The following is a 144,179-nucleotide window of genomic DNA, read 5'->3' on the forward strand; positions in this document are numbered from 1 at the left end:
AAAAGCCAAACATCCCGGTCAATTAACTTTACAGTTCTGATCTTCTGCTAACCATATCTCGGCAATGACAATCAGATCATACCCATTTATTTCCATATATACGTTGCTGATTCACTTAGTTTCTTTCAGACACTGCACACATTTAAATATAGAGCCCTTCAACTTTTCTTTTTACTATTTTTCCTGGCATTAACCCCATTGGTTGGGTCTAATGTACTTTGTTTGCTTGTTGCCGCTTTTCCCTTCCTTTTGCTTTCTATTTTTCTGTCTTTCATTTCTATCCTTGTTTCCTTTTCCTCTGTACCCCATCCACTGCTGTACTAATTTAAACCCTCCCCTGAAGGGATTGCAAGCACCCTCATGAGGGTGTCTGTTTCTCCATTCTCTTACAAAAGAGGAGCTTCAATGTTTCTCCCAGTCTCCCAATCTCCTATTGACCATAGTAATGGGCTAATTGGCTACAGAGTTTCTTGATTCCTCCCTTCACCCGCCAAATCTGGACTTAGGGCTGACTCCTGCTGGCTCTTGGGTGCTAGATTTTAAATCAAAAAATATGCAATGAGGGGGACCAATATCCTAGCGGGAAGGTTGGCTAATGCTACACATTGGGGTTTAAACTAGAGTTGCAGAAAGGATGGGAACCAGAGTGCCGGAACAGTTAGTGGAGAGGTTGTGGAAGTAGATGTTGGTAAGTCCTCAGACAAAGTTAGGAATCAAAAGGTTGAGCATGGTGCGACTAGTGTCCTGAGCTGTATATATTTCAATGCAAGAAGTATTGTATGATACTGCTGAAGATGAGGTAGCTGGTTTACAAACAGAGGCAATGTGTAGTGAGCAGAGGTTGAAGAAAGGAAACTACAGGCCAGTTAGTCTGATCTCAGTGGTTGGGAAGATGTTGGAGTCGGTTTTTAAGGAGGAAGTCTCAGGGTACTTGGATATTCAGAAGGCCTTTGTCAAGGTGCCACACATGAGGCTGCTTAACAAGCTACGAGCCCATGGTATTACCAGAAAGATTCTAGCATGGATAAACCAGTAGCTGATTGGCAGGAGACAAAGAGTCAGAATAAAAGGAACCTTTTCTGGTTTGCTGCCGGTGACTCATGGTGTTACATAGGGGTCTGTGTTGGGACTAATTCTTTTTATGTCATACGTCAGTGATTTGGATGATGGAGTTGATGGCTTTGTTTCAAAGTTTGCGGATGATATGAAGATAGGTGGAGGGGCAGGTGTTTTAGGAAGCAGAGAGACTACAGAAGGACAGACAGATTAGGAGAATTGGCAGAGAAATGATGATGGAATACAGTGTTGGGAAGTGTATGGTCATGCACTTTGGTAGAAGAAATGACTATTTTCTAAATAGAGAGAAAATACAAAAAACTGAGGTGCAACAGGACATGGGGGTCCTTGTGCAGGATTCTCTAAAGGTTAATTTGCAGGCTGAGTCTGTGGTGAGGAAGGCAAATGCAATTTTAGCATTCATTTCAAGAGGACTAGTATATAAAAGCAAGGATGTAATGTTGATACTTTCTAAATCACTGGTGAGGTCCTTTGTCTTAGAAAGGATGTGCTAAAACTAGAGAAGGTTCTAAGGAGGTTCACGAAAATAATTCCGGGATTGAATGGCTTATCATATGAAGAGCATTTGATGGCTCTGGCCTGTATTCATTAGAATTCAGAAGAATGAGGAATGACCTCATTGAAACCTATCGAATGGTTTAAGGCCTTGAGAAAGTGGATATGGAGAGGATGTTTCCTATGATGGTAGAGTCTAAGATCAGAGGACAATAGAGGGGCATCTTTTTAGAATGGAGATGACGAAGAATTTCTTTAACCAGAGAGTGGTGAATTTGTGGAATTCTTTGTCACGGGCAGCTGTGGAGGCAGAGGTTGATAGATTCCTGACTGGTCAGGGCATGAAGGGATACAGGGAGAAGGCAGGAAAGTGGATCAGCCATGATGAAATGGTAGAGCAAATTCGATGGGCCAAATGGCCTAATTCGGCTCCCATACCTGATGGAATTGTCCTGGTGGCAAGGGCAGCATGGTAGCGTAGCAGTACCTGTGACCTGGGTTCAATCCCACAGCTGTCCGTAAAGAGTTTGTATGTTCTTCCTGTGATCGTGTGGGGCTGCTCTGGTTTCCTCCTACATTCCAAAGCGATAGAGGTTAGCAGGTTAATTGGTCACGTGGATGCATTTGGGAGGCATGGGCTCACTGGGCCAGAAGGACCTGTTATTGTGCTGTAACTCTAAATTAAAACTCCAAACTGAAATTTATGGAAAATGGTTAATGGTTCATCCCACTGCAATACCCTCTCAGTCTCCATACAGAATATCAGTTCCTCTCATTCCTGAAAGGATCAGCTTTATTTACAATGGCCTCAATTAAAGCCAGCACTGTGCAATTCCAGAGGGAAATTTCTTTCTGATTTGCAGTTCTTGAAAACAAAATGTAGAAACATTTTTGAAAATGGAATAATTGCGGTTGGCTAAGTGGAACATCTCATCAAACCACGTGAAACTTTGTTGTAAATGTTTTGAAGAAGGAATAAATTGCTAAGTTTGGCAGTGCTGAGAATTCAGTGAGCCCTGAGGAACGGATGGATTTGGGATGATTTGCACAACATTGGCAGGCAGTGCAGCAGGTAATTGGGAAAGCGAGTGGGATGTAAGAACAATTGAGTACACAAAGCAACCTCAATTACTTCAGCATTGGACAGGCCACTGTCTGGAGTTTCTCACTATCTCATAAGGAGTACAATATGTTGTTGGAAGCAGTGTAGTGGATACTTGTTACAATAATACTTGGAACGAGTAGATTCTCATGAAGTAAATTTGGATAGGGTAAACTTGGATAGGGTAGAGCTAAGGTACCGGTGACCCCTGTTTCCATCCAGGGGGTCAGTGTGGACATGGTGGAGGATTACAAATACCTGGGGATACGAATTGACAATAAACTGGACTGGTCAAAGAACACTGAGGCTGTCTACAAGAAGGGTCAGAGCGGTCTCTATTTCCTGAGGTCCTTTAACATCTGCCAGATGATGCTGAGGATGTTCTACGAGTCTGTGGTGGCCAGTGCGATCATGTTTGCTGTTGTGTGCTGGGGCAGCAGGCTGAGGGTGGCAGACACCAACAGAATCAACAAACTCATTCGTAAGGCCAGTAATGTTGTGGAGATGGAACTGGACTCTCTGACGGTGGTGTCTGAAAAGAGGATGCTGTCCAAGTTGCATGCTATCTTGGACAATGTCTCCCATCCACTACATAATGTATTGGTTGGGCACTGCAGTACATTCAGCCAGAGACTCATTCCACCGAGATGCAACGCAGAGTGTCATAAGAAGTCATTCCTGCCTGTGGCCATCAAACTTTATAACTCCTCCCTTGGAGGGTCAGACACCCTGAGCCATTAGGCTGGTCCTGGACTTATTTCCTGGCATAATTTACATATTACTATTTAACTATTTATGGTTCTATTACTATTTATTATTTATGGTGCAACTGTAACAAAAACCAATTTCCCCCGGGATCAATGAAGTATGACTATGACTATGACTATGTTATATCCGCTGGAGTTTACAAGTGTGGGTGGGATCTTAAGACAACCCTAAGATCCTGAGGGCTCTCAGTGCGATGGTTGTAGAAAGGATGTTTCCTCTTTTGGATGAACCTTCTTAACATTGATAATTCTGTCTTGTCTAAGAAAGTATATTTCAAAGACTAATAAGAATCTTGAAAGCAGAGTCTTTGAATACTGTTGAAGCACAGATGTAAGATAAGTGCCTTAGTATTACAGCTTGGGGCGTCAGAGTTTGTTGTCCAGTTCCAGCACTGTCTGTAAAGAGTTTGTACACTCTCCCCGTGACTGTGTGGGTTTCCTCCGGGAACTCCTGTTTCCTCCCACAGTCCAGAGACATACTGGCTAGTAGGTTAATTAGTCATTGTAAATTGTCCTGTGATTGGGCTAGCGTTAAGTAGGTGGGCTGCAGGACAGCACTGCTCATTGGACCAAAAAGGCCTGTTCAGTTCTGTATGTCCATAACTAAATAGCTATTAAAGTAGGGGCGAAGGATTAGTGCAGGTAGATGGGAATGTAGAAATGAGCTTGCAATCATGTCAGTCAAGACCACCTTAAATACCGGCACAGGCTCCAGGCCAATTGTCGGCTCCCACTCCTAATCCATATACCTGTGTGCAAAATGGACAGGATGCAACAAAATGTTTCCAATTGTTTCACGATTATAATGACTCACTTCATTTATTAGAAGAATTTAAAACATTCACAACTATGGGTACAAAAATTAGAAATTGATAACCATTCAGCCAGACTGTTAGAACACAGTATAAATTACATATAAATTCTATGCACAGATAAATTAGCCGGTATATTATGAACAATATTTCCATTAATAATCTCATACAGCAGTATAAAAACAAACAAATTTCATTTACCACCGCTGCAACTTCATTTATTTTCACCAAATAAAGAATACAGCTACCAAACTGTGGAAGGAAGCATGCTCTTTAGACTAATTACAGGGAGTATTTTACAACAGATTTTCAAGTGTGGAATGTAGTAATGAAACATTAGGACGTCAAGTATGACCAAGCACAAAATAGAAAATTGTGCACATTAAGTTTCAATAACACATATGTGTCTAATAGTAGACAGCAGTTTGGCCACATTTACCGCTACTTTGAGGCTAATAAATATGAGTTGCATTGATTTGGGTGATCTTGGTAATTCTAGTTTAATAAAATAATGAACAAACAATTTATTAAAAAAAAACTTTGTAAAACAATTAGATGCAAGACAAAGAAGATCAGAATACGTATGCACTTTTCAGTAATCAGTGTGACGACATTATAATTCCATTTACATTAACATACTAATAAAAATATCCATTTAAGTTACTTTGATCAAATGCCATTTTTATACATATACACTACAAAGTGTATTATGAATGGCTTCAATTCCTAGAAATTTAAGTAACACTGTGGTATAATCATACACAGCAGACTTTTTTGTAATATTTTTTATCAACAGGTTTGTTCAGATGATAGCTAACAGTACTTAACAGTATTTCATTGTTTGGTAAATTATAAAGGTGACTGGATGTGAAAAATATATTTTTTAAAAAATACCACTACATGGCATGCTTCTGTCCCACTTAAATCTCAATGGTAGACAGTTTATGGAAATTTTACAGACATTGTGTATTTGCAGTCAGTTATGCCTCCATGACCTATTATAATCAGTTTTTAATGTGTTGTATTAAACAGTGATTGTAATGTGGATTGATATATTGATAGATGATATTTTACAATCTATAGTTTTCTCACAAGTGAATTAAGATAGAACTTGATCAGATTTATATATTCATTGTGCATGTTTTTCTTGTTTTAACAGTGTTAGTGATGAATTATTTCATCTTGTCCTGCTAAACAGCAAGGTTAAAAATGACACAGCAAATTCAAACTTTTTAATGAGACATTTAACTTCATGCATATGAGCAGGTCATGTACGCACTGAGTAAAACATTACAACACAGTCGAGTTAACAAGTAATGTACACAACTGAATATCAGTCTAGTCGAATCTCCCTCCCTGCATATGGAAGTGTTCCATTCCAGTTAAGATAAAGATCACAGTGAACCCACTGTTTGTTGAACATAGCTCATATATTCAAACCCAATTCAAGTAGAGTTTAAACATGAGAAATCCAGTGCCCAGATTATAAAAGGAATATCTACTAACATACTAGAGTTGATTGACACAAAAAAGATTTGTGTGCAGGCTGTTGTTTTGACTAAATCAATGGCAGACTTATAACTGAAGTATTTCTGTTTTCAGTTTCTTCTGTAATTCAATATTATCCCGCTTTCCTTTAACAGCATCTGCACGACTTAAGTACTGCTTTTGCTCAAAGAGGAGTTTGCAATGTGGGAATTATTTCCTTTGCATCAATATAATTTCAATTGATGAATCCTGCTCATCAAAGTTCATAAGAAAACCCACGACTTTGCTGGTTCTATGAAGTCAATAGTGCAAGCTATACTACTGGAAGAAAAGAATCTTCCTACTCTCAGATCATCATGTCTTTCCCAACAGAGTTGATCTGAAACAGAAAAATTAGAAAATCTATAATATGAAAATCCAAACAAATATGTTGAATTAATTCAGATTGCTCGAGTTACCTATAAGCATTGGAAGTATATTACTATGAAATGGAATATTCAAAAACTTAATTCCTTTGCTAATTCAGTTGTTTAGAACCATAATTATACAGTACTTAAAAGACATGTCCTTTACATCTGTGGTAAAAACAGACTTTTTTTGTTTTGTTGGAGTTCAACCCACTGAGTCCTTGCTCTCCACAATAAAACTTAGATAAACAAGAACCTTTCAGAGTTTGCTGCTGCACTGGCAGATTTTCTGGACTAACAGATAAACAACAAGTTTTAATCACTTAAAAAAAAATGGCACACCGGTATAATGCATTTTCCAGTGAACCTGTAAGCTTAAAGCTGTGGAAACAAACTCATCAGGATCCTAAAAATACAGCAAATGACGCACAATTGTGCCAGATGCCGAATCCTCTCAGTTTTTACTGTGATTCTGGAGCTATCAAACTCCTCACATTGAACTGGTCTCTTAGTTATATTCTACAGTTATACCCTATGAAGGTTGGGCACCACCTGATGACATCTGTTCCTGGCCAAAGGTCACGGTTACCTTGTCAGGTAACTGAAGAGAGCACGTTTATGTATTTTATTCACTTTTATTCAAAAACAGTTCACCTGATGAAAAAGAATGTGTCAAAGATCTAACCAGCAAACTGTGGGAACCACTGTGCAAGTTCAGGAGGGTTGGGCAGCTGCGATAGTGAAGAAGGGACAAAGCGACATCTGGCTCGCTAATGGCTTCCAGGAAAGACTGGATGGCAACCGACAAAGGTCGGAGACGAGAGCAAGACAGCTGACCTCCAGGAAAGACTGGCAAGGGCACACAAGGCTAGCAACCTTGTGTGCAGCACTCACAAGAGGGAACCATACCAGCTATGGATGAACTAAATACACAATACCCCTGAGTCTCCTGAGGGGAGTGGGGAGGATGAGAGACTCAACAGGACGAACATAATGGCAATGACCAGGACTGGAAATATGATAACAAGAAGGCCCATGCAAACAACACTGACCAGGAAGACAATCATTGCCAAGTGCCATTGTGGCAAAATCTGCAAAAACATCAAAGGCCTCAAGATACTCCAAAACAGGTCGAGCTGTGGAACAAAGGCAACTCCAGTACAAGGCACGGACCCAACATCTGGTCAGATGATGGAGAACTCCAACCAGGAAGCACCCCACAGAGCTGATGATCTCTCCAAACCTGAGCTGCACCAGTTCCAAAGAAGGGACCAAGTGAGTGCCCCCTTTGACACCCTAATCCATTCCTCGAGGAAAGAGAAGATCAATTGGCCTAGATCACCAGAAAATGCATCTTGGAAGCAGTTTGATGACGACCTGGATTGCATCTTGGAAGCTACATTGGCAGGACCTGTGTACAGGAAATGTGGATCCCTCACAACCATTGTGTTCAATTTTGCTAAAAGGTGATTCGGCCCAATGGAGAAGAAAGGGGACTTTAAACCATCACAGCAACCAGACAGGAGGGAAAGGGAGATTCACCACCTGAGAGTGAGATAAAGACCCTGAACAAACAATTCAAAAGCAGTTCACCTGATGAAAAAGAATGTGTCAAAGATCTAACCAGCAATCTGCGGGAACCGCTGTGCAAGTTCAGGAGGGTTGGGCAGCTGCGAAAGTGAAGAAGGGAGAAAGAGAGAAGGAGAGTGCAGTTTGTTAAACACCAATCAGGTTCATCAGGGCTCTTCTCAACCAGCAAACATCTGGCACCCTAACCAGCTCAAAGCAAGAGGCGGCAGAACTTCTGTGAGAATCACACAGCAATCCCCATAGGAATCAGGACTAGAATTCAATCCAAAAAACTCCCAACCAAGAATCCCAGCAACTGAGCTGAATGTGGCAGAGCCCACATGGCAGGAGGTCCAGGATATCATCAAGAAAGCAAAATCATCTACTGCCCCAGGACCAAGTGGTATACCCTACAAGATATATAAGAAATGCCTAAAACTCCTCTGGAGGACGTGGAAGATAATGAGGAAGATTTGGACCAGAGGACCATCCGTGAAACTGTTCCTAAGGAAGAAGATTGCTTTACAATCACCCAGTTTAGGACAATCTCCCTCCTTAGTGTGGAGTGCAAGATATTCTTCTCAGTGCTTGCGAGCAGGCTGACCTCTTACTTAATGGAGAACCACTATATCAACACATCCATCCAGAAAAATGGCATCCCAGGTTTTTCTGGGTGCCTTGAACACATCTCAATAATCAGCCAATTGATCTGTAAGGCCAGATAGAAGAAAGGTGACCTAACAGTCATCTGGTTAGACCTAGCCAACACCTACAGATCAATTCCACATGTCCTTAACCAGCCTGGCCTGGCCCATGATCACCAGCTACCTAGGAGGATTCAAGCTATGCTACACTTCAGCCCACTTTTCAACCCAGGTGGCACGACCCCCCCCCCAAAAAAAAAGATTCCAACTGGCTGTACCATCTCCCCCATCTTATTTTTCATGGGTTTGAACCTCCTCATATCAGCAGCAGCAGACAAAACCCAAGGTCCAGCATTGGAGCCCAGCATCTGACAACCTGCAGTGCGGGGGTTCATGGATGATGTCACAGTAACCACTGTAACCCATGTCCAAGCAAGACGGGCACTGGAAACCCTGGACAACATAGCTACCTGGGCTAGGATGACCTTCAAGACCAGGAAGTCCAGATGCATGGTGATCAAAAAGGGCAAGGTTACTAGCAAGTTCAGTCTTCAACTACAGGGAGAAGTCATTCCATCCACAGAGGACAACCCAGTAAAGTGTCTTGGAAAGTGGTTTAATGCAGCAATGACGGACAGCACCAACATCACCAACACCGTAAAGCAGACTGAAGAGTGGCTGAAGGTTGACAAACCCAGACTCCTTGGTAAATGTAAGACATGGCTGTACCAACATAGTCTTCTACTAAGGCTGCTCTGGCTTTTCACGTTTTACAAGTTCCCCATGACCATGGTAGAAATCACAGAATAGAAAGTCAACAGGCACCTGTGGAGGAGGCTGATGATTCCTCCCCAAGTTTTCCTTCAGTGGGGCTCCACACAAGATCAGGTCAGCTACAGCTCCTGTTGTCATCGGTAGTGGAGGTGTTTAAAATGGGAAAGTGTAGAGTTGTGTTAACACTGAGGGGCTCCAAAGACAAGCTAATAAATCAAATAGGAGTCACACCAAGATCGGGGCAGAAGTATCCAGGCAGAGCTACAGAACTGTGAGGATGAAAGGGGGTTATTGAAGGCAGTGGAGTTTGGGGGGAGGGGCGCGGTGGTCACAGGGCTCTTGGACAAAATGGGATTTTCCCCAAGTGCAAGATCACTTGGGCAGAGCTTTGGAGACAGGAGCCCTACCACATTTCTTTCCTTCTGCAGTCCTTGTATGACACTCTTCCAACACCATCACAGCTGCCTACATGGAGGTTTACAGAGGACCTTAATTGCAAGTTTTATGGTCAGTGGGGTTCACTGGCACACATACTGTCAGGATACAAAACAGCTTAATCACAAGGATGGCATAGGTGGCGCCATGACAAGGTCCTGCTGTCCTTTACTGGCACACTGGAGCAGGAGAGGTGCAAAAAGAGACCAGCTGGCAGAGAGGCCAATAGGGCAGTCATTTTAATCAAGGAGAGCGCCACACTAGTCATATCAAAGAGGACTCAATCCAATCTGTTGCAAACTGCCAAATCTTGGGAGGTGAGGGTCGATGTGGGGAGGAAGCACCAGTTCCTGGTGGTGGTGCAAACTACACTTTGACCTGACAGCGTTCTGTGGTTCATTGAAGACAAAAAAATCATCCTGCTGGAGCTCACAGTACCATGGGAGGAAGGATGAGAGGAGGCTCACCAGATGAAGACCCTGAGGTACCAATCCTCAGTCTAGAAGTGCAGGGACAAAGGATGGCAAACGTGGCCATTCCTCATGGAGATCAGCTGTGGACGGTTCCCAGCAAGGAGGTTGCTGTCTGCAATGGGCCTTAATGAAAAGAACAAGAACCAAGCAGCTCGCAGGATGGGGGAGGAAGCAGAAAGAGCTTCTGGCTGGATATTGGGCAGGTGAGACGAGTTGAGCTGCAAGTCAGGAGCAGATGGGCAGTGATTGGCCACCACTGCTGGCCCACCAACTGGAGAGTGTAGTGGTTAAGGGTCGAAACACTCCATGAAGGTTGGGCACCACCTTACAACATCTACCGCTGGCCAAAGGCCATGGTTACTTCATCAGGTAACTGAAGAGGACACCCCGGTGTATGATGCAAGTACCTTTGGTCAAAAGTTGCTGCAGTTTGAATCATCCAGTGTATGTGAAATAATTAGTAAAACTGCAAAGTGCCAATAAACAGAGTCACTAATAAATAGGGAAAAACTGTCAAAGAATGATAAAAAATGGAGAGCATATTCCCACCAGGATCAACTGAGCAACTAGCAAAGCTACAGCTAGATAAACACAGGAAGAATTTAATGTACATTATTGTTAAGGAGCATAAACATCAGAGTGGCCATGTTGGTCCAAAAGACCCATTTCTCTGCTGCAATTACTGTATAATTTCTGATTGATACAATTTGCAAGGCAAATGCAAAATTATTTTTTTTGCCAGCTGTTGGAACTAATGTTATATGATTTAAAAAATATATTACGTTTCATAGATTTGACAGCTTTTGAGCTAGGAAGAAAATAGAATGAGATCTTTACCTTAAAGCTTTCCACCTTTCCTTTTCAACCTGATTTTCAGGACTTTCACTTTCGTATGATGCCAAATACAAGCCTTTAGAGTAGGAATGGAATGAAAGCTCTGTTATTTAGTTTCTTTAAGCTACGCAAAAGAGCTTAATTTAATTTTTCTGTCATGTAAAATCTAATTTAAAATGAAATAAAGTCCTAGTTAGTATACATCTATCATGTTGAGTCTTGAAGTAAGTAAATGGACTGAGCCAATTTCAGACTGGTAAAGAACAATATTTGAAATCAAGTTAACTTCAGATTTCAATAGCACTGAAACTGTGTGGAAGTGGTTTTGTTGTGTCTTCTTTTGAAGGCTAAAATTCCACGGTACGAAACACCTTATTCAGCCAATTATAAAGGCCCCAATAAAAATGAGTTAATATTGTGGTATTAACCTACTAACTCTATTTCCTTCACAAAAAGTCACATTTTTAACATCTAAAGTTTTTGTAAGGGGCCAAGTAATGGCAGTATGCGACATCTTCTTGCTACTCTGTCCTTGCACTGAAAGCAATCTGTTATTTTGGGAACAGATAGTTAAGGACGTGAGGTAGGATTATTTGTCAATAAGCCACCACTCCAAGGGTATAAAATTCTTGCAGTTAGCCTTAGTAGATAAATGCATGAGGAACAATACATTATTTTCTCAGTCAGATTATTGTGAACAGCTTGCTGTTGACACCCCTGCCCCTGTACTACTAAAATTTGTTTCATCGTCTTCGAAGATCGACAAAAGGTACAGTGAAATATTACCAGATCTACTGAGGATCTAACTTTCAGTTGTTTTATTGAGAAGGACAGAGAAAGGAAATTATGATCTCTGCAGAGATCTTGAATAGAAAACTGAGCTTGGGCTGAGGAAGTCTTAGATTCACTTTCCTTGCTCGATCTACCAATTTATTATAGAAGTCTTCATGGGTTAGAATGCCTGACTTATGGACACATCTACATATGAACAAGCTCCTGTCATTTTATTAAATTCTAAAGTCCAGCAAACATACATTTGTTACTATCAATGCCAGGACTAGTTTTCCCTCATACTCTCTCCACTATAATTGTTCTTTCTTATCAGTCTTCTGCCTTTCATGCCATCTGTTATGATATTGTGGAGGTATGGTTAGTATATTGAATGATTTTTGTGTATTTTCCAACCAATGGACAAAATTGACTTATAGTCATCTGCAAAAGTGGAATGTGGTCAATACCTGGAGATGACCTATATAGTGACAAATTATTGGAGCCTAAATATCAGGCAGATGGAATTTAAACTTGGGCCTTACACAAGGAAGTACTCCACTAGATTTTAAGTTTTAATAACATAGGATAACAATTATTTGTCGACAGAGTAATGAAACAACTTACCATCCTCGGAGAAGACGGGAGCAGTGTGAAGGTAATGGATGATATTTTGATCATCTTCAAAAGGACATGTCACCTGCTTCCACATCATAAATTCTCCTACTTGTTTGGCTAATTCTAAAAATTTCTACAGAATAAGCTTGTGATTATTCATCTGGTGAATATAACCTTTCTAAATTTATGTAATTTGAAAATAAACTTAAAATACTTTAAGCATAGGAAAAATAATTATTTAACAGTTACAAAGCATGCTAACTTTTTTTTGTTCTGAATGGATAAGGAGTAAAAGAGAGGCAAGATTGGATATTGGCCCTCTGGAAAATGGCGCTGGAGAGGTAGTAATGGGAGTCAAAAAAGTGGCATCAGTCTTCACTGTCGTAGAAACTAGGAGAATGTCAGGGGGCAGAAGTGAGGGCAGTTGCTATTAGTAAGGAGAAGGTGCTTGAGAAGCTGAAAGTTCTGAAAGTAGGTAAGTCATCTGGACTAGATGGACTATAGTCAAGGGTCTTGAAAGAGGTAGCTGAAAAGATTGTGGAGGCATTAATAATGATCTTTCAAGAATCACTAGATTCTGGAATGATTCCAGAGGACTGGAAAATTGCAAATGTCACTCCTCTCATTAAGAAGGGAGGGAGGTAGAAGAAAGGAAATTATAGATCAGTTAGCCTAACTTCAGTAGTTGGGAAGATGTTGGATTCCATTACTAATGATGAGATTTCAGGGTACTTGGAGACACATGATAAAATAGGCCAAAGTCAGCATGGTTTCCTGAAGACATTCTCGAATTTCTGGCATACTGCTTGTGTCTTCCACAGTGAAGACTGATGCAAAATACTTATTAAGTTTGTCCGCCATTTTTTGTCTCCAATTACTACCGCTCCAGCTTCATTTTCCAGAGGTCCAATATCCACTCTTGCCTCTCCTTTACTCCATTGGAATTCTTTAAGGAAATAAACAGGCAGGATAGACAAAGGGGAGTCAGTGGATGCTGTTTACTTGGATTTTCAGAAGGCTTTTGACAAAGAGCAGCACATGAGGCTGCTTAACAAGATAAGAGCCCAGAGTAGAACAGGAAATATACTAGCATTGATAGAAAATTGGCTGATTGGCAAGAAGGCAAAGGGTCAGATAGAAAGGGCTGGTGACAAGTGGTGTTCTGCGGGGTCTGGGACTGCGAACATTTCTTCTCATGTGATATGTCAACTATTTGTATGATGAAATTGATAGCTTGATGACCAAGTTTTCAGACTATAGAAAGGTAGAGGCAGGTAGTGTTGAGGAAGAAGAGGGTTTGTAGAAGGACGGACAGATTGGGAGAATGGACAAAGAAATGGCAGATGGAATATAGCGTCTGGAAGTGTATGGTTGTGCACTTTGATAGAAGGAATAAAGGCATAGACTGTTTTCGAAACAGGGAGAAAACTCAAAAATCAGAGGTGCAAAAAGACTTGCGAGACCTCGTGCAGGATTCCCTAAGGATTAATTTGCAGGTTGAGTTGGTGGTAAGGAAGGCAACTGAATGTTAGCATTCATTTTGAGAGGATGAGAATATAAGCGCAAGGATGTGAAGCTGAGGCTTTATACGGCATTTGTCATACTGTAATATGAGTATTGTGAGCAGCCTTGGGCCCTTTACCTAAGGAAAGATGTGCCAACATTGGAGAGGGTCCAGGAGAGGTTCAAGAGAATGATTCCAGGAATGAAAGGGTTAACATATGAGGAGCATTTAATGGTTCTTGGTCTGAACTTGCTGGAGTTTAGAAGAATGAGGGGGGCATCTCATTGAAACATACCGAATATTGAAAGGCCTAGAGAGAGTGAAATCTGAAGTTTGTAATGCATTAAATAAGATGAAGAAAGGAAAGGCAGCAGGCCCTGATGAATTAGTAATAGAACAAATTATCGCCCTTGAAGATTATGGAATTGAAAAACTTACTGATTTAATCAATGACATTTATGAGACTGGAATAATACCAGAAGAGATGAAAAAAATCAGTATTTATCACTCTTCCTAAGAAAACTGGAGCGATAGAATGTGAATTACATAGGACCATAAGTTTAATGAGTCATATCACCAAGATACTTCTAAGAATTTTGATGACAAGAGTTGAAAGTAAGATGCAAGCTGAAATAGGCAAAGAAAAATGTGGTTTTGTGAAAGACAAAGGTACAAGAAACACAATATTGATGTTAAGGATACTATCAGAACGAGCTATTCAAGTGCAAAAAGATTTGTTTGTTTTATCGACTACACAAAAGCATTTGATAAAGTGAAGCACAATAAGTTAATTGAAATATTACAGAAAACTCTGGATCTAGATTCGAAAGACCTCCGCCTAATCAGAGATCTGTACTGGGAACAAACTGCTACTGTAACAGTAGATGGAGAATTGAGTCAGTTTATGAAAATCAAGAGAGGTGTTAGACAAGGGTGTGTGTTCCCTGATTTATTTAATGTGTACAGTGAAACAATATTACAAAAAATAAGAGATATCTTGGGAATCAAAGTTGGCGGTGAAATTCAATAACTTCAGATATGCATATGACACTGTGTTAATTGCAAGTACGGAGGAAGAACTACAAAACTTAACTGATATAATTGTTGAAGAAAGTGCAAAAATGGGTCTATCAATTGCAAAAAGACAGAATGTATGGGGATATCCAAAAAAAAGGAGAATCCTATCTGCTGAGAATAAATGGGGAAGACATAAAACAAGTACAGTATTTTTGCTACTTAGGAAGCTGGGTGATATCAGATGGCAGGTGCGACTTGGATATCAAAAGAAGAATAGGGATGGCAAAAGACACCTTTACGAGAATGAAGAGTATACTGACCAATACTAAACTAGGCATGACAACCTGCCTCAGAGCACTGAAATGTTACGTTTATCCAGTTATGTTATATGGCTCAGAATGTTGGACAATATCTAGTAACACGAGGAAACGAATTGAAGCAGCAGAGATGTGGTTTTTGAGGAGGATGCAAAGAATATCATGGGCGAAATTATATCTAACGAGGATGTCATGAACAGATCAAACACAAAAAGAGAAATAATGTATGAGATCATGAAAAGGCAACGTAACTTCATTGGACATGTGATTAGGAATGAGGAGTTAGAATGCACGGTAATTATGGGAAAAGACTGAAGGGAAGAAAGCAAGAGGAAGTCAAAGACAAATGATGATGGAGACAGCAGCCAGAGAATTGGAAATTAATACCAATGAATTGATCCACTTGACCCAAAACAGGAGTGTGTGGGCCATGGCAGTCAAAGCTCAAACTGGGCATGGCACCTGATGATGATGAGAGAGAGTGAATGTGGAGTGGATGTTTCCTATAGTGGTTGAGTTTAGGACCAGATGGTGGTGAATCTGTGGAATTCATTGCCACGGATGGCTGAGAAGGCCAAGTCATTGAGTATGTTTAAAGAAGAGGTTGATAGGTTTTTGGCCATTAAGGGTGTCAAAGATTACAAGAAGATGCTAGGAAGATGAGCTGAGAAGTATAATAAATCAGTCATGATGGAATGGCAGAGCAGACTCGATGGGCTGAGTGGCCTGATTCTGCTTCTGAGTCTTATGGTAGTCTTTTGAAAAAGTTATCTAATTTTACACAGTGGCTGAATCAAAGTTTAACAGTTTTAAACAGTATACTTAAGATACGGTGAAATCTACACAAGTATACTGTCAAGATGAAGTTAGTTATTTCTTTCAACCCAATTTCTTTGTCATTTCTTTTCCCAAATGCACATTCAACCCAAGACTTTACCGAGAACCCTCTGACAGGTTTCTATACACATTGCTTGACGTTTGAATGGTGTAAATGCATGGGGAGAACCTTTCCGTCAAGTAACTTTCTGATATTCTACAAGCTCTCATTCTCGTCCTGATCACTGTTTTCAATGGATTCTTTACTTTGTGAAGTTCTGTTCATATGCCGGGAATATGCTATGTGAAACCATTTTGTAAAGTACTAAATTAAGTCGGAAACTTTTCACCTGAGCTGCTTGCTGATTATCTCAACTAGTGTCTCATAATTGTGGGTTATTCCTATTCTATGCTGATCATGCCCATCATCAAGTAATTGGAATTTAGCATGTCTTAAATTGAATAGCTTCACTTAAAGTTACTTCTTGAAGTTTGGCAAATAGGTTTTAAAAATATTTAATGTATTTTGTTGTTGATTTTGTTTCAGCACTTACCCATTAATGGAATATACTGATTTGTTTTAGCTTTCAGACATAGACATGGCATGGCACTTTGAATTCGTATTGGCATTGAGAAGCACAGGATAACTTCAAGGAATTAGTTACAGGAAGGTCTATCTGTATTCAATGATGTTGGTATCAACATATTAACCAGGTAAGTCCACCTATTCTGTTAGAGCCCTTGTGCATCTCGAAGGGAAAAACATGTTCTCTAGGTTGTGATTCTCGAACATGGAACAGTACAGCACAGGAACAGGATGTTCAGCTTGCAATGTTCAAGATTCAAGAGTTAAGATTACAAGTATACAAGTGTAAAGGAGAACAAAATAATAGTTATTCTGGTTCTAATGCAGCACACAAAAAGAATAAGATAAATAACACAATAACAATAATAAAAAACAGAATCAATATAAGTACATAAGATAGCATACACACATAGATTCATTGTACGTCCATAAAATTACGTCAGGCACAGGAGAGTGACGGACAGGAAACGATAAATTGGTGGGGGGGGGTTAGTGGGTGGAGGTGTCGATCAGCCTTACTGCTTGTGGAAAGTAGCTAATTTTGAGTCTGGTGGACACTACTTAGCCTCCCTGATGGGAGTGGGACAAGCAGTCGATGAGGAGGGTGGATGGGATCCTTTATGATATTGCTGGTCTTTTCCTGGCACCTTTCTGTAGATTGGTGCCAGCGATGCCTGGGGCAGTTTTGATTGCCTGTTGTAGAGCCTTCCTGTCCGCCACAGTGCAGTTTCCGTACCGTGCAATGATGCAGCTTGTTAGGATGATCTCTACCACGTAACTGTAGAAGGTCCTGAGTATTGATGTGCATAGCCCAAGGCCCTTCATGCTCCTCAGAAAGCAGAGGCATTGGTGAGCTTTCTTGATTATATAGGATGTGTTCTGGGACCAAGAGAGGTTGTGTGAGATGTGCACACCCAGGAATTTGAAACTGCTGTTTTTTTGACATTGAGTAAGAGGTTATTTGCGGGTCATCGGGCCATGAGCTCTTCCACCTCCTTTTTGTAGGCCATCTTATCGTTGTGGGTGATGATCCCCACCACTGTCATGTTATTGGTGAACTTGACAATGAGAGTACTCGAGTGTTTGGCCGTACAGTCATGTGTGAGCAGAATGTACAGCCATGGGCTCAGCACACAGCCCTGGGGGGCACCCATGTTGATGATGATGGGGAGGGAGGAGCAGTTCTGTATCCTATCAGAGATCAGTTGGTTTGGAAGTGCAACACCGAGTTGCACAGCGATGTACTTAGACTGAGGAGTAGGAGTTTGTTCATCAAGATCTGTGGGACAATAGTGTTGAATTCCAAACTGAAATCCAGAAACAATTTTCTGACAGAAGTGTCCTTGTTTTCTAGGTGTGTCAGAGCCAGTGCATGACAAATGCTATAGCATCTGTTGTAGAGTGGTTCTGTTGGTAAGCACAGTAAAAGAGCACACGAACAGTGACTGATAGATACACAGCTTATACAGCAATGTGGACATTTGCAGATCTTTGTCGAGCAATCTGTCTTTGTGTTGCAGAATGAGTTGGAGGGTTATGGTTTTGGATGTTTTCAGCTTTTCAAATTTAAGGCATTCTAAATGCCTATAAAGTTGGCAAATTATTTAAAACTAAAATTTGGAGGTATTATGTTTATGGATGAGTTCAAATGGCAGTAATTGGGAACACATTATAGATTTATCCATGAAATCTATTGTCATGTTTTCTTTCGAAGTTTCTTCCAGCCAACTCTCTTTTACACTTGTTCTTGAGTCCTGAAAGCAATGTACTTGTCTTTACTTTCTCAGGAGGTTAAAGAGGCTCAGCTTGTCACTGAATATTCTAACTTCTACCGATGCACCGTTGAAACATCCTGACTGGCTGCATCATGACTTCTCAGTCAACTTTGCCCAGTACATCATGGGTGTATCCTTCGCTGCCAGTAGCAACATCTACAGGCTGTGCTGTCTCAAGGCCGCAACATCTACTATCAACGACCATCCCCATCTCGACCATGGCATCTTTTTGCAGCTACTTTCAGGCAGGAGTACTGAAGACTGAAGACCCACCCCACCAGGCTCAAGAACAGCTACTTTCCTTCAGCCATTTATTTCTTGAACCAATTGGTAAAACCTTAATCACTACAGACTATCAACACCATGACAACCTTGAATATCATGCACAAAAATGGAGTAGCAGAGCACTACAGCACAGAATCAGCCCCTTCAGTCCCCTTAGTCTGTGCTGACCTGTTATTCTGCCTGGTCCTATCAACCCACAACTAGTCCATAGCCCCCCATATCTGTCCCAAACATGCACTTATCCAAACTTCTCTTACTTGTTGCAATTGAACCCGCACCCACCACTTTAGCTGGCAGTTCGTTTCACACTTGCCCCACCCTCTAAGTGAACAGGTTTTCCCTCAGGGTTGCCTGAAATATTTTACTTTCACCTTTAACCTATGACCTCTAGTTCTCGTCTCACCCAACCTCAGTGGAAAAGCTTGCTTGCATTTACCCTATCTGTACCCCTTATAATTTTATATAACTCTATCAAATCTCTTCTCATTCTCCTACACTCAAGGGAAAAAGATCCTCACCTATTCAATGTTTCCCTGTAACTCATATCTTCAGGACCTAGCAATATTGCTGTAACTTTTCTCTGTACTCTTTCCATCATATTGTTATATTGTCTTTAGGAGGGTGACTGAACTGCACTCAATACTCCAAATTTGGCCTCACCAAAGTCTTATACAACTTCAGCATAACATCCCAACTCCTATACACAACACTCTGATTTATGAAGGCTGATGTGCTAAAAGTTCCCTCTATGACTCTACCTACCTGTGAGGCAAGGAATTATGGATCTTTATTCCCAGATCCCTCTATTCTACTGCACTCCTTGGTGCCCTACCGCTCACCGTGCAAGCCCTACCCTGGTTTGTCCTCTGAAAGTGCAACACCTCACATCTGTCTGCATTAAATTCCATCTGCCATTTTTCAGCCCATTTTTTCAGCTGGTCCAGATCACATTTTAACCTTTGATAGCATTCCTCGCTGTCCAAAACGCACCCCAAACTTGATGTGATTCACAAATTTCCTGATCCAGTTTACCACATTATCATCCAGATTGTTGATACAGATGACAAACAACAATGGACCCAGCACCGATCCCTGCAGCACACCACAAGTCACAAGCCTCCAGTCAGAGAGGCAATCACTAAGCCATGAAGTCAATGTTGAATCCAATTTGCTACTTTTTCCTGAATACCAAGCGACTGATCTTGACCAGCCTCCCATGCGGGACTTTGTCAAAGGCCTTGCTAAAGTCCATGTGGACAACATCGACTACCTTTCCTTCATCAACTTCACTGGTGACCTCCCAGAAAAACTCTATAAATTGGTTAGACGTGACCTACCATGCACAAAGTCATGTTAACTATCCTTAATCAGGCCAAATGTGCTTATATCCTATCACTTAGAATACTTTACTTTGTTCTAATTATGTTCTTTCTAGTAAAAATTGTGCATAATTGATGTTTAATTTGTTTTCCCTGTGAGTGCTGTTTATATGTGCCTGTGACGCTGCAAGTTTTTCGTGTATTTGTACATACATGTACTTTGACTTTTGATTTTTCTGTGATTCTATCCATAGATACCATCTCCAGCAAAACGTGAAACTTTACAGAAGAAAAGGTAATTGTGTTTTAAAATGTACGATTCTCTGTGATCACTGCCACTTATCTGAACAGGTTGTTACTGCTTTGATTAGAATTTTTGCAGAGCTCAAACTTTTAGCTGGTTGCCTCAATTATGTTGACCATGTTGAGGAATTGGATAGCAATCATGCAGCAATCTTCTCCCAGTGCTCTGCTTTGGTGTTAGAATGCCCAGTAATAAGGTAATTGAAGGATGCAACTGAGATAGTGTGGTTAACTTTCTGGCCCCCTCAAGTGACCACAGGCAGGATTGTTGCTTATTCAAAGTTATTTTTGAACTACAAAAATGTAAATATTGAATAATTTGACATTGGACTTAAATAGAACAATATTCTAAAGTGATTTGAATTGGCAGAAATTGTTAATGAAATTACTTTGAATGAAGAGTAATCTGTACCTTTGCACAGAATTCATCTATCTTCCATCCCTACATACAGATAATTAAAGACAATCGCCGACCTCACTTCCTCTTCCCACTGGGAATGAATTAAAATAATCAGCATTTTAGAATCTAAAATGCCCATGCCATTTACTTTCAAAATGGGGAAACACTGGTAAATAAAACTTGAGTCAAGTCATTGTCAGATAATTCCTGCTAAATGAAACAGATTAAGATCATCTAGGAACAATGCAGTTGCATTTTGAATTGTATTTTGTGATTGTGATGGATACAAATATAAATGTGCTTGTTAACAATGCCAATCTTCAGAAGACATTTTAAAAGTCCTTACCCACTGTAGGATGGTGGTGGAAAATGGGTTCAATGACTGGGAGGAGAATATCATGTTATAAAATCTCCTGAGATAAATACATTAATCAGTGTTGGCACTCCTCAGTGATGTGCCTGCAAATTATATTATGTGGCATTGTACAGAGTTAGCAGCAAGAAAGCTTCAGGCTTTGTAACCAGGAATGTGATACACCCACTTTGGTACACTATTGTTTAATGTTTGCAAGTGTGGGAAGAAATTAGGAGCAATCTTAAACACTTTTGCTACAATCATCACTTATTGTAAAAACTGAGTGTTTGTCAGCACAACAGAAGAACTGCTCATAACCTACCTCAAAATTCACATGTCCATTAGGAAGGCGGTTTGCACAACCCTCATTTAAGAAATAAATGTCTTTTATCAGAAGGCTAAAAAATGGGATAACAATCTGGAAGATAAAATAATTACACATTTTCCATTTTTTAAACATAATTGTAGTTTCATAATTAAGGATTATTATAATTAATAATTCAAGATTACTGTTGTTCACAATTCATATTAACTATTTTGAGTCTGGAATCAAAAACACTTTCCAAATTTCTGAATGGTGTTGAACTGCTGTAGACAGTCAATCTCACCTAATGAATTACATTAATAAGCTTGCAAAATGTTTAAGTAATTGGCAAATAAAGTTAAAGACAAATAAACAAGGTAGTACATTTTGGTAGGAAGAATAAGACATCACTAATTACTTGGAAGATGTGAGTCAAAATGGAATCAAAATAAACAACTGATCTAACAGTACAAATAACCATAGTTATTAAAAGTTACACTACTAGTTAGAAAGGTTATAATAAAAAAAGTCAAGCAAAGGATAGAACTGAAAAGGAGGAATATTTATGATAAATCAGTTTTGAATTTTGGATACACCAGACTTGGAGAACCGCATGCAATCATGGTTGCCATCTTACAAGAATGATGTAGAGGCATAGGAAAGGATGTAGGGAGAAATGTAAGAGTACACACATAAGTAAAGGATGTCTCTTTTCCCCTGAGGAGAGGTAGGCAAGCGGTGATCTAATTGAGGTCTTTAAAATTTTGAACAGAGTATTTCCTGACGGAGAAAATGGTTCCATTGATGAGGAAGAGTACAACTAGACGTTATCAATATAAGATAAATACCAAGATATACAACAGAGAATTAATAAGAAACTTTTTTATCCAGTGAATGTGTGACAGAATAGGGAAATTACTATAGCAGGATATGGTTGAAATGGTTAATGTGGATACATTTAAGGTGAGGCTGGGCAAGCACATGAAAGAGACTATGCTGACACATTTAGCTGAAGAAATATGGTAGGGCGCTCAAGCAGAACATAAACACCAGCATATGGATCAGTTGGGCCACTAGCCTGTTTCTATACTGTATACCCTACGGAATGCATTTCAAGTTGTTGCTCTTTATTTCTTGATTGTAATAAATATAAATATGGATATCAATAGAGCAACCAGACAAAACATTTACTGCACACGGAAAAAATGTGTATCTACAACCAACCCAACCTGATCCACTGAAACTCAATGTTCATATCATGCTATTGATATAATCTAATTTAATTAGAATTATCACACATGGTCAAAACAAATCAACGTAGACTTGTTGCCTTTTCTCAGTTTGCAGTTTGATAGTTTCGTTATAAGTTGCCAGCATTGCTTTGGAAACTTAATATATTCTGAATTTAATTATGAAAAGGGGGACCAGAATCTACATACTCAATTTAGTTTGGATCTACATAATTCTGCAGAACCTACTGAAGCAGAGATTGATCTTGTGCCTCAGTATAGAGGTGGAGGAACCTGGAGCTGTCTTTTCCTGTGAGGTCAATTGCAATATGCTCACCTCAGCTTCATAAAGATGAGTACATTACATGCAGATGGTGGCAAGGAAAAAAAATAAAAAAATAAATTTTCTTTGTTGTGCAGCATCTCTTTTACTTCAAGTATCTTGCTGGCCTTACCTTTTCTTGGTTACTGTGTGCGGTCAGTGACCGATGAGCTGCCCCACGAAGTGCTGTCCTATAGTTGTAGAAGTTACCTGTAGGATCCATTTGATGCTGAACACAAATTAGAAAAGTTATGATATTAGAACTTTCAGAGCTGGAATAAGAGCTGATCACATGCTAACCTAATTTTACTGTACTGACCTCAAGAATGAAAAATTTGGCTGTCTTAACTTTGCCCCATGTTTTTTTTAGTCGTGAAACAGGGCTCATGTTCATACCAGCTGTAGAAGGAAACCAAAACACATCACATTTTGGAATCATAGCAATTATTTCCTCAGCTTCCAGAGCAAAACAATGATTATTAAACACAGATTGAACGATTGTTTTGCAGAGCACATTTATTTACTCAGCAAGAATAATCCTGACCTTCCATTCACCTGCACTTCAATCTCCATCTCACCCCCACTCTGACTTCTTCCTTGGCCTCCTACACCGTTCCAGTGAGGCACAGTATAAGCTCAAGGAACAGCATCTCATCTTCTTTCTAAACAATATTGCAGCCTTTGAAACTCAATGTTGTATTCAATAATTTCAGAAAACAGTTTTTTCCTGTTTGTGTCAGAACTGGCTAGGTCTGCCACAAGGTCATCTACCAATGACGTTTTAGATTTCCAGCAACTATTGTGTTATTCACCTTATACTTTCAGCACAGTTTATCTTTCTCTTTTACTGCTCTAATTCCTCTCTCCCTATCTAGACAGAGCAGTGATGATTAACTAAATCACACTGAAAGCAAATGGACAATTTGGACAACGTTTGTCTCAACCCTTAGTCCTCCATTTCTCTGTAAAGCTGCTTGTTTTCCCTCACTTTTCCAGTTCAGTTGAAGAGGCACTGACTTGAAATGTTAGCTTGGTTTCTCTTCCTACAGATGCTGCCTGTCCTGTGAGGATCCCATGAATTTGTGTTTTATTCCTCTTCAAAACAATTGTTATACTTACATATAATTGCCATCAAGGAATTGAAGTTGCCAATATTAAAGCACTCTCGAGCGACATCAATAAAAAATTCTATTACTTGTGCTCTGTGTTTCTTCTTTGCAGGCTGAAATTTAAAATCAATTTAATAATGTTGTGCTTTATTAATTTTGATTTTATTTAAGGATATTGAGCCAAATATTATTTAAAAATCTTGGGCAATATGCTGTAAAAATAAATTGCACTCACCATACATATTTCTGTAGCTACCAAATAGCAGAGTCTGTTAAACCATTTAACGTAAGCTTCAAGATTGTCTGTTTTCTTTTGTTCATTGAAGCAAGACTAAAGATAAAAAGAACAAAAGTTCATTATGCAACGTAAACTAATACAGCCAGAACAATAAATTGAACGTCTTGAATTTTGGAGTCAATACGAAGTATATGATGTGTAATTCACCATGCAGACAGTTTCCCAAGTTTCAGTAACCTTTTCAGCAATTGAGCAACTGTCCTGCGGTTGCAGGTCGGTGCTGTTTGTGAGAAGCACCTCAACCAAATTGAATATTCCTCACTGAGATGTAGTATCGTAGGAAAGGCGGATGAGTTCAGGGCATGGATCAATACCAGGAATTATGACCAGGGGTGCGGTGCTAGCCGGAGCATGTTCAGCACATCTTTAAGAAAAAAGCCGAAATAAACAAGCTAATTAATTAGGTGCCGCCCAGGGTGATTTGAGGATCTCAGAAACCGCTAATCTCCTGGGATTCTTACGCACAATAGACTCTGGAGTTTACAAAGAATGGTGGCAAAAACAAAAAAACATCCAGCCAGTGGCTGTTCTGTGAGTGAAAACATCTTGTTAAATCCACTCGCTGGATTTTTTTTTTTGTTTTTGGCACCATTCTTTGTAAACTCCAGAGTCTATTGTGCGTAAGAATCCCAGGAGATTAGCAGTTTCTGAGATACTCAAATCACCCTGGGCGGCACCTAATTAATTAGCTTGTTTATTTCGGCTTTTTTCTTAAAGATGTGCTGGACGTGCTCCGGCTAGCACTGCACCCCGGTTATGACATTGTAGCTATTAGTGATACATGGTTGCTGGAGAGGCAGGACTGACAGCTCAATATTCTGGGGTTCTGTTGTTTTAGATGTGATGGAGTGGGGGGGGGATTAAAGGAGGAGGAGTGGTGCTACTAGTCAGGGAAAATGTCACAGCAGTGCTCTGTCAAGTCAGACTAGAGAACTCGACTATTGAGACGTTATGGGTGGAGGTGAGAAATAGGAAAGCTATACCTACGTTGATGGGGCTATATTACAGACCACCCAACAGTCCGAGGGATTTAGAGGAACAAATTTATTAAGAGATCACAGACTGCTGCAAGAAACATAAGGTTGTTATGGTCATTGACTGTATCTGGTAGCCCCAAACAGTCCTTCCAGGTGAGGCGACGCTTCACCTCTGAGTCTGCTGGGGTCACCTACTGTAACTGGTGTTCCCAGTGTGACCTCCTGTTTTTCGTTGAGACCCAACGCAGATTGGGAGACCGCTTTGCCGAGCACTTATGCTCCATCCGCCAGAAAAAGCGTGATCTCCCAGTGGCCACCCATTTTAATTCCAGTTCCCAGTCCCATTCTGACATGTCAGTCCATGACCTCCTCCACTGTTGTGATGAGGCTACACTCAGGTTGGAGAAGCAACACCTTATATTCGTCTGGGTAGTCTCCAACCTGATGGCATGAACGTTGATTTCTGAACTTTCAGTAATGTCCCCCCTCACCATTTCCAATTCCTATTTCCCTCTCTCACTTTATCTCCTTACTTGCCCATTACCTCCCTCTGATGCTCCTCCCCCTTTTCTTTCTTCCATGGCCTTCTGCCCTCTCCTATAAAATTTCCCCTTCTCCAGCCCTGTATCTCCTTCACCAATTAACTTCCCAGCTCTTCACTCCTCCCCCCAACTCCAGTTTCACCTATCACCCCCCCCCTTCTTACCCTAACTCCTCATCCTTTTTTTCTCTTGTCCTGATGAAGTGTCTCTGCCTGAAATGTCCACTGTAATCTTTTCTATAGATGCTGCCTGGCCTGCTGAGTTCCTCCAGTATTTTACGTGTGTTGCTTGGATTTCCAGCATCTGCAGATTTTCTTTTGTTTGAGGTTGTTATGATAGGTGATTTTAACTTTCCATGTATTGATTTGGAATCCCAAACTGTAAAATGGACTAGATGGGATAGAGTTTGTCAAATGTGTTCAGGGAAGTTTCCTTCACCAATATGTAGAAGTCCCAATGAGAGACCATGCAATACTGGATTTGCTATTAGGAATTGAGACAGGGCAGGTGACAGAAGTTTGTGTAGGGGAACACTTTGTATCCAGTGATCACAATGCCATTAATTTCAAAGTAAATATGCAAAAAGGTAGGTCTGGTCCATGGGTTCAGATTCTAAATTGGAGAAAGGCCAATTTTGATGGTATCCAAAATGATCTGGCAGGTGTGAATTGGGACGGGCTGTTTTCTGGCAAGGTGTACCTAGAAAGTAGGGGGACAATGGACAATAGACAATAGGTGCAGGAGTAGGCCATTTGGCCCTTCGAGCCAGCACTGCCATTCACTGTGATCATGGCTGATCATCCACAATCAGTATCCAGTTCCTGCCTCATCCCCATAACCTTCAAAAATGAAATTCTGAGAATACAAAATTGTGTGTGCCTGTCAGAATATAAGATAAAAATAAGAAGTGTAGAGAACCTTGGTTTTCAAGAGATATTGAGGCCCTGGTTAAGAGAGAAAAAAGGAGCTGTGTAGCAGATATAGGCAAGCAGGAACGAATGAGGTGCTTATGGAGTAAAGAAATGCAAGAGAACACTTAAGAAAGAAATCAGCAAGGCTAAAAGAAGGCATGAAGTTGCCCTAACAGACAAGGTGGAGGAGAACCCTAAGGGATTCTACAATTATACTAAGAGCAAAGGTGTTGCAATGGATAAAATTGGTCCTCTGGAAGACCCAAATGGTAATCCATGCGTGGAGCCAAAACAGATGGGGGAGATGGATACTGAGAATATAGAAGCGAGGCAAAGTGGCATCAACTTCATGGATCCTGTGCAGATTACAAAGGAGGAAGTGTTTGCTACCCTGAGCATGTCTGGGTGAATAAATTCCCAGGGCCTGACAAGGTGTTCCCTCAGACCCTACGGGAGGCAAGTGCAGAAGTTGCTGGTGCCCAAACAGAGATACTTAAATCATTCTTAGTGACAAGAGAGGTACCAGGGGGTTGGAGGATAGCCAATATTGTTTTGATGTTTAAAAAAGGCTCAAAACAGAAACCAGGAAATTATAGGCTGGTGAGTCTGACATCTGTTGTGGAAAAGTTGTTGGAACATATTCTAAGGGACAGGTATTTGGATAGACATTGACTGATTAAGGATAGTCAGCATGGCTTTGTCCATGGAAGTTACCAGGATAGTGGATGAAGGCAAGGCAGTGGATGTTGTCTGGGCTGGTCAGGAAGGTTCAGCCATTTGGGATTCAAGATGATGTAGTACATTGGATAAGGCATTGGCTTTGTGAGAGAAACCAGACAGTTGTAGTAGAAGGTTGCCTCTCTGACCAAAGGCCTGTGACTAGTGGGGTGCCATTGGGATCGGTGCTGGGTCCTTTGTTGTTTGTCATCTATATCAATGATCTGGGTAATAATATGGTTAACTGGTTCAGCAAATTTGCAGATGACACCAAGATTGGAATTGTAGTGGACAGTGAGGAAGGCTACCATGGCTTGACGAGGGATCTGCATCGGCGGGAAAAATGGGCAGATGGAATTTAATGCAGAGAAGTGTGAGCTTGTGCACTTCAGTAGGACCAACCAGGGTGGGTTTTATACAGTAAACGGTAGGAGTGTGGCAGAACAAAGGGATCTGGGGATACAGGTCCATAATTTGTTGAAAGCGGCATCACAGTTAGATAGGGTCATAAAGAAAACTTTTGGCAGATTGGCCTTCATAAATCAATGTATTGAATACAGGAGACGGGATGTTATATTGAAGTTATCTAAGACAGTGGTCCCCAGCAGCCTCCGGGCTGCGGACCGATACGAATCCGTGAAGCATGCAGGGGTGCAGCGGTAGCCAGAACGCACCCAGCACATCTTTAAAAAAAAAGTCGAAATAAACAAGCTAATTAATTAGGCGACATTTATGGGCGGCACCTAATTAATTAGCTTGTTTATTTCAGCTTCCTTCTTAAAGATGTGCTGGGTGCATTCCGGCTACCGCTGCACCCCTGCATGCTTCACGGATTTGTATCGGTCTGCAGCCCGGAGGTTGGGGACCACTGACAACATTGATGAGGTCTAATTTGGAGTATTATGCAGTTTTTGTTACCTACCTACAGGAAAGATGTAAACAAGGTTGAAAAAGTACAGAGAAAATTCACAAGGATGTTGCTGGGTCTGGAGGACCTGAGTTATAAGGAAAGACTGAATAGGTTAGGACAGTATTATTTTGAACGTAGAAGATTGAGAGAAAATTTGATAGAGGTATACAAAATTATGAGGGGTACAGTTAGGGTAAATGTAAGCAGGCTTTTTCCACTGAGGTTAGGTGAGACTACAACCAGAGGTCATGGGTTAAGGGTGAAATGTGAAAAGTTTAAGGGGAACATGAGAGGAAACTTTTTCACTCAGAGGTTCCTGAGAGTGTGGAATGAGCTGCCAGCACAAGTGGTGCATGCAAGCTCAAAGTCAACATTTAAGAGAAGTTTGGATAGGTACATAGATAGGTATGGAGGGCAATGTTCTTGGTGCAGGTTGATGGGAGAAGGCAGTTTAAATGGTTTCAGCATGGACTAGATGGGCCAAAGGGCCTGCTTCTGTGTTGTACTTCTCTATGACTCTAGGAGGCATGCCGAGTATAAAGAGAAATTATAAATTACACTTAAAAAATTTCACGTCACGTGCCGGTGATAATAAACCAGATTCTGATTCTGAAACATGAACAGGATATGAAATAAAAATGGAAAAGACACAGGAGTGAGAAATAACAGAGAAATACAGAAAAGCCAACAAAAACATTTGAAAAGCATGTTCAACATTGATTAATTTTGAAGGAAAATAGGGTTTACATTTCACCTGAGGATTGTTTGGCAGTAACAATGACAATATCCTGTTATTGAGGAACAATTGAGCAAGTACTGCCATTATAGAATCAGAATCAGGTTTAATATCACCAGGATATGTCGGGAAATTTGTTAACTTAGTGGCAGCAGTACAATGCAATATGTGATGATATAAAAATACATAAATAAATAAATAACAGTATATATGTATATTAAATAGTATATATGTATAATAAATTAAATAGATGTATATTTAATGAATATTAATTTTTAATAGTAAAATTAAAAATAGTGCAAAAATGGAAAAAAGGTGAGTTAGTGTTCAAGGGCTCAGAAATCGGACGGTGGAGGGGAAGAAGCTGTTCCTGAATTGCTGAGTGTGTGCCTTCAGGCTTCTGTACCTCCATCCTGACAGTAACAGTGACAAGAGGGCAGGTCCTGGGTGATGGGGATCCTTAGTAATGGACGCCGCCTTTATCTGGCATTGTTCCCTGAAGATGTCCTGGATACTACGGAGGCTAGTACCCATGATGGGGCTGGCTAGCTATGTTTCTTTCAATGCCGAATCTGTGGGCAGGGAATTTTGGAGATCGACCTAAAACGAAGAACTTGGAACTGAGCTTCCAGATTTATTTAAGTAGCAGTGCATGCAACTTATTGCAAAATAATGACTGTAATTTATCACATCATCGATTCATCCACTGCATGAAGCTGACAATTCAGTGCATTGCAGACACAAAATACAATCTATTATGTGGAAGATGAATGGCTTAAAATGTACATTGAAATCATGAAAGTCAAAGCACTAAGTGTATAGAAAATAGGGCATTAAGGAATATTATGATCCAAACAATATCGAATTCCCTCAATTTGCCAATATAATTCTTTTATTTTCCTTGCTCAAGAAAGTCACATCAGACTGAGAATCGCTGGAACCCTTATATGTGAATGTAAACATCTTGTGAAGTTACTTATGATTCTCATAAACAATATTACAGGGTCCATTTGTTCTACATACTCAATGGCCACTTTATTAGGTACACCTGCTTGTTAATGCAAACATCTAAACAGCCAATCATGTGGCAGCAACTCAATGCACTAAAAGCATGCAGACACGGTCAAGAGACTCAGCTGTTGTTCAGCTCAAACATCAGAATGGGGAAGAAATGTGATCTCAGTGACTTTGACCATGGGGAATGAATGCTGGTGCCAGACAGGGTGGTTCGAGTATAACTGAGTATATGCTGATCTCCTGGTGTTTTCACACTCAACAGTCTTAGAGTTTACAGAGAGTGGCGCAAAAATTTTTTAAAATCCAGTGAGTGGCAGTTCTGCAGACAAAAATGCCTTGTTAATGAGAGAGAATGGCTGGAACATTTCGAACTAAGAGGAAAGTGACAGTAACTCAAATAACCATGCATTACATCAGTGGTGTGCAGAAGAGCATCTCTGAAAGTTCAACACGTCGAACCTTACAGCGGATGGGCTACAGCAGAAGATGACTACAGTCGGTTCCACTCCTGTGGCCACTTTATTAGGAATATTCCTGTACCTAATAAAGTAGCCATGGAGCGTAAATGTAAAAATAATTCCTGATCTCTCAATCAGACAATGTAAGATTAGACCATGATCCTTTTTATAATTAGAATGATGAGCTGATTTAAACATTCTGTTACTGTCTTCAGTTTTAAGCATCTTTCTCACAAATACAAAGAATAGTGTTATACACTGCATTAGTTATGCCACATCAATGTCAAGCATGCATGAGGCAGTTTCTTTTGCTGGCAAATTTGAACTAGGGATTGTGTGCTGTATTAGTGTTTGAGCAACTCTAGAAAGAATGTTGATTCTATCCTCGACCAAGTTAATTTCAACAACTTTGCTATAATTGAAGAATACCAATTGCACAAAGTATTCTGAGTTTGGCTTTGAATAAATATAGATCAGAAAACAAATCCAAAATGAAATTTGTATTATTCCTCCTCCTTCGCACAAAGGAGTTAATAATGATCTGTCACTTTGCAAAGCGCCCACTAGATGGTATAATTCTAAGGCTTGAATTCTAGCACATTTGTAAAACATCTGTTTGTACTGAATTATGGTTGTTACACTTTGCATTTGAACAGCATGCAAATATTGTCTGCCTTTACTGGTCTTAAACACAGATTAGATAAAATGATAATTAATAAGACAAATGCAAATTGATTCAGAAAATATCTTGCATACAACATACCTGCACCTTACTGTCTTCTAAAGCATCTTTATGTACAAATGCTTGCACAAACTCTTCAGGTCCAATAAGGCTCAATTGTTCCTTAGGAAAATTAAATAAATGTTAACATATTTAAGAAAGAAATTGATCAGTTACTTTTTATTGGCATTTGAAAAGCAAATTATGGTTTTAAAAAAATCTCACTTTCAACAAAATCTCATGTTTCTTTTGCAGTCATATGTCAATTCTGTAACTGGACACTATCAAGTTCAGAAATGTAACAATGCAACAAAAGTAAACCTTCTGTCTTTTAAAAATTTGTCTTTCATTAAATGTGCCGGAAATAGTTTCTGGTAGATTTACTTTCTCATGGCAGTTCTCTATCATGACCCACTTACACTGATTGTAACTCTGATACTTTTCCCTTCTATCCTCCACACCCATCATTTCTATATTCTCCAACCCAAGGCTGTCAGATCCCAAATCAATCTAATCCTCTCCTTGACTGACCTTCCAAAAAGCTGTTTTAATATCTGTTAAATATGTAAGATTTATTCTATTGTTCGTGCACCTTGGGCCTCACACAGAATAGATTGTGCAGCAGCAGGCCCTCAAAAAAGGCACATTTTGTGTCACGCCAAGCACTGCCTATCCAACAAACCTTATCCTGCACTAATGAGATGCTAGACTGCTTTTTTATCCTGAATTTTTATTGGAGGTAATCAAACATGCAGGATGACAAATCTAGTGGAAGTGACTGCTGGAAAAAAGTACAAGATCTTACATCAAATACTATTTGAAAAACAGGAAGCAAAACATACCTCACACATGTGTGTAATCTAGAAAACATTATAGGTGACAGAGTATAGAACAATACAGGAACATGCCTTTTGCCCCACTGTGTCCGTCCCAAACATGATGCCAGTCTAACTAATCCCATCTGTATGCATATGGCCTATATCCTGCTATTACCCTGCCTGTACATGTGTCTATCTGAATGCCTTTTGCTATATAACTTGCTAATATATCTGCTTCTCCTGGCAACAGGTTCCTGGCACCAATCAATCTCCATGTAAAAAAAACTTGCCTTGTACATCTCCTTTAAACTTTCCTGCTCTCTCCTTAAACCTAAGCCCTCTAGTATTTGACTTTTCCACCATGGGGTAAAAGAGTCTGACTATCTACCCTGTCTCTGCCTCTCATGAGTTTATATGTTCTATCAGGTCATCCTTCATCCTTCAATGCTCGAAGAAAATGATCTAAGCTTCTCCACTAATATACTACAATCCAGGCAGCATACTGCTGAACCTCTCTTGCACCCTCTCCTATGATGTGCTGACCAGAATTGCACACAATACTCCAAACATGGCAGAAACAAAGTTTTATACAACTGCAAAATGATTTGCCAATTATTTGGCAAACAATACCCAGCCAACGAAGACCAGTGTACCTTCTTTACCAGCCTGTTCAGACAGCATTGGACTTAAATCTCAAGATTCCTTCGTACATTAATGCTCCTAAGGATACATACGTGAATAATATTGCTGAAAATGCTTTATGAAAGTAGTTATCCTACTTACCAGTTCTATACGAGTCAGCTGTTGTGCCAGTGTATAAGGGCCGTTGCAGATGCTCAGTATATCTCTTTGAATAGATGGGGGTTTTGTTTTGATAACAACCAATTTATCATTCATGCTAGCATTAACCTTGACTGTATTTTCTTCACCTTTATTTAGGTTTGCCAATTTTTGGTTCAGGGTTTGCAAAAGCTGATTCATTGTCTTCCAATAACTCTGGGAGAGAATAAAAGGTGGCATGTGAAATATGAAAATAACTATATATACCAGCAGTAAAAACATTAATTGCTGGAAATACTCAGTAGGTCAGGCAGCATCAATGGATGTACAACAAAGTCCAAGTACACCAACACTCTACTTGCTTTAAAATATTCAAAAAATATCCATCAAAACAATAATGTAATCATTCATAGTGGGTCACTGGATTGCAAGAGAACTTTGGCCATTTTTCCATCTGTAAACTTGAGTGTGCCGCACAAGTTATAGTGTTATATCCTGTCCCAGTTGAAAGAATAACACAATTTCTATCTATTTCAATACAATTTCAGAGTCAAACACTTTAAATGCCATGAACAATATGAAATATGCTAATTAAACTTCATAATCTTGAGTGGATTGGTGTTATGACCATGTCTGCAGTTCTGTTCTTATCCTATCATTTTCTACTTGAATTGTTTATCAGATACTGTGAAATAGTTGCTTTAATAGGAGCCAAATTTTTGCACCACGTTTTCAGTTGCTTTAATGCTTATTACAACTACCAGTTCCTTTCTGATATAGGTAAAGCATTTTTATCAGTCATCAGGAGCAAATAATGCACATGCATTTTAATTGTTCTGTAATCCTACTCAATGATGTGATAGATATAATTGGATGCCGTTGATTTATACAGCATTGAAAACAGGCAATAAACTCAAACCAGTAAACAAAATAAATTTCATTTACATTGTACCATACTATCAATTCAAAAGTGCTTCACACTTTGAAATGGAGTCATTATTGCTCTGAAGGCCCTCAAGCAATCATTAGAATAACAATTTGATACATTCTAGATAAACATTTTCTTAAAACATTAATGAGGGCTTACTGCTCTTTCACTGTTGCCAAGCGATTGTTGACAGCAACTTGAAAGGGAGCTTAACATCTCATTGAGCAACAGAGTACAGCTTCAAAGTGCATTTTTATCAGGTTTTGGTGAAAGGTTGAACACAAAAAAATTGTAACAAGCAAGAGTGCTATAATGTTATCTGCTGCATTTGAACTGTCTTAAACCAACGGGAAAACATACTTAGGGGCAGAAAATAGATTTAAGACTAAACATGTTTTTTAGACTAGCAAGTACAGTGTGAGTTGAATAAACAATTTCTGTACTCTAAATTAGTAGTGTTATGTGATGATAACAGTAATTAACAGGAACTGTTTCAGGCAAGCTGCAAAACCCAGTAAATGTCAAATACATTCTTTGATAGTTTGATTTTTCTACCTGATAGTAACAATTTTTTTTTCATTCTCTGGCACAAGTCTGAAAGCCAATGGACTGTGGTCATAACTCTTTTGCAGTGGCAACTGTAGCCTAGTTAGTAGCTCTCTTGTCTTTGCGTCAGAGAGTTGCTGGTTCAAGTCTCTTTCCAGTGTCTTGGGAAAACAAGACTGACACATCTGTGTAATACAGAGTATGTCATTGTTATAAAACGTCATTTTTGGATTAGATGTTAAAATTATTGGCTCTCCTCCATTATGTCCTGTTTAAGTTTAGAGAAAATAAGAAGTTGGACATTTGATACATCCTTTAAATTTGAGCAAATCTGGTGACCTTTTATTCAATATTTTCATTTAATTTGATTTATTACTCTTCCATTTTTTTCCCGAAGTTTTAGATTTGATCAGAAAAGTCTTTGTTTTTTTTGGTCATATCCTGAGAATGGACTGCCCAGTCCCTTTATTTTTGTTTCTTTCTTTTGTATAGTGTAGTGGGTTTTTTTTCTTCATTTAAAATCCAAGGTTTTTTCTTTCCTCTTTTCTCTTTTTACTTTCCTCTTCATGAACTGATAAGAGGAGAATTGCTGTTTTCTTTTTTTTATATTAGCTTAACACTATGTATGATTTTGATAATGTCTATCTTAATCTCGGTTTGTATACAATACAAATTATATTTGAGATAATTCTCCTCTTGTTTGCATTTATGTTCCTTTTAAATCAAAAAGATTAATAAAAAAAGATGTTAAATTGAGATACTCGCTGTTTCTCTGTACTGCATATAAAAGATTTCATTGTAATATTTTAAAGAGCACATTTTTTGCAAAATATTTTAACTTTGCCCAACCTTCAATGCCAGTTTAACAACCAGTGATGCTTGCTGAACCTTAGTTTGCATAAATTGATTGGCATTTTTGGATTTGGCTTACAATACTTCAGAAGCATTTTATTAACTGTATAGCATTTTGTTACGTGTTCTTTAAGAAATGTAGAAAAAATTGTTTTCTTATTCTCACTGCAAAAAGACTTTAGATGCTGATCTCACAAACTATTAGAATTACTTTGAGGCCACGTCCTACACTGACTCTGAAATATGCAGTTGCTAGGGTTTTACATCACTTGGGTTGGGAATGTGTTCAGTATGCTTCTGATGCAGTGCAGAAACAGTTTTGAAAAGGTGTATGTCCTGGCCACTTTATCAATGCTATGCAATATGTTAATATTATATCAAAACATTAAGCATTTATTTTACAGGACAGATCTATGTGCACATATATGAACACTGGTATGCAATATTCTCTCCTAGTTTACAGTAGCAAGGGGGGACCCACAGTAGCATACAGATGATGCCAGCTGTATCTTGCACCACAGAACTCCATGATTTATTGACCTTATTGACTTAATTATTGATTTATTTCTTACATCCTTCAAATACATGAAGAGTAAATATCTTTATGTTGCGTCTCTGTCTAAACGTGCAATTTATAGTAATTTATAATAAATAGTATGTACAACAGGGTAGTCAATACAACATAAAAATACAGTTGTGCCAGCATGAATTAATCAGTCTGATGGCCTGGTGGAAGAAAATGTCCCGGAGCCTGTTGGTCCTGGCTTTTATGCTGTGGCACCATTTCCCGGATGGTAGTAACCAGTACAGTTTGTGGTTGGGGTGACTCGGGTCTTTTGTCCACACCTGTCTTCGTGAATAGTGGGGACTTAAGTATCAAACATTTAGTATTGTGCCTCACCCGTTGCTATATCGTACATAGGTGCTGATGTTACAATTGATAGGGTAAATGGCATTCATCTAGCTGTGAGATTTAATGAAGCACATCCATAGTACATTTCCATGCACTGCAGTAAGCTTAATCTGCTCTCAACAATATTTGCTATGTTCTAAATGCCTTTCTATCTGCATTTTGAAAAAAATCTTATTGTAATTATGACAATATACATTAGAGGACATTTATACAGCATATTCTTAATGCTGAGAGCAAATATAATTTACTTTAAACTCAATATTATTTTCAAAATATTCTACTTCTGTTTAGTAGGAAGATATATATAAAATATAACTATTATGGAAATAATTTCAGATACAGAAAACAAAATTATAGTAGAAGTTGTAATTTTTCCAGAAGTGTTACCTCATCACAAGAAGCTATCCTACGGATCATGTCCTTCAGATGACCAATCATTCTCTCATCCCGAAAATCAGAAGGGAAAGTTTCTGTCCATTCTGTCAGCAGCTGCATTATCTTAGGTCCAAATTTTCTAATTCTTCCCTAAACATCATCAAAATAACACAATTAAAGTTCAGTCACAACTACCAGCACTAAGAGGTTCAAGTATATGCAGGCCTCTAAAGCCACAATTCCCAGAATCCTGGAATAGACACAATCATTACAGACTTACAGGTCATTGCTTTACTAATGAGAAGTTAGACTCTTACAACTAATATGCATTTTTGAATGCCCATATAAAGGAGTAATAAAGTAATTGATAAATTAAAGGTAGAATCTTACGTGGGCATGTGGCCAAATGGTTAAGGGTTGGACTAGCTGCCTGAAGATTGTGCGTTCGAGCCCCAGCTGAGGGAACGTGTTGTGTCCTTGAGCAAGGCACTTAATCACACATTGCTCTGCGACAACACTGGTGCCAAGCTGTATGGGTCCTAATGCCCTTCCCTTGGACAATATTGGTGTCGTGGAGAGGGGAGACTTGCAGCATGGGCAACTGCTGGTCTTCCAAACAACCTTGCCCAGACCTGTGCCCTGGAGAGTGAAGACTTTCCAGGCACAAATCCATAGTCTTGCAAGACTAACGGATGCCTTAAGAATCTTATACTCCGGTAACTGACCTCTTCAGAGGGAAAGGGCTGATCTGTTGTGTAGATATTACTTCCTCTTATTTGCTCTCTTGATTTTTCCAGAAATGTTCTCTTGACTTGGTACACAAGCTACCTGGCCAATTTTAGACTTGGGAGAAGAAAATTCTCATCCTGGATTTGTTTTTTTTTTTGGCATGAATGCCCATGTCTGAGACGATGGAAGTTTCACCTCAAATAATAGATTGTGTAGCAAGCAACTGGTGCTGCTGCCTTACAGCTCCAAGAACCTGGTTTCAATTCCAACCTTGGGTACTGTGTTTGGGATTTGGATGTTCTCTTTGTGACTACATAGGTTTCCTCTGCATCCCAAATATATGTTGGTAGATGAATAGCTACCATAAATTACCTCTTAGCTCAGGTTATTGGCAAAAAGAGTTAAAAAAAATTCAAAGGGAAGTTGATGGGTTGTGTTCAAGAATGATTTGCCAGGGTGCAAGGAATAAAAAGAGGAGAAATGGGAACGGTGGGTATGCTGCTCTGGAGAAAGTATGGACCTGATGAGGTGAATGGCCTCTGTACCATTATAAGAATAATGCCTTATGCCAAAAGGCATCACCAGAGCTTCCACTGCTTTGATCTGATCAACTCAGAAAACATGCTGAAAGTTCACAACCGCAGAATGAGGGAACTGTGTATAGATCTTAAAATTGTGCTCTGACCATTTGCATTTAACTATTTTCCACTGTGCACACCTACATGGAGCGCTGTCGCAGGAAAGCAGCATCCATCATCAGGGATGACCACCACCCAGGCCATGCTCTCTTCTTGCTGCTAGCATCAAGGAGAAGGTATAGAGCCTCAGGACTCACACCATCAGCTTCATGAACAGTTATTATCCCTCAGCCATCAGGCTCTTGAACCCATGGGGATAACTTCACTTGCCCCATCACTGAGCTGTTCCTGTATCCTATGGATGCATTTTCAAGGACTCTTCATCTCAAGTTCTCAATATTTTTCTATTTGTTTTTCTCTATTGTTGTTCGCACATTGGTTGTTTGTCCGCCCTGTTGGGTGTGGTCTTTCATCGATTTCTTGTGGTTCTTGGACTTACTGAGTATGCCCGCAAGAAAATGAATCTCAGGGTTGTATATGGTGACATATATGTACTTTGATAAAAAATTTTACTTTGAACTTTAAAAACTTCACATCTCTCGCAGACTACAAACGTGCTAAAATCATACTGCAAAATGGCAGAAGAATGACAGACAAACCTCCCCAACTAACCTATCGCTGACCAGACAAAAATTTGGAAGGTCAGCCTCATTAAGCTTTGATCAAGTTTCCCAGTCCCATTTCCAGTTTTGCTCCGAGTCTCCATGAAATGGCCACAGGAATCATGGACAATTTAAATAAGCTCAGTGACCTTGGGGTTTTGAAAGATTTTATGATTCAGGTTCATTAAATAACGTATTCTACTGATGCAGAACTGCCATTTTATCTTTTTCCATTCCTTTGTGTATTTCATTTGTATCAAGTCTCAAAATTAATAATTAATAAGATTAGCATTTCAAAGACAAGAGTTATATTGAAAAGTCATAGGGAATTTGGGGCAGTAGCAGCAAAGGATGGAACTTGAAAATATATCAAATATCATAAATTAATTTCAGCACCTGTGGTCAGTTATTTAACTTACTGAGATAAAATGCCACATTTTTCATTTACCAGCATATCTTATCTGAAAAGGTGTTTCCACTAACAATGTTAGATCGCTATCATTAGGCAGCTTTGGTATTTGCAATTAAAAATGTTTTGATGTCACTTGTACCACAATAGTTCACTGCATCCATCTATTTTTGGCACTACTTTGATACCTCTTGTTCTGACAGAAAATACTTCAACAGTAAGTAGTGAATATTCACTGTAATCTCAGTTGTTATCTGCATTTCCCTCCATTTACATGCCCCATTCAAGTTATTCAACCAACCAGCAGAAAACTATCAATGGCTATTTGCTCCTCTGCTTTCGATCCGTCATTCATCTCAAAATAATCTTCAGGAACTCCTCCAGTGTGCAACTCATTGCCAACTTTCCAACGAAAATGGTCACTGCAATGGCCTTGAGCACATTTGTTACAAATTTTTCTATGATTCTGCTTTTATGTAACTTCCATTATTAAGACTGCCTATTTTCAGATCTACAATATAATCCACCCCACCTGTGATGTAATCATTGCCATTTGTTCTGTGAATCCGCAGTGCCAGTAGATGAAGCTGTAAGCAGACATGAAAATCAATAAAAATTACCTTCCTATCTGCAGGTTGACTGATTAATAACCTTTTCTACTCATGTACAACAGGCTTTGGACTAATGGAGCTGGTATTGCAGTAGATGTGTAATTGATGAAGCTCGACAATGTTGAAAACAAAACGACAGTGTGAAGGAAACTTTGCTGTCTGATCATCTGTTGCTGCTGCTTGGTGCCAAATTATTTGCTTTAGCAGGCATGTGATTAATGTCGGTTAAATCATGTGTCAGCTTGTAAAGATCATACTAAATTAATTCGTAGTCATTTCAAAGCCCTGGGAAAGGTTGTACATATAGTGAATTATTCCTATAGCTAACATTTATGAGATTCACAAATCAGTAACTATAAACCTAACTAACTGCACACCATGCAATAGGTGCTCTGTACATGTTCAGATTGTCAGCTGTACCAAATTCAACTCAGATCTGCACCGATGCACGAAACATAAATGTTACCACATGTACTTCTTGTGCATTATTAACTCTGAAGTACAAGTATCATGTTCAATGGTGGGGTGGGGATTTGAATCTGATGGAAGAGACCAAGATACAAAACCTCATGTCATTTAAAGCACGAAAAGAAAATCACTAAAGATTATGGATCTTGGAGCAGACAAGATCGTTTAATATCAACAGTAAATTGTCTGTAACAACGCAAGTTTAATTTAAGTATGGTGGTTATGTTCAATCATATACATTTCCCTTGCCTCAATACTCTTAAGCAGAGCTACAACTTTTTTTTATTGATTAGAAGTCCAAGACACTGCAGATCATGGTTCCTTCTACACTACACGGGTGTGCAGCTGTGCAGTAACTGAAATGCCCCCATGCACATAGCCTTTGTTGTTGCACACCGGGAATTTTCTTTCATATATTGTTAAAAAAATTTTGAAATCTATGTTAATATAATTGTGAAATACCCTGTAATTCACTATGTGTTAATGAATATAATCCATAAATTTTCTGATTAATAAATGCACCACGACCTCTTTGAAACATTTTAAAGCTTCAATGTATTTACATTGCCAGTGTTTCAAGTTACAACAGTTACAAATTGTAACAATAAACACAGGATGGAACTCAATAGCTCACTGTTAATAAACAGCTGACCTGCTGAACGCTGTTAAAAAAATAATCAGCTACTATTACAAACTATAATGAAAATGTTGCCTCAAAAATATCACAGCAACACTGTGATTTCAAGTTTGTTGCTTCTGAGAAAATTAAGACGGGTTCAGTTATGATGTTCACTGATATGTTGAACTACATGCTTAGAAACAAAGAATTTGAAGAACTGTCAATTCTGGTAGCCATCGTTGGAACATTTCAAACTTCTAGTGCTGATGGTGAATGTGGATTCTGTCTTATGAATTCAATTAAATGTAAATCCAGAAACAGACTAGAAGTGGAATATTTGGATGATGTAATGAGGATTAAGACGTATCTTTCATCTGGATATGAAATTAGTGTTTATAGACAATGTATTTGTAATAAAGACAGACAAGAAAAAGGCATAGAAGATTTTTTTGTTGTACTGTATTTCATTATACCCTTCAATTAATAAATAAAATCAAAAGTATGTGGCTTTTCAATTTTCATTCTAAATATTCATAGTATGCACATTACAAAAAGAACCATTTAAAGTGTCATGTAGTGTTCAGGCCATGTAAAAATGACCTGCTCTGAGCAGTGGTTGGTCCGCGTGCTTGCAAAAAAAATTTAGAGGGAATATTGCTGCAGATGCTGAAAATTGGATCAGTAACAATTTGCTAAAGGAACTCAATGGATCAAAAAGCATCTTGTATGGGTAAAAGAATTGTTGACAGATCAGTTGAAAATGCTGCATTGATTTTATTAACTAGTTAGATTCTGAAAACAAATTCTTATTTTGACTGCAAATAGGCAGCAATTCTACTTGCATCATATTGTTGCATTTTTAAAAAAAAACTGGGAACACTGAAAAAATGAAATTAAAAGTGCTTCAACTATTCAAGTGAGTCAGCATTTGTGGAAAAAGAAACATTTAACATCTGGGTCACTGACTCTTCATCAAAGTAGGGTGGGATTAAAATAAATGTTTGTTATAAGGTGGTGGAGGCCTAAGGTGCCCCAGGTAAAACAATACTTTTGGAGCCATTTAGGGAAGTTAGAGAAAGAATGAAAAACAAAAGAACATGCTAGAGCTGTGAGAGGTAACATGCATATGTTGGTTGCTACAAATCTGGAAAAAAAACGAAGTGCTAAAAATGCCAGGCTCATAAATTTGATTGAGCTTTTTTGATGAGGGGACCAAGAGGACTGACATGGACAGGGCAGTAGTTGTTGCCTACATGGACTTTAGCAAGGCCTTTCATAAGGTACTGAAAAGGAGGCTGGTCTGGAAGATTAGATCACATGAGATACAGACTGCGCAGAGCATTTGTATACAAAATTAGCTCGGAGATAGCAGTCAAGAGGGTGGTAGTGGAGTGATGTTTTTTCCAGACTGTACGCTTGTATCCAATGGTGTGGCGCAGGCCCCACCTATTTTAATGATTTGGATGAGAATATAATTAGCACGATTGGTAAATTTAGCGATGACACCAAAATAGGTGCTATAGTGGACATTGAAGAAGGTAATCTAAGACTACAACAGAATCTAGATTGACTGAGAAAGCTGAGCAAGGAACAGAAAATGGAATTTAACTCAGACTAGTGTGAGGTGAAGCATTTTAGGGCAGAACATGCACAGTGAATGCCAGGACTCTAAGGAGTGTCATAGAACAGAGGGACCTATGAGCACAAGGACATAGTTCCCTGAGAGTGTCAATACAGTTTGACAGGGTGGTGAACAATGTGCTTAACATACTCACCTTCATTGATCGGGGCACTGAGTAGAAGAATTGGGACATCATGTACAGCTGTACAAGATGTTGGTGGGACCTTACTTGAATACTGTTTGCAGTTCTGGCCTACTAGCTATAAGAAGGCTGTTATTTAGCTGGAGAGTGTGCAGAAAAGATTCACAAGGATATTGTGGAACTCAGGATCTTGAGTTATAAGGACAGACTGATAAAAGGCATAAATCGAGTGGATAGCCAGATACTTTTGCCCAGGGCAGAAATAGCTAATACAATAGGGTAGAATTTTAAGGTGGTTGGAAGAAAATGTAGAGGGGTTGTCAGGAGATAAGTCTTATTTTAAACACAAAGAGTGTCTGGTGTCCTGCCAGAGGTGGTGGTAGAGGCAGATACATTAGGGACATTTACGAAACTCTTAAATGGGCATATGGACGATGGAAAAAAATAGAAGAATGTGTAGGAGGAAAGGATTAGATTAATCTCAGAGTAGGTTAAAAGGTCTGTACAACTTTGCGGGCTGAAGGGCCTGTGGTGTAGTATGTTCTACATCTATTTTCCTTGGAGCATGGGATGCTGAGGGGTGACCTTAAAGATGTTTATGAAATAAAGAGAGTGTAGAAAAGGTGAATGGACATAGTCTTTATCCTACAGTAGGTGAGCCAAAACTGGAAGGTATAGATTTAAGGTGAGAGGGGAAATATTTAAAAAGGACACGAGGGGAAAGTTATTCACACAAAGAGTAGTGGGTATATGGAACTAACTTGCAGAGAAAATGATAGAGACAGGGTCAAGTATAATGTTAAACAGACATTTTAGACAAGTATATCAATAGGAGAGCCTTTGTGAATTATTCACCAAACCCTGGCCAATCTAATTAGCTCAGATGGGCATTTTGGTCAGTGAAGAGAAGTTGGCCCACATGACCTGTTTCTGTGCTGTATAATTCTGTGATTCAATCTGGCGAGAGGGAAAATTGAATTAACGTTACGGGTGGGTGACTTTACATTCAAACTGGCCAGTTCTGGCACTGACTGGGGAGGCTGATTATCTGAAATTGTTAAATTCAGTCTTGCGTCCCAAGGGCTGGAATATGCCTAGACAGAAAACAAGGAAATGTTACTTAAATCCATGTTGACTTCACCAGTACAGTGTTGAAGGCCAAAGACAAAAGTCAGAGTGGTAGTGGGATAGAGAACTAAAGTGACAAGTAGCCTGGCAGCTCACGGACACCCTTACAGAATAAGCAACATGGTTCCGCAAAGTATTCACTCAACCTGTGTTCAGTTTGTCCAGTATAGAGGAGACCACATCATAAACCAGAATGCACTACACCAGAATGGATTCACCTGCACCCTACTCCGATTTTATATCTAGTTCTGTTCATTTCAAATTGGCAAAAGCAAGAACCTAGTCTCCAGCCAAGAAGACACATTTGTTAAACTGGCTAGTTGAACAACACCAAGTATGGTCTCATGTCCCACTTTCGTAAAATCCATTCCAGGCAGACTCCTCCTAAATGCTATTTTTCATGCAACACCCTCCCACCTCAAATCCCGTAGGAAGCTTGGTTTCCTCCCATATTCCAAAGCCATATGGGTCAGTAGATTACCTGACTACTGTAAACCGTGCCAGTTCAGAGGTGTGTAGTAAATTCTGGCATAAATTGATGGGGATGTGGGGAGAATAAAATGGTATGAATGCATGAAGGACATACAGGAGACAGAAGGCACACACTCAATGATTCAGGAACAGCTTCTTCCCCTCTGCCATCCAATTTCTGAATGGGCATTGAACCCATGAACACTATTTTTCTTTACTGTAATTCATGTTTTTTCCCCATTATTATGTATTGCCTTGTACTGCTGCCATAAAGACAACAAATTTCTTGACCAAAGAGGATACAAAGAGTTGGTTTCCACCATGTATGACCCTAAGATTTATGTGATTCCCTCCCTGTATGAGTTAGGAAAATCAGGCTAACATTAGAAGTAATAAAATGGTGTAAATTAACTCTGACAAATTATCTGCTGATGGGCGAGTAATCTTATTGAAGGTTAGTTAACATGGAGAACCAAATATCTCTGTGGAATATTAAATTCTCTTTTTGACATGGAAATGGTGTTTTTGGAATGTGCAAATGTCAGTTTTGTTTACTTGCTAACACTTAACTCTGCGTTAGAAGGTTGTAACTTCTGGAATTTGAGTGCATAATTTAAGCTGATATATTAGTGCAAAAATGATAGAAGAACTATATTGTCAGCAATACTGAATTTTAACTGAGGTTTTAACCTATTGCCATTTCCTCCAACTGAAATTGATGTTAAAAATCACATAACACTGCTTATGCTGTTTTTCCTGATAATTATAGTGATTATAGTTTTCCTCAGTCAATATTCCACCTGCAACAATCATCTACATCAAATTGCCGGTGTCTATTCACATGTAAAATTCTAGCCAATACTCCTGCATTTGTGCAATCCTGCCATGTGGAAAATGGCTCCAAGGTGTACTTTTGTAACAGTCACTGCACTTCAGAGCAATTCAGCATTCATAATGGATGTAAGAAGATCACGTGAGCATTCATATTTAAACAATACAGAATGCAATATTAAGTCAAAAAATTGCAGAGCTTTAAACTGCCAGATTTACTGTAAGTTATTAACTTGCCTCACTAGTGGTTCAAGTACAATTCACCAAAGTGGAAAATGTTCAGAAGAGACTGGTACAACTTTATCTTCTTTCCTTTATAGAACCAATGATTTGCAGCATGGTCCCCCATGGAATACAATGACAAAAACATGATGAAGTTGCATAATTACTTGATTTTACATACAAATTTAACCTTTTTCTCCAGACATTTTTCCTACTGCACAGAAGCAGGCCTTTTGGCCCATCTAGTTCATGGCAAACTGTTATTTATTCCTAGTCCCATCAACCTACACTGGCTCTACAGCCCTTCATATTCCTCCGATCCATGTAGTTGACAAACTTGGGTGTGGGGTTAGGGGGTGGAGGAGAGAAAAAAATGACTGGATATAGGAGGAAGCAGACGTCCAGATAGAAGACAGGGTCGACTTAAATGTACTGCAGTGGCTGTTATCTTACTTAGGCAGGATCTGTATGTGCTGAGACACAGAACACAAACATGCTAAGTTGCCAGAGGAAGAAGTTCTACACAAGTTCTGCAGCTGAGGTCTCAGGTGAAGAAAGATGTTATTGGGTTGGGGTACAGATGGTATTGATTGATATACACACCATGCATAGGGCACTCTGCCTAAAAATCTGCACCTGGTACTGAGGAACACCAAGGAGCAGGAAGGAATCACCCGAACATCGGCAGCCTTCCACGAGCAGATTCTGAGACAGCACTGTACAAAAATGCCACGCAAGTCAAAAGGCATAGAGAATCAGAATTGAGATCTGATTCTTGAACTGGTTTTGGGCAGAAAAGGGCTTTCCAAGTTGTTACTTTGTTTCTTCTTCTACATCCTCATGCTTTTCTGATTCCCGTCTGGCATTAAGGGCAGCTTTCTTATAATAGCAAAGTTGTGCAGCAGCAAGTATTCTATTACAAATTTAAGACCCTCTCTGCTAATTATTGCAGTGTCTGAACATGTGTCTGGATGGAGCCAGATCCATAAATATTTATAGACTTGGTCACCCTCATAACCATTTAAAAAGTTCTCAGAGGCTGGAGATATGACATCAGTCCTAATTGTCCAATCTGCTAGCCTCAAATCATGTCTCCAACTTCTAGTTTCCTTAGCCAAGAGAAACGACTATTTAACATCCACTAATTTCAGGAAATTATATGATTCAAAGAGATCATGTTTCATTTAGTTAAACTTATTTGCAAATGGACTTAATTTAACCATTCTTTCTTCATAACACAATCTTTTCATTTCCAGGAATCAATCTGAAACCAAATTGTTCACAGCACTGCCTCCAAAATAAGTAAATCCTTCCTGAGGTAAGGAGATTAAATTTGTATTCAATACTCCATTGTCAACTTTAGTAACTTTACAAATTTAACACTATTGCATTCATTGATAAGACCATCAAGAGGTATTTCAGGTTTGAACATAAATATTAGACCATAAGACACAGGAGCAGAATTAGGCTATTTGGCCCATTAAGTCTGCTCCGACATTCCATCATGGCTCTTTTATTATCTCAATCCCATTCCCCTGCCTTCTCCCCATAAAAAGCTGAAAGTAGTTCTAATGTTACATCTATCCTCATGACAGGGGTAAAAAGGTAGGCATTTTTAAAGTTTTCTCCTCAAAAAAAAGCGCACTCACTGCCATCTTGCCACCTACACTCAATTTTGATGATTTTTAAATAAAGTGCTGATGTTTCTTGTGGCTGAATCTGGACAAATGGATCTAGCTTAAAAATTATGGTCATGGAAAGCTGCAAATGCCTCTTCTTATCTTGTATAGCTGACTCAAATTAGGCCAAGAAATCATTTAGCTCCCTAATTACGTGTTGCACCTGCATATTAACTTTGTGATTCGTATGTGAGCAACTCACATCTGGCCAAGCACCAATATTTAATGGAAGCTCTCAGTTAGAAAATTCTTATTAAAGTGAATAATTTCACATCTGCTCACATAACCATCTATCTCCCCACGTTATTATCACTGAGTATGTCTTTATCCCTTTGCATTCACTTCACAGCTTCCTTTCTCACCAGGCTTTTCGTTATCAGCAATCTTGGAAACAGGTCCCCTTCAATCTACTAATGTACACTGTAAATACTTGAGACTGAACCATTGATCCCATTAGTTAAAATTCAACCAACCTACTCCATGGTTTTAGCGAGCTGATTAATCCTTTGTCCAAAATGATAGTGTTCCCAACCTTATGAATTTTTCTCTTCAAAAACAATGTTTCATATGGCAGCTAATCCAACATCTTTGAGAAAATGTAAATAAACTATTGTATATCTATTGATGTTATTCTCTTTTACCTACACTGATTGTTAAATCCTCAAGATTACATATTTGTCAAACACCATTTCCTTTTCATAAAGCCAAACTGTTGGTTTAACCAGGTTACTTCCTTAATAATAAACTTCAATATTTACATGACCTTAAAGTCAGGTTAACTGGCTTGTAGCTCTCCATTTCTTCTCCTGTATTTCTGACTACTGGTGCTACATTTGCCTGTCTAGAAATTCAAAGCACACAATTCAAGCCTTAGATGTAGTTAAGCAGGCTTTGCACAGTTTCAGCATTAAATAAAATGTACTTGCTAGCATTCAGTTCAATGTGAAGGTTCAGGATAACTGGTAAGTAATGTGTTGTGGGTAGGGGGCCAGCATGTTTGGGTGGTGATGAGAAGCCAGATTAGGAGGAGGTGGAGTGGAAATGGTGAATTTGGCTCAGACAAGCATGGGTTTATGGGGAGCCAGATCAGGAGCTTTAGGGCCTTTGGCTGAAGCAATCATGAGGAGGGAGGGAAGATGCAAAGTAGTTTGGAGATGTGAATGCGGAGAAGCTGAAGATAAGTAATTAACACACTAGATACAACCTCAGTCTCTCACTGTATTAAGTGTGACATATTGTCCTTGGAGTACCCAGTGGTAGGTTCTCCAGGAACAACAATCATCCAAAACCAATGTTGCATGAGGAATGGGAAAATTTCATGCATCCACAATAGGAAAATTGTTTTAGGAGCGCAGGAGTGACTAACACTATGCCCTGTAAAATTTCTAGCATGGCACAAGATGGCTCAGAATTGTTTATTATATTTCATTCCAAAAAAAAATGAACATTCCTATTCAATTTATAATCTTTACCAGTTAATTTTTGTTACACGTGAAATCGGTCAACCTGGACCCAAAGTTTTATCTGCTTTAAATCAGATTTCAGACATTCATCATTTACAGGTCAGAGATACAGGAGACTCTGTAGATGCTGGAAATCATGAGCAACACACAGAATGCTGGAGGAACTCAGCACGCCCAGTCCACTGCCCTCTCCTATTAGATTCCTTATTCTACAGCCCTTTACCTCTTCCACCTCTCAGTGCTTCAGGTTGAAACCATGCATTGGTCTTGATGCAGGGTCTCGACATGAAACGTCAACCAAATCTCTGTCTCCACAGATGCTGTTTGACTCTCTGAGTTTCTCCAGCAGTTTGTTTAGTGCTCCAGGTTCTCTCTTGTGTTGCTTCCTTAAAATATCTTCTTCTTGGTAAACCATTGAGGAGAAAGCAGAAGAAGATGAAATCTGATTGGATCTCAATACTTTTTTAAATTTAAAAGAGCAACATTGCTTTGAGTTTGTTGCCACATATGAACTGAACTGACTTTATTTCTTACATCCTTCACATACATGAGGAGTAAAAATCTTTACGTTATGTCTCCATCTAAATGTGTAATGTGCAATAATAGTAATATATAATTTATAATAAATAGAACAGTCAATGTAACATAGAGTACACTCAAATCAGTGCAAGTTAATCAGTCTGATGGCCTGGTGGAAGAAGCTGTCCCGGAGCCTGTTGGTCCTGGCTTTAATGCTGTGGTACCGCTTCCTGGATGGTAGCAGCTGGAATAGATTGTGGTTGGGATAACTCGGGTCCTCAATCATCCTACAGGCCTTTTTTACACACCTGTCCTTGTAAATGTCCTGAATCATGCGAAGTTCACAACTACAGATGTGCTGGGCTGTCTGCACCACTCTCTACAGAGTCCTGCGATTAAGGGGGTTACAGTTCCCATACCAGGCAGTGATGCAGCCAGTCAGGATGCTCTTAGTTGTGCCCCTGTAGAAAGTTCTTAGGATTTGGGGGCCCATACCAAACTTCCTCAACCATCTGAGGTGAAAGAGGCGCTGTTGTGCCTTTTTCACCACACAGCTGGTGAGGGCAGATCACATGAGGTCCTCGGTGATGTGGATGTCAAGGAACTTGAAGCTGTTTACACTCTCAACCCCAGATCCATTGATATCAATAGGGGTTAGCCCATCTCCATTCCTCCTGTAATCCACAACCAGCTCCTTTTAATTACTCTTATTCAATATTGAACCAGGATTATTGTGAAAGCATTAAGACATGAAGACATCATAGACCTTCAACAATTTCTTTCAAATTCTACTACAATTCATTAAAGTATAATAGATCACTTTTAACTATAGTTTATGTTAAGTTCAACTTAACTAGGAAGAATGGAAATGGAATTGGCAATAAGAAGGATTTTTGTTATGAGAAATGCGGCTGTCTCCCCCCCCCCATGGTACAATTAGGTTTCAATAGGTACATTTAATGTCAGTGAAATGTATACAATATACATCCTGAAATTCTTTTTCTTCGCAAACATCCACGAAAAAAGAGGAGTGCCCCAAAGCATGAATGACAGTTAAATATTAGAACCCCAACCCCCCCAGCTCCCCCTCCCACGTACAAGCAACATCAAGGCAACAAACCCCCCCACCACTAAAAAAGCATCGGCACCCCCCACCGAGCACTGAAGCATGCAGCAAAGCACCAATAAGGGTACTGTTAAAAGAAATTCTGAACATGTATTTAAATACGACTGACCTTGTCAAGCTCTGGCTCATCTAGACTTTGCTGCTCAATGCATATGTGACAAACTTTTGATAAAAGTTCTTGGGGTTCGATGAATAATCTTGAACTTAGTAGAAATGTAAATATATATGCTTTCTGTAATAAAAATACACATCATAGCATTATAAAAGCATCTGCGGTGCATGCACATTCTGTGCCATTGCTAGCTGAAGCACAACGGGGTCTCTTATATGGCAACTTTAACAAGACAAACATCTACATCGTTTCACATCGCAGAAACTGTATGAGAAGGAATAAAAGGTTAAGGGATATTTGATGGAAAAAAATTGAAAGCCCAAGTTCACAAGATGCAACAGAGTTTAGAGAAAAGAGCTTAGAGAATTGGGGCTAAGATAGCTGAAGACTCTGGAGTGCATGGAGAGGAGAAGATGGGAGTTAAAGGTTAGAAGTTGGGGAAGGTTGCAGGGGAGATTTGAAAATGAATTTGTTATACTGTAATATGTTCTATAATTTCTGCTGGCTATGTATCATTTGTTGAGATTTAGGGTGATGATGCAAACAGCATAGAAGGTGGGAATCTAACTTGCCTTTGTTTCCTTAGATACCCACAGGCTTTCTCCAGTGCTCTGAGAGCCTTTTATTTGGAGAGTCTAGCAACTGCTCCGCCAAGCGGGGTATGAGATTGGGTGGTAGGGGGAAGGGAGGAGCCGAAACAATAATAACTAGTCTTCCTGCTGCTGCAGAAATCTAGATACTTACTTCAGGATAATAATCAGCTGTAGGGATGAGATGCTCAATCAAAGCCTCTAAAGATGCAGAGATAAGGTTACCATCCTGAAATATCAACCTTCCGTGTTCATTTTCTTTGGTTGGGTGAAGTTGATGGCTAAAGCCACTGGTATTAATCATACTTGTAGAGGTCAATGTTTGTGGCATGCCTTCCTGTGAATGGAGGCAAATCAACAAGAAGAAAGAAAAGTGTTTATTTCCAAATTTCTTTCAATGAAACTCCCTACAGAATGCATTATTTTTCTTCTACATGAAACTGTTTCAAATTGTAAAAGTAAAGTTGCTTCACACTATTCCATTCTATTTGTTACAATGTCAATTTTCAGCTCCATTTCAAAACACTGTTTCACTTTGAATTACACAACCATTCAGAGTTAAACAAGCTCCTTCTGTTCTTCCTATTAACAGGCACATCACCAGTATTGAAATGACACAATGAAGGAACTATGCTGATACAATTTTGCTTTTGTCTCTTTTCTGCCATATCAGATATTACTCAAAGCAATACACTTAGTTACTTGTATGCTTATTACCATTAGGGTTGAAGTTTCTTTCAAATATTTGTATGTTTGGATATCTCAAGTTAATAAAAAGGTATTCCTGCATCGTAATCATTCTTTCCCCCTCCCAGATGTACTACTGCTAATCCATATGCCGTCTAACATCCAATGAAAATCTTAAATTGCAGTTAAACAATCCAATGGAATCCCCCTCTCAGGGAGAGGAGGCGGGTAAAGAATCTGATGCTCTTTGATTCAATTGATCTACGCTGGCATTTATGCTCCATGATAACCTTCAAGCTTTCTTCCTCCATCACCATTAGCATGTCCTCTATCATTTCTTTTTCATGCCCTTCTTCAGATACCCCTCTAATCAGAAAAAAATGTCTTAACTACTCTTTGTAATAGCAAATAGCTCATTTTTACCAAATTTCTACTAAATTCCCCCCTAGATTTTTGACAATCATGTTTATAGTCCCAGTTTGATAATCAGCGTGTTTGGAAGCAGCTCTTTAGTTGGAAATGTGTGATGGTTTGGTGACAATGTTTCTGGAACCTGCTAAATGATTGATACCTATTCTTTGACAAGAAAGGAATCTGCTTAGTTTCTTCACAAAATAATTTAAAATTACTTTCTTTATATACCATACCAAGTAAATATTGATATTTCTGGTCCTGTATTTTAACTCAAAAAAAGCTAATGTTGAAATAAATGTTTGTTTTATGTTATGGTTTTCTTAGAGTAACAATAACCTGAGAGCATGCACCTTTGCAGAGATGCACTGCCAGTACAACGTTGGTTTCCTCTGGGTCCTCTGGTTTCCCCTCACAGTCCAAAGATGTACCGTTTGGTGGGTTAATTGGGTATTGTAAGTTGTCCTGTGATTATGCTAGGGTTAAATTGGGGATTGCTGGGTGGTGCGGCTTGAAAGGCCAGAAGGGCCTACTCCGTGCTGTAACTCAATAAAGAAACATTGATGCTAATCATTAAAATGGTGTTTGGAGAGATGACCAAAAGAGACTAGGTTTGAAGAAACCTCTCAGAGGAGGAAGGATGTAGAAAAGTTTAACGAGGGAACTCCACTGCTCATCATTTTACATAGCTGCAGAAAGGATTGCAGGCACTGGCAAGGTGCTTAAATACAGAGCTGAACGAACGACTTTAATTAGACAAATGCAGATATCTCAGGAGATTATAGAGTTGAAGGAAATTACAGAAACAGGGAGATAAGACTCTTGGTGGATTTGTAAACAAGAATTGTAATATCAATCTGTTGTATAACCTGGTGCCAGTGTAGATCAGCAAATTCAGTGGGTGGGGTGGGTGGGGAGGTGGTGAACAGGACTTCAATCACCTCAAGGTTATGAAGTGTGGAACAAGTGGCCAGACAGGAATGTGTTGTAATTGTCTATTTGTGGCTCTGACATGAGAACAGATTATTAGGCAGGAGAATAGATCTGTGGATAAGCTTTTCAAGCCTCCTTAAGGAAAGGCAGCACCCCCACTTATTCCTGGGAATCTCTGACCCAGAGCTACTTAAAATGAAGAAGGAAGAATGAGTATTTTGGGTGATATTGAGAACCCCGAAGTCATGCTTAAATGGAAGGAGTGGACAACCTTACAAACCACATCAACTATCCCACCCTGTCAGCCACCATCTGCATTATGTCTGTGGTTCCCACAATGGTCTCATTAACCACCAGAGAACTCGCCTAGAGACAAAAGTAATAGTTGGGTCTAGAGGTAACAGTGGTGTTAGAGTGAGACAGCAACACAGGCAGGTGATATTACAGAAGGAAGTTTTAGTGACAGCAGTTACAAGAACTGAAACTCACCGAGCCAAATATACAGGTACAGACAAAGATCCATACCAAGATACAGACAGTCTGGATCAGTTTCAGATGTGGCCAGAACAACAGGAGGGAGGGAACAGAGCTTGTGAAAGGGCAAAGATGATAAGGTAAAATATTCAGCATAAAGGCAAAGTTCAAAAGTTTATGTTTCAACACAAGACAAGTTATAGTTAATGAATAGTTAATTTAATTCTGAATTGTTTTTCTATTGAAACTTCTCACTATCTTCATGAATGAGTCTAAATCTAATGTCAACCTTGGTTTGGAAAGACGTAGATGAACCAGAGAAAACAAGTTTATAAGCTGACCTATTTGAAGACAGGTAGGAGTGCAACTCTTACAACTCAAGCTACAGACAGCCATTACTGTTGAATGCCTCCATCAGTAAACGTTTGGACATTTACGCTGCTGCATTTGGCACCATCATTGGAGATGCGGGTTGAAGTGATAGTCCTGACCTGCAACGACAAGGACAGGATTCTGTTTACATCTGCAAGTTGTTACTTGATTTTTAGAGCTAGAAACTCTCCAGATTTGACACGGAATCGCTACTAATTTTCAAAAACTATAAGTGCTCAAGACATTTCCTGGGGCTCAATTTGTTTCACAGATAAAATGGCTCCAAGATGGTGGCTGTGCTGTGCTGTCCTGCTGTCATCAGGGACCACATAGGCATCGTTGCTGACATGGGAAATAGATTCCCTCATGTGGTGCATTACAAGTACCAAAGGAGCAAGGTGTTCTTTTTAAGTAGTTCACAAGCTGTCCCTTTCAACTCTGTAATACTTAAATATTTATGCTTAACCTACAATATTATAGAGAATTAAAAGATGAAATCAGCGAATATTGCATTACTGTCAATGGAAGTGAATGTGTGGAGGTAAATGTTATTGCACATACAAGTAAAAAGAACTTTCTTCCCCATTAACAGGCTGTTTTATGAGGTAATTTGGAGATTGGCAAATATGTGAGGCTGTAGCCGCCACAAGGCCAGATTAAATCACCGCTTCATTTCTTCACAAAAGTACTTTAGATGATCATAAACTCTGTTGTGTCTGACTTATATAAAGGTGCAAACCTGGGAATGCAGGATTATTTATAAAGATGCTTTATAAATGGAACTAATTATTCTTGTTATAACACAAGTCGACAGAATGCTAAGTACTATGGTCAACCAATGCAAACATTCCCAAGTATATATTTTTTACCAAGGTATTGACATTTTGATATACATTTTCATACCATTTAATTCAGGAGACCATGAACTCTAGCACTTTGTGCTTTAATTCTGTACATTAATTTATAAATTTATTTACTTCTTGTTCCACAATGTACTTTTACCATTATCCATTCAACATGTACTCTCTTATGATAAGAACCAAAATAAAAGAAAAAATCTAGAAGAACAAAGTAACTCGAACAGAAAGACTTGATCACTGCAACGTGCTGACTAAATTGGCAGTTTTGTCATGATCACCAAACCCTCCGAGGTTTCAAATGCTGTTTGCAAGTGGTTCTAGTTTAATGAGGTCTAAATAATATATATATTGTATATTTGAGTTTAGATGAATGAGGAATGATATGATTGAAGCCTACAAGATCCTTAATGAACATGACAGTGTAGGTGTCAAGATCTTTCCACTAGTGGGAGACAATCAAATGAGGAAAAAGATTTACAAGATTTAAAACTGAGGTGCATAGGAACTCCTTGTAGATGGTGGTGAATCCCTGGACTTCTCTGCCCTAGACAGTCAGGAGGCTAGATAAATGGGAATGTTTAAAGAGGAATTTAAAAAAAAGCTTTGAAAGATCAGAGAATTGAGGGCCAATTGGTACAGAAGTGGAGATGAAGCCTTGGGCAGATCAGTCATGGTCAGAGTGAAGGGAAAGCAGGCTTGAGGGGATGAAAATCCTAGTCTTGTTATATTATTATGTTGCCATATTAGCAGGCCAACTTGCTGTGATCCTCACTATTAGCCTATTAAATGCCAGAAGAGCCACACATAGTACAATTAGGAGACAAAACCAAGTGCTAATCAGCATCTTGAAGCTGTTTCAGAAAAGCACTGATACATTCCATCTCGCTGCAGAAGGTATAACTACCTTTAGGTTCATTTTTTAAGCTTTTGTTTTTAGATTTGGTCTACCCTTAAATGAAAATTGTAATTTACAAAAAAAAGTCCCAAGTTCTACTCATTTCTACTTATCTATTTGGTAAATAAGTCAAGGCCTTTGGAAAAGTTTTTAATCAATGTGGACTCATATATCTTTTCCAAGTATAAGTAAGGTTAATGCATTCTTGCATTTTGAGGGAAACACAGAATGTAGAGGCAAGGCAGAGCAATACTGTTAAGACAATGATCAGCTATGATCTTATTGAGAGATGGAGCAGGCTTGAGGCAGACAGTATCCAAGGAAATGACCAAACAGACGACACTTTGGGCCGAGACTCTTCTTCATGACTGAAAAGGAAAGGGGAAAATAAATAGGTGGGAGGAGGGGAAGGAGGATAGCTAAAAGATGATTGGTGAAGCCAGGTGGGTGGGACAGCTGAAGGGCTGGAGAGGAGAGTGGACCATGGGATAAAGGGAAGGAGGAGGGGACCTAGAGGGAGGCGATGGGCAGGTGAGAAAAGAGGCCAGATTGGAGATTAGAAGAAGAGGGGACGGGAAGGGAGAATTTTTTTACCAGAAGGAGAGATCCATATTCATGCCATCAGTTTGGAGGCCACCCAGACAGAATATAAGGTGTTGCTCCTCCACCCTGAGGGTGGCTTCATCGAGGCACAGTAGTAGGCATGTTGGAACAGGTATAGAAATCAGAATTAAAATGTTTGGTCACCAGGAAGTTCCATTTAGGTAGATGGAACAGAGGTGCTCAACGAAGCAGTCCCCCAATTTACGATGGTCTCACCAATGTAGAGGAGGCCACATCGGGAGCACTGGATTCAATAGACAACCCCAGTAGATTCGCTGGTGAGATGTTGCCTCATCTGGAAGGGCCCTGAACAGATTTAAGGAGGAGTTGAATTGGCAGGTGTAGTACTTTGGCAGGTTGTAATGATAAATGCCAGGACGGAGGTTTGTGGGGAAGGATGAGTGAACAGCGGAGAGATAAAGCGGAGAGTTGGGTGGGGGGGGGAGGTAAAGATGTGTTTGGTTGTAGGATCCCTTCAGAAATGGTGGAAGTTGCAGATAAAGATGTGTTGGACGCTAGGTTGATGGGGTAGCAGGTAAGGACAAGAGGAACTCTATCACTGTTAAGGAAGGTGGGGTGAGCGCAGGTGTCCCGGAAATGGAGGAGATCTGGGTGAGGGTAGTATCAATGGTGGAGGAAGGGAAACCCCATTCTGCGAAGACGGAGGACATCTCTGATCCTGGGAACAGATGTGATGGAGATAAAAGAACCGAAAAAAGGGTACAGCATTTTTACACGAGACAGGATGGGAAAAGGTATAGTCAATATAGCTGTGGGAATCAGTAGGTTTATATAAGCTGTTGGTCAGCAGTTTGTCTCCAGAGAGATTGAGAAAGGAGATGGAGGTGTCAGAAATGGACCAAGTGAATTTAAGGGCAGGGTAGAAGTTGGAGGCAAAGTTGATGAAACTGACGAGCTCAGCAAGGTGCATGAAGCAGCACCAATGCAGTTGTCTACATTGTGTACAAAGAGTCGGGTGGAGCATGGAAGATTCTGCATAGGCAAGGAAAAGTCAGGCATAATCCTACTCCTATTTATAATGTATGTTCTTATTTAAGTCCTGTCATTGATGTGAAAATTGTGCAGTTGAGACTGATTATATCACTTTAAGTAGAAGTGCTTTCAGAGCCTACATTAATACTTCCAATAAATATTTATGCCACAAGCCATTACACACTGTGTCATCTTTTAAAAACAATAAAGCTTAAAGAAGCTGATATAAATAATAAAACTTAAAGACCGAGAGAAAAATGAAAAAAAAAAGATGCTAGAAGTGTCAAAATGTATTTTAAATGTTCATGTAAAAGTGGAAAGTAGAATTTTGAAAGTAATAGCATCATTTGATAATGGATAGAAAAGTGACATTTGTATTTTAAAATAGTCTTTAATGTTTTTTTTACAGAATATGACATATATTGCAATTTGCATTTATTAATAACTGAATCAGCAAACACATGTACTGATTATTTGTTTGTAATACACGTATTCACAAAACCAATTGTAACTACATGTGAAAAAATAATTAATTTTCCATTTAGCATATTAAGTATTACTTTGGGTGGTGTTGAATGCCTTGGCAATACTGTAGCAAACCACTCTCAAGGAATACTTGGCACCAACCAATGGCCTGACTGCAATGCAGAATACATGTCTAAGTGACGAAGAACTACAAAATCTTCATAGTGACTGGAGACTGCTGGAAATCTGTGAACTAGATTTTGAACTTAAATTACAAAAATGTAAATAAAGTCCACTCTGTTTAAATGGCTGTCATTCTCCATGTTTAATCTTACACTTAAAAATATTCTCCCCTCCTTGGAAAGACAACTGACCAGTGTGAATTCTCATCCAAATGACAATACAACATACTTTAATAAATAAAATGTGATATGACCACAAATTTTTCTAGGTTGTCATCCTAAAATGCAGGAACAAATTGATTACAATATTGAAGAAGTGAGTGTAGATACTTTAGACTGAAAATCCAGCGTGTGTTCATCAAATTAGAACACTGGTAAACAGTTTTTAAAGCTAAACTTATTTACCGGCCCTAAATGACATTACCAACAGGAAATCCATAAGTGAATAAATTGTTAATTTACCTCTTCAAAGACAATTGTGGAAAGTGTAGTTATCATGGTGAAAATTCACTTCATAGAGTTTTGGAAAAATGATACGAGAAAATTATAGTAAACAAAAAAATCTGTACAGCCATTAATATAATAATGTAACACACATCAAAGTTGCTGGTGAATGCAGCAGGCCAGGCAGCATCTCTAGGAAGAGGTACAGTCGACGTTTCGGGCCGAGACCCTTCATCAGGAAGGTCCTGATGAAGGGTCTCGGCCCGAAACATCGACTGTACCTCTTCCTAGAGATGCTGCCTGGCCTGTTGCGTTCACCAGCAACTTTGATGTGTGTTGCTTGAATTTCCAGCATCTGCAGAATTCCCCGTGTTTGCGAATATAATGATGTGTTGTTTGTGCGCCTCAGCCTTAAAGTAATCCAACTGGTTAGCCGTACTTTTGTCATATTTGTGGACAGCTCATATAGATTTTAGTTTAATTAAATTAGAATAACCCACATAACCTATCAACTCATTTTTCCAACTTGGATTCTACTCCACATCAACGTCCTACAAGATAGTATCTTTGAAATGATAATATATTGTGCCCTTTCTGCCAGACACCCCAAAGAATGAGGAACATTATCCACAGCATGTTGGCATGAATCATCTGTTACAGAAATTTCTCATAAGTCTAGGTGGATTTGTCTGATGTTTCCGTCTACGCCCTGATGTTCAGACCCCTGGTAAGCATGAGAGGTACCATGTTGAAAACAAATAGTGTAGAAAGAAGTCACACAGGGGGAAATCCTGCTCATTTCTGCACTATATAAACCAAATGCCACCTGTCACCATAACTACTCCTCTCACTTAATATACTTTGATTCTCTTAAAGAAACATCACATACATCAGCAAGGCAAACCGTGTGTACAAGACATAGTTAACATTTTACTTGTAAATCTCATGTAACCAAAACTGATGGTGTTCTTTCTCCATTTGGTTATATGGCCGGTTCGCGGAAAGCCGAATGTATTGTATTTAATCTTTATTCAGTTGTTAATTGGGATATCCTGGGTAAATCACAAAAAATTCCTTTGAGTATTCCACCGCAAATATTTATTTTTGCCGTGAGAAACTTGCACCGACAGTATGATGCTTATCAACATGTCAAACAAATAAAAATTGGCCAGTATAAAACAATTTCAACAATTTTTCCCATATTTAAATAAAATGCTCAGGGAACTAACATTTTACTCCCGAGGGAGTACTAAAAAAAAAGCTTCAATCCAGTCAGCTCTCTGGAAATGGGAACTGTCATCAAATCTCATAATAATAAGTTGGCAAAACATAAATTAATTTTCCACTTTGCTACGGTTAAAATGGTCCATCAGTCAAATTGTAAACTTCATTACTTAAAAAACCTTCTCCATTCTGAGAATGGTATACAATGAAACAGCATTTAACAAAACCATGCAATTACTGGCTAAGATGTCCTTTCCGACCTGCAGTGACCAAAATGTGGTACTCACATGCAACAACTCCACTGCAGGCTCAAGTGGTAGCCCAGATGTTAGGACTAAAATGAAAAAAAAGACTACATTTCCCCCTCAAATCCTATATTTTTAAGTTACTAAAATAAAATTTTACTTGAAGAATGACCACAACCTGCATGCTTGGTCAACAATCCCTTTTGGCCAAAAAAAGTTCGTTCTTATCTTGGAATCCTCAAAATCTGGAGTGTTTGCATCTTAAAAGAGTTTCTTGCTTGAGTAAATTCAAGCCCTTTGACCTAAATCTCCATAGTGACCATTGACTACTTTCTTTTATGCCAGATTTCATCCCTATTGTGCTCGCTTATGCCGTTCCCACAACGATGCCGATATCTGGGCATTTTGCTATTCTATCAACAAGTGATTTAAAATAAAACATTTCTAATGTTCAGTGGAGGAAGGATTATATTGGCTATGAAAATGCCCTTCCGTGATATCCAGTCCCTCCCCCTTACATTTTGCACATGGTTGCAACAAATACGCTGATCTGAATGAACCACAGAAAGAGGAAGGAATTTTTTTGGGATCCAACACGAAGCTCAGTTCAATTGTGAAAAAACACAACTTGACGCACCGATTCATTAAAACAATCTCCACATATAACGCGACAAATATACCAATAAATGCAATATGGACATGTTTTCTCATTCGCTATTTATATTTTTTCTTTGAACAATTTACTTGAGGAAATTAAATCGAATAGCTTAAACTGATTAGAAACCAAGACTCTAGTAATTGCTTGACGAAAGGAAAAAAATACACAGATGTGTAGAACTAAAGATATGCAAGGTGCCTTCTTTAAATATAGACTGCTCCGGCAATTTACTGGTTTTACGTCCGCCAATAAATAGTGAAAACATAAAACAGAGCAAGACAAGATATAACTTTATCCAGGCCGGGGAAAGCAGAAAAGAAGCGGAATATTGAAAGTAATGAAGAAGCGCGTCAAACGATTAATCAATTAGTAAAATACAGTCACCCTGTGAAGCGAAAAACAATGTTCAAACCACCAAGAATGCTTTCCTGCTTTTCGAGTTTTGGGTGAAACTCTGTCAGAATTTATTTCTATATTAACAGATCATTGTTGTACATGAAAAGCTATTACAGCGCCGGCGACTTACGCATCGTTTCTGCTTCAGTTTAAACTCTTAACAGTCACACTAATAATGGAAAGAAGTTGAAAAAGCAGGCTTCAGCCGTACCTGTAATAATCAATTCGCACAGGTTCGTTTGCTGTTTAACAGATATTCCAGCTCTAAGTCGTGACTTTACCTATAAATCGCTCCTGCCGATTATTGTGCTTTCCGGCAGTCCTTTCGGTCCAAGTTCTTCTCCTCGTTGTGGTTCATTCAGCAGTTTAATACATTCTCGCCGTCTTCCAGCAATGGCTTACTAAAAATGGCTCACTACTACAATGGGAGCAGAAGCGGAGCGGCTCAGATTTGCGGAAGAGGGAATGAGCGAACACACCTCCAGGAGACAGCTGAACTGCGCGAGCAGAAGCCAGATCTCCGAAATAGGATACTGTGAAGGAGTGCTGAGCTGGAGGCAGATCCCTCAGAAAATGCACACAGCCCAGAAGCAGATGTATTCACATGTGGGCGCTGAAAGGACGACAGAGAGAAAAAAAAATCGGTAGGGAGATCACACCTCCGAGCAGTCCAATGTTTTATGCTGATCACAGTATTTCGAAGGCAGGTGCGATTACTCCTCACAAACATCAGCTGGGAATCCACATGCACTCCCCTGCCCGCCTGCCCTCTCCTGAAAAATGCATTCAAATAAGCTCATGCCTTTAGGGCAAAGGTTGCTTCACAATGGCCGTCTCGCACACGCACGGCACAATTACACAGTGAAAGGCAGTTGAAAACTGATTATGTCAGAGGAGTGTTTTTAATGGCTGGGGTAGACTTCCACATAACAGATGAAACCAGGAGCTGTCCACAAAATGGTATCCTGTTTTCTGTGCTAACGCCAGCACTTGTTATGAATAAATCAATATTTCAGCAGCTTTAACACCTTTGTATGCTAGACACAGAGCAAACTGTGAGAGGAGATAAAGTGAAAATACCCGAATTTACCATATCAAAAATTACTCGAGAGCTCTAGATATGTGTTAATAGAGAATTTCCTTTAAAATTTGGGAATTGAATTTGTTTAAGACAGATAAGAATGTTCGCAACGCTCGTGCTTGCAAATGACTTAAGATCTGTAAGTAAATCTTTAAGCAAATATTTGATTACATTTTAACACTATTATTTCCCTTTCCAGCAAGGGCGCTGCATGTTTCAAACTTCAGCTGAAGTGCAATCAGATTACTCATTTTATTTAGTTCCAGTTCATTAAGCATTTACTTCAGACTAAATTTCACTGTTTGTTAGTGGTAATATAAAGGGACATCTCTTTGCATTATGATAAGCATAATAAAATTTTAATGTATTGCTCTGTAGGTTATAAATACTGGCCATGAAATTAAACCACTTATCATTGCTGTTAGATTGCAGGAATGAAAATTAATTTTTCCCCTAGAGTGAATGAGAATAGCATGGATGCTGAATCAAATTGCATTATTCTAGATATTCAACTGGTACTTCTTGTCCTAATCAACACATACAAAATGCTGGAGGAACTCAACACGTCAGGCAGCATTTTGGGCTCAGAACCTTCATCAAGACTGGAAAGGAAGGGGACAGTAAGAATCAGGGCTTCTGTCCCCTCCCATCTTTCCCTCCATAGATGTTGCCTGACTGGCTGAGTTGCTTCAGCACTCTGTGTGCTTTGCTCATGATTTCCAGTATCTGCAGAATCCCCTGTATCTCTCACTTCCCCATCGTGAAAAGCATTTGCACAGTCTCCACTTCAGGATCATGAGTAATGCAAAAAAAAGACCTGTCAGTGAAATTAAAGCAAAATTTTGCTGGAAATACTCATGCGTATGGACGTCTGGGTAGCCTCCAACCTGATGGCATGAACATTGACTTCTCTAACTTCCGCTAAGGCCCCACCTCCCCCTCGTACCCCATCTGTTACTCATTTTTATGCACACATTCTTTCTCTCACTCTCCTTTTTCTCCCTCTGTCCCTCTGAATATACCTTTTGCCCATCCTCTGGGTCACCCCCCCCTTGTCTTTCTTCCCGGACCTCCTGTCCCATGATCCTCTCGTATCCCCTTTTGCCTATCACCTGTCCAGCTCTCGGCTCTATCCCTCCCCCTCCTGTCTTCTCCTATCATTTTGCATCTTCCCCTCCCCCTCCAGTTTTCATATCCCTTACTCACTCTTCCTTCAGTTAGTCCTGACGAAGGGTCTCGGCCTGAAACGTCGACTGCGCCTCTTCCTATAGATGCTGCTTGGCCTGCTGCGTTCACCAGCAACTTTGATGTATGTTGCTTGAATTTCCAGCATCTGCAGTATTCCTGTTGTTTGTGTATGGACCATGTTCAGCGATCAGTTTAATCAGGTGACATTAACTTAATCAATTCTGCACAACAGTGTAGGCCAAAAGGTCCCGTCCTTGCACTGTACTGTCCTATGCTGTAAGCCAGGTAGCATCTACTGAAAGAGAAATGAAGTTAAAGTTTCAGGTTGAAGGACTGTCCTATGCTGTATGCTAGGTAGCATCTTTTTTTTTATAGGCATCCGTTAGTCTCATGAGACCATGGATTTGTGACCTGGAAGGGCCTGGGCAAGGTTGTATGGAAGACCAGCATTTGCCCATACTGCAAGTCTCCCCTCTCCGTGCCACCGATGTTGTCCAAGGGAAGGGCATTAGGACCCATACAGCTTGGCACCGGTGTTGTTGCAGAGCAATGTGTGGTTAAGTGCCTTGCTCAAGGACACAACACGCTGCCTCAGCCAAGGCTTGAACTGCAAATCACTAGACGAATGCCTTAACCAATTGGCCACGCACCAACAGGTAGCATCTACTGAAAGGGAAATGAAGTTAGAGTTTCAGGTTGAAGACCTTCTTCAGAATCGACAGGAGAGTCTAAACACAAGATATTCTGCAGATGCTGGAAATCCAGAGCAACACACAAAATACTGGAGGAATGCAGCAGGTCCGGCAGCATCTATGGAAATGAATAAGCAGTCAACAGGGGAAGGAGGACAAGATAAAGGATGACAGGTGAAGCCAGGCAGGTGGGATAAGGGAATGGCATTCTTACAGGAGACTGGGTGGGAAGAGGTATAGTCAAGATGGCTGTGGGAATCAGTAGGCTTATAAGAGATATCAGTAGACAGTTTGTCTCTCGAGAAGGAGACAGAGAGATTGAAAAATGGGAGAAAGGTGTCAGAAATGCACAAGGTGAATTGAAGGGCAAGGTGGAAGTTGGAGGCAAAGTTGATGAAATCGACAAGCTCAGAATGGGTGCATGAAGCAGCACCAATGCAGTCGTCAATGTAACGCAGAAAGAGTTGGGCAGCATTACCAGGGAAGACTTGGAATATGGACTGTTCCATGTAGCCAATTTAAAGGCAGGCATAGGTGGGGCCCCTGAGAGTCTTCTGTTTGAAACATTAACTCTGTTGCTCTTTCCTCAGATGACGAATGACCTGCTGAGTAGTTCCAGCAATTTCTGATTTTATCGTGCACATATTTTGACTCACCACTCCCTAGGCAATGTTGCAGTGAAAAGTCGTGCAAGCAATAGATCCCTACCTGACAGCAGGAAATTCACTCAGGTGAACTCCTTGATTTATCATCTTTGCTTCGAGCTCATTTTCCTCATCCAGGATAACTTCCCTCACTTGGTCATCGCTCTCACTGATCATGTGATACCCAGGGTCAAATCACCTGCACTAACCCCTCCACACCCATTCACCAATGGTCACCAATACATCCATCTGACTGCCAATTGCAAGCCTCTGATCTGCCATCTACCCATCCCATAACACTTTGCAGACTACTGACAGCACTTGTGCTCACCTCCCCCACCTGCCCTCACCCCAACACTCGTCGTCTTCCAGCAAACTTACAAATCCCCTAACTCATAGCCCACAGGAACCTCTCTATCCCCTCTCCTGATCTATAGCCCTCCTCAACCCATGCCCTCTTTTAATTACAATCCATCTTGACACAGATATGGCTATTTAAATTATTTTCCTTCAAGTGCTCTACGCTGACACGGTGCGAAAAGGAATGACTTTCTCCTTGCGCAAGACCTTTTCAACAGCATGAATACCATAAGCTTCTGGTGCGTCTGCAAGTTCTGTGGCCTGCTGTGGTAAGATTGATTAATTCAGGCAGGTAATGATACAGCTCTAGACTACAGAGTCCTCACAATAAAATGTGACACTTTTACCTGATAACTACAGTGACAAGTACAAGGGAATATATATTTCTTAAATTATTATGCATGTCTTGATAAGAGAAAAGAATGTTTTGTATTAGTTTACCTGCTAATGAGAGAAACACATTGACCCAATTAACATCCATTTCTACAAGAGTTTCTGACACTTGTCAGAACCTTAAGGCACTTAAAAATACTGATGTCTGAAAATAGTAACATAGCCATGCCGAACTGAGTGATGAGGTACAAATACTGTATGTTTTTGTGGACAGCGGTACAATTTCCTGCACACCGGCATTCAAAAGTGTTCCACAGTTTCGTTGCTGAAGTCCACTTGTCAGGAGAGTGTTAATTAGAAGCTAAGTCATGCAGAAACCACACACAAAAAAAAATCACAGGTGCCGGGAAACTGAAACTAAAACAGAAAATCACAAACAAGAGAAAATCTGCAGATGCTGGAAATCCAAGCAACCACACACAAAATGCCGGAGGAACTCAGCAGGTCAGGCAGCAGCTATGGAAAAGAATAAACGGTGGGCATTTCGGGCCGAGACCCTTCAGCAGGTCTCTGAAGGATCTCAGCCTGAGATGTCGACTGTACTCTTCTCCATAGATGCTGCCTGGCCTGCTGAGTTCCTCCAGCATTTTGTGTGTGTTATTAAAACAGAAAATGATGGAAGTAAGCAACAGACCAGTCAGCAGATAATTGAGTAAGACAGAAAGTGGTGGTAGGTGCAATGGAATATTTAATGCTTCTTTGCTTGTTGTCACTCTTTTAATAATAAGCCTAAAGCAGACTGCTCTAGGCCGTACATGATTTAGGCAAGGGGTTACATTTACTTAGTGGCTGCTTTGTTGTCTCCAATTAAACATAAAGAAATGTTGATGTCATGGAATAAATAACAAAGCAAAACATACAAGGATTCAGTCTAGGAATTTACACTAAATCAGCTAAAAGTTAAAAAAAAAGGTAGCATTGTGGTGCTGCTGCTTCAAAGCTCCAACAACTTGGATTCGGTCCTGACGTTAAGTGCTGTCAGTGGAGAGTTTACACTTTTAACCTGAATTTCCCCTCACTGATTTGGTTTCCTTCCATGTCCCAAAGACACCTCGTAGGTTATTAGCCTCTGTAAATTAACTCCAGTGTGGGCAGTTAGTGGGAGAATTATAAGGTCGCACATGAGAGAGGCTGGGTTACAGGAAGAAAATAAGTGGGAGAATGAGATTGCTTCGAGATACAGCATAGACTCACAGAGCTGCATGGATGCCTGTGATATGAGGAAATAAAATTTAATCGAGGACATTACAAAGAGAGGTGGAAAAAAATGTTAAAGAATAGAGTTTCCCAGGCAAACAACATGAAAGAGCAAATGGTTTACTTCAATCTATTCTGCAAGATGATGTTCTGTGAATTTGTATAGTTTATGTTTGGCAACTGAGCAGATGGGCAAGTTAAAGGAAAAGGGTCATTTATCTATTTATTGTTCACTTGTCTGGATTCAATTGTCTTCACTTTTAAATTCCTTTCCTAAACAAGTAACAAAACCTGACCAGTTCCTTCTTTAAGTGAACAGAATGGAGCTCGTGTGCAGTTGGGTGTTGGCCAGAATTCTACCTGCAGCCTGAATCAGGAAGTTGTCACTTTCCTTTCTGCTAATGTTAAGCTTTAGATTTAACAAGAGCACTGACCATACAAGAGTTGATGTTAAGAATCAAGCCAATGTCACTGATAACAAACTGACATTTAGGAAACATCCCACATAACAACCATAATTTGATTTAAGAATATTCAGCTAATCTTTGCAGATTATACCAAATTCTTCCAAATCAAACCTCCAATGTTTTGTTATTGAACCAGCCACAGATCTAGGACTTCTGCTAACGTGCTATCAATTTCAGATGTCTCCGAAAGATTTGAAAATCTGACTCTTGGGTTCACTTTGCGGCTGAACCACCCGAGGGGCTTAGTGGTCGAGCTCTATCGTGATAAGATTCCCCAGCACTTTTGTGATGTGAAACTACCTCTTAAATCCTGGATTAGGAGACAATTAGGAAGGCAAAGTGCATTCTTAAACTGCTTGGCTTTGGTTCAATTATTTTAATTATCAGCCACTATTTTTATATATCTTTTTGGTTAGCATTTAAAAATAATGTTTTTTATATTTAAAATAATTCATTTTAATTTTAACATCTGTAAATATTAAAGCTTTTAGAGAGAGTTCCGTGGTGGGGCAGCTTTTCCCAGTGATGGGAACTGGCTCAGCAAAATATGATTCATAGAGTTTTGAGAGAAGAGGGAAAGAGGCAATTTTTATTTTAATTGTGCCGTCGAAGGAAACACAGCATAGGAACTGATTATTGATACTCATACCAATAATTGATTATTGGCATAAGTTCAATTCCAACCAAGGCAATTAGTGGATTTAAATAAATTAAATGATCCGAAATTTTCTTTAATGAAAGTTAGACTTTGTACTTGCAGACGTGGAATGACCAGACTGTCTTTTGAACGTTCTCCCATCTGCTTTAGATAAAGTTATCTGATACATTTACCCCATCTGATCTATATGTAACTCCAAACACACAGCATTGTGGTTGAATCTAGAATGGCCTCTGTAATGACCTAACACAGTTCAATGGTTAACTCTGGATGGATAATATTTAGTATTCGATGAACTGCAATTTCCTCTCATTAAAATATTAATACTGAAGCCTTGAATTTCATTTTATAATCAATTACATTCTTAAAATTAAGAGCTTCCTTCTTCCCAAGCATGGTCTCATACCAAATTGGAATCTTCACAACCTTGATTTCCTATTTAGTCTTGAGAGCAAATACTGTATAATCTACATCACCAAGACTGCCCACTTCCACTTTGTGTCTCAATCCACCCAAGACTAAAGCTTCTGGCCACACTTTTGTTGTGCCACTTCTCTTCTCCATTTCCTTTCAGCTAAACTCTACCGCACCCCTGCACTCAGTTTACTTGTATTTCTGGCTTTGGCAGAAGTTTCAGTAGTTGAGGAAGGATATACTGGCTTTGGTGGCAGCCCAGAGGAGATTCATCAGGTTGATTCCAGAGATGAAGGGGTTAATTTATGAGGAGAGATTGAGTCACCTGGGACTATACTCTCTGGAATTCAGAAGAATGAGAGGGGATCTTATAGAAACATACAAAATTTTGAAAGGGATAGATAAGATGGAAGTAGGAGAGTTGTTTCCATTGGTAGGTGAGACTAGAAATAGGGGATATTGCCTCAAGATTCAGGGGAGAAGATTTAGGATGGAGATGAGGAGAAACTGTTTTTCCCAGAGTGGTGAATCTGTGGAATTCTGTGCCCAGGGAAGCAGTTGAGGCTTCTTCACTAAATATGTTTAAGAAACAGATAAATTTTTACATAGTAGGGGAATTAAGAGTTATGAGGAAAAGGCAGGTAGATGGAGCTGAGTTTGCAGACAGATCAGCCACTTTGGAAGAAAAAATAAAAGATCAGATTATTATTTAAATGGCAAAAGAATGCAGCATGCTGCTATGCAGAGGGACTTGGGAGTGCTTGTGCATGAATTTGCAGGTGCAGCAGACTATCAAAGGCAAATGGAATGTTGGCCACTATTGCTAGAGGAATTGAATTTATGAGCAGGGAGGTTATGCTACAACTGTACAGGGTACTGGTGAGGCTGCACCTGGAGTATTGCATGCAGTTCTGGTCTCCTTACTTGAAGAAGGATATACTGGCTTTGGAGGCAGTGCAGAGGAGGTTCACCAGGTTGATTCCAGATATGAGAGGGTTAGAGTATGAGGAGAGATTGAGTCGCCTGGGATTCAGAAGGCTGAGAGGATATCTTGTAGAAACATATAAAATTATGAAAAGGATAGATAAGATAGAGGCAGGAAGTTTGTTTCAACTGGTAGGTCAGACTAGAACTTGGGGACATAGCCTCAATATTCGGGGGAGTAAATTTAGGATGGAGATGAGAACTGCTTATCCCAAAGTGTGGTGAATCTGTGGAATTCTCTGCCCAATGAAGCAATAGAGGCTACCTCAGTAAATATATATGTAGAGTAGGGGAGTTAAAGGTTGTGGGGAAAAGGCAGGTAGGTGGAGGTTGCCTTGGCAGTCAAGGTGAAGGATAATCCAAAGAGCTTTTACAAGTATATTAAGAGCAAAAGGATTGTAAGGGATAAGATTGGTCCTCTTGAAGATCAGAGTGGTCGACTTTGTGCGGAACCAAAGGAAATGGGGGCGATCTTAAATAGGTTTTTTGCGTCTGTATTTACTAAGGAAGCTGGCATGAAATCTATGGAATTGAGGGAATCAAGTAGTGAGACCATGGAAACTGTACAGATTGAAAAGGAGGAGGTGCTTGCTGTCTTGAGGAAAATTAAAGTGGATAAATCCCCGGGACCTGATAGAGTGTTCCCTTGGACCTTGAAGGAGACTAGTGTTGAAATTGCGGGGGCCCTGGCAGAAATATTTAAAATTTCGCTGTCTACGGGTGAAGTGCCGGAGGATTGGAGAGTGGCTCATGTTGTTCCGTTGTTTAAAAAAGGATTGAAAAGTAATCCGGGAAATTATAGGCTGGTGAGTTTAACGTCAGTAGTAGGTAAGTTATTGGAGGGAGTACTAAGAGACAGAATCTACAAGCATTTGGATAGACAGGGGCTTATTAGGGAGAGTCAACATAGCTTTGTGCGTGGTAGGTCATGTTTGACCAATCTGTTGGAGTTTTTCGAGGAGGTTACCAGGAAAGTGGATGAAGGGAAAGCAGTGGATATTGTCTACATGGACTTCAGTAAGGCCTTTGACAAGGTCCCGCATGGGAGGTTAGTTAGGAAAATTCAGTTGCTAGGTATGCATAGAGAGGTGGTAAATTGGATTAGACATTGGCTCGATGGAAGAAGCCAGAGACTGGTGGTAGAGAATTGCTTCTCCGAGTGGAGGCCTGTGACTAGTGGTGTGCCACAGGGATCAGTGCTGGGGCCATTGTTATTTGTCATCTATATCAATGATCTGGACGATAATGTGGTAAATTGGATCAGCAAGTTTGCTGATGATACAAAGATTGGAGGTGTAGTAGACAGTGAGGAAGGTTTTCAGAGCCTGCAGAGGGACTTGGACCAGCTGGAAAATGGGCTGAAAAATGGCAGATAGAGTTTAATACTGACAAGTGTGAGGTATTGCACGTTGGAAGGACAAACCAACGTAGAACATACAGGGTTAATGGTAAGGCACTGAGGAGTGCAGTGGAACAGAGAGATCTGGGAATACAGATACAAAATTCCCTAAAAGTGTCGTCACAGGTAGATAGGGTCGTAAAGAGAGCTTTTGGTACATTGGCCTTTATTAATCGAAGTATTGAGTATAAGAGCTGGAATGTTATGATGAGGTTGTATAAGGCATTGGTGAGGCCGAATCTGGAGTATTGTGTTCAGTTTTGGTCATCAAATTACAGGAAGGATATAATTAAGGTTGAAAGAGTGCAGAGAAGGTTTACAAGGATGTTGCCAGGACTTGAGAAACTCAGTTACAGAGAAAGGTTGAATAGGTTAGGACTTTATTCCCTGGAGCATAGAAGAATGAAGGGAGATTTGATAGAGGTATATAAAATTATGATGGGTATAGATAGAGTGAATGCAAGCAGGCTTTTTCCACTGAGGCAAGGGGAGAAAAAAACCAGAGGACATGGGTTAAGGGTGAGGGGGGAAAAGTTTAAAGGGAACATTAGCGGGGGCTTCTTCACACAGAGAGTGGTGGGAGTATGGAATGAGCTGCCGGACGAGGTGGTAAATGCAGGTTCTTTTTTAACATTTAAGAATAAATTGGAGAGATACATGGATGGGAGGTGTATGGAGGGATATGGTCCGTGTGCAGGTCAGTGGGACTAGGCAGAAAATGGTTCGGCACAGCCAAGAAGGGCCAAAGGGCCTGTTTCTGTGCTGTAGTTTCTATGGTTCTATGGTTCTATGAGTGCATGATCAGATCAGCCGTGATCTTATTGAGTGGCAGAGCAGGCTCGACAGGCCAGATGGTCTACTCCTGTTCCTATTTCTTATGTTCTTATGACATTGGTTGACACCGTTCACTATTTCTGCCTCTATAATGTCCCATCTGGAATCCCAAGCAGCCTGAGAAATTAATAACCGATTCCTCCGCGCACCCCCCCCAACCCCCAAAACAAACAGATTAACCACTTTTTCTCTCCATTTGCTAAGTTTGGGGCCATGTCACACAACCATTTCCTCAATTAAACTAAACTAAACTAAAACTTAAACTAAATAATCTAAGTTAATTAAACATAATTAAAGGGCTTCATTGGCCATGAAACTGTTTAGCACAATGCAAAGATGTAATAAACACTATTTAAATGAGTTCTTTCTACCTTTTAACTTTTCAAATGCTCACAATCTGCTGTGCTCCATCATTTCACCCACCTTCATGTCAGTTGTGATTAAAAATAGCATTTTCTACTGATGCAAAAGAATGCAGAATTGACTGTTTTCCTACCAGAATGGTCAATTTTGGAGTCTACAGTATAGCTGATGTCAGGATAAAAGTGTGCATTGCAAAAGCTACTGATGCATACTCATTTTCTAACTATACCCAGAGCTAAGATATATTTTACATTAATACCACAGTGATGAAATATGTCAAAAATATCTTGTTTTAAACATAACAATTCATAACTTATAAATTGTTATTTCTGACACTTATTGTTAAATTTACAAGTGTGAATTCAATAGATTTTGTGGTATTTATGTTATTATGGTATTCTAACGACATCAATAAACCTTGTCCCTGATATTTCATCAATCTCAATAGGACGATGGAGACACAGACAGTGCAGCTGCAAGAATCTGGAGAACAATCAGCTGTAGGAATTCTGAGAATTAAGCGTCATCTGTGGGAGGTAAGGGTTCCTGATACAGGGTTTTGGTCCAAACATCAACAATACCTTTCTTCCACAGCCGCTATCTGACCCACTGATTGTAAGTAATGTGGCACAGGGGTCATAAGGTGGGGGTGGGAGGTAGTCATTTCTAATGGAGAAGAATCTCGAATATTAAAGAGACAAGACAAGGAAATTATAGGAGGGTGAGTGAGGAAGGAAGGCTCAGAACTTCCATTAATGAGTGCATTAATAGTTAGAGTTCAGATATGCAAAGATGATAATAAGGCAATCCTGGTACAAAATAATGTTAAGATTTTGAGGATACTGTTATATTTAAGATATTTTTTCTTATTATAAGGCAGTCAACTTAACAATCCGAGTCAAGGTAAAAGGATATATTTTATTGCTATTATGGAAACTTGGCCGCAGAGTGAGCTTGGTTGGGAGTTCAAGTTTAATTGTCAGTCAACCATGCATGGATACTCATGAATACGCCAATCAAAACAGTGTTTCTTTGGGGTCAAGGTGCAAAACACAGCACCAACAGTCATACACAACACAAGGCACATATAGCACATATAAGCCAGCAGTAAACATACTGCCACAAAAAAAATATAATGTAGTCCAAGCCCCTGAGTTTCATAGTGTTGTCAAGAAGTACAGCACAGAAACAGGCCCTTTGGCCATTCAGTCCATGCCAAAAACCATTTAAACTGCCTACTCCCATCAACCTGTAACAGGACCATAGCCCTCCATATCCCCTACTATCTATGTACCTATATCAACTTCTCTTAAATGTTGAAAGTGAGTTGGCATTCACCACTTGTGCTGGCAGCTCATTCCACACTCTCAGGATCCTTTGAGTGCAGAAGATTCCCCTCATATTCCCCTTAAACTATTCACCTTTCACCCTTAACCTATGACCTCTGGTTGTAGTCCTACCCAACCTTAGTGGAAAAAGCCCGCTTGCACTTACCCTATCTATACCCCTCATAATTTTGTATACCTCTATCAAATCTCCTCTCAATCTTCTACATTATAGAGAATACAGTCATAATCTATTCAACCTTTCCTTTTAACTCTAGTCCTCTACACCTGACAACATCCTTATAAATTTTCTCTGTACTGTTTCAACCTTGGTTACATCTATCCTGTAGGTAGGTGACCAAAACTGCACACAATACTCCAAATTAGGCCTCACCAACATCTTATACAATTCAACATAAAATCCCATCTCTTCCACTTAATGCATTGATTTATGGAGGCCAATGTGTTAAACACTTTCTCTATGATCCTATGTACCTGTGACGACACTTCCAATGAATTAGGGACTTGTATTCCCAGATCCCTTTGTCCCAGCAGTACCCTACCATTCACTGTGTAAGACCTACCTTTGTCATTCCTAACGACGTGCAAAACCTCACACTTGTCTGCATTGAATTCCATTTGCCATTTTTCAGCCAATTTTTCCAGCTGGTGCAGATCCCCCTGCAAGCCCTCTCCCAGTGTAGAGTGCCCTCCTGCTTCAAATTATCCACCAAATTATCCCTGTACCAAAAAAGACCAAGATAACATGTCTGAATGACTGGTGTCCTGTTGCACTCACCTCAATAATAAGCAAACGCTTTGAGAGACTGGTCAAGGATTACGTCTGCAGCTTGCTACCACCCAAACTGGACCCCTACAATTTGCCTACCGACACAGCCAACTGACAGATGACACAATAGCCACTGCTCTACATACCGTCCTTACACATCTGGAGAAGAAGGATCCTTATGTGAGAATGCTGTTCTTGGACTACAGTTCAGCATTCAACACTATAGTTCCATCCAGGCTCGGCAAGAAGCTCAGAGACCTCGGCCTTGACTCTGCCTTGTGCAACTGGATCCTGGTCTTCCTGTCAGATCATCAGCAGGTTGTAAGAGTGGGCTCCCTCACCTCCAACCCTCTGACTCTCAATACAGGAGCCCCTCAGGGGTGTGTACTGAGTCCCCTCCTTTACGCCCTGTATACCCATGACTGTATCACCACCCACAGCTCCAATCTGCTAATTAAATTTGCCAACAACACTACATTGATTGGCCTAATCTCAAACAATAACGAGGTGGCCTACAGGGGAGAAGTCATCTCTCTGACGCAGTGATGTCAAGAAAACAACCTCTCCCTTAATGTCGCAAAAGCAAAGGATCTGGTTGTGGATTACAGGAGGAATGGAGACGGGCTAACCCCTATTGACATCAATGGATCTGGAGTTGAGAGGGTAAGCAGCTTCAAGTTCCTCGGCATCCACATCACTGAGGACCTCACGTGGTCTGTACACACCAGCTGTGTGGTGAAAAAGACACAACAGCACCTCTTTCACGTCAGATGGTTGAGGAAGTTTTGTTTGGGCCCCCAAGTCCTAAGAACTTTCTACAGGGGCACAATTGAGAGCATCCTGACTGGCTGCATCACTGCGTGGTATGGGAACTGTATCTCCCTTACTCGCAGGACTCTGCAGAGAGTGGTGCGGACAACCCAGCGCATCTGTAGTTGTGAACCTTCCATGATTCAGGACGTTTTAAAGGACAGGTGTGTAAAAAGGGCCCGTAGGATAATTGGGGACCCAAGCCATCCCAACCACAATCTATTCCAGCTGCTACCATCTGGGAAGTGGTACCGCAGCATAAGAGCCAGGACCAACGGGATCCGGGACAGCTTCTTCCACCAGGCCATCAGGCTGATTAACTCATACTGGTTTGAGTGTACTCTAAATTACATTGACTGTTCTATTTATTATAAATTACTGTGATTGCACATTGCACATTTAGATGGAGATGTAACGTAAAGATTTTTACTCCTCATGTTTGTGAAGGATGTAAGAAATGAAGTCAATTCAATTCAGAATTCAATTCAATTCCTTCCTCGCTGTCCACTACACCCCTAATCTTGGTGTCATCCACAAATTTGCTGAACCAGTTAACCACATTATCATCCAGATCATTGATATAAATGACAAACAACAAAGGACTCAGCACTGATCCCTGTGGCACAGCACTAATCATGGGCCTCCAGTCAGAGAGGCAAACCTTTACTACAACTCTCTGGCTTCTCCCACAAAGCCAATGTCTAATCCAATTTACTACCTCATCTTGAAAGCTGAGCCACTGTACCTTCCTGACCAGCCTCCCATGCAGGACCTTGTCAAACACCTTACTAAAGTCCATGTAGACAACATCCACTGCCTTGCCTTCATCCACTTTCCTGGTAACTTCCTTGAAAAACTCTATAAGGTTGGTTAGGCATGACCTACCATGCATGAACTCATACTGACTATCCTTAATCAATCCATGTCTATTCAAATACTCATATATCCAAACCATTAGAACACCTTCCAATAACTTTCCCACAACTGATGTCAGACTCACCGGCCTATAATTTCCTAGTTTCTTGTTAGAACCTTTTTAAAACAGTGGAATAACATTAGCTATTCTCTAATCTATCTCCTGAATAAATACAGATGCAAAGAATTCACTTAAGATCTCCCCCATCTGTTTTGGCTCCACACATGGATTACCATTCTGGACTTCTAGAGGACCAGTTTTGACCCCTGCAATCTTTTTGCTCTTAACATATCCATGGAATCCCTTAGGATTCTACTTCACCTTGTCCTGTAAATGAATGGTCCATAGATGTTGTTGGCAAGAACAAGTCCTCAGCAGTCCTCAAATGAGCGCATGCACGCACGTGCTCCAGCTTGCCTTGTACCGATAGCACACGGGAGGACAGCTGCAACAGGAGAGGCCTGACCGCATTCCAGCACGGACACTGCTCCACACCACCTTCGGCGTCTCTTCTCCTGGGTGGCTGCAACTGGCGACCCAGGCCCGAAGCCTAGTTCATAGTACAACCACGGCTACACAGCTTCCCTGTCATCAGTCTCTCCAATAAATCAGTGAACTGGACTTGCAGTATTCTATGTTACCAAGGACTATCAAGAGGTTGAATATCCAAGGATATTTCATATTTAGGAAGAACAGACAGAAAGTGAACGGAGTAGGAATTGTATTGTTGGAAAGATTGAAATCAGAAGAATAGTGAAGGAGGATATTGGAGCAGAAAATCATTGTGCAGAATCAATCTGGAGTTAAGAAGCTGTAAGGGGCAGAACACATCATTGGGAGTTACCTGCAGGCTTCCAAACAGTAGTGGTAATGTAGGTGGCAGCATCAATCACAAAATTAGAAATACATGTAACATGCATATTAAAGAAATCATGAGTGACTTTATTCAAACCAAAACAGCCATTGTACTGTGAAGTGCAAACTTCTAAAGTGGATACAGAGTGCAGAGTGCAGCAGTGCGTTGACAAGCTAACAAGGTTGTCTATCTGAACAAAAGAAAGCATGATGTCATGAGGAACGAGTTGGATATTATAGATGGGCAATTTATTGAAAGGCCAGAAAAAGCAGCAAAGAAATACAATGTGTAAGCAATTACACAAATATTTTGGTTCCTTCTTCGCAGAAGGGAAGTCAAAAAACTTCTCAAAAATGCTAAGGAACTAGGAGTCTTATGAAACAGAGGAACTAAAGGAAATTAGAACAAGGTATTGTTTAGAAGAAATTGATGCCACCAAAAGTTTCTAAATCTCCAGGGTCTGATAATCTACATCTTGGAGAGGGAAAAAGAGGTAGCCATGGAAATAGTGAATGTTTTGGTTGTCACCTTCTAAAACTGATTCCTGCAGATTAGAGAGTGACAAACGTAACCCCGCTATTTAATATAAGGAGGGGAGAGAAAACAGAACTGCAGACTAGTTAGCTGAACATCACTATTAGGGAAAATGCTAAAGTCTGTTATTAAGGATCTGATAACATAAGAATTAGGAAATATCAATGGGATTAGACAAAATCAACATGGATTTATCAAAGAGTATCATGTTTGACAAACGTAAGTTCGCAAGTTTTTGAATATGTAACTGGAAGGACAGATAAAGGAAAAACAGTGAATGTGGTGTATTTCAATATCCAGGTATTTGACAGAATTCCATTCAAGATGTTAACGTGCAAGATTAAGGCACATGGGTTAAGGATAATATCATATCAAGGAATAAAAGCTGATTAGATAGGAATCAGAAAATAGGGATAAATGAGTCTTTTTGGAGTGGTAGGCAAGTGCTCTTGACATGCCACAGGAATCAGTGGCTGCAACTACTCACAATGATTTGTATGAGGAAACTAAATGTACCATTTTTACATTTGCCACTGATTATAAAGTGGTGGAAAGTAAGCTGTGAGGAGGATGCAGTAAGGCCTCAAGGCAGCTTAGGCAAGTTGAGTGAGGAGGCAAATCGACAGTGGATAAAGTACAGCACGGATTACTGGGAAGTTAACTCTTTCATTCCCAGAATCATTCTTGCGAACCTCCTCTGGACCCTATCCAATGCCAGCATATCTTTCCTTTGATAAGGGACCCAAAACTGCTCGCAATACTCCAAGTGTGTTCTCATCAATGGCTAATGAAGCCTCAGCATCATATCCTTGTTCTTATATTCTAGTTCTACATTTGCCTTCCTTACCACTGACTCAGCCTGCAAGCTAACCTTGTAGGGAATTCCTGCACAAGGACTTCCAAGTCCCTTTGCACCTCTGATTTTTGAATTTTCTCCCCATTTAGAAAATAGTGCACATCTTTATTCCTTCTACCAAAATGCACGGCCATGTTTTCCCTGCACTATATTCCATCTGCCACTTCTCTTCCCATTCTCCCAATTTATCCAAGTCCCTCTGCACACTCCCTGCTTCCTCAGCCTGCCCTTCCACCTATCTCCATATCATCTGCAAACATGGCCACAAAACCATCAATTCCATCATCCAAATCATTGACATATAACATAAAAAGAGGAGGTCCCAATACCGACCCTCATCTGAACACCGTTGATCCCGACAGTCAACTAGAAAAGGTGCACTTTATAGCCACTCTGTGCCTCCTGCCAGTCAGCCAATCTTCTACCCATGCTAGTATCTTTCCTGTAATATCATAGGCTCTTGTTAAGCTGTCTCATGAGTGGCACCTTGTCAAAGGCTTTCTGAAATCCAAGTAAGCAACGTCACTGACTCTCCTTTGTCTATCCTGCCTGTTATTTTCTCAAAACGTCCAACAGAAGGAAATCATGCTGACTTTGATCTATTTAATCATGTGACTCCCAGTACCCAGAAATTTCTTCTTTAATTTAGACTCCAACATCTTGCCAACCACTGAAGTTAGGCTTGCTGGCCTATAATTTCTTTTCTTCTGCCTCCCTCCTTAAATAATGGAATCTTCCAGTCCTCCAGAACCATTGCAGAATCTAGTGATCATTGAAAGATCATTACTAATGCTTCACAATCTCTTTAGCTTCCTGAATTAGAACCCTGCGGTGCAGTCTGTTGGGTCCAGGTTACTTATCTACCTTCAGACCTTTCAGTTTCCAAGCACCTTCTCCTTAGTAATAGCAACTACACTGACCTCTGCCCCCCGACACTCTTGAATTTCTGGCACAGTGCTAGCACCTTCCACAATGAAGAGCGATGCAAAATGCCTGGCCTGCTGAGTTCCTCCTGCATTTTGTGTGTGATGCAAAATATCTATTAAATTTGTCTGCCATGTATTTGTTCTCCATTATTACATCTCCAGCATAGTTTTCTAGCAGTCTATATCCACTCTTGCCTCGCTTTTACATTTCATATATCTGAAAATACTTTTGGTATCCTCCTTTATATTATTGGCTCACTTACCTTCATGTTTCATCTTTTCACATCTTGTGGTTTATTTAGTTGTGTTCTGTTAGTTTTTTAAAGCTTTCCAATCATTTAATTTCCCACTAATTTTTGCTATATTTATGCCCTCTCTTTTCCTTTTATACTGTCTTTGACTTCCCTTGTCAGCCACGGTTGCCTCAGAATACTTCTTCACCTTTGGGATGTACAAGTATATCCTGCACCTTCCAAATTGCTCCCAGAAACTCCAGCCATTGCTGTTCTACTGTCGTCCCTCAGAGTGTTCCCTTCCAATCAACTTTGGCCAGCTCCTCACTTTCATACCTCTGTAATTCCCTTTACTCCACTGTAATACTAATAATTTGACTTTAGTTTCTCCCTCTCAAACTGCAGGGTGAATTCTATCATATAATGATCACTGACTCCTAAGGGTTCATTTACCTTAAGCTCGCTAATCAAATCGGGTTTATCACACAATACCAGATCAAGAATTGCCTTTCTGCTAGTGCGCTCAACCACAAGTTGCTCTAAAGTGCCATCTTGTAGCCATTCCACAAATTCCCTCTCTTGGAATCCAGCACCAACCTGATTTTCCCAACCTACCTGTATATTGAAATCTTCCATGATGATTGTAACCTTGCTCTTTTTACATGCCTTTTCTATCTCCCATTGTAACTTATATCCCACATCCTGGCTACTGTTCGGAGGCTTGTATATAATCCCTGTCAGAGTCTTTTTAAACCTGCAGTTTCTTCACTCTACCCACAAGGATCCTACATCTTCTGATCCTATGTCACCTCTTTCTAAGGCTTTTACCAATAGAGCCACCCCACCCTCTCTGCTTCCCTACCTGTCCTTTTGACACAATGTGTATCCTTTACACCTTGTATGGGATATTATGCTCTCAACTATGTTTCAGCCGTGACTCAGTGATGCAAATTGATTTCTCCATCAGGTAATATTTTCCTCCGTTTTTCTTTACACCCCCTCCCTTCCCTTTATTCCCCACTCTGGCCTCTTACTTCTTCTCACCTTTCTATAACCTCCTCCTGGTGCCTCACCTTCTTCCCTTTAATCCATGGTCCACTCTCCTCTCTGATCAGATTCCTTCCTCTCCAGCCCTTTATCTTTCCCACCCACCTGGTTTTACCTATCACCTTCTAGCTTGTCCTTCATCCCCTCTCCTCATCTTTTTATTCTGGTGTCTTCCCCCTTCCTTTCCAATCCTGAAGAAGGGTCTCTGCCTGAAAATTCGACTGTTTATTCATTTCCATAGATGCTGCCTGACCTGCTGAGTTCCTCCAGCATTTTGTGTGTGTTGCTTTGAATTTCCAGCATCTGCAGACTTTCTCGTTTTCCTTGAATGTTAATCTCCCAACGATGATCTTCTTTCAGCCACGACTCAGTGATGATCGTAATGTCATACCAAACAATCTCTAACTATGCTACAAGATCATCTACCTTATTCCGTATGCTCTGTGCATTCAAACATAACAGCTTCTGCCCTGTAGTAGATTATGAGAACACTCAGTCCTCTTTTATTGTCATTTAGAAATGCATACATGCATTAAGAAATGATACAATGTTTCTCCAGAGTGATATCACAGAAAACAGGACAAACCAAAGTCTAACACTGACAGAACCACATAATTATAACATATAGTTACAGCAGTGCAAAGCAATACCATAACTTGATGAAGAACAAACTGTGGGCACGGTAAAAAAAGTCTCAAAGTCCCCGAGTCGATCGACTCCTGAGTCCCCGATAGCAGGCAATTGCAGATAAAATCTGCAATATTAACATCATATTCTCCCCATTTATAATGTGATCAATTCTGGATACATGCTATGCAATGCAAGGGATATTACATCTTTCTTTAGGAAAGATTCCGAGGTCTTGGATAGGGCACAAAAGAGATTTAAGAGAATAACTGTGAGGAATTTCAACTATGTTGAGTGACTAGTTGCCTGTTCTTAAAAAAAGAGAAGGTTAAGTGGAAAAGAAATGGATACATTAAAGTGGGGTAGTTCTAGATGAACTGTCTTCATTGGCATGAATGTCAATAACAGGCAAAAATTTATGATAGTTGCCAAATAATCAAATATAAATTGAGAAAAGCAATTTTTCTGCAACAAGTTACTCTTACTTGCTCCCTGGAAGGGTGGTGGAAGCTGATTCAATAATAATTTCCTGGATTAAAAACTCAGAAAGGTAAATATTACAGGCTATGGCGAATAAAATAAAACAGGAACTGGGATAATTTGGACACTTCTTTCAAACATCTGATGAAGAGCTTAACAATGCTGAAATACAAGGCATAAAAGGCATGTTGAGAGCATGGAGACAAAATGAGTTAACTTCGACAATAGAGGGAATTGTTGTTATACGCACTGGAGGAAGATGAACAGTGATGCTCCCCAGGAGGTGATGAAGAAAAAGGCAAGGGGAGATCTGACAGAAGTATATAAGTGTAAGGTATCTGGATGGAGCATCCATTTGGTGGAGGGGTTAACAACTAGACATCAGGGACTAAAGGTCACAAGTATGAAATAAAGAGAAAGAGAGTTAATAGTGACTTAAGGAAAAATCTTTTAGCATGTGGTCTCAGACTGGGATACCTGCCAGCAGCTGTGTGGAGGTGGCTTCAAGAGGGAATTGAATAAATATATGCTGAGGAAATATTCGTTATTGAGCGATTGAGAAGGGTACAAGAGTGGAACTAATGAGCTGTACGGATACAATGGGCCGAATACCTCCTGTAACCAGTCTAAGACTCTATAAATTAAAGTGGGCTGAATGATTCCATTAACTGAATAATCAAAATAACCTAAGAATCGGTAAGATTGTTGGTTTAAATAGATGGACATTAAAACTGGAGGCAAAATTTCCATCCTCAAATATTTTGGCATCCAGATGCCCAAATTTACCCGTTTGATTTCAAATCCTGGTAGCAGAAAGTATAACTCAGACTGTGTTGAGAATACCAATTCCATGATTTCTTATGGCTAAGAGCCTGCCTCAAAAAATACAAAATGACAAATTACACGAGGTCAAACTAATACATGCATCGAGCTTTTTTATATTCTTAGGATACATTAGCAGTCACGTATAGAATCAGTGAGTCATTCTGAGACTAAATGTTAGAAGTTATTATTCATCAACTCTGGAAAATCACAGGTGTGATATTTTTAATCACAAGTTAGCCACACATGTATGATATTGCACTTTATCAGAATATTGTCAGCCCTCCATTTGGTGCATTGAATCCCCATACTGAAAAAAGTTAATGAAATTGGTCTTAAGGTGTGATCGTTTTCTCAACAAACTGCCAATTCTGCAAATTATTTTCTCAATTCTGATGGCAGTGAATTTACCGATTAACAATGGAGTTTTCATTTATTAACTTTTCCTCTCGACATTAAACAGTCTCTACAATGAATGATTGCTGGCAATAGATGAAATCAGTCTGGACATGAATATTCAAATACTGCTCAACTTCTCTTCCTGCTTCATTTCGGAGTACACTCTCTGATGCTTTTAGTATGCAAGACCTGTTACCCCATGAATTATGAAGGAGATGCTACGAACAGATGCAGGGCTATCACTACAATTACTTCTTGATGTGACTATGTTAAAGTGCAGGAAGTTTGAACGTCCATATATTTTCAGCCACAAATTCTACCTAGGATGCAAGAAGTAGATCGTTCATGTACAACACAGCTGGTTGCCACACTGTATTAAGGTTATGGATATTTAAAGGCTATTTTAGTGTGGAAATTTGACCACTAAAATCTTTGTGAAAGAAGATGCAGTTTAAAGAGGATATGATAATGCTCAAAGGAAAAGGGGGAAAAGGGAGACATTTATGTGTATATGGAAGTGTGCATGTATGTTTGTTACTGCTTAGGCATTTCACTGCAAAGGAGGAATGGTAATACCTGGCGTCCACCAGCAAACAGAAACAATGACTGGTACCCTGGCAAATAAGAGGCAAGTTATGCCATTTATCAGATTTTTTTTCCTCCCATGAATAGCCAGTCTGCTGTCTTGATAAGAACAGGCTGTTGCCTTTATTTTTGTTTGAGTGCGGAGAACAAAAGCCATCTGGCCACTGTGGAAAGATAGTGCCTTTGTGAAAGAGTGTTTTATTTCCAGTGGCAATAGGTCTACAGATGCCAAACAATAACTGGCCTCCCAAATAAAAAGACCTCTTCTGCTAGCAATGAATGCAGTGTGTAACACAATGTATGTCACTGCAGAGATTAAGTGGAGTGTGTGAGCATTGACTTTTACAATGTGTGCAACCGAAGGGGATCAAAAAATATGATGGATGTGACTTTTTATAGAATTCAAAAAAAATCCACACGTGAATAAGATTAATATTTCAACAGTTTTTCTATCATTTAAAAGATCTTGGGAATTGAAATTAATCACAAAATATAAAGATTTTTCAAAATAAAATAAAAGCTAAGAAGTCTATGTGAGTCTCACTAACTCACCTGCGAGTTCCATCCTCCCACTTCTCAGGCTATTCGGCCATTATGATTATGCTGCTACTATTGTCCGGCTCAACCTTTTACTTGTGTCCAACAGTCATGACTTGCTTTTAATTTTACAGTTCTCCATGGGGACTGTCATTTCCTTCAGTCACTCAGTAAAACGTTGTAAAGTGGAGTAAACCTGATGTACAACGATGCTCTTTGTCACGAGATTTGGCTTTAGTCAAATAAAACACAAATATAATCTTCACATTTTCAAGGAGATGGAGGATATTCTTTAATGCATTTTCTTTACTCTCCTGGAAATCTCTCACTATTATCACCCGTTAGAACATGTTGACTGTGATCAGAGCTTTGTTGCTGGGGAAGGTAGCTTAGGAGACGATGCTGACTTTGCTTTGCCCATCATGGCATTAGATGGAACACAGGGCATTACAGAACAGGAATTAGGCTGTTCAGTCCACAATTTGAAAGACATTCATGATTCCAATTTAAACTTTCTCACCTGTTTACACTCGGTCTACATCCCTCTGTTCCTTGCCCAGTTCATGTGTCTTTTAAAATGCTTCTTAAAAATTGCAATCATATCTACTTCCACCACCTCCCCTGGCAGCACATACCAAGCACCTACCATTTTCCGTGTAAAGAAAAACGTTGCCTCATTCTCCTTTAAACTTTCACTCACACACCTTAAAGCTATGCCCTTTAGTATTTAGTATTTCCACCCTGGGAAACAGTCTCTAACTTATCTGCTTGTATCAGATTGCTCTCCAGCCTCTGATGCTCCAGAGAAAACAATCCAATTGCCTCCAGTCTCTCCCTATGGCCAGTACTCCCTAATCCAGGTACCATCCACGAGAACATCTTCTGCAGCCCCGCGTCAAAGACTCCACATTCCTCCTGAAATGCGGTGATCAAAAATGCACACAACACTCTAAATGTGATCAAAGCAAAGTTTTATACAGCTGTAACATGACTTCTCAACTCTCGACTTCTCCACTCAACATCCCAACAGTGACAGCAAGTATGCCGCATGCTTTCTTTTCTAGCCTATCCAATTGCTTTGCCGTTTTCAGGGAACTACAAACTTGCACCACAAAATCCCTCTGTATATCACTGCTCCGAAGGGTCCTGACTTTTACTACATCTGCCATTTCCCTGCTTATATTTCTAACTGGTCTATCTCCTGCTGAGTCATTTGACAATTTTCCACACTATCCAGAACACTGCCAATTTTTGTTTAATTTGCTAACTTTCTTGTCAGCCTATCTAAATTTTCATCAATATCATATATATTGATATATATAGATATATATAGATTAGGAAAAACTTCTTCACACAGAGAGTGGTGAATCTGTGGAATTCTCTGCCACAGCAAACTGTTGAGGCCAGTTCATTGGCTATGTTTAAAAGGAAGTTAGATATGGCCCTTGTGGCTACAGGGGTCAGGGGGTATGGAGGGAAGGCTGGGTTCTGAGTTGGATGATCAGCCATGATCATAATAAATGGCGGTGCAGGCTCGAAGGGCCGAATGGCCTACTCCTGCACCTATTTTCTATGTTTCTATGTTTCTATATACACTCTCTGCCTCCTATCTCCAAGCCAATATTGGATTAAGTTTGGCAAAACACCATGAAGCCCATGTGCCCTAACTTTCTGGGTCCATCATACACATGGTCCATCAACCATGTGGGACCTTGTTAAAAGGCTTGCTAAGGTTCGTTGGTCTGTAGTTTCCTGGCTTATCACCACCATCCTTTCTGAATATGGGAACTACATAAGATTACTTTCCAGTCTTCTGGTATCTCATCCATGGCTAACATTGAAACAATAATCTCCATCAGAGCCCCTGCAGTTTCCTCCCTTGCTTTCTGGGATAGAATTTGTTAGTCTGTGTGGATTTTCCCATCTTAATGTATGTCAATATCTCTAATGTGTCTTTTTTTCTGCCACTTACTTGTCGCAACTACCGAGTTGAACAGTCTCTTGTTCAGATTGTACATTTTTTCTCGTGCGGGATGGCTTTGATGTGAGACATAATATTAACGCAATGAAGACTGAGAAGGAGGTTAGTACATTGATGTGTCCTTGCTTGACACTACTTTGTACTCGGCACTGGAAGTGTATGATGGACCACTGCATAGAGTCACACTTTACATGTAAGAGGCCAAGAATGTAACACATTACTGAAGATTGAAGACAGTAAAATTTGAGAAGGGATCGCTACAGTTGACGAGAATTGATGGAGTCAAAGGATTTTATGAGACTGAAAAAGACCACATGCAGTACAGATTGCTATTTTGAAGTTTTTCATATCTCCCAAGAGACTCAATTTCTCCCTTATTTATTACTACATTCAAAACCTGGGCCAGCAACATTCCCTCTTGATCAGAGGATGCTCATTGTGAAAAGCATTTTAGCATCTGAACATTTTGGAGATGGACTTATAGCTCATTGTAAATCAAACCAAACTAAAGCTACAAAAAAGTGACGATAAATATTCTTCCAAACTATCAATTATTTTGATGCTAGATTTAAAAGGGCAGATTATTCAAATAAGTCCAGGAAATATGGTTGAACTGATCCTTTGCACAAAGAACTTTGAAAATGAGCCACAGCGGGTTTGAGCAAATATACCTTTGAATCAATACACATGGTTAATGATTCACGTTTCAACAATATTCCTGTGTAAATCCTCATTATATGAGCTGTATGTGAGTTCCTTCTGTACACAGTCAAATCCAACTCTTACAAGTTACACCCCGCATGGCCAGAAACAACAAACCAACTGTATAAAACCAGACTGTCGGGTACTCTTTTCATACTTCTCTCAGGTAAAATATGAAAAATATCATTATGTTTTATTAGTTGTTTCATTAATTAATTAACTATTCATTTAACTCAGTAATTACTGAAGACGTTAACTCGCTCACATCTCTGTAAAATGAATTTCACTCACACTCAAGTAAATAAAAAGACTGGGAGGAATATTGGGACATTAGCAATGACCTAAAGATGAAAGATTAGCTTTACTTGTCACCGTAAGACAATAAGACCATTAGATGTAGAAGCAAAATTAGGCCGTTTGGCCCACTGAGTTTGCACCATCTTTTTCCTCCAGTCCCAATCTTCTGCCTTCTCCCCGCATCCCTTCATGCCCTGACCAATCAAGAAATATCGACCTCTGCCTTAAGTATACAGAAAGACTTGTCCTCCACAGCTGCCTGTGGCAATGAATTCCACAGATTCACCACTCTCTGACTAAAGAAATTCGTCCGCATCTCCGTTCTAAAAGAAAGTCCCTCTATTCTGAGGCTGTGTCCTCTGGTCTTAGAGTCTCCCACCATAGGAAACATCCTCTCCACATCCACTCTATCAAGGCCTTTCACCATTTGATAGGTTCCTTCCGAATTCTAGTAAATAGAGGCTCAGAGCCATCAAATGCTCTTCATATGACAAACCATTCAATCCTGGAATCATTTTTGTGAAACCCCTTTGAACCCTCTTCAGTTTCTGCACATCCTTTCTAAGATAAAGGGCTCCAAACTGCTTATAATACTCCAAGTGAGGCCTCACTAGTGCTTTATAAAGTCTCAACATTACATCCTTGCTTTTATATTCTAGTCCCCTTGAAATGGATGCTATCATTCATTTCCTCTGTATCAGAGAGCCCTGACATAGATTGGGAGACCCTTTTGCTGAGCACCTACCAGAAAAAGTGGGATCTCCCAGTGGCCACCCATTTCAATTCCACTTCCCATTCCCATTCTGATATGTGGTGATGAGGCCACACTTAGGCTGGAGGAAAACCACCTTATATTCTGTATGGGTAGTCTCCAACTTGATGGCATGAACATCAATTTCTCAAACTTCTGGTAATGCCCCTCACCCCCCCTTCACCATTTCCCATCCCCTTTTCTCTCTCTCACCTTATCTCCTTGCCCACTCATCACCCCTCTCTGGTGCTCCTCCATCCTTTTCTTTCTTCCTTGACCTTCTGTCTCTTTCACAATCAACTTCTCAGCTTTTTACTTCATCCCTCCCCCTCCAGGTTTCACCTATTACATTGTGTTTCTCTGTCCCCTCCCCCCACCTTTTAGATCTACTCCTCAGCTTTTTTCTCCAGTCCTGCTGAAGAGTTTTGCCCCAAAACGTCGACTACACTCTTTTTCTAGATGCTGCTTGGCCTTCTGAGTTCCTCCATCATTTTGTATGCGTTGCTCAGAGTTCCAGCATCTGCAGATTTTCTCTTGTTTGTGATTGCTTTTGCCTTCCTCACCACAGATTAAACCTGCAAATTAACCTTTAGGGATTCCTGCACAAGGACCTCCAGGTTCCTTTGTGCCCAGTTTTTTGTATTTTCTCTCCAATTGGAAAATAGTCAACCCTTTCATTTCTTCCACTGAAGTGCATGACCATACACTTCCCAATACTGTATTCCATCTGCCATTTTAGTGCCCATTCTCCTAATTTGTCTAAGTCCGCTGTGACTTTCCTCTGTTAGGTCAACCCCCCAACAGTATACAAAGTGATATACTGTACCTGTTGTTGAGGGGGATGGCCACAGGGGTACTCTGCACTGGTTCCTTAACCCCTTTCCCCTTCCTGATTGTCACATATACATGGAAGCACTGAAACATACAATGAAATGTGTCCTTTGCACAGTACCTGAAGGAAACCCATGCGGTCACAGGGAGAACATAGAAACTCCTTTTCGACTGTGGCGGAAATTGATTGATGATTTGGTAAAGGGATGCTTTAACCACTACACTACTGCACCTCTCTCACTTCCTGAAAAAAACATCTCAGGCAACAGTTTAAGGACATGCTGACATTTTCAATATTATACTTGCTGACACTTTGTGCAATAGTAGTGTTTTGTTTCCATGACAACATATAGGAAACTTTATCTGCACTGCTCTTCAGTTTTGCTCTGGCCTGTTCTCCATCCCAGAAACCTGCCCAAAGGTCAGGCACAGAGGTGCTAGTTTTTCATTTCCTGGCCACCCCACAGAGTGCTGATGGAAGAACTGGGAAACTAATGCAGTTTCTGTCTTCTCTGTCTCTGGCCTGCATTTGGGCTTCCTGAGACTGGAGCCGTCAGCATGGTTGTGGAGTTTATCTAGCTGGGAAGAGCTTTACCCTCAGCAGCTTTGCCCTTTCAGAACCCAGTGGACCTTCCAGCTGGCAGAGGTTTTGGACACCACCACACCCATTTCACTGGGCAGCCCAGTAAGGTGAAGATAGTGACAGTGCGGCCTAGGGGTAGCTCCAGAAACCCCAAAACAATCCTAAAAGAGCTGAGACCTTGTGAGTTGAATTTTTGCTCCTTACAGAAATGCTTCTGCAATGTTCTAGCTCCCCCAGGAAGTCTGGGACTTTGTGTTTAATCATCAGGTTGGCAGAAGCCCTGTACTTACCTTTATCAGAATAGGTAAGATCAAGACCATTGTGTTTTTTTATTTTAAACATAAAGTGAGAAAGTAAGCCAAGAAACAAACAGTGCACTTAAGTGATATGAGAATAAATATTTTACAGTTGTTATACATTGGCTCAGTTAGTGAGACAGCTCCCTCCCTCTTCTTTTTGCAGCCATCTTCTTGAATCCACATTCACTTCTCCTTGTTTACTTTGAGAGTGCATTTGCCCTTTAAAAGATACTATCTATCCCAGAAAGTTAGATGCACTTAATATCTGGTCTCTTCCGGTCAAGATGGGGCTGCGCTGCAACGCCCACTAATGTTGTGGCTCAGCCTTTGTTGTTTAGGTTTGTGGGGATGGTTTTGGGAGCAGCGTGGGGGTTAGGGTCAGGTCAGGGTTCAGGACAGCAATGAGAGGGTCTTAGCGGTCAGAAGCAGGAAATGAAGAGACTGGGCAGGAGCTTCTAGTCCAGCACGGGGCATTCCGCAGTCCGACATCAGCAATGTTGGAGGTCTAGTCGGCAAACGCTGAGGAACCCTGTGAACCCCATGACAATGAGCCTTGGTCCTGGGTTGAAAGTCTCTATGGATGGGAGTCATGAGGGCTAGTAATCCTTCAGGTCACTGGGGTGAGAGTTCTGTGTGAGTCCAGAAGGTCAAACCTGTAATCAGTGAATCTGGGGTTGATATCAAGTTGTTGGAGGGCAAAGCCAAAGGTCAAAGTCCAGAGCACAGAGGAGGTAGAAGCCTGAAGCTCGATGAACAAACGTAGAAGCCCAAAGGATTCATGAGAGCCTGGGTCACCGGGGTCGGAAGTCCCTGTGAGTACAAAAGTCAGAGACCAAAAGTCACTATCATTATTGGTGAGTCCTGGGCGAAGTCTAAAGTTGGAGGCCTGAAGTCAGTGAGCTTGAGACTCTGGGGTCACGGAGTGGAGACCCAGCAGTGGCTGCCCTGTGGTTGGAGGCCTGTTTGTGTGTGTAAGGTGGGCAGGTTGCGAAGCTTGGAAAAGGGGTTTGTTTTGCTGTTGTTGTCTTGTTCATATTCCTCTCTCTCTCTCTCTCTCACACACACTCTCTCTCACTCTCTCTCTCTCTCTCCCCCTCTCTCCCTCCCTCCCCCTCCCTCCCCCTCCCTCTCTCCTTCCCCCTCTCTCTCTCTCCCTCCCCTTTGCTGGTGAGAGAGAGCCCATTTGTGATTCTGAAGTACTGGGTTATGGACTGTAGATCTGATGGACTCGAGACCAAGGTCTCTCTGGGGGCTTTTGCTGTTGCTTGCATAGTAGGGGTGGGGCTTCTGCTGGTTCAAGTAGGGGGAGGGCCGACACTTGTGCTGTTGCTTGTGTGGTGGGGGGAAGGAAGGGCTTGGGTTCTAATATGACTATCATTCATTCTTCGGGATTTCTTGTTGTGTGGATATCTCAGTGAAGAGTAAGAATTTCAGTTTGCATACTGATATTAAATTGAACCATTTGAACATTCATTATCGAAGTATGTAGACATTATATAACCTTGAGAATTGTCTCCTTGTAGGCAGCCACAAAACAAAGATTCCCCAAAAAATACATTAAAAAAAGACCATCAAACACCCAATGTGCAGAAAGAGGAAAAAAAAAACAAATCATGCAAACAATTAAAGTGAACAAGTAGCATTCAGAGTGAAAGTGACACGAAGCCCGGAGCAGGGCCACAGCCTCGGTTCAGCACAGAGCAGAGTAAACGTCACGGAGCAACGAGCAGAACCAGCCCGACCCTCGCCTCTGGTCCCAACACCTTGCCTTTTCAATCTGGCCCAGCACCTAAATCATCCAAACAGCTTGGTCTAGGTCCTCAACCCTGTCATTTTCATACACTCTGGGCCTGGTCCCCATCACCACATTTCGGCCTGTATCCGACCTTTCCAAATTGGCCTGCTGCTTAGATCGATCAAACCTCGAGTTTTTCCTCAGTCTCGGTCTTGGTGGATGGGCCTCCACTCGCCCCAACTCTGCCTGCCTCCGCTCGCCTCGATTCTGCCTCGACCTCATCTCAACTCTGCCTCGCATCCACTCGCTTCAACCCTCAACTCTGCCTCACCTCTGCTCACCTCTCCATTGTTCACAAGAAATTTTACCAGAAAAAGTGTTATTAATAAAATATTTAGTTGTATTCTTTGTTTTATTTGCTGCTGATAAATAGTGGCTTATCATCAGAACTGTCCAATGGCTCTTGCTGAGATGGCGATGAGGTAAAGCCCACCTTGTGTAGCCCTTCTAGCACACTTGGAACTTCAGCATCATCACAAGGTGCCTTCAAAAGTTCAACAGAAAAGTGACTAATATCCATTCACTGCTGAAATTTCTTCCCTTGCAGAAGGTGTGGAGAGAGACATGTTGGTATGCTTCTTGGAACATTCCCAGTTCCTTGATAGTACAAACCTCTCTGTTATGGACTGTTCCCTGGGATGTGCAAAACCTGCCTGTTTTCCAGCAAAAGGAACGCTCTACAGCAAGTCTAGTACTCTGTGGCCTGCAATTCATAAAACTGGACCCATTCAAGCAGGATATATCCAATGGGGAGGAGTTATATCCCAGAGCTCTTTGCAGGAAGATATAGCCCATGGAGACAAAGATGCTGCAATCTGGAGCAAAAAGCAAGCTGCTGGAGGTACTCATCAGATCAGACAGCAGCTCTGGAGGTAAATGTTCAGTCAATATTTTTGGCTGAGACTCTGCATAAGGACTGTCAGGATGTAATCCGTGCTGATGATACTAGACTGATTGGCCTAATCTCAAATAATAATGAGGCAGCCTACAGAGAAGAAATCATCACCCTGACACAGTGGTGTCAAGAAAACAACCTCTCCCTGAATGTTGCAAAAACAAAGGAGCTGGTTGTGGATTACAGGAGGAATGGAGACAGGCTAACCCCTATTGACATCAATGGATCTGGGGTTGAGAGGGTGAACAGCTTTAAGTTATTTGGCATACACATTACCAAGGATGTCACGTGGTCTGTACATACTGGTTGTGTGGTGAAAAAGGCACAACAGCGCCTCTTTCACCTCAGACCGTTGAAGAAGTTTGGTTTGGGCCCCCAGATTCTAAGAACTTTCTACAGGGGCACAAATGAGAGCATCTTGACTGGCTGCATCACTGACTGGTATGGGAACAGTTCCTTTAATCGTAGGACTCTGCAGAGAGTGGTATTGTCAGCCCAGCGCATCTGTAAATGTGAACTTCCCACTATTCAGGACATTTACAGAGACAGATGTGTAAAAAGGGCCCAAAGGATCATTGGGACCTGAGTCACCCCAACCACAAACTGTTCCAGCTGTTACCATCTGGGAAACGGTACCGCAGCATAAAAGCCAGGACCAAAAGCTCTGGGACAGCTTCTTCCACCAGGCCATCAGACTGATTAATTCACACCGATACAATTGTTATATTGACAGTCCTGTTGTACATACTATTTATAACAAATTACTATAAATTGTACATTGCACGTTTAGTCAGAGACATAACATAAAAGGTTTTTACTCCTCATGTATATGAAGGATGTAAGTAATAAAGTCAATTCAATATTCAATATTCAATGCTATTTTCTCCAGATAAATACTTTATACTTTATTGTCGCCAAACAATTGATACTAGAACGTACAACTATCATAGCGATATTTGATTCTGTGCTTCCCGCTCCCTGGATTACAAATCGATAGTAAATATTAAAATTTAAAATTATAAATCATAAATAGAAAACAGAAAAATGGAAAGTAAAGTAGTGCAAAAAAAAACCGAGATGCACGTCCGGATATGAAAACAAGATTGCATAAAGTATTATGAATTGTCTGTAACTTTGTAATGTGAAGTTAAATGAAGCATGTGTTTAAATAAACCATATATTCTCATATTTTACTGTGTATTTTTTGTGGTAAAAATGTTAAGAAAAAAGATTTTTTTAAGTGGAAAGAAAAGCAGCATGGCTTTGGCTGGTGAAAAGCAGCCACACTCCACTCGAGGCCATCCGAACTACTCTGACACTGTCACTGTCGACGATAGATTTTGACATAAAATATTACGTGCAAACAAAAAGTAGAGTCGAAATCTAGTACATGCACTTCAGAGCTGGCCCATATCCTTGTGGAGAAGATGTGTTAGCTGAAAAGGTCGCCCATGCCATAAAGCCATTTTAAGCATGATCCTCAAAAGCTGGCCAGCCACACACTTTTTTTTTAAGGGCATGCGTTCCACTTTATACCTTTGGAAAGGCGGTCGTCCCACAATTCTATCCTGTATACATCCTTTACTGTGTGCCCCAGATTCCAGGTGTAATTGCTTTTCTAGGACCTTATTTTTATAGAGGCAGTGTTTAATGAGTAACTACAGTGGATGTTTCTGGGTTTCACCACTCCAGATGACATCATTGCTAATAATAATCAGTTACGCATCTGCCAGACAATGGTCATCAGTTGATGAACTGAAACTAAGTGAAGAGCATTGCAGTGATGTATTTGATTTACTGATATCATCGATTCAGCTGAATGTGTTGTGTGATGAATTTTCATGTCACCATTAATCATGAAAAGAAAACAGTATATTATTTCTATTTGTAGCAGTTACAATATATAGTGCAGTACACTCAGTCTTTTATCCTCTGTTGATAATTGTAATTACAGAGCACAGAAAGCATGCTTTGTTTATCATGATGCAGTTTAGAGCTCAAGGCCACAACCCAACAGGGAAGCTCTTGCTGCATGAGGGATTTGTGAAGTTGTTTGTTTAATGCATGGGAGAACACAATTCATAACCAAAAAAAATGCCAAGCTTCATCTTTGTTAGAATTACTGCCTCCTTTTGCTTTGAATGATCATGAGGCACTTCTCTAAATTTATAGCTCAATTATTTTTCACCAGCTATGACTATTTCTCATTGCTCAACACGCAGAGCAAAGAAACTGATCCATGGTAAAGATATTTTCAGCTCATTGTCCTGTAACAGTAACAAAGCCATGACAAATCCACAATCTTGCTTTAAACATTGTACAGCCCGGTGATTCTTCGATGTGTATGCTCTAGATTTCCATTATCATAATGGGACACACTTTGATCTACTCTGATCTTTGTGTGTTCAGGTGTGTAAACTACATTTGGAACACTCCACAGAGATGCTGCTTGTAAAATCAATATTTAAGATGGGATTAGGCAGTTTAAATATAATTTTGTTGTGTTGAAATCGTTGATATTTTGAGCCAATTAATATATGTCTTTGGTGCCAAATCAGTAAATACAAATAAATTGCAGGATAATTCCACATCTAATTCACAATGACATAATGTACGATGACAAATACATCTGAAAAATATTGTCTCCAACATTTCCAGTTACCTAACACAAGAACATAGGAAATAGGAGCAGGAGTAGGCCATCTGGCCTGTCGAGCCTGCTCTGCCATTCAATAAGATCACGGCTGATCTGATCATGGACTCATTTCCACCTACCAGCATTCTCCCCACAACTTCTAACTCCCCTACTATACATACAGTTGAAGTCAGAAGTTTACATACACCTTAGCCAAATACATTTAAAATCAGTTTTTCACAATTCATTTAATCCTAGAAAACATTCCCTGTTTTAGGTCAGTTAGGATCACTACCTTTATTTTAAGAATGTGAAATGTCAGAATAATAGTAGAGAGAATGATTTATTTCAGCTTTTATTTCTTTCATCACTTTCCCAGTGGGTGAGAAGTTTACATACACTTTGTTAGTATTTGGTAGCATTGCCTTTAAATTGTTTAACCTGGGTCAAATGTTTTGGGTAGCCTTCCACAAGCTTCTCACAGTAAGTTGCTGGAATTTTGTTCTATTCCTCCAGACAGTACTAGTGTAACTGAGTCAGGTATGTAGGCCTCCTTGCTCGCACATGGCTTTTCAGTTCTTCCCACAAATTTTCTATCGGATTGAGGTCAGAAAATAATGTCAAGTCTGGTTCATCCATGGGAGCAATTTCCAAATTCCTGAAGGTACCACGTTCATCTGTACAAACAATAGTACGCAAGTATAAACACCATGGGACCACGCAGTCGTCATACCGCTCAGGAAGGAGACACATGCTGTCTCCTAGAGATGAACATACTTTGGCGCGAAGAGTGCAAATCAATCCCAGAACAACAGCAAAGGACCTTGTGAAGATGCTGGAGGAAACAGGTAGACAAGTATCTATATCCACAGTAAAACAAATCCTATATCGACATAACCTGAAAGGCTGCTCAGCAAGGAAGAAGCCACTGCTCCAAAACCACCATAAAAAACCAGACTACAGTTTGCAAGTGCACATGGGGACAAAGATCTTACTTCTTGGAGAAATGTCCTCTGGTCTGATGAAACAAAAATTGAACTGTTTGGCCATAATGACCATCGTTATGTTTGGAGGTAAAAAGGATCAGGCTTGCAAGCCGAAGAACACCATCCCAACCGTGAAGCATGGGGGTGGCAGCATCATGTTGTGGGGGTGCTTTGCTGCAGGAGGGACTGGTGCACTTCACTAAATAGATGGCATCATGAGGAAGGAAAATTATGTGGATATATTGAAGTAACATCTCAAGACTTCAGCCAGGAAGTGAAAGCTCGGTCACAAATGGGTCTTCCAAATGGTCAATGACCCCAAGCATACCTCCAAAGTTGTGGCAAAATTGCTTAAGGACAACAAAGTCAAGGTATTGGAGTGGCCATCACAAAACCCTGACCTCAATCCAATAGAAAATTTGTGGGCAGAACTGAAAAAGCATGTGCGAGCAAGGAGGCCTACAAACCTGACTCAGTTACACCAGTTCTGTCTGGAGGAATGGAACAAAATTCCAGAAACTTACTGTGAGAAGGCTACACAAAATGCTTGACCCAAGTTAAACAATTTAAAGGCAATGCTACCAAATACTATCAAAGTGTATGTAATCTTCTGACCCACTGGGAAAGTGATGAAACAGATAAAAGCTGAAATAAATCATTCTCTCTACTATTATTCTGACATTTCACATTCTTAAAATAAAGTAGTGATGCTAACTGACCTAAGACAGGGAATGTTTTCTAGGATTAAATGTCAGGAATTGTGAAAAACTGAGTTTAAATGTATTTGGCTAAGGTATATATAGACTTCTGATTTCAACTGTATATTTTTACTGAGGTAGCCTCTATTTCTTCACCGGGCAGAGAATTCCACAGATTCACCACACTTTGGGAAAAGCAGTTCCTCCTCATCTCCATCCTAAATTTACTTCCCTGAGTATTGATGCTATGTCCCTTAGTTCTAGCTTGACCTACCAGTGGAAACAAATATCCTGCCTCTATCTTATCTATCCCTTTCATAATTTTTTATGTTTCTACAAGATATCCCCTCAGCCTTCTGAATTCCAATGAGTACAGTCCCAGGTGACTCAGTCTCTCCTCATGGTCTAACCTCCTCCCATCTGGAATCAACCTGGTGAACCTCCTCTGCACTGCCTCCAAAGCCAGTATATCCTTCTTCAAGTAAGGAGACCAGAACTGCACGCAGTACTCCAGGTGCAGTCTCACCAGTACCCTGTCCAGTTGAAGCATAGCTTCCCTGCTCTTAAATTCAATCCCTCTAGTAATGGTGGCCAACATTCCATTTGCCTTCTTGATAGTCTGCTGCACCTACAAATTTTTCTTCCAAAGTGGATGACCTCACATTTACCAACATTGTATTCCATCTGCCAGATCCTTGCCCCCTCACTTAATCTATCTATATCCCTCGGCAGACTCTCCCTATCTAATGCACAATTTGCTTTTCCACTCAATTTAGTGTCATCAGCAAGCTTAGATACACTACACTTGGTCCCCTCTTCTGGATCGTTAATGTATATTGTGAACAGTTGCGGGCCCAGCACTGACCCCTGTGGCACACCGCTCACCACTGATTGCCAACCAGAGAACACCCATGTACCCCAACTCTCTGTTTTCTATTGGTTAACCAGTTCTCTGTCCATGTTAATACATTACCCCCAACTCTATGCATCCTCATCTTATGGATAAATCTTTTATGTGGCACCTTATTGAACGCCTTCTAGAAATCCAAGTAAATAACATCCATCTGTTCCACTTTATCCACTGCACTTGTTATATCCTCAAAGAACTCCAGTAAGTTTGTCAAACAGGACCTACCTTCGCTGAATCCATGGTGCATCTGCCTGATGGATCCATTTCTTTCCAGATGCCTTGCTATTTCTTCTTTAATGATACATTCAATCAATTTCCCAACTACAGGTGCTGAACTAACTGGCCTATAGTTACCTGCCTTTTGCCTACATCCTTTTTTGAACAGTGGCGTGACATTCGCCTTTTTCCAATCTGTCGGGACCTGACCAGAGTCCAAAGAATTTTGGTAAATTATCATCACAGCCTCAGCTATAACCCCTGACATTTCTTCAGGTCCGGGGGACTTATCTATCTTTAGGCCCACAAGTTTGCTCAGCACTACCTCTTTAGTGATACCTATTGTATCGAGGTCCTCACCTCCCATCACATCCATATCATCTCTCTTTGGCATATTAGATGTGTCCTCCACCGTGAAAACCAACACAAATGGCCTTGGCCATTTCCTCATTAACCAATATCGATTCCACTTTCTCATCCTCCAAGGGACCTACGTTCACTTTGGCCACCCTTTTCTGCTCCATATAATTATAAAATTTTTTACTATCCATTTTTATATTTTGTGCTAGTTTATTTTCATATCTATCTTCCCTTTCTTTATTGCTCGCTTAGTGGTTCTTTGTTGCTTTTTAAAGTTTTCCCAGTAATGGTTAAGATTATGGATTACACAACCCACCAGGGTCATAGAGGCATTGTACAGATGAGCACTACACCAGTGGCCTCCATCTCTCATGGAGTGCCTGGAATGAGACAAAATTCTTTCCGATACACCCTGCAATGTCATCTACCCATTTCTTCCTCTGCCTGTCTCTTTTTCTTTTCCCCAGCACCGTTCCCGGAAAACTGGTCTTTGAGAGTCCACTTGATCTCGTTATGTGGCCATACCATCTCAGTTCCCTCTTCTTTACTGTGGACAGTAGATCTTTGTAGGCTCTCATGTGCTGGGTGATGGTTCCTCGTACTTTATTGTTTGAGACATGGTTAGTATAGGAGCCTTCCGAAGGATCTCATTTCTACTGCCTGGATCTTCTTTTGTAGTTCTGCTGTCGAAGTCCATGATTTGCATGCATACAAGTACACATAGGTTCTCCTTTACTGAAAGATTTTGTTCCATTGCAAGGAAATCATTCCCATGGCATTAATTCGATTGATAAAAAGCTGTCAGCTATTCAAAGCTGCTGAACAATTTAGAGAATAAAAATGTAGGTGAAATACAAACCATCACTGCACAATCATTCAAAACACAGCTCAAAAAAATTTACTTTTCATGACTTAACTGTCACTTGCCAAGAAAGAGTTCTGTAGTAAAGTTAATTGGTGTAAGAACATTAATAGTTCCTGGGAATTAAGATTTCTGGAGCATTTCTTATATTTGTTCCTACTTATGTAACTCTAGACAATTTGAAATTTGGAAGTAAGTTCAAACTAATAATTATTACGCTTTTAGAAACAGGCAGCGCTGAAGGAGATTGTTTTACCCTAGTGCTGGTTATTTGAAAGAGCTCGCAAATAACTCTCACTCCCTTATTTTTTCCCCTTATCTTCTGCAATTAGCCCCGAACATTATTTATTCTAAACGCCTCTGTAATTTATTAGCAATTCTGCTTTCACCATCCTTTCTGACAATACATTTTAGATCATAACATTTTGTTGCATAATAATAAATAAATCATCTCCCCTCTGGCTCTATTCCCTACTACCTCAAATCAATGCTCATATTTTACTGATCCTACTGCTGTTGGAAACAGCTCCTCTGTACTTATTCTGTCAGAGCAACTTATAATTATAAACCTCACAATAACCTTTACTGTTCAATGGACAACAACCCCAGTTTCTCCATTTATTCCATACAAACGAAGTCTTACATCTCTTGTGGCATTGCAGGAAATTTCTTCTCTGGTCTTTCTAACACCCTGACATCCTTTTAAAATTGCAGTGCCTAGATTGGATAAAATACTCGAATAAAACCAAAATAATAATTTTGAATGGTTTAATCTGATTTCCTTGCTTTTGTAACCTATGTCTATTGAACAAAAAGGACATCAACAATAAGCTGCGGGCAAATTCTGAGGCTAACTTCTTGATTTGTTTTGTCATCTTCAAAGATTTTTTTCCCTGCATGCCATCTACATTTGTACTATATATGTAATATCTTATAATCTGCATTCTTTGTCCTTAAGAAAAAGTAATAAACCCATAAATATAGCATTAAAATCTACAGGACTGCAATTTGTACAAAAAGTAACCTTTCCCATTTATTGAAATATATAATACTGTATGTGCTCTGTTTTAAATACACTACAACAATGTATTCAGCATTAGTTATTTTTTGATGTCATCTAGCATGCAAAGTAATTCATTTTCACATCAAAGCCAAACTTATTTGCTGTAAACTATAACACCCACAAAATGTTGGAGGAACTCAGCAGGTCAGGCAGCATCTCTGGAGAGGAATAAAGAGTCGATGTTTGAGGCCAAGCCCCTTTGTGAGGACTGGAAAGGAAAGGGGAAGAAGCCAGGATAGGAAAGTGGGGAAAAGGGAAGGAGTACAAGCTGGAAGGTGGTAGGTGACGTGACAGTGGCGATCAGAGAGTGGAAGCAGTGCAAGAGGGTCTCACTGAATTCCCATTGAAGAGAAGAGAAAGACTCCGTCTCACTGCTCCACTGTGATCTCTGCTGCTCTCTAATTTCTTGCTTCACCAATCACCTTGCTGCCTGTACTCTTTCCACTCCTCCCCTCCCACCACTTGCCTATTCTGGTTTCATTCCCCTTCCCCTCCAGTCCTCATGAAGGGGACATAGCCTGAAACATCGACTTTTTATCCCTCTCCACAGATGCTGCCTGACCTGCTGAGTTTCTGTTGCTGTAAGCTGGATGTCAGGAAGCAAACTGGGACTCTTCACTTCAGGGATTTTGAAAAGCCTTACTCCATTTCCAGGGAAGGAACTGATTGTGAATTTGGGCTACACTTAAACTTTCTGACATAGTTCAGCGGCAGAATGCTTACAATTGCACACCACCGTTGAGTACGTGGCCAAAAAGCGCTGTCACAGGGAAGCAGCAGCCATCATCAAGGACCCTCATCATGCACACCATGCTCCCTTCTCAGTGCTGGCATCAGGAAGGAGGTACAGGAGCCTTAGATCCCACACCACCAGGTTCAGGAACACATATTAGCAGTCAACCACCAAGCTCCTGAACCACAGTGGATAACTTCACTCATCTCAACACTGAACTGATTCCACAACTTACAGACTCACTTTGAAGGACTCTACAAATCACGTTATCAATATTATTTATTTATTCATCATTTTGCTTTTCTTTTTGTATTGGCACAATTTCACAAATTTTGTGCATTTGTTGTTTGTCCGTCTTTGTGTGTAGTTTTTCACTGACTCATCTGTGCTTCCTTGTATCTACTGTGAATGCCCGCAAGAAATTGAATCTCAAAGTAGTATACGGTGCCGTATATGTACTGTGAAATAAATCTACTTTGAACAGTTGAGAAAATTCATTCTTAGTTAATCTACTTTCCTTCAAGGAATACTGGATATTTCTAAATATCCAGGTTTGCAGCAGGGCACTAGAAGCCTCAGTTTTTTTGGAAAACAGAGCAAATCTACAATTAATTAATTAAACTTCAGGATCTCTAATATTTCCCTTTGAGATGTATTGCCAGATTTTGTGTGCCGCCGCTGTTGAAATGTACTCTCGTGATGATGGAGTAGTGAAGATCCAAGGAAGGCAGACACCAACTATGGTCGTGGATTTTCATAAACACAAGAGGATCTGCAGATGTTGGAAATCCAGAGTGACACACAAAATGCTCGAGGAACTCAGCAGGTCAGGCAGCATTGAATATTAGTAGATTACCTGCTGCTGAGTCAAAATACTCTGCGTTGGTGCAGAGTCAAGTTTATTCAAAATTATTTTGCAAGATGACCTTTGTCAGAAACAACCAATCAATTACATATCAATTATTCGCTCATTCTGCATTCTGTTGTAGGTTCTGCATTTTAACTTGCTGGGCTGGAAACCCTAGGATTTGTATGCAGTCTACATTTGACATCACCATGCTCAGAGAATGCTAAATCTTGCAAGGATCAGGCAACTTCAGAAAACAACGATTAAGAAATATGTAGATATCCTAAGCTTTAGCTATCAAAAACTTGATTTCCTGTCTGGACAAGGAAGAAAGAAGAAAACAATAAATAAGACTGTAGCCTTAGCTGTGGCTTCATGGCTGACTTTTGAAGGAGCTCTGCTTCTTCTTGTAATGAATGCTGAGCATCCTACCAGAATGCTGATGATGTGGTGACATCGATATTCTGATATCGTCCATTAGAAACAGTGTATTTTTTGTTCTTTTATGGTGCTTCTTATTCCTAGTACTAAAATAAGACTGTTCATAGCACATGCTCGAACTTCAGTGACACAGTTGACAGGTCTGTGCAACCCTCCTCCTCTATGGAAATGAGACCTTAGGCTCAATATCCACTGTGTCTTGGGCCTCACAAGTCAAGCTCAAAACCACATGCCTAAATGTGCACACTTCAGAACTATACACAATAATTATCAATGCTAAGACCCATTTTGAAATTGTATTATTGCTACGTTGAAAGAGTTATTTTGTTTTGTACTATTATGTTAAAAGTTATAAGAAAATAGTTAACTGTAAAATTATGCTCTTTAAAACTTAATTATTATGAGAGTAGAAGCGGTGGATATTTAAAAAATTTAGTTGTTTGAGGTCCTGGAAGCTTCTGATTAAAATAACACAGGGTAAATCTATAATTACTTAATTTAAACATAAGAATCTCCTAACATTTTCTTTTGAGACCTGATGCCAAAGAATATGACTTCAGCGGAATATAAAATGGAAGCCACTCTACAAATATCAGTGATATATTTTGAGAATCATTGGGCTTAGACAAATCTGAATTCATTTTTTATTGGAAACTTAAATGCAGTGGCATCTTTTAAGATAAAAGATTGAGCCATTTTTAAATGCATATGCTTTTGTATATGTCGACATATATCTCGTTTTAGAACTCAAAACTTAGTAATTTGGTGGTAATCAGCATACAGGGAGGACATCTGATGACAATCTCCCGTTCTAGGAAAATAAAACTTGCCTATCATCAAGGGGATAAAAGTAACATAATCAATGAGCTGTTTATACATTGTATTTAATAAACTCTAAAATCTATATAATTTTGATATGTTAATTGCACTTAAGTCATCTTGGTTATATGAACTACAGAAAACTCTGCCTTTTTTAAACCTATAACTTCGTAAAAACTATTAATATTCATTATAATTTAATGTTTGCCATCCTAGTGATTTTTGGAAAAGCAGATGAATGCATGAAATAAAAATAAATTAAAACCCTGAAGTCTGCAATAAGTAACATTAAGTTTTGTTAACACAAGAGATTCTGCAGATGTGGGACATCCAGAATAACACACACAAAATTCTGGGGAAATTAGCAGGTTAAGCAGCATCTATGGAGAGGGATAAACAGCTGATGTTTCGGGCTGAGACCTTTCACCAGGACTGGAAAGGAAGGGAGAAGAAATCAGAGCATGAAGGCGGGGGAAGACAGAGAACAAGCTAGAAGGTGATAGGTGAAGCCAGGAGGACGGAGGAGGCAGGGGGGCGGGGGTGAAGTGAGAAGCTGTGAGGAGATAGGTGGAAAAGGTAAAGGGCTGAAGAAGGAGGAATCTGATAGGTGAGGAGAGTGGACCATCGGAGAAAGGGAAAGAGGAAGGACACTAGGGTGAAGTGATAGGCAGGGGAAGAGAAGAGAATAAATAAGAGGGGTACCAGAGTGGGGAATGAAAGAAGAGGGAAGGGGAAGGGGAAAATTACCAGGTGTTAGAGAAATCTATATTTGTGCCATCTGATTGGAGGCATTACATTTTGTTGATACTTTTTCTACTGGTTAAATCATTTCTAACTTGAAAAGAAGCTTTCAAAAATGTCTGAAAATACCAAACGAAATTGCAAGGAGCATGTTTTAGTAGAAATATACTTATTTTCCATAGTGATGACTGTTTTAGTGCTCTTGTTGGAACTGTCCTTATTTTCTAATAGTTCAAATGACAGATGCTTTTAGCACAGCACAAGAAAACTGCATCAGCAAAGCCTTGTCTAATGTTTCATTATTCATCTTTAGAGACACACCAACTCCTGACCTGCATTTTAAATCCACTTCAGTTAAAATGAACTGGTAAAAAAAAACTGTAAGGGTAAGCAAAAGACTAGGCTAAAGGAAACCAGCTCTATTCATTGTCATCTTAATCCATTGCGGCAGCTTTTTTCTACTGTTGAAGAATATTCATAAAGAAATATTCTAATCAAAGATTTAATATTCTATTAATTTTATGAACTGCTGAATATTTTTCAAAATTTTCTCCCTTTTAAGACTCAAAAGAAAACCTTTTTGGAAGTCTGGACAAATCATGATGAATCCAAATACAGAAAGCTTACTGTATTTCTTACTGGGGATTTACCATCTCAGTTTAGAGTAAATCTGGACGCAATCATTTCACGGCAAAAGCTTTTACTGACATTGCATTTGCAAGTGTACTGAAAGACCAACATGACAGGAAACTGGCAGCATGCCAGTGCACTATTTGCTTTCCATGTAACTGGAACAATGTAACATGAAATGACCCAGCCACAATGTCAATTTTGTCTATATGTTACTACATTTTTCATTTCTGATTATAATTGCATGGTGACTTGACAATAGTGTACATTGGAGCCAATAAACCAAAGAGCACATCATTAAGACAGAGCATTTCATGACTTAATAAATTGCACACAAGGCTTTGTTCAAAACCTTTGAAAAACACTGGCTAGTGCATACTAACTGGCCCCCCAATAATTCATCCTATCACAAACTAATCCTTCCTTTATGAAAGTAACATTTAACGATTTGTATTTCTATTTTGCACTTTCAATATGGGCAAAAGTTCCCAAGACTCTTCTTAGAGACATAAACGAGGACATTGAGCTAGCAAAGAGATATTGGGAGGAGTAAAGGAAAGCTTAGTCTAGACCTAAGAAAGATCTTCAATGAGCAGAAAGATTTTGACAGATGAAAGTAGAGATGTTATGACTTCCAAAGTTTGGAGCTTGGATGGTTGGATGTCTGGCTATGAAATGGGCTTGAAATAAATTGAGAAAACATGAGCCCAATGTCAGTGGAACAGCAAGCTTGGGTTAGGAGTTAACTGTGGCACCAAATCATGCCCACAGAAAATGAGAAGAAAAAGCCTGAACAGAAACAAATCAAAACATTTTTTGAGATAAGACGATGATGTAAGTAGGCAAGGATCTGGATGAAGGAAGACAGATAAAAAAAGTTGCTGGTGTAGTGAACAGTGATGAAAGTTGTCTAAGGTGAAAGTAGGGTATATAGATCAGATCAGGTCAAAAGTTGGGTGGAATTGAATCTCAAAAGTGAAAAATAATGCATTCTGTGAAGTCAAATGGGGATAGGACATGTGTAATAAATTGCAGGATGCTAAGGAATGTTGAGGAACAGAAAGACTTTGAAGTTCCCTGAAAGTGGCAGCACAGGTAGAGGGGGTTAGCGAAAAGGCATCTGGCATCCTTAACTTCATAGGTCAGGGAACAGAATGCAAATGTTGGGACATTATGTTACAACTTTACAAAACACTGGATAGGTCACACGGTGTATTGCACAGTGTGGTCACCACATTGTAGGATAAAGAGTATGACTATGCTGGAGAAAGTGCAGAGGAGATTCACCAGGAAGTTAGGATGTTGCCTGGATTGGAGGACTTCAGTTATAGGTAGAAATTGGATAGGTTGGGCATGTTTCCCCGAAAGACAATGTAGATTGATAGAGGTACATAACAATAAGGCATAGATATGATCGATAGTCAGAATCTTTTTTCCAAGGTCAAAGGTTCAAAGTGAGAGGAAGGAGTTTTAAAGGGGATTTGAGGGACAACTTTTGTTTTTAGAGAGTGGTTGGTATTTGCTATTAACTGCTAGAGGAAGTGGTGGAATCAGATACAATCACCAGCTTAAGATGCATTTAGACAGGGAGAGCATGGCAAGATGCAGGCATGGATGGAATGGGCTGAATGGCCAGTCTCTATGCCGTACATGTCTATGACACTACGTCTGTATGATGTACTGCAGATACTTTTGAAGAAGATGAAACTTACTAATGGGCAGAGGATATCATACTGATCGGGGGAACTCTGAATAAACCATGCATACAACTGACAAAGAATTGGTTGAGGTTTCAGTAGCCATTGGTGTGAATTAGGAGCAATGGATGTGGAAATAGAAGATCTTCTCATAAGGGAAGATTTGAAACTCTGGGCTTCCAAGGACACAGATGACAAACGTTGATTTGATAGGTACAAGGGGATAGAACCACACAGGAACATCCTTCAGCACATCACGTCTGCACTGTCCATGATGCAAATTCAAACTAATCCCATTGGCTATCCATGGTCTATGTCCTTCATTTTCGCCTGTTCATGAGTCTAAATGCCCTCTAAGTGTAACTGCTTCTCACACCTTCCCTGACAACACATACCAGGCACTTATCACTCACTGTGTCCGAACACTTGTCACACACAACTTCTTTAAATTTTACATCTCTCACCTTAAAACTACCCTTTCTCATATGTTTCCATTCTGGGGAAATGACACTGAACTCGCACCCTATCTATACTGCTCATAATTTTACATATATAATTCAATTACAATCCAGGTTTGTCCAATCTCTCCTTAAAGCTATTACACTTCAATCCTGGCAAAGTCCTGATGAACCTCTTCTGCACTCTCTGCAAAGCATCTATGTCCTTCCAACATGTGGCAACCAGAACTGTGTACAATTTTCTCCACTCAATTTTCCAACTGGATCCATATCCTACTGTATACTTTGACAACCTGCCTCATTATCAACAACTCCAAAGTGTCATTTGCAAAATTACCAATGAGAGCACCTAGATTTTCAGAAGTTTGAGTGGGTTAGGGGGGCAGAAGTGAGTGAAGTAGCCATTATTACGGAGAAGATGCCTGGGTATCTGAAGGTAGATAAGTCACCTTGACCAGGTGATCTACACCCAGGGTTCAGAACAATGTGGCTGAAGAGATTGTGGAGGCATTTGGAATGACCTTTCAAGAATCAAAATTTTCTGGCATAGTTCTGGAGGACTGGAAAATTGCAAATGTCATTCCACCCTTTAAGGAGGGAGAGAGGCAGAGAGGCAGAAGAAAGGAAATTATATGCTATTTAGTCTGACCTCAGTGGTTGGAGATGTTGGAGTCGATGTGGTTTCAGAGTGCTCCGAGGCACATGATAAAATAGGCCAAAGTCAGCATGGTTTCCTTAAAGGAAGATTTTGTGTAACAAATCTGTCGGAATTCTTGGAAGAAATAACAAGCAGGACAGATAAAGGATATTGAGCACTTGGATTTTCAGAAGGTCTCTGGCAAGGTGCCACACATGAGGCTGCTTAACAATTTAAGAGCCCATGGTATTACAGGAAAGGTACTAGCATGGATAGAGCATTGGCTGATTGGCGGGAGGCAAAGAGCGGGAATAAAGGGAGCCTTTTCTGATTGGCTGCCGGTGACTAGTGATGTTCCACAGGGGCTTTTGTTGGGACCACTTCTTTATTAAGTTATATGTCAATGATTTGTTTGATGGAATTGAAGGTTTTGTGGCCCAGTTTTCAGATGATACTAAGATAGATAGAGGGGCAGGTAGTATTGAGGAAGCACGGAGTCTGCAGAAGGGCTTAGACAGATTGGGAGGATAGACAAAGATGTAGCAGATGGAATATAGTGTCGGGAAGTGTACGGTCACTCACTTTGGTAGAAGAAATAAAAACCTAGACTATTTTCTAAATGGAGAGAAAATTCAAACATCTGAGGTGCAAAGGGACTTGGGAGTCCTCGTGTGGGATTCTCTAAAGGTTAATTTGCAGGTTGAGTTGAGAGTGAGGGAGGCAAGTGTAATAGCAGTATTCATTTCAAGAGGACTGGAATATAAAAGCACCGATGTAATGCTGAGGCCTTAAAAGGCATTGGTGAGGCCTCACTTGGACTATTGTGAGCAGTTTAGATCTCTTATCTCGGAATGAGTTGACATTGGAGAGGGTTCAGAGTAGTTTTGCGAGAATGTTTCTGGGAATGAAAAAATGAGGACTGATTGATGGTTTTGGCCTGTACTCAGTGGAATTCAGAAGAATGAGGAGAGATCTCATTGAAGCTATCAAATGTTGAAAGGTCTCGATAGAGTGGATGTGGAGAGGATGTTTGCTATGGTGGGGGAACCTAGGACCAGAGGGCACAGACCTAGAATAGAGGGACGTCCATTTAGGATGGAGAAGAGGAGCAATTTCTTTAGCCAGAGAGTGGTGAATCTGTGAAATTCATTGCCACAGATGGCTCTGGAGGCCAAGTCATTAGTTATGTTTAAGGCAGAGGTTGATAGATCCTTGATTAGTCAAGGCAGGAAGGATTGCAGGGAGAAAGAAGGAGATTGGGGCTGAGAGTGAAATGGATCAGCGATGATGAAATGGTGGAGCAGACTCAATGGGCCAAATGGCCTAATTCTGCTCCTATATCTTATGGTCTTATACTCAGTTGGTCAGGCCACACTGTGGGAAGAGAAACAGTTAATGTTTCTGATCGGAATTCCTTCATTAGAGCTGGGCCTCCAGCCTGAAATGTTGTCTCTGTTTCTCATGCCTCAGACAGAGCCTGACCTGCTGGGTATTCTCAGCATTGTCTGTTTTTTATTTTGATTTCCACCATCTGTACTTTTATGATTTTCACCTACATTTTCATCCATAACAATAATATACATCACAAACCACACTGGTCAAGTACTGATCTGTGCAGTGCACCACTGGTCACATGCCTATGGTCGGAATAAAATCACTTCTTCTACTACCGTCTGTCTTCTATGACCAACCCAATTTTGGATCCATTTACCGATTCAATGCAGATACCATGTGACTCAATCTTCTTGACTAGCTTACCATGAGGGACCTTGTCAAATACTTTATTAATGTCACATCAACAGCCCTATCCTCATGCACCATGATCACATCTCCAAATAACTCAAATCAAACTTGAGAGATAGGATCTTCTGTGTACTAAGTGAAACTGACTATCCCCAATATGTCAATGCATGCTCAAATGCAAGTAAATCCTGACCCTAAAAACCTCCTCCAATAGTTTCCTGACCACTGATGCATTGCTTATCAGTCAGAATCAGATTTATTATCACCAGTATGTGTCATGAAATTTGTTAACTTAGCAGCAGCAGTTCAATGCAATACATAATATAGAAGAAAAATAAATAAATAAATAAATAAATAAGTAAATCATTTACAGTATATGTATATTGGAGATTAAAAATCGTGCAAAAACAGAAATAATATATATTAAAAAAGTGGGATAGTGTTCACGGGTTCAATGTCCATTTTGGAATCGGATGGCAGAGGGGAAGAAGCTGTTCCTGAATCACTGAGTGTGTGCCTTCAGGCTTCTGTACCTCCTACCTGATGGTAACAGTGAGAAAAGGGCATGTCCTGGGTGCTGAAGGTCCTTAATAACGGACGCTGCCTTTCTGAGACAACGATCCTTGAAGATGTCCTGGGTACTTTGTAGGCTAGTACCCAAGATGGAGCCGACTAAATTTACGACCCTCTGCATCTTCTTTCGGTCCTGTGCAGTAGCCTCTCCCATACCAGACAGTGATACAGCCTGTCAGAATGATCTCCACAGTACAACTATAGAAGTTTTTGAGTGTTTATGTCGACATGCCAAATCTCTTCAAACTTCTAATGAAGTATAGTCGCAGTCTTGCCTTCTTTATAACTGCATTGATATGTTGGGACCAGGTTAGGTCCCCAGAGATCTTGACACCCAGGAACTTGGAATTGCTCACTTTCTCCACTTCTGATTCCTCTATGAGGATTGGTATGTGTTCCTTTGTCTTACCCTTCCGGAAATCCACAATCAGCTCTTTGGTCTTACTGACATTGAATGCCAGGTTGTTGCTGCGACACTACTCAACTAGCTGGTGTACAGCATACCACTCCTGTACACCCTCTCATCTCCATCTGAGATTCTACCAACAATGGTTGTATCATCAGGAAATTTATAGATGGTATTAGAGCTATGCCTAGCCACACAGTCATGGGTATAGAGAGGGTAGAGCAGTGGACTAAGCACATACCCCTGAGGTGCACCAGTGTTGATTGTCAGTGAGGAGGATATGTTATCACCAATCTACACAGATTATGGTCTTCTGGTTAGGAAGCTGAGGATCCAATTGCAGAGGGAGGTACAGAAGCCCAGGTTCTGTAAGTTATCAATCAGGAGAGTGAGAATGATGGTGTTAAATGCTGAGCTATAGTCGATGAACTGCATCCTGACATAGGTGTTTTTATTGCCCAGGTGGTCTAAGCCTACAATTTTCCTGGTTTCTTACTGTTTCCTTTCTTAAACAAAAGAACAACAATGGCTGTTCTCCAATCTTTGGGCACCTTGCACGTAGCTAAAGAAGATATCACATTTCTGTCAAGGCCCTAACAAACCCTTCCCTTATGTCTCTTGGTATTATGAGATAAATTCCCACACCCTGGAAATCTATCAACTTAGTGTTTCTCAGGATAGATAATACCTCCTCCTTAATATCAGCATGCCACCCTAACCTCAACATCATCTACATATTTTTGACTGGTAAAGACATAAAGCACATGTAAATGTCTTTTCTTTTCTAGACCTCGTTCCACAATCATTCGCAAATTGAAAATCCCTTCACAGGTACCCTTACCCGGTATAAATCCGCTCTGGCACTCATTAATTTCATTAAGAACTGTCCTTTTTATTCTGCTTAGAAGTATTAATAACAAGATCTTGGAAGCATGACTTATAAGACTTAGAGTTCTAAAGTCTGAGCATTTCGTGCTATTACTTTTCTTTGGGATCATGACAAACCCTGACTCCACAAAATCTGTTGGCCACTTTCCTGTTGAGTAGATTGTATTGCAAAGCCTCGTGATCTCTTCAACCTCCGAGTCGCCAAGGCATTTCAACATTTTGGCTGTAATACCATCTACACCACAAGCTTTACCAGTTTTTAACTTTCCAATGGCTGCTCTTACTTCCGCTACCAAAATTTCCGGACCTTCCATGTTCTTCTCTCTCACTTGATCATTTCTAGCACCGTAGTACAATTGCCTAACGTATTCCATCCATCTACTTTCCACCTTGTCATTCTCAAAGAGTATGCAAGTCCTTGATGGCTTCTTGTTCCTGTTGGTCATCTCTGCAATCTCCCTGTGCATACCCCTTGAATGATACAACATGTCCATGGTCTTTATCTTTTCACACCGTTTGATAAACCATTGTTCTTTAGCTTTGCACATTCTGCTCTTATTTGTTGGTCCAATTCCTTGTACTTAGATGTGTCCTTCTCGTGCTTCCTTCTCTCTTCCATGAGCTTCAGAACGTGATCCGTCATCCAGGCTTGTTTAGCTACGCGCCTTCTTTTGAGGAGACATTCTTCCGCTGCCATTTGCATACAGTCCTTCAGGTTTGACCACATGTTATCTGGTTTCTGCTCCGTGTCTTCTACTCTCAGTCCTTTAAACCTATTTTGTACCGCTGCAGAAAATCTTTCACTATACCCGCTCTTCTTCTGTAAGTCCATATCCAGCCTGGCTTTCTTGTTTGCGGCCTTAATCTTTGTCTTTAGTGCAATCTTCACCCTAACAACTACTGGGTTGTGATCCGAGCCTATATCGACACCTGGATAAGTCTTGGCCATCCTAATACTTCTCCTGAAGCGTTTCCTCACTGCAATATAGTCAATTTGTCTCCTTCCAGTATGCCCAGGCCTCTTCCAAGTGTAGAAGTTTCGTTTGGGTAATTTGAACCATGCGTTTGCTATCATCAGCTCATACTGTTCACAAAATTGTATAAATCTTCCCCCCCTTTCATTTCCCTCATCTAAGCCATACTGACCAATGATATCCTTGTATTTCACATTGCCTACTCTAGCATTCAGATCTCCCATAACAAAAAGTACATCAGAGCTCTTTGCATTTTTTAAAGCAGATCCTACGTCCTCATAAAACCGTTCATCCTCATGCTCACACTTGGACTATCGTAACATCGAAAGGCTTTCCTTTTAATTTTACCATTATGACTCTATCAGATATGGGCCAAAACCCATCCATTGCACTGTAGATTTTCTTCTTCATAATAATTCCAATGCCATTGGCATGGCTCTCTGCTTCAGAGTATATTGACCGAGTCAATCATGAACAGCTGGTCAATTGCCTGAACTCATTGAGGCTGGATGGGAAAGACGTTCGACTGATTGCAAGTCTGTACTGGCATCAGAAGGCAGTAATAAGAACTAGTGGTGGAAATTCACCAGAAGCTGAGATCCAAAAAGGGGTTCGCCAGGGCTGCATTATTTTCCCTTTGTTATTTAACATTTACTCAGAGGTAATCTTCAGGGTGTTGAATGATGAAGCTGGTGTCCAAATTGGTGGAGTGCTGGTGAACAACTTGAGGTATGCAGATGATTCAGTGTTGTTAGCCGAGACTGAGGACGAGTTACTCAGAATAATAGATAAGATAAATGCTGAAGGAGAATGATTTGGAATGAAAATAAATGCTGCAAAGACGAAGATAATGGAAGTATCACAGAAGAAAGAAGTCCCCAAAATCAGTATCAAAATTAACAACGTAGGCATAGAGCAAGTCAAGAAGTTTGTGTACTTGAGACAGATGGTCACAGAGGATGGGAAATGTGATACAGAAATTAGATGAAGAATTGAGATTGCAAGATCAACGTCTTGGAGCCTGAGTGACGTGCTGTGTGGCAAGAGGTTGGACTTTGGGCTGCATTGTAGAATTTGGAAATGCTATGTCTGGAGCAGTCTGTTGTATGGAGTCGAATCGTAGACCTTATGCAAGGAAGCGCAACGACGACTGGAGGCATTTGAAATGTGGTGTTTAAGGAGAATGCAGAAAATTAGATGGGTGTTGAAGGTCAGTAACATGGAAGTGTTGAAGAGAGTGAGGAGAGAAAAGGAGTTGCTGAAGAATGTGCAGAAAAGGAAGCTGGAATATGCCGGGCATCTGTTAAGAGGTGGTGGACTGCAGAAATGGTTATTGGAAGGGATGATAGAAGGAAAGAGGGAAAGAGGAAGGCAGCGAACCACTTGGTACGATAATGTGAAGCAATGGACTGGGGTGAGTTATGCTGAGGCCAGAAAAAGAGCGCTAGATCAAAGATGATGGAAGTGCATAGCCGCCAACCCCAGATTCGGGACGGCACCCACTGACTGGCTGACTGAAAGACATAAAGATAGAGCAAATGATTCAGTTTCTCAAGATTGATCCAATATTGCTGATTAGTACCATAATTCTAGGTACCAACTTCATTCTATATCTCTGAGCTTTGAAAAGTTAATTTGACTGAGCATCCAAAACATTTTGGAGAAATAGGCTTCAGACTTTCACTAAAGCATCTGTGAAAAAATATTCTGATTTCTTTCTTAAAATCTCTAAAGTATAATCACTCATTCCAATCTCAAGTGATTCACATAAAATGCTAGAGGAACTCAGCAGGCCAGGCAACATCGATGGAAAAGAGTAAACAGTTGATTTTTCAGGCCGAGACCCCTTATCAGGACTGGAAAATAGAGATGAGAAGTAGAGTAAGAAGGTGGGGGGAGGGGAGGAAGAAGTACAAGGTAGTAGGTGATAGGAGAGGACGGAAGGCCATAGGAGAAAGGGAAGGAGGAGGAGCACCAGGGGGAGGTGATGGGCAGGTAAGGAGATAAGGTGACAGGGAAAAGAGGATGGGGAATGGTGAAGGAGAAAGGTGGGGAGAATTACCAGAAATTCCAGATATTGATGTTGATTGGAGGCCACTCAGATTGGAATATAAGGCGTTGCTCTCAATCTGAGTGCTGTCTCATTGTGGCAGTAGAGGAGGCCATGGACTGACAGTTTGGAATGGTAATGGGAGGTAAAATCACAATGGGTGGCCACTGGGAGATCCTGCTTTTTCTGGCGGATGGAGCATAGATGCTGGGCGAAGTGAACTCCCAATCTACGTTGGGTCTCACCGATATATGGGCGGCCACACTGGGAGCACCAGGTACAGTGTATGACTCCAACAGACTGACAGGTGAAGTGTTGCCTCACCTGGAATGTCTGTTTGGGGCCCTGAAAGATAGTGAGAGAGTAGGTGTAGGGCCAGGTGAGGCTCTTGTTCTGCTTGCAAGGATCAGTGCCAGGAGGGAGAGCAGAGCAGAGGGATTGATGGACAAGGGAGTCGTGTAGGAAGCGATCCCTGCAGAAAGCGGAAAGTAGGATGGGGGGGGGATGTATTTAGTGCTGGGATCCCTTTGGAGATTTTCCTCTCCTCCACTTTCCGCATTTCGCAGGGATCGCTCCCTACGCGACTCCTTTGTCAATTTGCCCTCCCAACTGATCTGCCTCCTGGTACTTACCCTTGCAAGCAAAACAACATCTTATATTCCAAACAAATGCTGCCTGGCCTGCTGCGTTCACCAGCAACTTTGATGTATGTTGATCTTATATTCCATTTAGGGTAGTCTCCAACCTAATGGCATGCACATCAATTTTTCAAACTTCCAGTAATTGCAGCTCCCCCCCCCCACTTCGCTATTCCCCATTCCCATTTCCCTCTCTCACCTTATCTCCTTACCTGCCCATCACATCCCTCTGGTGCTCCTCTCCATCCCTTTCTCCTCTGGCTTTCTGTCCTCTCCTATCAGATTCCCCCTCCTCCAGCCCTGTATCTCTTTCACTAATTGCCTTCCCAGCTCTTTACTTCACCCCTCCCCATCTGCAAGTTTCACCCATCACCTACTGAGTGATAGGTGCTTCTTCCTTCCCTCCCCCCACCTTTTTACTTTATTCCTCATCTGTTTTTTCCAGCCCATGATGAGGGGCCTTGGCCTGAAACGTCGACTCCTTACTCTTTTCCATCGATGCTGCCTGGCCTGCTGAGTTCCTGCAGCATTTTCTGTGTGTTACTCTGATTTCCAGCATCTGCAGATCTTCTCTTGCTTGTGATCCAGTTTCAAGTGATCTGTGGTGTACAATGTTTCCCCCCACCTCCTCTCAGCTCCCTTTACCCCAGCAAGACACGGCTTGCTCACCAACCTACTGGTCATCAGCACTCCCTCCCAATAAAAATAATTAAATAAAAATACACCTGGCTCCTAATGGATAAGAAATCTCACAACCCTAATTCCACCTCACAAACACAATTTTCGGCTCTCCTGCCAAACACTGATTCCTAGTCCTGCTTCCAGCACCAAGCCTCAAACATGAATTGACAGTCTTTCCCCATCACTGATCTCCTACGTCCTCTCTCATGTGCTGCAATTTCAACTTCCTGTAGCAAAAGATCAGAAAGCTAAAAAACTCAATACACCGCTAAAATTAGCATTTACGAAACGTGATTTATTCTAATTTTGAACCTTTGAATGCTGAAGACTCTTGGAAACAACAACCATGTTAAATGATAGTTTTGATTTAAAAGCAATGAGGTAAAGTCAAGGAAAGCCTAAAAAACCCATATCCTTCCTAGCTGCAATGAGAGGAGGGGAGGGGAATGAATCAATTTTCATTTTAATTCATGAAAAATGGTCTGAAAATAGTTTTGGTGCAGTATATATGGGAAGAAAATGAGAGCTGCATATAGGTAGGATATTTTTATTTATAAAACTGTATAGGGGATGAAAAAGAAAATCCTATTCTTGTACTGTTCAAGGTGATGATGCAAAAGTGCTCCTGCCATAATTCTCAATGGGCCAGTAGTATTTGCTGACAGAACAGGAGCATTGGCAGATAGTTTTATTTTACATTTTCTGGTGTAACATTGTTGATGGAGCAGGGTTAAAACTGAGATCTTTTGATGAATTTTGCCATCATTTATTCTTTTACTAAATTATAGAGTAGAATAGAACGTAACAGAAATATGAGCAATTTATTTTGAGAAAAAGGGAAAGCAGAAGTGTGCAGCTGGTAGAACCCTTGCTTCGTGATCTGAGAGAGTTTCTAAGTAAGCTATTTATGGTTCTCAAAATCATTGCCCTGCAAAATAGATCACTTACACCATCCCTTTTCTACAGCTGATTGGCTGGTGTGTCTTACACTGTCTTGGTTTAAGGTTTTTGAACAGAGCTAATCAATGTCTACATGACACAGTCTGAGAGCTGACAAAATGCAGTCCCCAAGATTACATTTTCATTAAAAGAGAAAACAAATCAATTAACAGATTTTATGTGAAGCTGTCAGCATGTTCTTATGCTCCCAAGAAAACCAGAGATCTCTGCTTACAAATTTGTGCTCCTGCCTGTTTGCAGATGTAAATATATAAATATATAAATCAAATGACTTCAGCTCCATTGATTGAAATGTGATTTGTGAATTAACATGGCAGTGTGGAATTATAAGGTTGCTATGAGAAATACAAAGATAAAATTTCATTATAAAATTGAGTAGTTCCATGATCTCAGTACAGCTGACTTTGCTATTAATTTTGCATGCTCTGCTTCATCTAACCATGACTAAATTTAATCAGCTTTTCTAGCCAGTTTTATTCATGCACAACTGAAAAAAAACTCTTTGCAAAATTTGATTGCTTTTCTCCAAGCAGCAGTGACAAGGACCCAAATGGCATTTATGAGATCCTAATATCCTTACAAACAGATTGGTCAGCATATTACCCCTAAACATGGAATTTTTGATTGTCTTCATTTTTAAAGGAGCTTTTTGTGGGATGGATGCAACATCTGATTGCTTCAGGCAACGTGCTTAGTAATGTGCAATGTGGGTATTCGTACTGGCATTGTAGGGGACAAGTGGCCCCACTCCAAGGCGTTTTTGTGGTGGAAAACCTTTCACTAGTTTTGGTGCTTTTCAGACACTGGCAGTCGTTTTGTTTTACATTTATGTTTATGCAACAACTGTTTAACATCATGACAGTAATTAAATGTTTGAATTATTTCAGAGTAATGATTAGTGATCTGTATTTTGAGGCCTATCGATGGTTGGGGTCGACCATGGATGTTGCATCCCAGCTGTCTACATGATATGCAAGCCAGCACGCAAACCAAGGCAGTACGATATGGAGAGCAAGCTGCTGCCCTTGTAGCAAGCTTCCCTTCTCCACCCAGCTGATGACTCCAAAGCAATGGCAAGGACTGATACATTTTGGCACCAGTGGCATCGCAGGAGTTGCCAGTCAGCGTTGAACTCAATGTAAGACTGCCTTAGGCACTTCAGCTCCAGATTTTTCCTAGATGAGCTACCAACCATGGCTGACAAGCCCCATCTGCCCCAAGCGACAGGTGTCAAGGTGCCAGTAACCCGCCTTTGCCTCTCCTCCTGTTGATAGAAACAGTTCCACACATGAAGGCCAGGAAATGGACTTGGTTGTCTGAAGCTTTTGGGAGAATTTAATACATAGCTGAAGCTTATCCTCACCAACACCCTGGCTAACAAGCTTAAGGAATCATGATCTGTGTATCACTGATTTAAGTAATAAGATCAGGAAACATGCTAAGTATGAAAAAGCAATATAGAATAAATACATTTAGATCTTGAAAAAAATAATAATGTAAATTGTTTGCCAGAAAGAAAAATATGTAAGCAGGCTCTGACTGTAGCTGTCTGACAGGAATGTTAATCAAAGAACCTGCACCAAGAAGCCAAGAAAGGGGAAAAATTGCAGTGTCCAGATGTGCAAAGCTGATAGAGACCAATTCACGCAGAATCAAGGCTGTAATTGCTGCCAAAGGAGCACCTACCAAATACCAACTTGCAGAGGGTGAGTAATTTTGCAATCAATTATTTTGTGTTTAATAATTTTAATAAATTTAGGCCATTTGTTTTCACTTTGACATGAGTCTTTTCTGCTGATCAGTGTCAAGAAAGCCAAATTAAACCCACTGTCATCAATGTTGTAAAACAATAAAACATAAAAACTTCCAAGCAGGGTGAATACTTTTTAGGGGCACTATATATTAAGTGACGCATAGACGCTGTGCTGGAAATAGGCAGAAATAATGATTCTTTTGTTATATTAAATTACAGGAACATTTGATATGATATCTACACTTCTAAACTCCCCTCTTAGACAATGAAGACCCAGTAATTCAGAAATCCTGATTCAGGTTTAATTCGGAGAAGGAAGTCTGAGAATCGGAGTGGGAGTGCGGGGCAGCCATTTTGATTTTTTCTTCTTATCATTGGAGTTAAGAGAGGCGTGTGACGTCGGGCAGTGAAGCGGGGAAGATTTAAAAGGAACACAGCTTTATATAGCGGGCAGTGTCATTTTGCGGGCGACGGAGTGAGCCGGGAGCAGAGTGAAGGCTTAAGGGCTTTGGCTCAACGGGCTTAGGTGGAAATGGGCAAGGCAAAGTAGGTTTGGTTTTCAATTTTTCCTGTTATTGAGGAAAAGGGGTAGTATGAATGTGAGGGCATCTTGTTGTTCTCGGTGTCGGATGTGGGAGGTCCTGGAGTCTCCTAGCCTCCTGGATGTCCATATCTGCACCAGGTGCACCGAGATGCAGCTCCTAAGGGACCGTGTTAGGGAACCGGAGCTGCAGCTCGATGACCTTTGTCTGGTCAGGGAGAGTGAGGAGTTGATAGAGTGGAGTTACAGGCAGGTGGTCACACCGGGGCCACGGGAAGCAGACAAGTGGGTCACGGTTAGGAGGGGGAAGGGGAAGAGTCAGGTAATAGAGAGTACCCCAGTCGCTGTGCCCCTTGACAATAGGTACTCCTGTTGGAGTACTGTTGTGGGGGGACAGCTTACCTGGGGGAAGCAACAGTGGCCGCGCCTCTGGCACAGAGTCCGGCCCTGTAGCTCAGAAGGGTAGGGAAAGGAAGAGGAGGGCAGTTGTGATAGGGGACTCAATAGTAAGGGGGTCAGATAGGCGATTCTGTGGATGCAGTCAGGAGACCCAGATGGTAGTTTGCCTCCCTGGTGCCAGGTCCGGGATGTTTCTGATTGTGTCCAAGATATCCTGAAGCGGGAGGGTGAGGAGCCAGAGGTCGTGGTACATATAGGTACCAATGACATAGGTAGGAAAAGGGAAGAGGTCCTGAAAAGAGAATATAGGGAGTTAGGAAGGGAGTTGAGAAAAAGGACCGCAGAGGTAGTAGTCTCGGGATTACTGCCTGTGCCACGCGACAGTGAGAGTAGGAATGGAATGAGGTGCAAGTTAAATGCTTGGCTGAGGGATTGGAGCAGGGGGCAGGGATTCAAGTTTCTGGATCATTGGGACCTCTTTTGGCACAGGTGTGACCTGGACAAAAAGGACTGGTTGCACTTGAATCCTAGGGGGACCAATATCCTGGTGGGGAGATTTGCGAAGGCTACTGGGGAGACTTTAAATTAGAATGGTTTGGGGGGGGGGGAATCAAATTGAAGAGACTAGGAGAGAGGAGGTTAGTTCACAAATAGAGAAAGCTAGTAGACAGTGTGTGAGGGAGGATAGGCAGGGGACAGAGAACGGGAGCGCTCAGACCGAAGATGTAGGGGAGAAGGAAGAAAAAGATAATAAAGTTGTTTGCACCATTAGGGATAATCAGAGAGTAAGAGGTGGAGAGTTTCTTAAATGCATCTATTTTAATTTTAGGAGCATTGTAAGAAAGGTGGATGAGCTTAGAGCATGGATTGACACCTGGAAATATGATGTTGTAGCTATTAGTGAAACATGGTTGCAGGACTGGTGTGATTGGCAACTAAATATCCCTGGATTTCATTGCTTCAGGTGTGATAGAATCGGAGGGGCAAGAAGGGGAGGTGTTGCATTGCTTGTCAGAGAAAATATTACAGCGATGCTTTGGCAGGATAGATCAGAGGACTCATCTAGGGAGGCTATTTGGGTGGAATTGAGGAATGGGAAAGGTGTAGTAAAGCTTATAGGGGTGTATTATGGACCACCTAATGGGGACTGAGAATTGGAGGAGCAAATTTGTAAGGAGATAGCAGATATTTGTAGTAAGCACAAGGCTGTGATTGTGGGAGATTTTAATTTTCCACACATAGACTGGGAGCCCCATTCTGTAAAAGGGCTGGATGGTTTGGATTTGTCAAATGTGTGCAAGATAGTTTTTTGCAGCAATACATAGAGGTACCAACTAGAGAAGGGGCAGTGTTGGATCTCCTGTTAGGGAATGAGATAGGTCAGGTGACAGAGGTATGTGTTGGGGAGCACTTAGGGTCCAGTGATCACAATGCCATCAGTTTCAATATAATTATGGAGAAGGATAGGACTGGACCCAGGGTTGAGATTTTTGATTGGAGGAAGGCTAACTTTGAGGAGATGCGAAAGGATTTAGAAGGAGTGGATTGGGACAATTTGTTTTATGGGAAGGATGTAATAGAGTAATAGAGAAATGGAGGTCATTTAAAGGTGAAATTTTGAGGGTACAGAATCTTTATGTTCCTGTTAGATTGAAAGAAAGGTTAAAAGTTTGAGAGAGTCATGGTTTCCAAGGGATATTGGAAACTTGGTTCGGAAAAAGAGAGAGATCTACAATAAATATAGGCAGCTTGGAGTAAATGATGTGCTCGAGGAATATAAAGAATGTAAAAAGAATCTTAAGAAAGAAATTAGAAAAGCTAAAAGAAGATATGAGGTTGCTTTGGCAAGTAAGGTGAAAATAAATCCAAAGGGTTTCTACAGTTATATTAATAGCAAAAGGATAGTGAAGGATAAAATTGGTCCCTTAGAGAATCAGAGTGGACAGCTATGTGCAGAGCCAAAAGAGATGGGGGAGATTTTGAACAATTTCTTTTCTTCGGTATTCACTAAGGAGAAGGATATTGAATTGTGTAAGGTAAGGGAAACAAGTAGGGTAGTTATGGAAACCATGATGATTAAAGAAGAGGAAGTACTGGAGCTTTTAAGGAATATAAAAGTGGATAAGTCTCCGGGTCCTGACAGAATATTCCCTAGGACCTTGAGGGAAGTTAGTGTGGAAATAGCAGGGGCTCTGACAGAAATATTTCAAATGTCATTAGAAACGGGGATGGTGCCAGAGGATTGGTGTATTGCTCATGTTGTCCCATTGTTTAAAAAGGGTTCTAAGAGTAAACCTAGCAATTATCAGCCTGTGAGTTTGACATCAGTGGTGGGTAAATTGATGGAAAGTATTCTTAGAGATGGTATATATAATTATCTGGATAGACAGGGTCTGATTAGGAACAGTCAACATGGATTTGTGCGTGGAAAGTCATGTTTGACAAATCTTATTGAACTTTTTGAAGCAGTTACTGGGAAAGTTGATGAGGGTAAAGCGGTGGATGTTGTCCATATGGACTTCAGTAAGGCCTTTGACAAGGTTCCACACGGAAGGTTAGTTAGGAAGGTTCAATCGTTAGGTATTAATACTGAAGTAATAAAATGGATTCAGCTGTGGCTGGATGGGAGACGCCAGAGAGTAGTGGTGGATAACTGTTTGTCAGATTGGAGGCTGGTAACTAGTGGTGTGCCTCAGGGATCTGTACTAGGTCCCATGTTGTTTGTCATATACATTAATGATCTGGATGACGGGGTGGTGAATTCGATTAGTAAGTATGCAGATGATACTAAGATAGGTGGAGTTGTGGATGATGAAGTAGGTTTTCAAAGCTTGCAGAGAGATTTAGGCCAATTAGAAGAGTGGGCTGAAAGATGGCGGATGGAGTTTAATGCTGATAAATGTGAGGTGCTACATTTTGGTAGGACTAATCAAAATAGGACATACATGGTAAATGGTAGGGCATTGAAGAATGCAGTAGAACAGAGGGATCTAGGAATAATGGTGCATAGTTCTCTGAAGGTGGAATCTCATGTGGATAGGGTGGTGAAGAAAGCTTTTGGTATGCTGGCCTTTATAAATCAGAACATTGAGTATAGGAGTTGGGATGTAATGTTGAAATTGTACAAGGCATTGGTAAGGCCAAATTTGGAGTATTGTGTACAGTTCTGGTCACCAAATTATAGGAAAGATGTCAACAAAATTGAGAGAGTACCGAGAAGATTTACTAGAATGTTACCTGGGTTTCATCTCCTAAGTTATAGAGAAAGGTTGAACAAGTTGGGTCTTTATTCTTTGGAGCGTAGAAGGTTGAGGGGGGACTTGATAGAGGTATTTAAAATTATGAGGGGGATAGATAGAGTTGATGTGGATAGGCTTTTTCCATTGAGAGTGGGGGAGATTCAAACAAGAGGACATGATTTGAGAGTTAAAGGGCAAAAGTTTAGGGGTAACATGAGGGGGAACTTTACTCAGAAAGTGGTAGCTGTGTGGAACGAGCTTCCAGCAGAAGTGTTTGAGGCAGGTTCGGTGTTGTCATTTAAAGTTAAATTGGATAGATATATGGACAGGAAAGGAATGGAGGGTTATGGGCTGAGTGCAGGTCGGTGGGACTAGGTGAGAGTAAGAGTTCGATACGGACTAGAAGGGCCAAGGTGGCCTGTTTCCGTGCTGTAATTGTTATGTGCTATACGGTTAAATGTTAAGGATCAGGATTTGGATTTGAATGCTAACTGTAGAGGATGTGAATTTTACTTGGCATTACTGTACTTCAGCACTAAATAATATTATGAACTAACCTTTTCCTCCAGAGGCTGCAGAGAATGTCAAATCTGAAGCTTACAAGAACTTTCCACCGTGTAGACGCGAGGGAAACACTTGCGTGATATAGGAACACTTCCCCCCACCCCCCACAGATATTCAAGATTGATAGATACATGCAAAGCAATCTCACTTCTGCAATTCCCTATCATTAAATACTTCCTTCTCGATACGTGGCTTCAGGCACTTGTAGCAGTGTTGTTGTTGGGGGTAACCACAGCTTCTAACTTACTTACCAACTGGGATTCAAAAACTGCAAAAATATGCTGAAGTATTAAAATGGGAAGCAAAGCACAACTGGAGGAAGCAGCTGAAAAATAATAATGTGGTAGATAAATGGAAGTTCAAGTTTAATGCAGTGTTGTACAGGTAGAATGGAAAACTAAAGAGCAAATGTTTTTAAAGAGTGTGTCAGAATAGCTGTGAATGCATAGAATACAGTCGGTAACCTTGGTCTCTTCACTGAACTCTATACTAGATATGTCCACAAAACCAGAACAAAAATCACCAAAGCTAAAAGGAAGATGAACTATATAGCTAAAATAGTTAAATATAAATCAATGGAAAGCATGATCAAGTTGTACGGTCCTCTTACCTGATCACACTTTAGGTATTGCATCCATTTCTGGTCATTGAGGCTCAAAGAATACATTCAATTGCTGGAAGGGAAACTGGAACAATGAATCCTGAAATGAAGAGCTGGAGAGACGAAGAATCTTGGCCCAAAACGTCAACTCTTTATTCCTCTCCATAGATGCTGCCTGACCTACTGGGTTCCTCCAGCATTTTGTGTGTGTTACTCTGCTTTTCCAGCATCTGCAGAACCTCCAGTGTTTTTGAACTGGAGAGATCTGTGCTTTCATACCTTGGAGTGACATATCTGAGATATGCTCCAATAAAGATATTCTATATAGAATATGTATGGTGAAAGATAATAGTAATTAGATTCAGAATCAGAACCAGGTTTAACATCACTGTGGTATGTTATGAAATATGTTGTTTTGTGACAACAATACAGTGCAATACATAATAAAAATACCTATAAATTACAATAGAAATAAATATATAAATTAAATAAGTAGTGCAAAAACAGAGCAAAAAATTAACAATAAGAAGTGGTGAGCTGGTGTACATGGGTTCATTGTCCATTCAGAAATCTGATGGCGGGGGTGGGGGGTGGGGTGAGGAAGAAGCTGTTCCTAAAGCATTGAGTGTGTGCCTTCAGTTTCCTGTACCACCCCCTTGACGATAGCAATGAGAACAGGGCATGGCTTGGGAGATGGTGATCCTTAATGATGGGTGCTGCCTTTTGAAGATGTCCTCGATGCTGGGGGAGGGGCGGAGGGGTGGGGGGAAGGCTAGTGCTCATGATGGAACTGGCTGAGTTTGCAGCTTTCTGCAGGTTTTTGTGATCTTGAGTCTGTGGCTCCTCCATACATACCGGATCATGATGCAACCAGTTAGGATGCCCTCCGTGGTACACCTGTAGAAATTTGTGCGTGTCTTTGGTGACATACTAATTCTCCTCAGACTCCTAATGAAGTATACCCATTGTTGTGCCTTGTTTGTAATTGCATCTGTGTGTTGGGCCCAGGATGGATTTCAGAGCTGTTGGCACCCAGGAACTTGACACTGCTTACCATTTCTGTTGCTGATCCTCCAACGATGACTAGTGTGTTTCCCCTCGTCTTCCCTGTCTGAAAGTCCAGGATCTTACTGACATTGAGTGCAAGGTTGTTGTGACACCACTCAACTAGCTGATTGATCTGACTCCTGTACGCCTCCTCGTCACCATCTGAAATTCTGCCAACAATAGTTGTGTCACTGGCAAATTTATAGATGGCGTTTGAGCTGTGCCCAGCCACACATTCGTGGGTGCAGGGAGAGGAGAGCAGTGGGCTATGCATGAATCTTTGAGGTGTGCCAGCATTGAGTATCAGGGAGGAGATGAACTGACTGTGGTCTCCTGATGAGGAAGTCAAGGATCCAGTTGCAGAGGGAGATACAGAGCACCAGGTTTTGGAGCTTGTTGATTAGTACTGAGGGTATGATGGTGTTGAATGCTGAGCTGTAATCAATAAACCCAGCCTGATGTAAGTATTGCTACTGTCCATGTAATTCAAAGTCTAGTGGAGAGCCAGTGAGGTTGTATCCACTGTAGACCTATTATGGCAATGGGCAAATTGCACGGTCCTAGGTCCTTGCTTAGAAAGGAGCTGATTCTGGCCATGACCAACCTCTCAAAGCACTTCATCACAGTAGATGTGAGTACAGTTGGGCTACTGTTGTTGAGGCTGCTCACCCTGCTCTTCTTGGGCACTGGTATAGTTGTCGCTCTTTTGCAGCAGGTGGGAACCGCTGACTACAGCAGTGAGAGATTGAAGATATCCTTGACACTTCTGCCAGTTGGTTGGCACAGGTTTTCAGAACCCTACCAGGTACACCATCAGGGCCTAATGCTTTGTGAGGATTCTACCTCAGAAAATATGTTCTGACGTTGGCCTCTGAGACAGAAATTACAGGGTCTCCAGATCCTACAGGGATTCGCACAGGTGTAGTTTTATTCTCTCTTTGCATAAAAGGCATTGGGCTCATCTGGGAGTGAAGCGTCACATCCATTCATGATGTTAGGTTTCGCCTTGTTGAGGTAATGGCCGGAAAGCCCTGACAGAGCTGACCTGCATCCTTTTCTGGTTCTAACTTCAATTCAAATTGCTTTTTGGCTTTTAAAATAGCCTTCCGTGGGTCGTACCTGGGAAGTCTTGTATAGTCCTGGATCACTGGTCTTGAATGCCACAGATTTAGCCCTCAGCAGACTACTAATCTCCTGGTTCATCTATGGCTTTTGATTTGGGTATGTCTGGTATGTTCTTGAAGGCACACATTCATCCACAGAGGTCTTGGTGAAGTCAGTGACTGTGATGTATTCATTCAGATTGGAAGATGAATCCCTGAACATTGTCCAGTCCACTGACTTAAAGTAGTTCAGTAAGTGCTCCTCTGCCTCCCTCGAGGGTCCTCACCACTAGTGGTGCGGTCTTTCGTTTCTGTGTATATGCCGGGGGTAGAAGTACAGCCAGGCGATTGGACTTTCCAAAGTATGTTTGTGGGATAGCACAACTTACTTGAGGTACTTTGTGCAGACTGACCAAATTTAGAATGAACTTCCATGAAAAGTACAGCTGGTGAAGGTCCTGGGTTCATTCAGGGAAACACCCCCATGGAGTACTTGGGGATTGTACAGCACTTTCTGATGGATAGACTAATATGGGTTGAACAATCATTGCTATCGCTTACAATTGCATGTTCGCACTGTGACTTGTGTATATAGAGCTGGCATTCTGAGATGCCTGCAATAACTCAGATTTATACTGAATTATTTTTGGGCCACAATCCAGCAAATAGAGCCCATGCCAAATTCTTGCCCTCACAAAAATGAATTATGCTCTCCCGCCCAAGGAATTCAGAGCCTTTTGTTATAAATGTCATGAGAAGTAGCAACACTCTGTATGGTTGATTGCACCAGGTCAGAGACATTCCTTGCAGTGGATTTCATTGTTAGTGAAGCAAGCAACTGCTGCAGCTATATCATGGAATTCCTTCCAAAGGCCCGTTCACAGGTCTGCAGATTCTGCCTGTATGTTATAAGACAGAATGTACAATTGCATAAATTTTATCTGTGCAATTAACAGTTGCTGTGTTCCCTTGTGTTTCATGCTTTTCCTTCATTGGACTGGATACCTTCATTTAAAAGAGTAATTGAATCCTTATTTAGTAAACCTGGAGTACTTTCTGAAGGGAAGCAAAATAAATAGAAAAGAATAAAAGAATCCATTGAAATGTGTAAGGCAGGCTGGGTAGGTTCTTGCGGAGATTAGATAGTGTCTTTCACCTGTTAGGTTGAATCCAATGCCACCCAATGCATCTTGTAGACAATTTATTTTTCACTTCATCATTTCTTGGAAGAAAAATGACCGGCCTTAATATTCTGATCAAAAATGTAATCATTTTGTACGATCCACTGATGCAACATCTAAGCTCACATTGAATGTCAACGCTTCTGTTTCACTAATACAACATGAAACATGAGAGTGTCCCATGTAACATTCCAGTGAATCATTGTTATTTCTCTAGTAGCCATCATCCTGTCTCATTACCGTTCATTGTGATACCATCCACTCCAAAAATGCATTGCTCAGACTGGCAGCAGCGCAAAGGTGAAGGAAGATGACCAACACAAGAGATTCTGCAGATGCTGGAGATCTTGAGCAACGTGCATCAGGTGCTAGGGGAACTGAGTGGGTCAGGCAGCATCTATGGAGGTAAACCAATAGTCAACTTCCAGCCCGAGACCCTTCGTCAGGGCAGGAAAGGAAGATGGCAGATACCAGAATGGAAAGGCAGGGGGATGAAGGGGAGCAAAAGCTGGCAGGTGTTTGGTGAACCCAGGTGAGAAGGGGAAGTCGGTAGGTGGGGGAAGGGGTATGAAATGAAATGATGTTACATTCAGTGTGGTGACATGTGGAAGAGGGAGAAGGCTGAAAATGAAGGAATCTGATAGAAAAGGATAATAGGTGATGGAATAAAGGTGAGGATGTGGGGAGCCAAATGGAAGTGATGGGCCATTTGTAAGGACAGGGGAGGGGGAGAGAAGGAATGATGGGGCTACAAGAAAAAGAGAAAACAAAGGGGAACCATTAGTAGAAGTTAGAGAAATTGATGTTGATGCCATCAGGTTGGTGTCTACCAAGACAGAATATGTGGTGTTGCTCCACACAACCTCATCATGGCAGTGGAGGAGGCCATGGACAGACCTGCCAGTGTGGGTAACAGGAAGTGGAATTCAAATGGGTGGCTGTTGCAGCAGATGGAGTGAAGATGCTCAATGAAGCAATCTCCCAAGTTCACGTCAGGTCTCACCAACAGACAGGAAGCCGCACCGGGGGCACCCGATGGAATAAATGATATTGACAGACTCGCCGGTGAAGCGTAACTCACCTGGAAGGACTGTTTGGGGAACCTGAATGGTGGTGAGGGTGCAGGTGTTACACTTAGCATGGTGTTAGAAGGGGGATCAGTGGGGAGGGATGGGTGGATGAGGAAGTCACACAGAGAGTGATCCCTTGGGAAAGCTGTTGGTTGGGGGCGTGGAAGATATGTCTGGTAGTAAGATCCCATTGGAGAACATTTAAGTAACTCCTTTGCATGATTAATTAGTGTAGCTATTATTAATCCTCATTTTTAATGGTAGGAATAAATATTTTAGATAGTTGCCTGAAGTGAATAGTTTATGTCAACTACGAGACTAATGTCATTTGAAAGACACCTCTGTAAAAGCCAAGAAAGGATCTAATTGCTGATAAGGGAATGTGGTAAAGGATTCACTAGACTGATTGCAAGATTTTCTGCAAAGAGATAAATATCTGGGAAAGTGTTCTCTAGAATTTGATTGAATGAGAACTGTCATTAAGACGTACAAATTTCTAAAAAGGCTTGACAAATTAAATTACGCAAACAACTTTCTAAATTCTAAGAAGATCAAAGTATTCAGCATAGTGAGAAAGGCACGATAAATAGAGAGACAAAATTGCCATTAGTTGGAAGTCTGAGTCATGGGGCATATTTACTTTAAAGGGCAGAGACAGGTCTTTTAGCAAAAGTTAGAAAATAGCATTAAATGCAGAAAGTGGTAGGAAATAGAACTCTTTTCTGCAATAACAAATTAAATTAAACCAAATATTAATTATAAATTTGAAATTGATAGCAATAAGCAAAGATACTGCATCATGTAGGGAAATGTGGACATGCATACTAAGGTCTTAGATTAGCCCCCTCAAATTTTAATAATGAAATTCTTCTAATTGCCAGAAAATATTTGACATTTTCATTATTAGGATAGAATTTCTTTATTACATTTCCACACATGATATTTTGTAAGTTAGGGTAGATGGAAATAGTTTTGCAGAACAAATAAGACAGATATATAATTCTAAAATAATTTTTCACAGTGAAAATTGAAATGGGCCCCCAGTCATAGTTCCACCAATAATAAACAGACATCAGAAATAAAGTAGTGACCCAGATTTTACTACCACAGATCATTAATATTTAAATATCCAGCTGCTTCAGCACAGTAGCTATAATTGCAAATTTCTACAAGTTTTTAAGCAATTGGCATTACTTCACTATAAGTTTAAATAAAATTGACAATTCAACCTCTACTATTCTGTGTGTTCCAAGAAGCTGTAATGTAAGACCATAAGATATAGGAGCAGAATTAGGCCATTTGGCCCATCGAGTTTGCTTTGCCATTTCATCATGTCTGTTTTCCTCTCAGCCCCAATCTCCTGCCTTCTCCCCGTAACCCTTCATGCCCTGACCAATCAAGAATTTATCAACCTCTGCATTAAATATACATAAAGACTTGGCCTCCACAGCTGCCCGTGGCAAAGAATTCCACAGATTCACCACTCTCTGGCTAAAGAAATTCCTCATCTCCATGCTAAAAGGACACCTCTCTATTCTGAGGCTGTGTCCTCTAGTCTTAGACACTCCCACCAGAGCAAACATCCTCTCTACATCCACTCTATTGAGGGCTTTCACCATTTGATAGGTTTTAATGTGGTCACCCCTCATTCTTCTGAATTCCATAATATTTGCTCATAACTTCCACTTACAACCGCGGGGAAAATTTAGGGGTAGTACTAACCAGTGCTAATAATTTCTCTGTGACAGATTTATGTTTTTTGATCAGGAACTGTTGAAACTGAATTTCATTCCTGCTCTTTCTCTCCTTTTTTATAATCAATTTTCCACTTCCATTTTGTTTTCTGTAACCGAGTTTATTCTAATTCACCCAATTTTCTTCTTCACTCTGCTGTTTAATTCTTTATCATTAAATCTCATTGTTTAGGAAAATAGACTACTGAACATCATTCCCAGATGTCTGTTCAAAAATACACCTTGCACTTCAGCAACTTGAAGCTCAAATAATTTGAGCTGAAATGTGACGGAACAGCAATGTCTGCTGTCCCGATGCGGCAGATTCTGGGCAAACATCCAAATACATGATGGTCATCAAATACAATCTGGGTCATTCTGATTACTGGCTTTACTAAAGCAGAAACCTAGGCAGGGGAGAAGTAGAGCTGGGAAATGTGGGGAAATTATATTGCTGGTTCTACCAGCAGGAAACTATTCTAAAAATGACAAACATGGGACGCAAATAGTTTAGCCAAATCCTCTGTGATTTAAAAGCTAAGAAAAGAATCATGTTTAATATTGTACAATAATTCTTGTACTTTAAAACAGTTTAATAATAATATTGGTCAGCTGATTTTAATACTTGTCTTTGTACTAAAACAGTCCATAAATCAATTAACAAAGAAAAGTAGATTTCATGAGTTAATTAATTTTGTTAAAAGCAAAATTAAATCAAATTAATTTGGATGTTGCTTATGCAAAAACAGATATATTTAACAAGTTATATAGTTCATATGTGCAATATACACCATCCAACAAAGCACTAATAATTTTCAGATGGGAATACAGTTTGAATTAATAAAAAACATGAATATGGAATTCACTTTTTCCTGTATTGTTACATTAAAACTACTTTTAAAGAAAATAACTGATGATGTTTTTGATCTTCTTTCAAATAGAGCAGTGTTTACATATTAGGACTTTTTTATCTGCTACACTAGGCAATTACTAAACACTCGTTTTGACCTCTTTTACCATGACGCTACATTAAAGGAAATATTTAATGCATATGGTATGACACATCTTAAGATTCAGTTTTCAGACTACATTAACCTCATTCAGCCCTAGACTGGCATTAGCTTTCAAACAATGTTCCCTTTCATGTTATAGCGCTCTACTGGAGAACTGCATGGGGCAAAGCATGGAAATAATCAGACAATGGATATTTTTATTCACATTACGTGAGACAATGTGGCTCTCAACTGACACTTATTGGCAGTGCAAGGAGCATATGTATGATCTGAAACAAAAAGAAATAGAACCTCAACAAAACAACCTCCGAAACAGATTTGTATGTCATGAAAATAATAACAGATAAAGGAAAGGATACATTTATTATCATAATCTCTTCTTGGGCTTCAGATGTTAGTTCTAAGCCAATCTGGGTCTTTTAAAAATGTTACCAAAATGAATAGCAAAATGAGAGACTGCTCTTCACTCAGCCCTGGAATACCCAGACAGCAAAGTTGCAAATGTCAGGATGCTCATTATCAACCACAGCTCAGCATTCAATACTGCCATCCCCTTGAAACTAATCCACAAACTTCAATACCTTGGCCTCAAAGCCACCTTGTGCAATTGGATCCTCGATTTCCTCACTTGTAGACCCCAGTCAGTTCAGATAGGCAGCAACATCTCCTCCACAATCTCCATCAGCACAGGTGCACCACAAGGCTGTGTGCTTAGCCCCCTGCTCTACTCGCCTGACACTTACGACAGTGTGGCTAAGCACAGCTCCAGTGCCATATTCAAGGTTGCTGATGACACCACTATTGTCGGCTGAATCAAAGGGCATGACATATCAGCATGTAGGAGGGAGATTGAAAATCTGGCCAAGTGGTGCTGCAACAACAACCTCCCACCCAATGTCAACAAGACCAAGGAGCAGATTGGTGACTTCAGGAGAGGGACACCAGAGATCCAGAAGCCAGTCCTCATCAGAGGTGGAGAGGGTCAGCAACTTTAAATTCCTCAGTGTTATCATTTTGGAGAACCAATCCTGGGCCAAGCACGTGTGCAATTATGAAGGAAGCACTGCAGCACGGCAGGAGTTCACAAGGGTTCGGAATAACATCTAAAACTTTGACAAACTTCTAAAGGTGTGTGGTATATTGACAGGCTGCATCACAGCTGTTATGGAAACAGCAGTGCCCTTGAAGGGAAAATCCTACATAAAGTAATGGATATGGCCCAGTCCATCATGGGTAAAGCTCTCCAAACAAATGAGCTCTTCTACACAAAGTGCTGTCACAGAAAAGCAGCTTCCATTATCAGTGATCCCACCACCCAGGCCATGCTCTCTTCTCGCTGCTGCCATCAGGAAGAGGGAACAGGAGCCTTAAGGTTCACAACACAAAGTTATTACCCCTCAACCAACACATTCTTGAACTAAAGAGGATAAATTCACTCAACTTCTCTTGCCCCATCATTGAAATGTTCCAACAATCCATGGACTCAGTTTCAAGGACTTTTCAGGTCATGTTCACGATGTGTATTCCTTATTTATTTTCTATTGTTACTTCATTCTTTCTGAATTTGCACAGCTTATTGTCTTTTGCACACTGGTTGAATGCCTATGTTGATGCAGTCTTTCATTGACTCTATTGCGGATTTATTGAGTATGCCTGCAAGAAAATGAATTTCTGGTTTGTATATGGTGACCTATATGTACATTGATAATAAATTTACTTTGAACTTTAAATATGCAAGCAGTTCTATCGGCCATTAATCATAAACACAAGAGATTCTGTAGATGCTGGAATTCCAAAGCAACACATGCAAAATGCTGGAGGAACTCAGCAGGTTATGCAGCATCCATGGAAATGAATAAACAGTCAATGTTTCAGGCTGAGATCTTTCTTCAGGACTGGAAAGGAAGGGGGAAGATGTCAGAATAAAAAGGTTGGGGGGGGGAGGAAGGGAAGGAGGAAGTGATAGGAGAGGGCAGTGGACCATTGGAGAAAGGGAAAACAGAGGGGTACTAGGGGAGTTGATAGGCAGGTGCGGAGAAGAGGTAAGAGGTCAGAATTGGGAACAAAAGAAGAGGGAAGGGGGAGGAGAAAAGTACCAGAAGGAGAAATCACTATTCATGCTATCAGGTTGGAGGCTACCCAGACGAAATATGAGGTACTGCACCACCATGAGAGTGGCCTCATTGTGGCAAAAGCAGAGACCATGGACCGACATGTCAGAATGGGAATGGGAATAGTAATTACAATGTTTGGCCACAGGGAAATTCCGCTTTTGGCAGATGGAGCAGAGGTGCTTGACAAAGCAATCTTCCAATGTATAGTAGGCCCCATCTGGGTGCACCGGATACAATAAACAATCCCTCTGCAGGTGAAATGTTGTCTCACCCAGAAGGACTGTTTGTGGTCCTGAAAGGAGGAGGTGAATGGGCAGGTGTAGCATTTCTGTCGCTTGCAGGGATATGTGTCAGGAGGGGTTTAATGGGGAGGGATACATGGACAAAATCGCAGAGGGTGTGATCCCTGCGGAAATTTCAAGTTCAAGTTTAATTGTCATTCAATCATACATGAATATCCATGAATACAACCAAGCAAAACAGCGTTCCTCTGGGGCCAAGGGGCAAAACACAGTACCAACAGTCATACAAGGCACATATCACACATATAAGACTGCAGTAACACAATAAAAATATAGTCCAGGTCCCTGAGTCCATGAATGTTGCAGCAGTCTGCAGTCGAACACAATACAGCTTGTCTTCTGCCGAGCAAACACTTGAGAGCAGCACTGACACAGCATGGATGCATCATCACAACACCTCTGGCACTGACTCTGACATCTCCCTCTTGGAGGGCAGCAAACAGGGAACACCGTGGCTTGAGGCCGAGTCCTTGTTACAAATGAAGTCATGAAGCTCCCCCACTACTGGTCTCACCAATAAACCAGTGAACCAGATTTACAGCACTCCACATTACCAATGTCTAACAGGGTCTTGCGATCAAATGAAGAGAGACTAAGACGATCACTCAGTATTAGAATGCACACCACCTTCATGCACCAACAGATTTCCAGCATCTGCTATTTTTTCTGATTTTCATTTACCATTGAAAATGATGCTTTTTTCTACAAGTTTCAATGATCTGAGATTTCATTCATGCAATGAATAATTTTCATAATTTATATAATAAAGGCATTGTAATCTCTCTTACATAGCAGATTTAATCAGTACTCTAGGTCATTGCTTTGTAAGGTGCCAATAATGAATAGTACATCTTACAATCACAACCTCTACTGAGAGATCACATTAACTGTTCTCATTGCAATCATACAGCTCTCTGTAATTAATATAAATTTTATTCATTTTAAATATTGCATACAATTTGACAGCCAAAATTAGATTTATTCTTCCTTACCTACATTAATATATAGATTTTAACAGTTTCTTGTATCTGTCATATTCAATAACTAGCAAATTTGTAAAAATTCATGTATGAAATATTTCAAAATAATAAGAAATGCTGAAATTATCTATAGGCTCCTCCAGGGAAAACATTAAACTATGAAGTACATTCAAGACCCACAAGAAAGCTAACCACTTCCCTTACAATATTATCCTAGATCGGTCAATGAAATTTGAGTCAAACTTTGTCACAGCAGCAAAGTGGCCCTGGGAGACTGCTAACCCCAGACTTCTCAAGTGGTTAGGAAATAAACTTCCTAAAAAAACCCCAAAGAAAATGTCTGCTCTGTCAGGAGGTATACATGATAAATTTCCTCCAAATATTGTATTACTTAGAGAAGTTATATGAAAATGCAGTGTTGATTTTAGCAGGGTGTTGGAAACAATCAACTGTAATGTAACTGGAAAAGTCAAACAATCATTGCAACTGCAATGTACGGATGGTTTGACAAGTTACTGATCATCACCTCTTACAGATGGATAGGACAGGAAGGAAACCAGGCAGCTGGTAGGAAGGTCAGCGACCAAAGTTGCTGCTGAATCAAGGACTTTGTTTTATTTTTAATCAGCGGCCTCTTAATCTATTCGATTTAACAAGAAAAAACTTGAACGAATAACTTTGCCAGACTCTCCCTTATTTAATAGGCTCTATAAAATGTTGTTTATATAACCTGTAGTAAAAACAGAATTCAGTGACATGTACAGTTTTACATTTCCATCATATGGAGTACTTTGCTGCACCACCCTCAAATTGTTACTATATCAGTTCAATGTTTAGATATCTCTTTATTTTTAAATAGGTTAATAGAGAACACTAACCACTTTTCCAGTTCAACACAAACAAAATGCTGGAGGAACTCAGCAGGTCAGGGTGAATTCAAATAAACAGTCGATCTTTCAGGCTGAAACCCTTCTTCAGGACTGGAAAGGAAGGCTGAAGACATCAGACTGAAAAGGTGGGGCAGGGGAAGGAAGACAAACTGGAGGGTGATAGGTGAAGCCTAGTGGGTGGGAAAGGTAAAGGGCTGGAGAAGAAGGAATCTGATAGGAGGGGAGAGTAGACCATGGGATAAAGGGAAGAAGGAGGGGCACTGGGGGGAGGTGATAGGCAGGTGAGAAGAAGAGGTAAGGGACCAGAGTGGGGAATGGAAGAAGAGAGAAGGGGGAGGGGAAAAGAAAAAAAAGAAAAAGGAAAAGAATTACTGGAAGCAGAAATTGATGTTCAGCCTATCAGGTTGGAGGCTACCTAGGTGGAATATAAGTTGCTGCTGCTCCATTCTGAGGGTGGCTTCATTGGACAGAAGAGGAGGCCATGGACTGAGATGTTGGAATGGGAATGGGGGTAGAAATTAAAATGATTGGCCACTGGGAAATTTCGTTTCTGGCAGCTGGAGCAGAGATGCTCGCCAAAGCAGAATGCCAATTTACGTTGGGTTCCAGTATTGTAGAGGAGGCTGCATCAGGAGCACAGGATACAATAGACAACCCCAGCAGATTCACAGGTGAAGTGTTGGCTCACCTGGAAGGACTGTTTGGTTTGGGGCCCTGAATGGAGGTGACGGAGGAACTGTAGCATTTCTGTCACTTGTGGGAATATGTGCCAGGAGAGAGATTATTGAGGAGGTACAAATGGGCAAGGGGATCACGGTGGGAGAGATCCCTGCAGCAAACAGAGAGCAGGGAGGTAAACACTAGGAAATCTGCAGATGCTGGAATTTCAAGCAGCACACATAAAAGTTGCTGGTGAACGCAGCAGGCCAGGCAGCATCTCTAGGAAGAGGTACAGTCGACGTTTTGGGCTGAGACCCTTCGTGCGGGAAGGTAAACAGTGTTTGGGGGTTGGATCCCGTTGAAGATAGAGGAAGTTGCAGAGGGTGATGAGTTGGATGCAGAGATTCATGGGGTGGTAGGTGAGGACAAGAGGAACTCTGTCCCTGTTAAGGTAGTGGGAAGATGGAATGTGTGCAGATGTCCAGGAGATAGAGGAGATGCGGGTAAAGGCAGGAATGGAGAAAGGGAAATCCTGTTCATTAAAGCAGGAGGAACCGTGGGGAGTGGGAGGTTTATAAAAGATGTTGGTAGTCAGTTTGTCTCATGAGATGGAGACAGAGATCAAGAAAGGCGAAAGAGTTGTCAGAAATGGACCATGTGAATTTAAGGGCAGGGTGGAAGTTGGAAACAAAGTTGAGGAAGATGTCAAGCTCAGCATGGGTGCATGTAGCAGCAACAATATAGTCGTCAATGTAACACAGAAAGAGTTGGGGAGCATTACCAGGGAAGGCTTGGAACGTGGGCTGTTCCACATAGGCAACAAAAAGCCAGGCATAGCTGTGGCCCATGTAGGTACCCATGGCCACCCCTCAAGTTTGTGTACAGTGGGAATTTTCCACCTGATGTGTTCACCATCACCAATGCTCTGTGGAACAAATCTATTTAATCTCCAGACTAAACAAACTTCAGTATAAAACATATATCATCCAATTTTTCATTGAAGATAAGCAATCTACCTACCAGCTTTTCTCAATGTTATCACTTGGAAACCATGGAGTATTTGATGTCTGAGTTATCTCAGAACCATTGAATAATTATGACCCAGTAGGAGGTCTTTCAGCCAATTGTGCAATTGAAAAAGAGTTGCCCAAACCACTTTGCAGCACCAGATTTGTAACCCTTCAAATGCACAAGCAGGCACTTTATTTAATGTGGTGAGGATTTTTACTGTATCACCTTCCAGTTAGCTAGTTCCACTTCCCCTCCCTACCTTCTGGGTGAACATATTTTCCCTCATCTGCCTTCAACCACTTGCACGAGATCTATGCTTCCTTGTTATGGAAGCCTCTGCCCCGGAAATTGGTCTTTTTTATTAACTCTGTATAGCTCCTGAAAACTGTGCTGAACTCAATTAAATTTCCTCTATTTCCTTTGTACGGAATTAATCAACCCCAACTTGTCCAAGGCTTTTTGATCTTGCTGATACCTTTGTAAATCTCCCCAATATTCTTTGTCATTGAAACTATTCTATTATTATTATTTATTAACATTAAGATATAGCATTGTATCCATGAAATGGCATTGACAGGAGCAAATGCATTTTCTCATATAATGGTCACTCATTATTCAGAAGGTGCTGGCAAAATGGGTTTAAAATGTTAACTTAAATTGCTACAGATGATTTCACAAGGGTTCAAGTCAATGGCTTGTTTTTGCTCTGTGTTTCTATAATCTACAGGATTTGTTTTCCCTGGATTGATCCTGGATGAACAGCATGATATATAATCTTCTGATAACTTTGTGGAGTGAGGGGTCTTTTATTGTATCTGATCTCAAGAGGGAAGCACAGAGATGTTCTCAGAGTTGTACCATGTGATCAATGGTGAAGCCTGCAATGACAGTAGGGATGAACACCAGGAAGGGAAGTATCTGTGGATTGGGTGAGTAATTTTAAATATCCTTTTGATTTTTTTTTGGAGAATAGAAGTGGAAAAGTGCATCTAATTAGGCCAAATACATTTGAGTGTTCAAATCAACTATAAACCAATCTGTTTTATGTGGAAATTTTCATTTCATTTATTTGTTCTGAAGATATTAACTTCCTTGCTCCTCTTAATGTGTGAGGTGAAGTTCCCAATATGCACATTATACCTTAACCTGTATGACTTTCAAGGCAGAAACATATAGAGACAGATATAAAAGTAAAGGTGAAATCGTGAGGAAACTGGACCAATTAGGATCAGCCTTTCCTCTTGAATTAACACTGTTGTTTATTCTGTACAGCAATCCAATACTTGTTCACCAAAGTATAGGTCTTATCAGAATACCATACCTCTCATATTTCTTTATATATCAGAAGGTTGCCCCTTTCTCACCTCAAGGAAACCCTATCCCATTAGAGTTTCTGCCCATTCTGTTTCATTTCCTTCATGGACTTTAAAACCATAGTCAGCACATACCCTCTTCAACTTTTGAATGACTTGATTTAGGTATCACTTCTTGTTTGTTAGCTCTACTTTATAGCTTCTGTCCTTGACTGACACAGAAGATACAGGTACATATAGCAATGCATGCACCTGCGTCAGTCCAAGTTCAATCGGCTTATTTGTGGATGCTGGCTCAAATTCCATTTTCACCAAAGAGAATGCTATACCCAGTACTGTATGTTGTCAGTAAAATGGAATGAAAATATGAGGGTCTGGAAATACTAGTTGTAAACTTCTGATCAATGCTAGCCATCTAACAAGTGCCAAGAACAATAAGAATAAATACTACCATCAGTGATATGCTCAAGAAACTGCTGAGTGGCATATTTTGCAATGTAAACAAATCTAACGACTCAGCCCAAGTCAAAACAGAGCCTTCTATTTTCAAAAGAAATCATTTTACCATTATCAAGAATACAACCAAGTTACATCATGCTTCCTGTGTCTGTGTTACTTCATGCAATCATTCTTGCTGCAGTTGCATTTTGACCAAGCATAAAAAGAACTCAACCATAGTGCAAGTCAGGCTCCTTTTTACACATTTAATGACTATCAAAATAATTAATGTGCACTGCAATATATGGAAACAGCTTTAATTAATAGAAATCAATTTCCCTAATGCACTTTGGGATTGTTGCACCAGTTATGCTATGACCCAGAAATGAAATTACATAAAATGGGACTTCATGGGACTAAAAGTAATTATTGTTCTAACAAAATTATGATTCTTTCCAACAATTGCTCATGATCAATTAATATGATAAATGATTTCAGTATTTTAAGGCACTAATCGAAGATTTAAAGATAAAGGTTAGTATTATTTGTCCCATGTACCTTGGAACATACAGTGAGCTGTGTCATTTGCAGCAAATCAAATTGGTGAGGAGTGTCTGCATTGGTGCCAACGTAGCATGTCCACAAGTTAATAACCCTAATCACACATCTTTGGAAAGTGGGATGAAACAGGAGCGCCCAGAGGAAACCCACGCATTCGTGGGAGGAACGTACAAACTCCTTACAGACGGCAGTGGCAATCGAATCCCAATCAGTAATTGCTGGCACTGTAACACATTGTGCTAACCATTACTCTACAGTGCCACCACACTGTGCTCAGAGGCTCCAAAATCCTACTCTGTAATCAATCACCTCCATGAATATGACCATGAATTAATATTATTGTTTTATGCCAAAATAGAAGAGCAAGAGCTGCTTAACAACATGCTTTTAGAGATAGGGTCTAAGGTAAATTGAACGCTGCTGAGGTTGGCACTAAAAATGGCTAACACAACCTTGGAGGCAATACTACACAGAAGGCAAAAAACTTCGATGTATTTTTGATGAGTTGGGGGTAGGGACAAAAGGCATTATGTACACTGCTGAGGAACACTGGACAGCTTCCCACACCAACCATGTTTGCAACAATAAACAGCCATTAGGACTCACCTTTCATAGTAACATAAAACCCTTTACTGGACCTGTTGTTGAGTAATCCGAATGTTAATCTCAGTTTCAGAAGACCAACAGTCATTGGGAAGCACCAGGTTTATCAACCTTTATTTACAGCGCCTATAAAAAGTATTCACCCATTCAACCCCCCCCCCAGAAATTTTCACATTTTATTGTTTTGCAACGTTGAATCACAGTGGATTTAATTTGGGTTTTTTGACACTGATCAACAGAAAAAGACTCATGTCAAAGTGAAAATAGATCTCTACAAAGCAATCTAAGTTAATTACAAATATAAAGCACAAAATAATTGATTATTTAGGTATTCATTCACTCCCTTTAATATGACACACCAAATCATCACTGGTGCAGCCAATTGGTTTTAGAAGTGACAGAATTAGTTGAATGGAGATCTGATTTTTGGAGACCTGGGTGCAGTCAAGGTGTTTCAATTGATTGCAGGAAAAATACACCTGTATGTGGAAGGTCCAACTACTGGTGAGTCAGTATCCTGGCAAAAACTACACCATGAAGACAAAAGAACACTCCAAGTAACTCAGTGAAAAGGTTAATGAAAAGCACAGGTCAGGAGATGGATACAAGAAAAGTTCCAAGTCACCCTTGGAGTACAGTTAAGTCAATCATCAAGAAATGGAAAGAATATGGCACAGCTGTAAATCTGCCTAGAGCTGTAAATCCAGCCATCCTCAAAAACTGAGTGATTGTGCAAGAAGGGGACTAGCGGTGGAGACTACCAAGAGACCTGTTCTGGAGGAGTTACAACATTCAGGAGCTGAGATGGGAGAGACTGCCCATATAACAACTGTTGCCTGGGTGCTTCACTAGTCAAGCTTTATGAGAGAGTGACAAAGAGAAAGCCACTGTTGAAAAAAAAAATCACATGAAATCTCAGCTAGAGTTTCATGTGGAGACTTTGAATTCAGCTGGAAGAAGGTTCTCTGGTCTGATGAAACCAAAATTGAGCTCTTTCGCCATCAGACAAAATGCTATGTTTGACGTAAGCCAAACACTGCACATCATCAAAAACACACCATCCCGACTGTGAAACATGGTGGTGGCTGCATCATGCTCTGGGGATGCTTTACTGCAACAGGCCCTGGAAGGCTTGTGAAGGTAGAGCGTAAAATGAATGCAGAAAAATACAGGGAAATCCTGGAGGAAAACCTGATTCAGTTTGTAAGAGAACTGCAGCTTGAGAGAAGATTTGTTTTCCTGCAAAACAATGATCCTAAGCATAAGGCCAAAGCTACAGAGGAATAGCTTAAAAACAACAATGTCCTGGAGTGGCCAAGTTGGAATCCAGACCTCAATCCAATTGACAACTTGTGGCTGGGTTTGAAAAGGGCTGTTCACTCATGATCCCCATGCAATCTAACTAAGCTTCAGCAGTTTTGTAAAGAAGAATGGAGAACAATTGCAGTGTCCAGATGTGCAATGCTTATAGAGATCTAGCCACACAGACTCAAAGCTGTAATTGCTGCCAAGTGTGCATCTACTAAATACTGACTTGAAAGGAGTGAATACTTTTTTGTGTTTTATATTTATAATTAATTTAGATCACTTTGTAGAGATCTGTTTTCACTTTGACATGAAAGAGTCTTTTTCTGTTGACCACTGTCAAAAAACCCAAATTAACTTCACTGTGATTCCATGTTGTCAAACAATAAAACAAGAAAACTTCCAAGAGGGATGGGTGAATACTTTTTATAGGCACTGTATGTATAGTTTTTCATAAATTTTATTGTATTGCTTTATTTTCATGTAAATGCCCGCCAGAAAATGAACCCCAGGCTTGTATACAGTGACATATATGTATTTTAAGAATAAACTTACTTTGACCTTAACTTTGTTTACTAGTGATGAGCTTTTAGTGTTACACTTCAGTAGGTCTGATTTTGGAATTTATATAAAAACATTTTGTGGAGTTGCAAATTCTGACATGCAAACAATTGTTGTTAGCCTAATTGCTATCAAAATTAATGCAGTTAATTGATAAGAACAAAGAGAAACAAGGCTTCACTATATCTAATAACATTGCTACATTCTTATTAAATGTATAACTGCCAAGTAGAATTAATTTTCTGTCAGAGACTTTATGCTGTCATAGTCTAACATGAACAGATCTTCAAGTTCAGTTTTCAGATTGTCAATGGTTATTGGTTTCACTATACAGTCTATATTACATAAAACAGAACATTCTGGAAAGCTTATCAGGTTAGGCAGCAGCTATAGAAATAAAAACCTTCAGGGAGGTGGCTATGTAGCATTCATGCCAGGACCACCATACAGTTACTTTCCCCAAGCAGTAAGGCTGATCAACATCTCCACCCAATAACCCAGCCCTCCACACCCCCACCACCACTACTTTATCATTTCCTGTCAGTCACCTTATGTGCAGGCACTCCTGTACCTAGCATGACTTTATGGACATACAACTAATCTATATATATATAAGTTACTTTTCTATATTTATTGTGTTAATATTATTATTATTATGTTCCTTATCTTTTTGTGTCATTTTATTGCGTTACATCAGATCTGGAGTAACAATTTTTCATTCTCCTTTACACCTGAGTACTGGAAATAACATCAAACAGTCTTGAATCTTACAATATTTCAGGTCTGAAACCTTTATTCAGAACTGAGAAATCGAGAAAGCATGTTAGTCTGGGTGGTAGACATGGTGGGGGTGGCAGGAAATTGGCAGAAGAAGAGGAATTTCCCTGATAGGATAAAATAATAATTGTTAGGAGCAGGAGTAAGTGATCTGCGTGTCAAGCCTACTCTGACATTCAATAAGGTCAAGGCTGATCTAAACATGGAATCAGCTCCACCTACCTGCCTTTTTCATATAACAATTCCCTGTTAGGCTAAAATCTGTCTAACTGTGTTTTAAACATATTTAATGAGGCAGCCTCTACAGCTTTCCAGGGTAGAGGATTCCACAGGTACACCACTCTCTATAGTTCCTCCTCAACTCCATCATAAATCTACTCCACTAAATCTTGAGGATATGTCTCTTAGATCTCGTCTCATCTAATAGGGGTAATGCCTTTCCTGCCACTATCATATCTATCCTTTCATATTTTAATACATTTCTGTAATATCCTCGCTTGCTCTTCTGAATTCCACCAACTATAGTTTCAGATAATTCAGTCTCTCCTCATAGGTTAACTACATCATCTTCAAAATCAACCTGGTGAACCTCCACTGCACCACCTCCAAAGCCTGCATATCTTCCCCCAAGTAAGGAGACCAGAACTGCATGCAGTACTCTAGTTGTGGCCTCACCAATACCCTGTATAGCTCTTAAATCCAGTCTCTCTAGCAATGATGGCCAACATTCCATTTGCCTTCTTGATAAACCTGCTGCACCTGCAAACCAACCCTATAGTGACTCCTGCACTCCTAAGTTCCTCTACAATTCTTCACCATTTAAATAATAATCTAATCATCAATTTTTCCTTCCAAGCTGGGTAACATCTCATTTACCAGCATTGTACTCCAATGGGCAGACCTTACTCACTCATTAACTTATTTATTTCTGTCTGCAAGCTCTCCACATCCTCTGCACAATTTGTTTTTCCACTCAGCTTAGAGTCATCAGTAAGCTTAGATATGCTACACTCAGGCTCCTCTTATGATGAACAGTTGTGGGCCCAGCACTCCTGTGGCACGCCACTCAGCACCGATTGTCAACCGGAGAATCGCCCATTTATCCCAACTCTCTGCTTGTCTCCAAATCTGCCGAGATCTGCCCAGAATCCAGAGAATTTTAATAAATTATCACAAGTAGCTCTACTATAACTTCCACTATTTATTTCAGTACCATGGGATGCATTACATCAGGACCATGGGACTTGTCTACCTTTAGGCCCACTAGTTTCCACAGCCTGGGTAATATTGTCTAGTCTCTTCAACTTGGACATGCCCTCCATGCCCAAATATACAAAAGAAAGAGGAAAGGAGGGATAGCAGCAAGAGTAGCCAATCTTGATAGTACTGAAATAAATCAGTTATCTCAAGTTGGCAATTCAATATGTATTGAGTTTTGTAGGACTCAAGTTGAAAGAATGATACACCTTGAACAGGATCATTTTACAGCAAAACTGGAAAATGGAAAAATCTACCTATGAAAGAACTCACCCACTTTCCATTGAAGGAAAGACAGGATAGTATCTGTCTCAAAACCTCCACAGAAATTCTATAATTTAAGAACACAAATTAATCCAGTACAAAGCCTGTAACAATTTGTATGAAATACTGACCAGATTGGGCAACATCCATTCTGATATCTTCTGTGAGGAAGTCCTAAAATGTATCCTCATGTGTAACATAATTAATGTTCCACGTTGATGAACTCTAGTTAGTGAAATTACATATGTTACCTTTTCAGGAAGTCCAAGACAGAGAAAGATGTAGGAGGAACAGAGAGGAAGGTCGTTGATCAGGTGAAATACGTGTAATTAAATATAATGCAAATAACAGTGTGAGAGAAGACGAAGACATCGATGGAGAATGAAAGAAAGTAAAAATAAGTCCAAGAGAACTACAAATGCTAATGGAAAACAATTACCAACACCTGAAAAATAGCAGTGTCATGATTTAAGATAATAAAATTTAACATGGAACCCTGAAGCTGGGGTGGTACTTCTCAGTTATTTCTTCAGCTCTAACGGACCAAAGTGGCAGCATGAACTTAAAGGTGGAGATGTAAGTGCCTGAACAATGGTAATTCCAAAATTCCAAGCACACATAGTATTTTGATTTTGTACCAGTTTGCGTCATTTATACTTCACACTGTTATTAATGTCTTCTTGTAACTCCTTGATTCCTCCAACATATAATCAAGTGCTATAAAAATATTTCCACAGACATTTAATTTTCTACTACTCAATAAACTTAGCGACTCTGTAATTAACTACAGTATGCAAGAGAGAGAAGTCTAAGATCTAAAAATGGATATCCATTAAACAAAAGCTACTTTGCAGAACAAGGAACTAAAGGATTTACTCCCTTCTATTAATTTCAACATAAAATCAATTTTAGTTCGGTGAATGCTCCATATAGGTAACTGACAAATTACCACCTCAGATGTGGTAATTTACCATGTGAGAAGGGCTAAGTTCAAAGGAGATGTGGAAGATTTTTTTTACGTGGAGAGTGGTGAGTGTCTGGAATGTTCTGTTTGGGGTGATGGTGGAGACAAACATGAGTGCAATGTTCAGGAGGCTCTTAGATAGGCATATGCTTGTGTATGAAATGGAAGGAGATGGACATTGTGTAGGCAAAGGGGATTAGTTTGTGGGCATCTGATTACTAATTTTGTTTATTCAACACAACATTAAGGGCCAAAGGTCCTCTTACTCTGTTGTACTGTTTTCTATTCTATGTAAAACCTAGAAAACAAAAATACAGTATTGAAAAAAGAGCAAAAGATTTCAAAAGTGAAAGTCGTTGAATACTTTCATAACACACAAACAACATTTATGATCATGGGCCTGCTGAAGGAAAATTAAGTTGTACCTGATACCCAAGACATTGGGCACTACTGAATGATCCTTAAACACAACAGAAGATGTACTGTGCCACCGCAGAGCATCTGAAGGAAAATCTCAAGTAAGTGTAAGGGTAGAACAAAGTTTGGAGCATTGTCTTGTGGATAAGTCTGGTGATCAGGGAGTCAACAGTGGGAGAGGCGAAGCCTGATATGCAGTCAGGATTTCAGTGGGAGGGCTGGTTGATTAGAGCTTGACAGTCAAGCTGGTTCACAGTTTTGAGTCTGGGTTTGTGGGGGACTTGATGCGTGATCTTGGGGAGAGGATTTTATCAGGTAATCGGTAATAGATTGGAGAGGGGGAGGTCAGGATAGATATAAGAAGGGACAGGAGTTTCTGGAGAAAACTGGTATGTAATTAGACAAACGGGATCTTTCGGGCCAGTTACACCATGCGGCTTGGAATCTGGTCAGTATGCCACTCTTATAAATTACACAGTTGTAGAGGAAGTTGTGAAATTAGGACGGCATCTTCCTGGTGTGCCTATTGATAAGGCATATCTCAGTACGATATATTATCTTGGATGGCACTCTGTAAGGGAAAAATATCTTTTGTGCACATCTGAGGTGCAAATTGTGTCATTAGCTCAAGTGCAATTGTAGATCATAAGTACCTGACTGAATTTCCTAAGTGGTACAATGGAAGCCAAAATTTATGATGGTTTTGCTCTGAAAATAGCTTTAACACAATAGTTTATCATCCAAAGTAATCTTTATCTATGTAACAAGCTGTAAGGTTTCACTGCTAATGTAATGGTTCTTCTGTAGCAGCAAGGTTTGGGTTATGACTAGAGATAACGGGACTTTGGAATGTGGGGACTATCCGATGGGAGAAATGTTCTTTCTTCTGAGTCTGGAAGAGAGATTTTCGTGGTCTTTTGTTGGCGGGAGATGAAGAAGGAAGACCCGTGTGGAGAGAGCTGGTAGACCACCGGATGGAGTGGACTGGGAGCGAGGGTCTGAAGTTTGGTGATGCTCGGAGGAGGTCGATGGTTGATGCATAGCCGTAGCAGTGAGCTCCAACGTGCACTTTTGACTTTTTCCTCAAAATGGGCCC

General features: G+C 40.4%; 1 protein-coding gene across 1 annotated transcript; it reads right to left on the reverse strand.

Annotated features, from left to right (window-relative positions):
• Positions 1 to 4,239: 4,239 nt before the first annotated feature.
• On the reverse strand, positions 4,240 to 61,022 carry LOC134349294 (ras-GEF domain-containing family member 1C-like). The gene is made up of 15 exons (XM_063053376.1): positions 60,437 to 61,022; positions 53,230 to 53,379; positions 50,538 to 50,720; positions 49,791 to 49,913; positions 36,416 to 36,553; positions 32,793 to 33,005; positions 31,234 to 31,314; positions 24,140 to 24,235; positions 23,915 to 24,017; positions 23,115 to 23,194; positions 22,929 to 23,024; positions 21,263 to 21,358; positions 12,273 to 12,396; positions 10,881 to 10,953; positions 4,240 to 6,120 (listed from the first exon to the last, which is right to left on the reverse strand). Exons 3-15 carry the CDS (start codon positions 50,712 to 50,714, stop codon positions 6,096 to 6,098), a joined length of 1,425 nt encoding a protein of 474 aa, XP_062909446.1. The 5' UTR covers positions 50,715 to 50,720; positions 53,230 to 53,379; positions 60,437 to 61,022; the 3' UTR covers positions 4,240 to 6,095.
• Between the last annotated feature and the right edge of the window lie 83,157 nt (positions 61,023 to 144,179).

Source organism: Mobula hypostoma, chromosome 7, assembly GCF_963921235.1.
Source record: "Mobula hypostoma chromosome 7, sMobHyp1.1, whole genome shotgun sequence".
Lineage (NCBI taxonomy): Eukaryota > Metazoa > Chordata > Chondrichthyes > Myliobatiformes > Myliobatidae > Mobula > Mobula hypostoma.

Bases quoted from the DNA above. Each gene is read 5' to 3' on its own strand.
- LOC134349294 (XM_063053376.1), bottom strand. From the start codon at position 50,714: ATGCCACAAACATTGACCTCTACAAGTATGATTAATACCAGTGGCTTT. The intron at 23,025-23,114 runs GTCAGTACAGTA...ATTTGTGTTCAG, and splicing joins CCAAATTTTTCATTCTTGAG to CATCAAATGGATCCTACAGG. The intron at 10,954-12,272 runs GTAAGTTGTTTC...CCTACTCTAAAG, and splicing joins TCCCGTCTTCTCCGAGGATG to GCTTGTATTTGGCATCATAC.